This window comes from Lepidochelys olivacea (genome assembly GCF_965140295.1).
Source record: "Lepidochelys olivacea isolate rLepOli2 genome assembly, chromosome: 13".
Lineage (NCBI taxonomy): Eukaryota > Metazoa > Chordata > Testudines > Cheloniidae > Lepidochelys > Lepidochelys olivacea.
The window spans coordinates 7,476,566-7,620,744 of record NC_140423.1 but is presented as its reverse complement, the minus strand read 5'-3'; the positions used below and the strand labels follow the sequence as shown (position 1 = coordinate 7,620,744).

The window sequence follows — 144,179 nt, the reverse complement described above, 5'->3', positions numbered from 1 at the left end:
GAAGGCTTCTGCCTGGGACGAGCAGTTCATGGACCAATGACAAGACAGGGCTGCACCACCCTCAGTGAGGGGACTGGCTGACTTTAAAAGGTAAGGGTCCCTGGGCTGTAGTAGTAACTATAGCTCCTGTAAGGCTTTTGGATCCATGTAGTTCATAGACCTATGGCTATTCATGTGCCCCTCCTTCCCGCACCCATGTACCCCACCCAAATCCCTCCTTTGGCTCTGCAGGGAGAGTCAATGGGAGCTGTGCATGGGCTAACCACCCGCTATGCAAGCTAGTTGAATCCAGCGAGCGCAGGGAACCATAGCACTGAAGACCCAGCCGTATGGGTGACAGTGTGACTAGCACAAAGTGGGCATGGCTTCTGGGTAAGTACTTGGCTCACTAGCCCATGCTGCACTGTGACCACGGCTATTTTTACACGTGCTAGCTGGGTTCAGGCTTGCCCAGGAAAGTTAGCCTGTGCATAGCTTTTGCTGTGTGGACATACCCTAAGAATTCTTGAGTCCTGTACAGTCTCTGCAGTCTGGTTTCCTTGTGCTGTCTCTCCTGTGTTCAAGCCTTCAGCCCCGGGGGGTGGAAGATGGCCCCTCAAGGAAAACAACTTCCCATGCCTCCCACCTCCTCTCTAATATACACCAGATCAGTGGAGGAGGTTGTAATCTGTCTCCTTGCTTTCCAAATCACTTTTAAAAATCCTCATGGAAGCTGATAAGCCCTAGTCAACATAGGATTGTGTAGATTCCTTTCTTTTTTATTGCTGAGTTATTGGATTTTTTTTTTAAAGGAACAAACCATGTGCCAATAATATGTCTGGTATCATATTTTGGTATTATTAGGAACTCGTGTTTTCAGACGTTAAGCCTCATTTGCATGCTGAGCCTGGGATAGAAACATATGCATCACTTATTCATTAATTATTATTTTCTGTATTGCTTTAATGTCTTGAGGGCCCATTCACATTGTGCTAGGCACTGTACAAACATAGAACAAGAAGACAATTTAACATCTCCCTCTTTACTGGTCTGAGTAGATGGCTGGCTGCCTTGCAGGGAGTTAGCTTGCTCCAATTTTATGATGCTGGAACTATTGGGTGAGGTTCCATGGCCTGTTATGTGGGTCAGATTAGATGACTGTGATAGTCTCCTCTGGCCTTGAGAAGCTGTGAAACTAGGCCCATCTCCCTGCAGGTATTAGGTACCTAACTCCCATTGATTCTGATGGGAGATAGGTTCCTAAATATCTTCAAGGCTCAGGGCTTTACTCCCTACCTCAGAGCGAGAGAGAACAGGGGGAGACATTGTGATTCTTGCACAATCCACTCCCTGCTCGTGGGTCATGGCAGCTACACGCTGCCCCTTACTCAGGGAAGACTGTAGAATTGCAGTCTAGACTGAAGGTTTTAGATCCTTTTTCTGCAGAATGGATATTTCAATTGGCACAAATGGAGAGGGGAAAAAGAGGGTTATCTTCTGATGGGACTCAAATTCCAACATGCCTGCCTCCGTATATTGTGCATGCCTTGTCTTCTATTCGCTCAGACAAGTCTCTGCTAAAATACCAGAAGTCTCCACTATACACTTTTTAAATAACAAAATAATATGCACGCAGCAAGTTCTGTGTTTGGTTTGGAGTCGGACGTAATTAGGAAGGTTATAACTGAAGAATAGGACCAGAGACAGTTAATTATATTCTTTACTGCACTGATAAAGCTGAGCCTGACTCTAATCACAATGGCCTTGAACAGTAATAATAGGTTACATACATTTCTGTTACAAACTTGCACTGTTAGTTCATTCCCTTGCTGTGTGCCTCACAAGTGTAGTGATCTGCATTTGCATTCCTAAAACTTACTTCAGTTACCTTTCTTGGTAAGGCAACTAAATCCAAGCAAAAAGAAAAGGAGGACTTGTGGCACCTTAGAGACTAACCAATTTATTTGAGCATGAGCTTTCGTGAGCTACAGCTCACTTCATCGGATGCATGTAGGTGTAGCTCACGAAAGCTCATGCTCAAATAAATTGGTTAGTCTCTAAGGTGCCACAAGTCCTCCTTTTCTTTTTGCGAATACAGACTAACACGGCTGTTACTCTAAATCCAAGCAGATATTACTGCCTGTTTCATGGCAAAGTCTGTTTAAAAACATTAAGGCCCTCTTATCTATATATTTTATCTTTATCTGTGTGCCACTCAATTCTATGTAACTTCTAAAAGGTGTAGAAGGCAGGTCATGGTAAGTGAGGTGAACTTCAGGGTTGCTTGCTAAATATGTAAAACTTCAAACCCAAAACAATACTGGGTTAGTATTAGCTGTTATTTTCTATGCCGTTGAATGCACAGAATGAAAATGGGAATGGTACATGGGTAATTAACTTTATGGACAACGTAGTCTGGAGCTCTCAAGTCTGCCTGCATTTTGGGATTTTAGTTTGGCCATTGCTCCACTAATTTTGATGTACAGAGTGTCACTGGAAAAGCAGAAAAAAATACAAGCTTGTATTTGTTTATTAACCCAACAGTTTAGCTGATTACTTAGAGAGGGAATGCCCCCACAGCAACAATACTGTTATCTGTAGGGAAAATATCACAAACCCCATATCTGGTGACCTTTAAAACATAGGTGTCAATGATCAGGCAGGCAGTGTGGGTCCTGATTCTAGTCCTATCTCTGCCCCTGACCTGTTGCATAACCTAGGACAAGTCACTTAACCTTTTTGTGTTTCAGTTTCCCTATCTACAAAATGGAGCCAGTGATATTTACTGTCCCTTGTAAAGCCCTTTGAAATCTACAGCTGAAAAGTGCTAGATAGGGGGCTAGAGGAGTTCTGCTCTGCCTGCCGCAGCCCTGGAGCTGGAGGAATTCGTTCTCCCCACCACAGCCCAGGGGAGAGGAGTGCTCTCACTCTCCCTGCCGCAGCCCAGGGGCAGGAGGAGTTCTGCGCCCCTTGCTCTCCCAGCTACAGCCCCAGGGTGGGAGGAGTTCTGGGCCCCACCGCCTGGGTCTGGACGAGCTCTCTGTCCCCCCCCCCTTTTCTTCAATGGTATTTCGTCCTAACATGCAGTGCACAAACTCAGTGAGGTCATACACATATTCCCATAATGTGAGGTTATGGATGCACATGAGCCTACTTGGTTTGCACGTGTCCGTCCCCCCCACATAAAGTTAAGAAACTTTCAAGGTGGTTCAAAGGTATAGTTCATTGAAATGGTGAATATAATGCTGTTTATTTCTTTGCATCTGATGTATGTGCGTGTGTTGATATGGTTTAATGTGTATATAATATGTGTGTGTTTAATGTGCCTTCCTCCTCAAAAGCAATAAAATTTAAATTCCTGCAAACACCCCTAATTCTAGCTATTAAATAATGATGACTGACAAGTGGCTGTTTGGGCACGTGTGAGGGGTCGGGGAGACTTTGAGTTTGCAGGATTTCATTTTTCCAGATGGCTTCATACAGAAGCATAAAGCCTGGCTTTGGGCTTTCTGTGTCTGTACCTCGCTGATGGGAGATTTCTCTCCTGCATTCATTAGCCTCATCTTCATAGGGCTTATCCTCTTTGCCTATTCATTTCCAGAGCAAAGCTTCCACTCTGGGCTGATCAGCTTTGTCTGTCTCTTCCTGGAAGTGGAACATCTGCTCAGCATTCATCCATTCGGGGTTTACGACTGCAGATGCAAATGCTCCCTTTGCAATTGCAGGCCCTGCTCCGATATGGAGCACCTTAGCTTCTAGGTGTCTTCTTCCACCTGTGTCATTTCTCAGCAAAGACCTTATTTTAGAGGGAATCCCATAAGAGGGTGGGGGGTGGAATGGCCAGGGTGCAATACAGTACACAACCCGCACACTGTAATACTCCAGGGGCCCCCTGCCTGACTCTTCCATGGGAGGCTCAGGCAGGTGGATCAATGCAGTCACACATCTACTACCTACAAATCACCCTCCGGGTTGTCAAGAAGTGAGGATCACGAGGGGAGGGGAGTTCTCCTGGGCAGCCTGCTTGTGGGCTGTCATCCTCCACCCATTGGAACGGAGGCAATTCTGCAACACTTGACCTTCCATGAATGTGCGAGGCAGGCAAAGAAACAGCATATCACCTTTGCAAAGCCAAATGTTCCATGTTAGCAAGGTCTCTTCTTTATATCCTCATCCTCATAGCCTTCTTGTACCATTCTATTGTTTTGTGAAACGCATTACAAGAAAAGCATAACTCCTATTCTCTCTGCCCTTAGCACTGCTAAGAATAATTCTTACCACTCCTACAGAACTTTGTAAATGGCATATGAATATAAATCTCTTCTCCCACCAATGAAACGCAGCCACGGGTGGAATTAACATTACAGAATGGTACAACACAATAGACTAGTATAGAAAGTGGACAAAAATAATGCTTTATCCAATTGAAACTACAGGAGGCGTTCAGGTAGGTGGAATGTACACTTAACCAAATTAGACTTCAACGAAGACAGCCTGGCCAAGATGTGCGCTTGTGAAAAGCATCGTGGGATATGTACTGCCCACAGAACCATCACTGGATGATTTTAATGGATGATGTCTCACCTGAAAGTTCTGGGAAGCAAGCCCCAGACCCTCAAGGTATTTAGGAAATCAATGGAGGTTAGAAGCCTAAAGACCTTTGAGGATCTGGGGATAGGTGTTTAGAAATTATAGGAAGCTTTTCTGTTTGAAATTTGTCATTTCTTCAGCTTGTCAGCTTTTCCTCTCATCCGTGCCCCACCAGATGCATTGCTGTCTGGTGGCTGAGCTGAAAGAGAGTGAGGAAAATACAATACGGAGGATAATATCTGTTGTACTGCTGTATACAGCAGTGCTAATATGAGGGAGGGAGACTTTACCACGGTCATCTCTCATGGCTGGGGGGAAATGGAACAAAGCAATCTCAGACCCTCCTATGATTGTTCTTTAGCACCAGCTACCAGATCAGAGGAATAAAGTATTGCAGCTCCACATCCTAAGGGGAATTATCAAATTAGAGCGTTACAGCTGAGACTGGTGGGAGGATGTGCAGCAGCTTGTCAAGGGAAAGTGATTCAACGGATAATTGTTTCACAGGAGAACTATCGGAACTAATAATCCATCTAATAGCTGAGAAGAGTTAAGTAAAGAGTGAAGGAATTTGCTTCTTGCTTTTTCCGGCTTGGATCAGTAATACCAGATGCCATGTAGCAGTTCATCCAAATTGAGTTTATAGAAAATCTTTCCCTCCCTGCATTCTATTTAAGTTTTACTTCTCGTTAAATGAGTGCAACCCTTGAATATGTGAGCAATGCAGTGCTCCATCTCCTCCAGTCAGGAGCGCTACTTAGCCCTAAATCCCCTCTGAATACCCGAGAAGCGACAGAGTAAAGCAGGGTCCAGGGTAGCGCACAGACTTATTGCTTGGGCTCCCAGAATGGAACTGGCGTCTGTTTTCTTTTTCTTAATAATCTTTGAGGTTGTACAAAGCCAAAATGAAGCAGTGGGGATGCTCACTGGCGTGTACGTAGCAGAGCTCTGTGTTGTTGCTTTTCTAAATTGAGACAAGCAACGTGTAGGCGTTGGACGAGAGAAAGGAACAACTGCAGTAGCATAAACGGAAGTGTTTGTGCCTTGGCTTTTGTTTAATGATTAAGGAATTAGTGGGATTTGGGCCCCTAACTCCCCTAGGTGCTTTTTAAAATTTCACCATTGAGAATTCGGGCCAAATTAAATCTGATTTTCCTTGGTATGTGTCAAACTCATTCCTGGCAGAACTCCATTTAAATCATAAATGTGGCCCCAAATGTTTCTTTTTATTCCACTCAGCGAACAATATGGGATCTCTCATGTAGAATATTCGCTACCTGCAAATTCCTTTGTATACCAGTAAAAGGCTGGTGGAGGTAGCCGATATTTGCAAAAGGACTTCTATTTAGTTCCCGTTTGGGTAGTCCTTTTGCAAAAATCTTCTCAAATCTCTTGTATATGGCAAATTATCCATTGCTTCTTACATTTCTGTAAGATTCTAGGATCATAGTCAACAACAGCCCCATACGAGATTTTTATAGGTTCCCTTAAGGGACTCGTAAGAAAGCAAAGAGCTCCATTAAGTTATAGATACAAAGAGGGAAAAGTATATACTTTCAAAATGAATGAAAAAAGTCCCCATGGAGTCATTTTTATGAGCTTTTATGAGTTTAATCTACTATTATGCCAGTTATACTCAACTTTCTAAGGAACCAAAATGAATACAAAATGCACAGTTCATAAAGGCCAAGTCATTGAATCATGATTTGGAAGAATATTAAGCTGATAAATAAGAGCAGATAATTGCCATTTTGTGACTTGTTCTTAGTGCTTGTCTTGTATGTTCCAGCAAACCAAACGTACAGGCAGACATTTCAAAAGTTTATGATTTATCCATCTATTTAGCCGTCCAGCTCATGCTCATTGCCAGGGTTTCTGAGTGCCATACTGATGCATGAAACCAGTTACATTTAGCTTTAAAGGTAAAGGGCCTGATTTGAGAAAAATTGCACCTGAAAATTACAATGCTTTACTTTACAGACACAATTAACTATGGGCACAATTCATAGTTCTTTAGCATTTAACTACTCAATTGCACTTACCACCCAGGTAGTCTATGGGCAGTGAACTGCGTTCATAATTCATTGCAGGCACAATTATTTGCAGCTGCAAAATTGCACCCCAAAATTGGAGGATGGGGTAATGCTCATGGACAAAGTATTACATGCAGTGACGTCAAGGTCGTAAAGCAACAAGTACGGGCCAAATCAGCCTTTCAGCGTGTGCATTGCTCCTGTTGATTTCAGAGATTGGGAGCTGCCTATTCAGAATTCGCTCTAAGCATTTAGATTGTTATTGATTTTCCTTGTGATTGGCTCTTTCATTCTGGCATCATTTTATCCAGAGTAGGTCAGCACACAGGCAGCATCCATTCTCTATTCCTTCCTTTGATCCAGTTGACTTACAAATTCACAACAAGCTCATGTGACTTACCCAGAGGTCACACAAAGAGTTTCCTCCAACCACCACTATCTATGCCCTTCACTCTAACCACCATAATAAGGCCTCCTAGAGTTTCACTGCTTCTTCCTGGAGATACCTGTTTGTTTCTTGCTGTCAGTCTTTTCTGGGACTTCAGATTACAGCATCTGTATGTGGAGATCGGAATCCTGTTTGTGATATTGTAGTCATTCCCATAGCAACAGATGCTGATGTCACAGGGCACTGTATTGTGCCTTCCTCACTGGGATGCAAAGGACAAAGCTCTCATTTGTATTCAAACCATCTTCAATAATAACGCATTACTGAGATTTACTATCCAGTATAAGGCAACAGAAATCTGACTGATGCTTAAATAAAATAACTACCCTTTATCTGCTCTGATTGTGATACTCTATCAAAGTGCCTATCACTCCACCAAGACACTGCACTTTAGCCATGAATGAGACACCACCTGATAAACACTCGTTAGGCACAAGATAAAGCACTCATAAAATTATATATAAGTAACTGTTCCTAAGCGGTGACAATTTAAGATCACAAAAGTCAAATACAAGGCAATGTGAACACTGGAGAAGCAATTCTGACTCCGGGGATAATTTTAAAAATTAGACCACTTTGATGAAAAAGAGGTGGTGTGTATGTACGTGCCTGGGCACCCGTGCATGTGTTTACATGCACTTAAAGTAATAATCCTGTACAAGCTAATCTGGGAGCACATTCTGCCGCTTAGCCTCACGTTGAGTTTTCTTTGTCTGAATTCCTGTTGTGTTTGTTCCTTGATGGCTCAGTTACATTCTGTCATACAGACATTTAAGTCTGTCTGAGTAACAGCAGGAAAAACGATGACCATAACTTTCACGAGATACTTCTGAACTACCCATCTTACCCAACACACTGTGCCTAGCAGACTGAGATCTGCAAAAGTTGCTAGATAATTGCCTGAAAAAATCAAAGCAGATGCCCAGAGAATCAAAGATTTCAAAGAAATCTTTTAGTTAATTGCATTCCATTTTGCCCTGTGCCAGTTGACTCAGAGTTGTCTTCTTAGTATATGCACAGCGTGATTCAGGTGGCATGTGACCAGGATTCATCACCAAATTTGGTCCATTGGCTGGATCATTAGCTTCCCTGGCCCAAGCGGGTACTGGTGGGGAGCATGACATGAACGGCGGATCCATGCCCTCCCCCCCGGCCCCAGCGACACCTTTGTGCCATTTATCTTCACTAATTCTTTTATATTTATCAGGCAGTAAAACATGTCTTTCTTGCTCTGTTGATATCATTTTGAAAGGGGGGTTGTATCTAGTTTTTCTAGCCTACTTTTCATCCCCTGTCGTTAGTCAACTTGAGTTGACATTCAGCAATTATTTATATGAATGCATCCATCTAACCAAATCAGTTTCTAGACATTTTCCTCCAACATTCAAGCTTGGGTGGTAGGCAGCATTTTCTATTCTGAGCACTTCAGTAACGTCATTTACTTCACTAAAGGAAAAGGATTTTGCTTTCCACACCAGTACATGAGCTTTGTAAGCACACACCTCTATTTGCACATGGCCTCATATGAGCTAACTGGTTTGCATGTGCTCGGATATATACATGCAGTTGTGTGTGCCCATCTTTAAAAATCTATCATATTATTTACAGCACTTGGGGTACCCCTTCCTTTTCTCTTTCCCTGGAGATGTCTTGGTGCACGTTCCCATCACAGTAATTGTTTTCAGCACAATATGGCTGGCTTGTTAAATATTTGAACACTGATTGTGGTATTTGATAGTTTATGAGACGAATACTCTTTAGAAGTGCCCAGCATGGAGGTCACTTAGCAATAGCCCAAGAATCATGTCTTAACAAAGAGACTGAAAATCATATAAAAGGATATAACATGGGCACCATTTGATTTAACAGGCCGGGTAAAGGAAAGAAATCATGCTTCAGGCAACCATAAACCCAGAAATTAGTGCATTTGCTCAATACAACTGTATTTTTTTGCCATATAGACAGCTAAATGAAGGGAGGATTGGATAACCCTCTAAGAGCTTTCAAGTGCCCAACAAGAAACCATATAGATTTGGCATGAGGGGAGGCTTCAGTTTTTATAAATGCATTTTCTACCCTAAAATTGCACATCCAAATTTTCATACTGTTCTACCACTCTCCCTTCTGGTCACTTCTGTTACTAAACTAGTGAGTGATGAACCTTCAAAGGGTTGGAGTGTGGGTGTAGTTCAGATGAACATCTAGACGTTTGGACGCTTCTCTGAAGCTTATATGAACTATTGGAGCTTGCAAAACTAGGCAGGAAATTTCACATGTAGAAATCTTCCTTTTGAGGTTTCCGTTATTATCTGTATTGTGGTAGCACCCAGAATCCCCAGGCATGAACCAGAACCCCACTCTGCAGGATGGTGTACAGACACAGAAGAAAAAGACTGTCCCTGCATCAAAGAGTTTCCAGGACTTCTACTTTGGATTGTGGCTGGAAATACCATAATGACAACCTTTTATACAGCAGTTCTGGTTCGAGCCAGAATCTTGAAATGAAAAAAACTGTGTCCAAATGTTTCCAAAACCTCAAAATAGCATCCAATTCAAGCACTGAAATAAAGACGAGTGGAGGTCTCTCCTCTGTTGTAAACAGGAAAAATTGGAGTAATATGACCTAGTGATTCAAGTAAGGGACCTGCCATCAGGACAATTGAATTCTCAATTCTGCCACATGTTTGTGTGAATTTAGAAACGTCACTTGTGATCTGTGCCTGCTTCCACCGGAGTCAATGAGAAAGCTGAATTTGGTGGAAGATGGATTGGGTATTTAACTGCTTTCAGCGTTAGTTTCTCCGTTTATAAACTGGAATACTAATACTTATGTACCTCAGGGGTGTGGCGAGGCTAAAGGCAGTTTTGCCAACCCCAGGCTTTCAAGAATCACGAGCCATCCCCCTCCCCACAAAAATCATGACGTTGGTTTAAATTTTGAGAATTGGGAAAAAAAAAAAAGCAGTGTTCTTTTCATCGCTTGATTGTTGGAGACTTTGGGGTTCATGTTTTCCAGCTCTTCTCTGAAACCATGAAGCCTAGAAACTCTTTTTAAAAAACAGAAGCTGAGATTCTCAAATAATAATATGATTCCACCAGTTGGGAGCTTTAAGAAAATAACCTTTATCACAAGCTTGTGATGAAATCACCAGAGTCAGCGGCACAGTTCATGTATTGTGCTGAAATCCCCCCCTGTGCAGAGGGCCAGCACAAGGGTCTGTACACCATGTAAGTCCCACTTAACCCCTATTTGGAGGGATGTAAATGGTGTATGGGTCATACACTGGCTCTCTGAATGGGGGGGTGAATTCCTTCCATCTTGGCTGAAAAGTGCGGTAAGCTTCTCAGGTGGCAGGTGCTACAGAAACGCAGATTAGCGCTATTGTGCTTTGATCCTCCGTATCCTTATTTTGAAAGCAGCTCCCGAGTCCTGAGGTAGCTCTGTCAGCAGAAGTCCCACATTTGCATTTTACTGGTCACTTGTGTCACAGTGACTCATCGTCACTGTGTCAAGTAAGAATAGTTTGTTAAAGCACTTGGGATGCACCTCTCCCTCCTCATCCCCACTCCCAGAAAGAAGCCTCTATTATGAGTTAAATGTAACCCATTGGAACCTATGCGAGACATTACAATGACAGGAAAATCTTATAGATTCATAGATACTAAGGTCAGAAGGGACCATTATGATCATCTAGTCTGACCTCCTGCACAACGCAGGCCACAGAATCTCACCCACCCACTCCTGCGAAAAACCTCTCGCCTCTGTCTGAGCTATTGAAGTCCTCAAATCGTGGTTTAAAGACTTCAAGGAGCAGAGAATCCTCCAGCAAGTGACCCGTGCCCCATGCTACAGAGGAAGGCGAAAAACCTCCAGGGCCTCTTCCAATCTTCCCTGGAGGAAAATTCCTTACTGACCCCAAATATGGCGATCAGCTAAACCCTGAGCATACGGGCAAGATTCACCAGCCAGATACTACAGAAAATTCTTTCCTGGGTAACTCAGATCCCACCCCATCTAATATCCCATCACAGACCATTAGGCCTATTTACCATGAATATTTAATTACAAAACCATGTTATCCCATCATACCATCTCCTCCATAAACTTATCGAGTTTAATCTTAAAGCCAGATAGATCTTTTGCCCCCACTGCTTCCCTTGGAAGGCTATTCCAAAACTTCACTCCTCTGATGGTTAGAAACCTTCATCTAATTTCAAGTCTAAACTTCCTGGTGGCCAGTTTATATCCATTTGTTCTTATGTCCACACTGGTACTGAACTTAAATAATTCATAGATAGATATTTAGGTCAGAAGGGACCATTATGATCATCTAGTCTGACCTCCTGCACAACGCAGGCCACAGAATTTCACCCACCGCTCCTGCAAAACACCTCACACCTATATCTGTGCTATTGAAGTCCTCAAATCGTAGTTTAAAGACTTCAAGGAGCAGAGAATCCTCCAGCAATCCTGTGCCCCATGCCCTCTGATATATTTATAGAGAGCAATCATATCTCCCCTCAACCTTCTTTTTGTTAGGCTAAACAAGCCAAGCTCCTTGAGTCTCCTTTCATAAGACAAGTTTTCCATTCCTTGGATCATCCTAGTAGCCCTTCTCTGTACCTGTTCCAGTTTGAATTCATCCTTCTTAAACATGGGAGACCAGAACTGCACGCAGTATTCCAGGTGAGGTCTCACCAGTGCCTTGTATAACGCGGTACTAAAACCTCTTTATCCCTACTGGAAATACCTCTCCTGATGCATCCCAAGACCGCATTAGCTTTTTTCAAGGCTATATCACATTGGCAGCTCATAGTCCTCCTATGATCAACCAATACTCCAAGGTCCTTCTCCTCCTCCGTTACTTCTAATTGATGTGTCCCCAGCTTATAACTAAAATTCTTGTTATTAATCCCTAAATGCATGACCTTACACTTCTCATTATTTATTAAATTTCATCCTATTACTATTACTCCAGTTTACAAGGTCATCCAGATCCTCCTGTATGATATCCCTGTCCTTCTCTAAATTGGCAATACCCCCCAGCTTTGTATCATCCGCAAACTTTATTAGCACACTCCCACTTTTTGTGCCGAGGTCAGTAATAAAAAGATTAAATAAGATTGGTCCCAAAACCGATCCTTGAGGAACTGCACTGGTAACCTCCCTCCAGCCTGACAGTTCACCCTTCAGTAGGACCCATTGTAGTCTCCCCTTTAACCAATTCCTTATCCACCTTTCAATTTTCATATTGATCCCCCATCTTTTCCAATTTAACTAATAATTCCCCATGTGGCACGTTATCAAACGCCTTACTGAAATCTAGGTAAATTAGATCCACTGTGTTTCCTTTGTCTAAAAAATCTGTTACTTTCTCAAAGAAGGAGATCATGTTGGTTTGGCACGATCTACCTTTTGTAAAACCATGTTGTACTTTGTCCCATTTACCGTTGACTTCAATGTCCTTAACTACTTTCTCCTTCAAAATTTTTTCCAAGACCTTGCATACTACAGATGTCAAACTAACAGGCCTTAATAAACTATTTCAGCTTTCCAATGGATACAGAATCAGACAAGGATGTTTTTATAGACTTTACATTTTAAAGCCTGCAAACATTTCGACCTGGAAACCAATTGTTATTTTAAATATTTTCTTAACCAGTAAAAGAATCGTGACTTTAACAAGCAAGGTAGATTTATGTTCCATCCCTCACCCGCCCCCAAACTCTCTTCAAAATAAAGTGAGAAAACCAAGAATAGAAAAATGTTAGAGAGAGAAAATTATTTGGGGGCCTAAAATATAATTTGCAGGGCACTGGAAAAGCTAAAACATTGCATTTCCCGTGAGCCACCATTTTCTTTTGTATTCTGTGCCAATATATGTTGGTTTCATTTGGCAGAGACATAGCATTCCTTCTTCTCACAGTAAGTTCCTTGTCTGCCTTGGGAATCAATAAGAAATTTAAAATTTCTACCAACAGCATCATAGAAGAAGCCATTGCTTTTGTGTTTAAATCTGCCAGGATGTTTACAATTTTGTATAAAACTAGAGGCAGAAAAGAAACCCTCCTCTGAAAACAAATGGAAGAATGTATTAAAAGAAAAGACACTCTTTTCTACAGCACGAGAACAGATGTAAGATATCATTTTCTTTGCAATGGAACAGATGGAATTATTTGTCCTTCATAGTCAGGATAGCACCCTGGGTTTATTGTTGTTTTTTCGCTTGAAAAAGTTTAAAAGGGAGAGACTGTTCTCTGAGATTCCCATCCTTAGTAAACAAGATCTTTCTACCAAATTAACCAAAGATTTGTTTAAGAGCCTGATTTTCCGAGTTATTCAGCACCCCTGCAGCTCCAAACCAGCTCAGCAGTCAGCACTAGATTTTTCAAAAGCATTCAGCACATTGGAGGCACGTTGGGTGCTCAGCTCTTTTGGGAACCCGGACACAATTCTGGGTGCTCAGCGCTTGGAACTCGAGCCTTGAGCCCATTTGTAAATCAGGTCCCACTTGTCTAAAGTCCTGGCCCATAGCATTTAGATGTCACAGTATGAAAGGAGATTTGACCAGATCTCTCTCTGATTCAGGCAGACATGAGTGTTATCATTTACCTTTTTGCAAATAAATAAGTAAATTAAATTAGGAAACTAAAATGGAATACATATAAACCAGTCTGCACATTCCTCACCTATTTCTCTGAAATACTGGACCAGAGCCTGAGCTGCACCAAAACTCTGCTCAGCAGAGCTGAGCAGGTGTATGTAGGGGAAGGAAAGAGTCATCTATTTGCTCTCCCAATCCCTGGCCCTTCCGCCCTACCCCAGTATACTTTAGAGCAGCGTCAGGGCTGCTCTAAATTATAATTACCCGCATTGGCTCTCAAGAGGCCTTTCTGCAGCTGGGAATCACGGGAGTGTAGGAGCACTCCTGCAATGTCCCTTTCCCCTTGGTATGCCCCCAACATCCCCACTATGCTGTGACCTGAAGGATGGCGGCATCCACCTTGGATTCCCCTAACCCTGGGAATTCCCATCTACTTAAGATGATTTGGGGCTATTTTATACCACTGGAGCAACACAAAGCAGCTTGTCTGGGGCCAAGATTTGGCCCAGTAGTTTCACAGAGTTGATTTTGCACTCAGATTATATTTGAATCTTCTGCTTGGAAGGTTTGTAACACTGAATTGGAGTCTGCTCATGCTATTTCTCTGGAGATAAAATTTTTCTCCAACAATGGAATCTGTAGAACTGGCTTCATTAGACAGAGGTAGCTGCACTTCGTGGTATCAAGTGGTAGGATTATCATTTTGATAGGGCTCACTAGATTGTCCCCTATGCTAGAGAAAGCTGCACAGGGGATAGGAAACTCTGATCGAACTCACTAGTGGAGTTTCTTCTGTATGGTTCCACTAGCCCCCCCTCACACCTGCCCTGGTAACTCAACGTATGTTGCTGCCATGGACTGAATGTTGGTAGCTCACCTCAAGTATGGGGGTTCTTAAAGGAAGTTGGGCAACCCATGTATGGCCATACTTCGTTAGCCCCATGAGTTTCCAAGGGATGATAGATACCATGGAGAGCAGCTCTGCTTCTCCCATTTCCTTTTGGGCTCACAATTATGTAGACAGAAGGCTCTTGCGTAGGTGTTATCTGACCAAATTTGCCTCTCCCAGAGCAGAGGGGAGCAATGTGGCCTTTACTTTGGGTCCTTTCAGGATGTGCAGCACTGTAGCAAGCTAAGGAATTATTAAAAGGAACAATAACAATACAATGCATGCCTTTTTCCTTGGTGATTGTAGCTAGCTAACCACCAGCCTGCTTTGGTGTGTCCTCTGTGTATCTGACTAATACAATCATTAACAAAAAGAAAAGGAGGACTTGTGGCACCTTAGAGACTAACCAATTTATTTGAGCATAAGCTTTCGTGAGCTACAGAAGTTTTGGTTAGTCTCTAAGGTGCCACAAGTCCTCCTTTTCTTTTTGCGAAGACAGACTAACACGGCTGTTACTCTGAAACAATCATTAACGGAAGTCATTTCAAGAACAGAACAATAAAAAGCCTCTAGGAGCCAACAGAGGCTGCCCCTTTATAATGTATCTTAATCCCGCTTCTCATCAGCCCCCCTCCTTCCTCCAGAGACCGATCCGAGTGGTGCTACAACGCACTGACATTTTCTGTGTCAGTCCCCTGCGCCGGAGACTCACTGTGAACGTGGATTCCCCGTGGTCTCCCAAAGGGCTTGTCTTCATGGCGCAGCAATGTGCACCAGAAGGGTGGGATCTAAAGCTCACTAACTGGCCTGTGTAGCCCCTGCTGGGCTGCATTACAAGTTTCCAAGGGTGTGTTAACGCAGTGCTATTTCAAACAGTAGTGCGCATTGCCAGGTTGTGTAGACAAGCCATTTCTTAATTGAATAGATTAGATCCAGTCTGACACAGTTTAGCTTCTTGAGTGCCCTGCCGTGCTTTACCGTGGAAGGTTCCTCCCAACCCCCCAGTGTGAAACTCCTTCACATTTATATCCGTTGTTTGTGGTTGTTTTCTAGTTTTTCTGTCTCTAATGGTGATGGCTGTACAGTGGAATGATTGTTGGCAATGACTACACTTGGCTTCTGAACACCACCTTCCATCAAAGTCTAACTCTTTTCCTCTTTGAATTCTGTTTAGTTTCCTTCTTAGCATTTTTTTGCTACAACAGAATGTTGGCTTTTGTCTGTGTATGTATGAAACAGAAACAATGACAAAAAGTCGACTTCTCTCTGTCCCTTCCTGCTATAGCAACGAAAACCTGGCTTATCTTTAAAAGTTCTTTTGCAAGACTATATATGACAGGCGTTCCACTCGTTATTATTGATCAGATCCTCTATTAAACTATTGATTGTATTTGCTGCTTCAAGACACCATTTGGAACCAAATTTAACAAACTTTCAATGCTTTCCATAGGAAAGTTACGTCATAATTACCCCAGTGTCTTCAACATATTGAGCACATGCTTTCTCCATGCCAACAGCAACATCAGCTTTACCTCTCTGTCAAGTCAATGGGATTTGTGCTCCTAAGTCCCTAAGATGCTTTTGAAAATCCCACTCCATGTCCATATTGGAAGGATGAAGGGATATATAGACTGGGTTGAGATTTAGAGTGGGATTTTCAAAGCTGCCTAGTGACCAAAACCCATAAAGCATCTTTGGAAATCCCATCCACTTACCTTTTGGCCAATAGAACCACCACTTGTTCTCCCACCTGGATTTTCTGGATTTCAGAGGCTCACGGGCTGGCACCGTTCTGTAATTTATCCACATTAGAACTTGGATTGCACAGGTTGGAGGAAGACGAGATTTTTTTTTTTTAAATCACTCTCTGGGAATTTTACAGAAATAATAAAAATTAACTTAAAACAAAAGGGTAGGAAAAATAATGCATTTTCATAATGAGTGAAGTGACCCTGATGCAACCCTTACAGGGATGTACTGTGAACTGTGGGACCAGACTGTGAACCCTTTAATCACAGTGGTGAGCATTTACTAATCCAAGAGACTCACTGAAATGAATGTGTTACTCCTGGGAGTAAGTGCTCTTGAATAGGACTAAAATGTTGCACAATGTAGCCCATTAAATTCTGAGTTTCTAATAATTAACCTGCCTAAGGATATCTAAATAAACACATACTCTGCGTAAACACTACAGGCCAGATTGTCAAAAAGAACTCAGCTCCACTCCATTAGTCACCCAATGGGAGACAACAAGAGCTGCTGGGAGCAGATCCCTTTGGAAAATCTGGCTCTACAAGTGTGAGGGTTTTCTTTGGTGACTGCTGTTGAGTGGAACTGGAACTCAGGCAAATTCAAGGTGACTGTGAGGTGACAAAGTGGGAGGATGTAGGCTCTTAAGTGAAAGAATACCAGGAATGAGCTGAGACATATGCTATAAATAAGGCTAGTTTACGGCTGTTCAGACTGTGCTGTGAAAGACCAAATTCTCCATTCTGCAAACTTCACTCTAGCATTAGCAGCACAAAGTGAATTGAAGCCGAATGACAATTCCCTCAAATCCCTTCTGCATCGGGGGCGGGGGAGGATGTCCACCCAATGTTAAGTTGGCAGAGTCAGCAAGCATAGCCACCAGCTTCCCCACCCCCGGGCATAACTGGGAGGGAGCATGTTGCGGGCAGGAGGAGGTCTTGTGGAGCTGAGCTGCACTATACCTGATCTCCAGGTCCCCTATACTCTAACTTCCCCTGGAGCTGAGTGGCTGAGGGTCCGAGGATCATAGCTGTCTCATTGGCACAGTCACTGCACGCTATGTCTGAACACAGCTTGGACGTAGTGGAGAACTGGGGGCCTGAGCAGGTTTCTGCAGGATTAGTGTCTAGGATTAGGACACTGAACACCATGTGGTACCATTAGGGTGAGGCACATGGGGAAAAAAGCTTTATTAGCCCATGATCTTTTCAGCACAGGATGTAAATTCACACAAGAAAACCATGTTAACTCTCGTGGTGTATAAACTTCCTCAAAACGGGACAATATTTCATAATGATTTCACTTAGGGACAGAGGAATCTACTGGGTCTTTGAATCCATGCCCCTGCTATCTCAGGCAGCCCTGTCATATAATTTCATTCATAAATTTATCAAGCGGCATCTTAAAACTAGAGTCATAGCGTTTAAGGCCAGAAGGGACCCCCAGATCATCTACTCTGACCTCCTGTATATCACAGGCCAACAACATCACCCAGCAATTCGGTGATGATGAAGAAACCTGTCATCTATCACACCCAGGGCCCTACCACTATTAAGAGCATTTCTTCTCCAATATATCCAGGAAGTTAAAGTCTCCCACTATGACACAATTCTCCAAAGTATTTATCTCCCTCATCATATTAGAGAGATCTCTGTCCATATCCAAGTCAGACCCCAGGGGCAGGAGGTCTATAGGAGACCTCACACCACCCTAATATAAATTCTTTTACAATCCTTCCCCAAAGTGAAGAACAACTAGTTAGGTTGTTTGCCCCCACTACTGCTATCAGAAGTCTATGCTAATTGCGGTACTTCATACACGTTAGAAAGTTATATGGGGCCAGATTTCAAGAGTATTCAGCACCCAGCCACTCCCACGGTGACACTTATGGCCAGCTTCTCAAAAGAACTCCGCACATTGGGTGCTGAAATCTAATCACTTATTTTGGTGCCTAAATGGGAGCTGAGCGCTCTCGGAAATCAGGCCACAGTTGTGGGTGCTGAGCCCTGGTGAAAATTCTGGTTATATGAGAGAAAGTCACGCATGAGGAACCCAGTGCCTTCGAAATATGAATGTTTTCAGTAGATGGACCATGATGTGTTTTGTGGAACAAGCCACTAAGTGGTGCTATTGACAGTCTACAACAAAAACGCAGGCAGGGATCTCACAGGTAATCGTCCAAGACTGAGAATCGGAAAAGAAAAGGAAACAATTTGGAAAGGAAGGAAACACTTATGGACATTTCCACTGAATGGCAACATGCAATAACACAACCATTAGCAGTCTCACAAAACTACCATCTTAATCTCTAGTAGTGCACGCACCCTATAGGATTGTAATCATGGATGCAATTTGAATGCAATGAAACTCTCCCTGTCCTGTTGGAATTCTTCACTCCTCTTCATTACGTTTGTATCTATGGTAAAACTGACTATTCCAATTTTGCCAGACATAATGGTGGGCAGGGGGGTGCGCGCAACGCACAACCATTTATATTGTGCCCTCAAGCTGCTTTGGCTGCCACAAGGAATCTGACTCTTGCCTGTTACTTGAACAATTTATGGGACCTGGAAGTCACTGTTTCCGATGAAAACCAAGGCAGGTGAAACTGATGGTGTGTTCAACTTTCAAATTTGAGTGCCTACCTGTAAGTGTCTAAATCCACATTTCAGTAGCCACATGGAAATCTTGAGCCAAATACTGCAGCCTCTAGTTGACCAGTACTTCCATTCATTTTCAGAGGAGATTTGCCTGGTTGAGGATTGGATAAGGACTAGCTGCAATTATCCTGAGGCACCTAGTCCCCCTTTCAGGTGTCACAGTGACTAGTTTAGGTTCACTCATGCATTTTACTGTGAAAGAAATCCAGGATCTCTGTGTCAGCCCGTAGTGTGACCTTCAATGTGCGTAATCACTACATATTAAGGGTTAAATCCTGTCCTTTGTACTGTGAGGGCGTGGGAGGTCGGGATGGCTGATTAGGGTTCAGGAGGAAGCTTTTAAAAATCCTTTAATATGTGAGGGAGGAAGAAACCTCACCACTCCTGAGGGAATGAAAGCTTTGATTGAGAGTTCACTGGTCTGGTCCTTTGTGTCTGTGCAGCATCACTGCACATTCCTGCTCTCTGTTTGCTCCCAGTGTGGCTCAGGGTTTAAACGGGTAGCACTTTAGATTTTTTTTCTTGAAAATTATTCAGCTGTTACCATCGGACCCACCCACCCTCCCATGTGCAAAAATCCCAGCATGTCAGAAGACATAGGGGTGTTTTTTTAAGATGAAAATAATGGAATTCATACTCCTCCTCCCAGATCTTGGCAGGGTCCTCTCTTTGTTTCTGTCCTCCCACCTTACAGCTGCAGGGGTTGGTTGCCTCCAGCCCGGAACTCCCGTGGAGCATGAGTGAGCCAAAAAAATCTCCTGCTGCTCTTAGAGTCCCCTCGCAGTCTCAAGTGGAAGATAAAGCTGGTCCAGAGAGAGCCTTGAAGCCCACAGCAACTGAAAAGGAAGACACGTGCGTTCTAGTGTAACTGCTGCCAGCATCACTGTGTATGTTTCAGTTCTCTCTGCTTTGACTCGTTACCTATTTTTATCAAAATCTGCATCGGCATCAGTCTAGAATCAAGTCCATATCTTCTGTCGTTTGACCGAACGCCTGGAAACATTAAATCAGCCAACCACATAACTAGTTTGACAGAAGGGGCCAAATTCATCCTTGCTGCAATGCCTCTGATTTCAACAGTGTTGTACCACAGATGAATCTGGTCTAGCAAGTGCAATATTTACAAGCTTCCACCATGCATCTTACTTATCCTTCATTGAACAGCAGCATGAATGTGTGGTTGCCACATGCAAATCAGGACCTAAGTTAATCATGAGCAGAGAGGAGAGAAGCATTTCTCCAGAGGGAGAGAGAGAGAGAGAGAGAGTGTGTGTGTGTGTGTGTATGTGTGTGTGTGTGTGTGTACTGGGGGATGTAGGCAGGTAGGGTGTGTTTTCCTTTGAAGCATTCAGCATTGGTCACCCTGGGAGTCAGGATACTGGACAAAATGGACAGCTGTTCTGTTTTGAGATGGGAAATCCTCTTTGCTTCTTTATTCAGCAAAGTTTTGAAACTAAAAGGATTCCAATCACACTGTTTGTCTGGTATGAAAGTCAAGTCCCATAAATATTGCCCCTGTCAGTGGTTTTCCTTTAAAATACTCTCTGTGAATCATTTCAGTCTAATCTAGTAAATAATTTGATACAACGCAACTGTACATCTTTATTCCCCATCCAGAGTGATAGATCTTATTTTATTTTTCAATATGCTGGAGGAAGGGGCATTTTCAAGCACATACATAATGAAACATCCAATAACACCGTTAGCATTGGTCATTTCGATGTGCCAGTGTCCCCCACCCCTTCCTCTTTCACTGCCCACTCCACACATCTAGTATTCCGGCAACATACCCTGCGTGAATTCACAATCCAAGTTAGCTCACAAGCTCCTGCAATCAAGGAAGGGACATTTGGAGAAGGGAGAGATGTCCCATTGCAAATTTATTTAAAAGCTGTAAATCAGTCCATCCTTATGAGTCAGAAATCTGCCAGGTATGTGTTTATGGCTTATAGGCTACTACTTTAATGGAAAATGATACTAGCCTCGTTCTCTTTGGGCCAACTCCCTGAACAGCTTTGCCTCTGCATCTTGTAGACTCCTTAGAGGACACTCCTGGGGAAATCAGACTGCAGGAGGGTTAATCAGAATAAAAGTTCCTGATGGTTTCTGATATATTTTTTGTTATTGCTTCACATTAGATCAACATAAAAGGGAATTGGGAGGATTCTTTTGACAATCTGTGGGCTCTTCTCTCAGGCTCAGTGGGACCTCTGCTTAACGCCCAGGTAGATTGATTAGACAAGGTCTTTGGGGTGACATTTTCTTGAATGATTTAAGTAAATGCCTTGCTGTAACATTTGAGGTTGGTCATCTCTTGGTTTCATGATTCTTTTTCTTTTAAGCCCCAGACACACAGACACAAAATATACTAAAACGAGGCGAGCTTAGCGGAAAGGTCGCCTAGTTCAGAAACAAACAGTGGGGATTTAGGGTCGAGGTTTAGGTGTGCAAGGAGAGAACATTTCATTTCAAATCCTCTTGGCTTCCTTTGCATGGAGACTGCATGGTTAAAAGGACATGGGGAAAGAAGAACAGGAAAGAGCCCTTTTCCCCTTCATTTCAGACTCCCTTCACCTGAAAGAAACCTGATCAATGCCCTGCCCAGTGCATTTCTATGCCAACTTCTTCATTTGGCTTCCTAGCAATGAAAGAACTCTGGTGCCTTTTTAAGGTGTTTTCAATAGATGATATGCAGAGTGTTGCAGAGAAGGGGTTAACTTTCTCTCCCTCTGGCCAGAGAAAGGACCACAGCTGCTTGCACTGAGTGCAGGGATTTGCTGGGTCTCAGGTCTGCACCAGCTGCAGGGAATTAATTAATTCACTCAAGATGCTATAAGAGGGATGTGATAAGAGGCAGTGGAAGCTGGTGGTGAGGGTCAGGATTTCTGGGATGAGCACTCGCATTCTCTATATAGTGAGGGCTTCCTGGCCTTCTTTAACTCTTGTTTTTAAATGAAGGGAGTCCACCTTAGACCTTTATTTTCATTTGGCTGAAGCAGGCCAAGTCTTATATCTTGAGTTTGGCTCAGAGAAGCTTTGTTGGGGTTTCTTGTCGGGCAGTGCAATCTTTACAAGTAGGCCTGTTGAACTATGTACTCCATCAAGGTGTCTCAACTCCACTTTGATGTTCAATATTCATTCCTGCCATAGTTTGTATGGACGAATGCCTCCAGAAGCGAGAGTGTCCCTTTAAAGTCTTTGTATAAACACTGGTTACAAAATGTGTTATAAAGTTCTGTTATAAAATATCAGCAAAGAAGGAAATAAATAATAACGCCCCAAGTCAGTCTGTCAAGGGCCTATCCTTTGAGCATCCATTCATCCTGGATCCTTCCTCTCTTGCTTTGGACGCCATAAGCTAAAGGCTGGGTCTGTTCCAGAGCTGAATTTGGAGCATTTTTTTTAAAAAGGCAGGTATTTTTGGTATCTTAGCACAGGCTAAATCGAGGCCCCATTGCTGTACAAATACATTGCATTAAAGAGTCCCTGCCCTGAAGTGCTGAGGTGGCAGGAGAATATAACTCCTTATAACTAGCAAGGTCAGTTCCAGATTCCTTTCATATCAAATATTCGTTCTGATCTGTTGCCACCTACAAAGAAATCAAAAGGAAACGGTGCACTTCCATTCAAGACATTGAGGTTATTTCAAATTTCCTGACCTACTAGACAACCTCAGGACCACTCTTCCCCCTCCCCCCAACCCCAAAATAAATTGATGAGAGTTGCTGTATTTCACCCCAGCATTTGGGATAGCCCCAGCCTTGTAAAAGAGATGCAAGGGTCTGGTTGTAAAGCGGGAGCTTCTGTTTATACTAACAAAAATGCCTCAGCCATTTATGGCTGGAGCAGACTTGCTCAGTATTTAATAGTATATATTAAATCAATTAACTCAGAAACATCCTATGGAGGCATTTGCTGACTTTAAAAGAGAATGCTCTGAGTGCACCAGCTGTTAATTAAGAGACACCGATTCATCTGATATACCTTTATGAACTGAAAGCTCTAGAAATGAAAATGAACTGTAACGGCCTGTAAGACTATTGATTTTAAATCAACAGCAATAGGGGTACCGTTGAGATGGTGCAACTGAACCAGCTAGGCTGATATTTCAGTACGAGCAATTGGTTTCTGTAACCATCTCTTTCAGAATTGTCATTGCAAGGCCGGGTGGTATTCAGAGTTGAGATAAAACACAGGAACTGGTGCGCTGAGTTCCCAGTGACAGTTGTGTGTGATCGATGGTATTCTTTTGGTTGTAATCCAAAATATTTGCGATTGGCTGTGCATAGAAACTTAAAACACACTCCAAAACCGAGAATTTTATACACGCATGCAGATACTCTCATAAATTTCAAACCATATGTAGCCCAATGGATGTGTGAGTTGCAGTTGGGGGAGACACATCCCTTTTTCATGGTTAACATGAAATTACAGGACTGCAAAGGAACAAAAATCCTCCACTGTGAGATGATCATAACACAAACTGATTACTGCTTATCTGAACGAATGTGGATTAATTGGAAGATTTTGTTCTTTTGACATGGAACGCTTTTCACTGACTTTAGTGGGCTTTGAATCAGGCCCTATAATATTACACTGGTTGAAATGTTCACTTGTTAGATCATCTGAGCTGTCTGTCTGTTCTATGTCTTTAAATGCCTCAGACTGATTAGAATGACTATTTGATGTGGAGGAAGGTTGCAACTGATGAAACAAATTATAATTTGTTTCATGTTCTGCCTTCCTTAGTTCCTCTTAAACATTCCAAATGCAGCTTGAGAAGTCACCCAGGAAACTTCTCCTTGGAAGCCAGAAGAAAATGATCGGGGGGGGGGGGTGGCGAGTGGTGGTTGTGGATGATGGATGCACCAGCCCATGACAGACTAACCCCAGGGAATAAAAGATGATATTTTCCTCTTCATGGAGATTTCATAAGAAAAGACTCCAAAATGTTAAAATTAAAGGGATATTGTCTACCCTTTTGGCCAATATGCTTCACTAGAGTTGAGTGCTACAAAACAGTTCCCACCGGTTTGCGTGAATGTTTTATACACATTCAGCTGGTTCCTCCTTTTATTTTATTCTGTCAATTGACCTCAGTGGGAGGAAAGCTGGTGGAAACACTGAATTTATAGTGAATGGTGGAGAATATCTGTGGAATGCTCCTTGGGAGTTTATGGAGGGAATTTATCCATGCTGATCCAGTCAGGTAACTGAAATGCTACCATGTGGCCTATGAGACAAGCCGATAATAGTTGCAAATCAAATATTTAATATGGGCAACCAGGAGCGGCCTCCTGATGTACTGCAGCATTCTCCAATAATAACTTCCTGAAATTAGTCCAAAAAATTGTAAGCTGAGGCAAAGTTTGCTGAAAAAATGACTCGCTGCTCTTACAAAGATCAGTTTTATCATGGATCATACCCAACTTGCAAGGCCTTGGCCTTCTCCGGAATTTCTGAGTGGAAAAGCTAAGTCACCCCATTACAGAGCTATCCACTAGACCATTGGTCCCCAAACGTTTTGTATTGGTGACTCCTTTCATACAGCAAGCCCCTGAATGCACACCCCCCCCTTCTAAATTAAAAATGGGGGTGGGATAATTTAATTTTCATTTAACTGGGGCTCAGGACTGACATCCCCACTCTCCCCCGCACATGGCCGGGCTTGGAGCTGTCAGCCCCTGACCCTCATGTAACCACCTCAGGGGGTCATGACTCCCCAGTTTGAGAATCCCTGAGCTAGACTTTCCTACTGCTGAAAATCGCTATACTAGCCCAAACTGTTGCCGACAGCCATGTTTGCTGCATGAAGCAGATCATGAGAGGAGACTTTGCCTCTAGCACCTTATTCAGTCTAGTTTCTCCACAAGCCTGGAGCTGAAATGGAGCTGCTGGAGAGAGGTGGAGACTCACACTGTAAATCCTGGAACTTGGAGGATATAGAATAGGGAGAAACATGGGGAGGGAGAGAGAGAGAGAGAGCGAGTGTGTGTGTGTGTGTAGGCTAAGTTATGCTATGGCACTGGTGCTGAACTGATACATCATAACCGTACACAACAGAGGCAACCATTTTTAGACCATATTTTTGGCTCCCTCTCCTCATGGAGTAGTTTTGCCAAATGCGTGGGCAGCCTCAGACAGATTGGTTATTTACGTTCTTTCTGAGTGATGTTTGCACATACCCCAGGTACGTGAGTCGTGCTACAGTGTTTATTCCAATAAGACAAAAGCCACTGATTCTGTATCTAACTTCCCTTTTTTTCCCTCTCCCACTAAATACCAAGCAGCAGATGGTTCAGCCTTGTGTGGCCGGGAAAGTGTGGGCAGACACACTGGCCACAAGATCCTTTGCCTGGCCCTGGTTGTTCTGTTAATAATTTTTCCATTGTAACAATGATTTTGGTTGCTGAATGTCCATCACACTGTGTGCTGTGGCCCTAGAGTCCAGGCTTCTCTGTTTCCAAAGGTGATCTACAGCATCAACAGTTTCTATTCCTTCTCCCCCACAATTCCTTCCCCCCCCCTCCGCCCCCACAATTCCTTCCAGTTAATTAGCCAGCTAGGCTTTGCAATAGGTCCCAAGCCAGGATGCCTTGGGAAAAAGGCTGACTGCAGGAACTGAACCCACATCTTTTCTCCGTGCTGGATTATTCACAGGTGGGCGAGTTTATCTGGAGAAATGTAAAAGCTGGATGGACGGGGTCCTGCTGATATTTAATTAATGAATTACCTTTTAAATTGCAGGGCTAGGGGTGGCAACACTTGATCTCTTTACCCAGTAGAATTAACAGACTTCTGGGCAAAAATGTGCCAGATCCAGCAAGATCCAGGTGCCCTATAGGTGTATTTGTGTAGCTCTTGCACTAGGATGTGTTGGAGTTTGGATTTTTCTGGCCAAGTAGGAACACCAACAAGTGCCCAGTTTTGGAATCTGGGAGCAAAATAATTGTTTTTAAAAGGTAAGATCCTGCAGACCCCACTGGACTCATGTTTTTGTGGTGCTGCTCCAGTTTGCAACAGGAGCTGGGGTTTTTGGCTGCACTAGGAGCCAAGATTCCCCCCTCTGTTTAGACAGTAGAATTTTGGGTTAAGATGAAAAATAGACAGGCTCCGGGTACCAACTACCGGGGCCAGGATGCGGGGGCGGGGGGTCCAGATTTTTACAGTAAAGTTAACTGTGGCTACACATTTCCTCTTTAGATTGTAGGAGGTGGGGCTTGGGGCCAAAGATTGCAGTTAGATCCTGGGGCCGGGTCCAGGTTTTTACGGGCACTGGTGCACCCGACTGTTTAGGAATTAGCATTTGGTAGCTCGGGGTCCAAACGTGGCTGGATCCAGGAGCAATCCACGCGCTGGGTCCGGGGTTTTTGCGGCCCGTGTGCTCGAGGGGGGCGGGGGGTACATCGGGGGCTGGGTTAATAGTGGTCCAGCAAGAGTACCTAGCCTGGCTCTCCGTTGGTGAGCCCGGGGTGGGGGGAAAGGAGCAGGATCCGCCAGGCTCCAGCTCGATCCGGCTTTTACCTTTCCCCAGCTCGTTCACATCACCCACCCCTAGCTCCCCAGCTTCGACGGGCACGTGTGTGAGAGCGATCATCGCCCTGCTGCCAGCCCGTTGGTGCCGGTCGCCTCTGGGGAAGCAGACGCGGGCTGGGGGAAGAGAGAGCGGCTCGCCAGGGCCAGGCGCAGCCCCTGCGCCGCCGGAGGCTGCTCCCGCGGATTTTGTGAATCGAGCTGGGCGGGCGCTCGCTCCCCCTCCGGGCGCCGCCTTCCCCGACGCATTTAAACGAGCCAAGTTTCCACGCCGCTCCGGAGTGGCAGCGTTCCACCCTCGCAGCCGGGCGGAGCGTGGGCAGCGCTGGGTACCGCTCGGGCCGAGCATCCCTGGGCCGCGGAGCATGCAGCTGAACGCAACGTCTTCGTGGCAACAGCACGCGGGTCCGTCGCGCCTGCAGCCCACGGACTGGGCGGCGGGGAACGTCTCCAACAGCTCGGATCCGTACTCCCAAGGGCCGGGCGAGGAAGATCTGGATGTGAACACCGACATCTACTCCAAAGTCATGGTCACGGTCATCTACCTGGGGCTCTTCCTGGTGGGCACCGTCGGCAACTCCATCACCGCCTACACGCTGGTGCGCAAGAAGTCCCTGCAGAACCTGCAGAGCACCGTGCACTACCACCTGGCCAGCCTGGCTTTCTCCGACCTGCTCATCTTCCTCCTGTGCATGCCCATCGAGCTGTACAACTTCATCTGGGTGCACCACCCCTGGGCCTTCGGGGACGCCGTCTGCAAGGGCTACTACTTCCTGAGAGACGCCTGCACCTACGCCACCGCCCTCAACATCGCCAGCCTCAGCGTGGAGAGGTACATGGCCATCTGCCACCCCTTCAAAGCCAAGAGCATCATGTCCAGGAGCAGGACCAAGAAGTTCATCAGCTGCATCTGGGTTGCCTCTTTCCTGCTGGCCATCCCCATGATCTTCACCATGGGCGAGATCTACGGCAGGGACCAGCAGCCCGACTCTCTGATCTGTACCACCATTGTGGAAGCCTCCACGCTTAAGACTGTCATTCAGGTGAGTTTCCCCTGCGTTCCTTTGTATTCATGCTAAGAGCTGACTGCATGTAGCCACGCTAGAGATCCGATGAAGTGAGCTGTAGCTCAGGAAAGCTGATGCTCAAATACATTTGTTAGTCTCTAAGGTGCCACAAGTCCTCCTTTTCTTTTTGCGAATACAGACGAACACGGCTGCTACTCTGAAACTAGAGATCAGTGATCAGTAAGGTGCTTTGATTGATTAATTAGTTGGTTGATTGACTTTTTTTTTAACCTAGCAGCTGCTAGCTTTCATAGAGAACAACAGCTGACCGCTGTCACTCACTGATCTCCTGCAGACCTGGCTGTGTTGCAAGCCAGTGCTCAATCTAGCTCAGTGGTTCTCAGACTCTCCAGAATACTGTACCCCTTTCAGGAGTCTGATTTGTCTCACCTCCCCGCAAGTTTCACCTCACTTAAAAGCTACTTGCTTACAAAATCAGACCTAAAAATACAAAAGTGTCAGGACACACTAGTACTGAACAATTGCTGACTTTCTCATTTTTACCATATAATTATAAAATAAATGGATTGGAATATAAATATTGTACTTGAGCCTGTTTTTTCACTTGTGAATCTTGTCGGACGCATGTAACTTAGCTTCGCAGGGCCCCTTGTGTGGGACCCCAGGCATTTGCCAGGCTTGACACTCCGTAATGCTGGCCCTGCACTTGTGATCCCCCTAAACCTATCCCGTGACCCCTCCGGGGGTTGCAACCCCCAGGTTGAGAAACACTGATCTAGATGAGTTGAGTACCCCCTGGAAGATCTCTGCATACCCCCAGGGGTACACATACCCTGGGCTGAGAACCACTGTTCTAGCTGACATAATAAGCCAGAAAAACTTCGTAGATGTGCTCTGTGCAAGCCTGAGCATTAGTCATCCTTTGCACTCGTATGACCAAGGGTAAGTCCCGTGAAATGGTCTCTGGAGAGCAGAAGGTGGTGGTGTTCCAGGTGAACATGTGCTTACTTTTATTGCAGGCTGCCACCTGGCCAAAGAGGGGGGCAGAGTGGGAGGAGGAAAAGGATTAACATACTGATCCCTTTCCAGCTTCAACAATGTAATTTATTTATAAGTCAGATTACTTCTGGGAACAAACACATCCATCCATCCTGTGCAATTTTTGTGCGTAAAAGAAGCAAAGGTCTTTTCTGACCTGTCATGGGGCTTGATTCTGATCTTGCACTGGTGTAAATGAGGAGTAACTCCACTGAAGCTGATGGAATTACACCCAGGCAAATCCAGGTGTTTGTGAGATCGGAATAAAGTCCAACATCTGTTTCAGCCAAACGAGCATCTCTCCACTGAACTTCAGCAAGTAGCAGAAACGGTTTCTAAAGTAGACACTGGTGACTTTGCTCTCTGTAAATTCAGGGGGAAACAAGGCCAGTTCCCCATTTTAATAATGTCTCCAGTGCTCGATGCTGTCATTTTAGTTGGGGCCAGACCCTCAGCTGGTGTAAACTGGCAAAACTCCATTGGATGAGGACTTGGACTCTTGTGTCCTGTATGTTACTGTTTTCACTTTACAGGAGCAGTTAACCACTGGAATAAATACAATCCCACTCTTTTACTCTGACTTTTCTGTGTTCTATATATTTGTCTTGCACCTGCTCTCAACTTGTCATGGTATCAAAGAAACATAGATTTCCTTTCTTCCAATCTTCAAATTACACCTCTCTGCTGATGATATTGTATTTCCTTCCTATGGCAACAGAATGTAATTTCACAAAGTTATGGCTCATGTCACAATACAAATAAAAATGAACGAACTTGCAAGGCAAAGAGCTGCTATTTAAGCATGAATCGTTGCTTGGAATAAATCAGAGTAGCTCCTTCAACTACACAAACTGAAGCTCTAACACTATACAGCGGGTGGAATGGAATGCAGGATAACACCATTTAGTCAGTGTTCTGTTTTCTTATGCACATTTTACTTTTACTTTTTGATGGAATTTTTAACTTTTCAAGGATATTTATGTACTGGAGCAATAGGCTTGAAAATGTAAGAGAACCGGACATGAACTGGAAGAAGGGAGAAGTCAGCCTATGTAGTTTTTCCTGTTGATGCCAGTCTCAGATCTGAGAACTTTTTGGGGTCTTGTCTTCTCGACATGAGTTTTCAGAGGGGTGGGAGTTAATCTCTAGCCAATTAGAGTTTAAAAGAGTATATAACAGGGTGAACATGAAATCTTTTCTTCTTAAATACTCCTCAGAGTAGTTTGTAGAGAGGGAATTCTATACAGTTAAATGGAAGCAAATCATCACCCTTTTTTCCGATGAAGAGGGCTGAGATATGTACGCTGAGAAGAAGATGGAGTATATTACCTAACTTTCAACTTCAGATCAAGCAGCCCCCCCCCCCCTTTTTTTGGTTAGGAATCTTGTGAAATTCTGACGTCAGTTACTGCCCAGTTATTTATCCAAACTTTTCTCATCTCTGAGGAGATGCAAGCTATCCCTAATGGGAGACCAGTGCAATTGAGGTCCAGGTATCTTGTATTTCAAATCATCTTCTGTTTAGGATTAAAATGACATCCAGTGGCTGGCTGTGGGGCTGAAGAGGTGGGTTTATCTCCTAATATGCATCTTCAGAGATTACAGATGACGCCAATTTCTAAGCATCATATATCTCAGTGCTGTGGAATATCAGTGTTGTATTATTCCAAACATGAAAGTGCAGGGGCATTAATTTATTACACAATAGGAAATGCATCACCTTGTGTGCTCTGACTGACCAGTGTAGAAAAACGTATATTTTGTCTCGTGGTTTTCTAATTTCACTTGTGCACTAATTGAAAAAACTCAGAGGACATAATGGTAACTTGTAATGTAAAACAGCAGCAGGTTTGGTATTCATTTATGTAACACAGCGGCTTTCCCTAACTGGAGACCTCGACTTAAATGCTGATTTGCTCATGCGACAAGCTGGTTTAATGGCTGTTTAGTTCCTTTTAAACACACGATAAAGCAGCAGCAGTTCTTCACTATATGAAGCTAGTACAGAAAAAAACAACAACCCAGGACTGAATAAGTAGAGATCACTTCAAGCCTGACTTGCAGTGCCTTAATCAAGTTGAGTGGCACAGAATGTGACAACGAATTCTCTCACAGCATACAAGTCTGTGGCCTTGGGCAAGTCAATTAACCTGTCTGTGAATCAGTTTTCCACACATGCAATGGAAATAATGATATTGCATTTATCAGAGCTGGGTAAATACTTTTAAATAAATCACTTTTCCTTTGCTTGTCTGCAAGCAGGTTATGATTTTCTTGAATTTGTTCATGATTCAATTAATTATCAAATATTAGTTGTAAATAGTTTTTTGTTCTGCATCTGGTTTGCAAGTAGTTAATTGAAACTATTCCAGAGTCAGAAACCAGTTTAAGCTGTGTTGAATATCTTTGATTGGACACCTAGGTACACGGTATTGCTTCTGTTCCCCGATTGGATGAACATACCTCCTAGAATCAATTTCTGGAGTGAATATTGGTATGTATTTAAAATCTGCTGTCTGCAAATATTTGTCAATATTTGCTTAAAATTTGCAGTTTTTGGCAAACATTCCCACAATTAAATATTCATATTAATGAACATAATGAAACGGCTGGAGACGGGACACTAGGGCTCTGAGTTACTGCAGAGAATTCTTTCCCATGTATCTGCCTGGTGGGTCTTGCTCACACGCTCAGAGTCTTACTGATCGCCATATTTGGGGTTGGGAAGGAATTTCCCCCGACCTCAGATTGGCAGAGACCCTGGGCCTTTTTTCGTCTTCCTCTGCAGCATGGAGTATGGGTCATTTGCAGGTTTAAACTGGTGTAAATGGTGAATTCTATGTAACTTGAAGTTTTTAAACCATGATTTGAGGACTTCAGTAACGCGGCCAGAGGTTAGGTGTCTATTACAGGAGTGAGTGGGGGATGTTCTATGGTTTGCAAGGTGCAGGAGATCACACTAGATGATCACGGAGGTCTCTTCAGACCTTAAAGTATGAGTCTATAAATTGAACCAATATTCATGGCAGGTCTCTAGCATATGCCCTGTGCTTTAATGCTTCTTAATTAAGAAGGCTTTACTGAAGGTTAATTAATTAATCTTTTAATAGTAATTCAAAAATTCTCTTTAAGTTCTAAGGAATAGTAAATGCAGTAGAAACAATACCTTAGATAAACTGTTTGGTATAACTGTGGGCAGGGGGGTTGAATTAGCAGTAATGCAGGACTTTAAACTCATTACTGCATCATGCCTTGAAGGGGTAAACTCTGGACAGCCTTTGATGTTTAATTTTACAGAATAGTGATGTTTCCCGGTTTTGTATATCACCATCTTTGCATCTGCTTATGCTTATAAGCATATCTTTTATCTTCATTGACCAGCCTTCAGTCTAGTTGTCAATCCAATGCATCTGGCTTGTATTTTGGCCTCAGTCTTGAATTTGGCAACAGGCATTAAGTACATTGGAGCTACGTTATTTAACTCTGTTTAATACTTTAACTGAAAGTCATCCTCTAACTGAAACTGCAGCCAATTGTTCACATAAACTAAAGCACCTCTCAAAGCCATTTCCACACAGGCAAATTAATGTTTGGATGCCACGTCAGCTGGAGTAGGTTTTTAAAGTTACTCACCGTGGTCGTAACAGGCAGAAGAGTTTTTGAGTGGGATGTTTGTTCTGCTCTTTTTGCATGTTAATACCCAGTGTGCTTTTGGCTATTTCATGGCACTGCTATTGTCTGTGGGTCTGACTGTCAAAAAAGGGAGACATGTAATTGCATAGGGAAAAAGTGAAACTGTGTGCCAAATGCAGGCATGGCCGGTGTGACTGCATGCAAACTTGTAGTCACACTCGATGAGCAATTGTATAAATCATGCATTAATCATTAACTCCAAGTGCAAATTAGACACAGTGACACAAACATTTTTTACACATGCAGTTGTGCATCTAACTAGTAATCAGGCCTTGTATTTACCTGTGCTGCAATAGTTTCAAAACCACTTTGCCTTCAGTTTTTATAAAAGAAGGCTCCATTTCTCCTCACAATAGGACAGCTCTCCCATGATACTGTGCACGCTTATTGAGCTGGCTGTGAGAGCCGTTATTTCAGCTAGCAGCAGACCCTTCCCCTGCCCTCCCCAGGCCTCCATCACATAGGTACGTGCTGCCCGGGATCATCTCTCATCTTGGACCTGGGCTGTTCCCTCCCTTCCATCTCCCCAGTTATTGTCAGGAAAATACCCCCCACTTTCAGTTCTTCACATTTAGGTGGGCAGCGGTATTATGCTGTTTGCACAGCAACAGGAATATGAAGAAACCACACGGGCACAGCTGAATTCCAAATAACTGTGTTTACTCACTGTACACAAATATACCAAGCCTGGCTCTGTATAATATATCCTGCTGCTCGGGATGATTTCTAGCTGATTCTAAAACATAGAACATGGAGGGCATTGCTATAGGGCTCAGAAACAATGTCAAGGGATACTACCCTATTCCTATACACAACAAGGGGGAGACCCCTAAAAACTAAATTGAAAAATCTTTGGCCAAAGGAGGACATGAGGCTGCAACACCTATCGCAATGGTAAAATCAGCAGTGCAATCTCTAAACCCACAGCACTGCCCCAGAGTCCTGCTCCTTCCTAGCTGACCAGGGAGATGGGTGGGGCACATGTGGTAGAGAGAGGACAGATGGCTCTCTTTCTCTCTCTCTGCTTCCCTCATATATATCTTGGTCAATGAATGCACACTTCGGGGACAGCAGCACGTAGAGCTGCTCTCATGGTATAACCGAAGTTATAATCGCTTTGATTAAAAAAAAATCCCCAAATTGTTCCAATGCAGGAGAAATCAATGGGTTTTTAGGGCAAATGTAGCATTGCAGGTCCTGAGTGATGGGAACCTCTTCTCAGCCTCGGTACTGACTTCAGCCTGCTTCTTCCTTTCGGGATGACTGTAATTCACTGTGGGCAGGTATATATAGTACCTGATGCATGCGGATATGCCATTTATTTGCAGAGCAGCTGGCACAAGTCCCCTTGTTAAAATACATGGCTGCAGTAAAATGGTGTCGCTCCATCGACTTTAAGGATCTGGCCTATGCTTGGCAGTGTCATAGAATCATAGAATATCAGGGTCGTAAGGGACCTCAGGAGGTCATCTAGTCCAACCCCCTGCTCAAAGCAGGACCAATCCCCAACTAAATCATCCCAGCCAGGGCTTTGATAAGCCTGATCTTAAAAACCTCTAAGGAAGGAAGATTCCACCACCTCCCTAAGTAACCCATTCCAGTGCTTCACCACCCTCCTAGTGACAAAGTTTTTCCTAATATCCAACCTAAACCTCCCCCACTGCAACTTGAGACCATTACTCCTTGTTCTGTCATCTGCCACCACTGAGAACAGTCTAGATCCATCCTCTTTGGAACCCCCTTTCAGGTAGTTGAAAGCAGCTATCAAATCCCCCCTCATTCTCCTCTTCTGCAGACTAAACAATCCCAGTTCCCTCAGCCTCTCTTCATAAGTCATGTGCTCCAGACCCCTAATAATTTCTGTGGCCCTCCACTGGACTCTTTCCAGTTTTGCCACATCCCTCTTGTAGGGTCGAAAGGGCTCAGCACGTGTGAGAAGGTGTCAGGCAAAGTGGCTATGTTCCAAGTGCAGAGCTCTGTGCAACGGGGGGCAAAAAGCTGAATTTCGAAATGCTCGTCTGCTCTGAGACAGAAGCGGTGGGACTCTACTTCTCAGAATGCACGCGTGTTTCTTACCACCTGTTTCTAATACAGGGAGCTGTTCTGTGACTCCTCAAAGGTTTTGGCGGGCAGTTATAGTAATGCCGTTCTTAGTCCCACGATCCTTGTATGGAAGTTGTTTTCCTATCTCTCCAAATCCCTTGTTTATTATGTGTCACAGTGTCTGCAGATTGTTAAGGTACTTGGTACAGTACATAATCCTTCGTATGAAAGAACAGGCTTCATAACTAACCATTCTGTTTTATTTCCACCTGCTCTCAACGTCAGGCCCGTTCCAGAGTGCCCTCAGGAGAACTTAACGCGTGGAACTGGAAAAAGTGAGTTAGGTTTCATGCTGGAATCATAGGGTTAGAAGGGACCGCGAGGGACTAACCCCCTGCCAAGATGCAGGATTTGTTGTGTCTAAACCATCCAAGACAGATGGCTACCCAGCTGCCTTTTGAAAACCTCCTGTGAAGAAGATTCCACAACCTCCCGAGGCGTCTGTTCCATTGTCCTACTGTTCTTACAGCTAGGAAGTTATTCCTGTGATTTAATCTAAATCTGCTCTGCTGTAGTTTGGACGCACTGCCTCTTCTCCTGCCCTCTGTGGCAAAAGAGAACAACTTTTCTCCATCTTTTTTTATGGCAGCCTTTCAAGGATCTGAAGACCGCTATCATATCCTCCCTTAATCTCCTCTTTTCCAAACTAAACCTACCCAGTTCCTCTAGCCTTTGCTCACATGGCTGGCATTCCATCCCTTTGATCATCTTTGTCGCTCGCCTCTGGATCCTTTCCAGTTTCTCTACATCTAGATGGGTGAAAGACTAGAGAATCAGGAATACAAGACTGGGCCAGTGGACTCTCAGTGTTTTCATCAAAGTTATGACGTCTGCAGCTCTGCCCACCTGCTGCATCCCTTATTGCTAATGAAACTCACTGCTTCCTGGAGCCTACTGCCTAGCCCAAATGCTACCGCGCTTTCATCCTTCAAGTCTCACTTTTATAAATGTATTTCTTCTGTGAGGTCTACAAATAAACCTCAGTCCTCCCATATTACGAGCACTGCAGTTGACCTCAGTGCAGCCCTTACGTTGTATTCTTTCCTAGGGAAGGGTACTGGCCAAGATCTTGAGCTGACACAGGAATGTTCAGCAGAGATCATGAGTGTGTGCATGCAAAAGTGGTGATTTTGGCAATTGACGCCCACTGCCCTCAGCCCAGAGGGGCCATTCCAGCAGCCAGAACTCACCGGGGTGCAAGGGAGTCCCAATCATTCCTCCTTTTTCCCTTGTCATGTCCCACAGAAGAGAGTGTCTTGAAGACCAGCTGCGGTCACTTTTTCCCCATCCCATAAGAATTACTGCAATTTAAATAACTAAACAAATCTTATTCTGCATCAGGATAAAGCTGAGACCTTTGGAAATTTTTCAGTGAAAAACTGGAGAGGCAAAGAGACACTCTCCCCAAAATAGCCAATAGCATGTGGCTTGTACACTCTCCTAGATATGGGAGACCCAGGTTCAAGCCCCTGGTAAGAATCAGGCAGGGGTGTATTTCTCCTATCTCCTTCCTGCCACTGCTCCCTGACAATTCATCCTGGACCCGAGAAACCTCCTCTGTCAAAGTTTCATCACAACCAGTAAATTCCCATGAAAAGTTTCATTTTTCACGAATGGCATTTTCCATCAAAAAACCTTGTTGTTAAATTCCCAATGAGCTCCACTCTACACCACCTGAATAGCTCTTCTAGAAGAGGAATCCTTTAGAGGCTGGGTGAGGCAGGTTCACTCTGGTGGAACAGCAAGAAGCTCCCCTCACAGAGGGCAGGTTCCTGGCCATTTTCTTCTGTTTGTTGGCAAAGGGACAGGTAAATCTATGGCACTGTATAAATAACAATCAATTGGTGACGGAAGCTCTCTGCAGACCACTAAAACAAAATGGTCAGTTTCTACTTGTGTTTATACCTATGTCAAACCAGAGTGACTCTATAACTTCAGTACAGGCATTCTGGATTTACACCAGTGTAACTGAGGTGAATGCACCCACTGTCTTGTCCTTGGATTAGCATAACTTTTAGTTTTAAAACTTTAGTGCTATTAAAGGTAAATTACTTACCACTCTTACATGCAGCACTGGGAAACTAAACCTGTTTTAGAAAAGTTTTCTATTCCTAGAGTGGATGCAGTTATACTGGTATAAAGCTATCTTTATACTGGTATAGTTTCCCATATGGGAAGAGCTATATAAAGCACCATTATATATATAACATGTCCAAACTAAAGGGGTTGCACACTTGGACTAGTCTGCTGCAGGTGAAGTGGTACAACTTCTTTGTGTATGCAAACCAGGGAGCTTGATTCTCTACTGTCTTGCATCTTATGTGGTCATGTAGACTCCAGCACAGCGATTAAGCACCTGTTTAACTTTAAGCACATGCTTAAGTCTCATTGAATTCAGTGAGACTTATGTAAATGCTCAATTGCTGTGCTGAATAGGGATGGAGCCCTGAACTGGGGCATTCCACCTGTATGCAGCGAGTGCAGAATGGGGGTAAAATGCTATCACTGATACAAACAAAGAGAGAATTCTGATATGTTAGCATTTTGCACTCTCTCTTGCAGGTGTAAGCCATTCTGCAAGATGCAGGACAGTGAGAATCAGGCTCAGTGATTTGAATTCTTCCTTTTGATAATGAAACTTTTGTTAAGCGGAGAATTAAACATGCGAGATGTCAGCTCCTCAAAGCAACCGCATCAACAAAGGCAGCTGATCTTGGTTGCCATGTGCTGCATTAGCCAAGAATGACTAATCCTAGCCCCTCTGCGCTGCAGCCGTCCTTATAGCTGGATCTAAATTAAATAAGCTCATGCTTTCGTTGCATTACATAACCACTTGGTTTGCTGTGTTGTGGCAGTTCTTCCACAATATTTTTATACTGATTTTAATGCATTTGATTTCTCTTTTCTGAGATGTCGGCTGTAGGGAATAAAAGAACAAGGAAATGTTGTGGGAGATCAATTTAGTTCTTAATCTTTTCCACTTTTTTGCAAATGGTCGGTAAGGGGAAAACCTAAATTAATCTACTGGCTCCTCTGCACAGAGGAAAGAAAACCCTGTAGTTGGCTTTAATCTTCTTCTGGATAATTTAAAACAGCTATTTAATTGTCTTTCCCCCACCCCTCCCTGAAAGGATTTTACTATGGTCTCTATACAGCATCTGCTTGAGCCAAACAGATGGCACTTTCACTTACTGACATTTAGAAATATTTCTCTGTTTCCTCTGCCCTGGGCATGTTCTGATGCCTATCAAAGGGGTAACATTCCTGACATGCACCAGGTTTGATCTGTACAGATATGATATGGTGCTGGATTCACTTCCATCCGGCAGTCACGATGATGGAGAACGCTGGTGTTATGTCTGGCAGGGAAAAGCTTTTTGGGATCTTTGATATTTAATTGCCCTTTAATTTTTACATTTTACATTTGCATCCCAGTACTGCCATCTTTCCACTTCTTCCTGTTAAACATCACTCTAGCATTGCTTTGAACAGCATATTGAAATCTTTCATGTTCTGTTTCTTTTCTGGGTCAGGAAGAAGGGGCTGCCCATTCTCCATGTTCAGCTCGAGAGGCTTCTAACTTTCATCCGTTTCTCCACACAGCAGGGTCTATCCCAGCAGAGAACATAGACGTCTTGGGCTCTGCAGTGGATGAGAAAGGGGCCTTTTGAACCTCAAGTGTTTGTGGCAGTTTTCATATAATTTTACTGCCTTAGTGAAGCCATGGAGTCAGTCACGGCAGGGGTACCCGGGGGCGGTGATTATTCAGATGATATTGGTGATGGGCTACAGTTTCTGCATCTGGAAGCATTTTGTTAAGCAACCTTCCCGAGTGTCTTGAATGCCCAGTGTTGCATGAGTAGGTGTCACACTTAATCCCCTTCCCTGCCCTCTAAAGGAATGCTGCTGCCTGGCAGCTTACTGCTATCCATCCAGTATGATGACTTCACAATAACGTGCTGTCGTCTGTGTGTCCTTTGACGCTTCCCCCTTGCCAAGGGCATAATCCACCTCCCATTGAACTCCATGGGAGTCTTTCCATTGATTTCAGCAGGAGGCAGACCAGATGATGGCTCCCCATGCCTCTGTTTTCATTGATGTTTCTCATAGCTTCCTAGTGGTCTGCTAGTGCTCACAATGTGCTAGGCCCCATTCAAATACAAAAGAAGACACAGTCCCTGCCCCAAGGAGCTTTCACTTCTTGCTCTGGCCAAACTCTCATTGAGTTTTCCTTGTACTTAGGCATCTGGAAAGATGTTCATCTGGGGGCAAAATTTAACACTACATTCTAGGACATTAAACATCAAAGATTCTGTATGCTTTTGGGTGTCTTTGATATTTTTCTTGTGTGGAATGTAATTTTTACATTTGTATCCTAGTACCCTTTGAGACCCATCAGGCAACTTGCTGAAGTCAGTGTCTACAGTGTGGGATTAGGCTTGGTCTGCACTAGTAGCCCAAAAAGTTACCATTTTCTAGACTTTAAATAATAGTATGAGAATATGGATAGTGTAAGGGAGACATTTTTCCAAAGCCCCCCCCCCCCCCTTTCGTGTGGCCACATCTGCATGTGGCATCCCTTTGTGTGCATAAAACTTCTTCTTATGGCCTGTTTGCATGCACAGTTGCAGGTTTATTGCATGGGAAGTGCACATTTTACAGCTGCGTTTTCAGAGGATACGTTGACCATTGAATCCGGATTGTAAGGTTTTCATCGATTCAAACACAATGATTTTTTTTTAAAAAGTCAAATAATATCAGGGTTTTAAAAATAAAAATAACCAATGGGTCAGATTTCTGAGAGCCTCTGGGCTTGATTCTTCTCTGCCCTGCTCTTTGTATCACCACTTATGCCCTCCAAAGTGAGTGTAAAACTCGGTCTGATCTGGTACGATTTTTCTGTCCACTTTGTAAATGGCAACACAAAGTGCAAGGCAGTGGAGAATCCATCCCTGTTTGTGAAGCTGCACATGCATAATTTACATATTCAAATAGCCAGTTAGGCATGTAACTGGTCATTTACATGTGCAATTACACATGCAGTTTTACATGACCATGTGAAAAATCCAGCCCAGGTGTGAATTATCATTTATCTTAGAACTTCATACAGACTGAAAAGGAACCCTTCTAGATCCATTTTTTCTGTGTGTGGCTCTCTTTTCTTCAGGTTCCCATACCACCCTCACCACCTTAAAACTAATGGAGGGAGACAGGCACATAAAAAGGTGGATTTATTAGAACTCCTCACACGTGCTCTGCTGAACCTCATAAAATTGGACAGAGGCAAAAGGAGCTCCCCCATAGCCCCTTTATTTCAACACACAATTTCCAATCGATTGTGTTAATATTTTTGAAGGCATATGTAGAAACTAAATCCAGGCTTACCTTGCAGGGAGGAAAGAGTTAACAGTTCACTTCCCTACACTGTCTTAAGCCACTTCTGCGGCATTGTGTTCAGTACATAGAGTCTTGCAAATAAAGTCCATTGATTTTCATTCATTCAATGGAGCACAAGTCAACACAAGTTTATTTTTTCACAGCTGATGGCGACTTAGTGAGGTAAGTGAATTACATGCCACTTTCTCTTTACTCCGGGAATACTCCATGTCCTACTTCAAGAAGCTAATCTCTTGTGTTCTGTGCTGGCTGGTTCCTAGCTGCAGCTCTCCTTTACCATGCTTGCCATCCACTTTTCTCAGAGTCTGAAATAGACACTTTTCCATTGCCTTCATTGTTTGACAGATCCAGAAGTAAGGTTCTGGCTTGCAGTTAGCTGAAAGCTCTCTGCAGCTCAACAAATCCAACAGCGCTCCAAAACATTTATTCATGTAGCTTTAAGAGTAGCATGAAAATCACAGTGATGGTGAAGGCAGTTCATATTTGATCGTTAAAGTAATAGTCTCCATATATAACAGATGCATTTGGTAAATTTTGTGTTGCCAGAATTTTAACAAGGTGCTATCCTCAAACATTTTCCACCTCCATGGTGGGTGGTGTGACATCTGCTGCCCAAAATCCTCTGCTTCCTTCCAACCAAAATATTCTTCAGTTAGATACTCATCCTTTTTACACTTCATTCTTAACCAGTTTCTGCCCTCACCACTGTGCATGGAGCCATCCTAAAGGGTTGGGAAAGTTAGAAAGATGATTCTTTGGGATATATAGTGATGTGACGGGTATAAAAGCTAGGGATTACTGCTCTATCTTGTATCACTCTGAAAGGGAGACATTTGGTGGTGGAGCTTACTAAGATTGAATTGATCATACAATAATCCTCTGCAAGTTGCATAAATACTCTAGGCCTGCTTCTTTTCTCTTGCTGATAGTTCACCAGTGTAATTCCATTAATTTCAGTGCTGATAAAGTGAGCAAAGCTGGTTGGGGAGGAAAAGTTTCCCCTGGGGAAAAAAAAAAGATTTGATTTAACGATTGTCAAGTTTCTTTGAATTTTTGTTTCCAGTTTTCTGAACCTGAAGCTTTTTTGTTTCATTGAAAAATGTCAGGTTTGGGGTTTTCCAGGGAAAACTCTGGAAATTTTCACGAGATTTCTCATTTCCTAGCCAGGCTATTTTCTGTCAAGTGTTTGGATGGAAATGTTTCAAGCCGATCTTGGTGTAAAACATAGTGTTGAACATAAAACCAGTGGGACACATGCTCAGCGGGTGTAAATCAAAGCTCCGTGGCGCTTGTAGGGCTACAGGGAGGATTTGTCTCATTGACTTCAGTGATGTTCCTCATAATTTACATGGTTGTAGCTGACAAGAGACACAGGCCCTATGCTGTTGAATAATTGTTATAAGAGAAAAACCATTTCCACTGGAAGCATCATTGCCTGCATTCTCCCCACTTTCAGCCAGTGGATTTACATTTCTCCGCGACTGCATCTTCTGCAGTAAATTTCTTTCATAAAGAGCTTCCAGCTGTCACATTGCCAAGTCCATTTCTATAAGTATACAAAATCGAAGAACGGGCATCCTAGACCAGACTGGGAGGGATCTGCAGCGTTTTCTGTCCTCTCTCTACAATACCCTCCTGTGCACTCCACTTACGATTACTCCCCTTGGATAACACAGGCTGAATCTAGGGCCACTGCTGTTCGGACCAGCACATAATCTAGTGGGAAATGATTCTACCTTGCTTTAGAAGATTTTTCTCCTCCTACAGGCCGCCCTTTGAGTCTAACTATCACTTTGAAATGAATGCTGTGGCTTACTGTATGCTGATCACAACTCACTAAACCTTCAAAGCAATTTGTGGGGGCTTTCTCTGGCATGGATTCTGGACATATGTGGACTCAATTCTTCCCAAGCCTTGCACCTTGTGTAGTCATTTACACCATTCAATGACACTGAAAGGCAACCCATTCAAAAGTCATAAAAGGAAATGCTTTTCTATGCAACATAATCCACATTTTCTGCCACAAGGTGTAATAGAGACCAGGAAGGTTAAAAAAAAAAGAAGATTGGCAATTTCAGGCTAATCAGTCAGTTAATTAGATGGGATAAGAGTAATTAGGTTGGATAATAAATATACATGATTGAGGGCATAAACCAATGAATCTTTGACTGAGATCAGGAAGAAGCTTCCCTTATGAGCAAGTTACTCCAGGATTGTCCACTCTGGGATATCTTGCACCTTTCTGACAGCACCTGTGCCAGAGAGGGGTTAGAGGACTGAATACACCACTAGTCTATCCCAGTCGGGCAATTCCTATTCCAAGATAGAATTTCACTCTTTTGCATTTTTGAGAATATTGTGCAAGGTTAGAAGGTTGCCATTTCAGTCATTTTCTCTAGGCAAGTTATGTTTTCAAATTCTCTGTCTATTCTTTAGGAAGAGCCATCCACTGGATGCGTTGCTTAGACAGTTGGAGAGCCGGGAATTCTGCTTTTCTGCTGCAGTGTGTTTTATGACTTCATCTTCTCAAGCCATATGCCTGGTTATGACATCAGTTGCGTCCTGACTGATGTGACTGATCTGTGGGGCAGGAAGGATGGTCTAGTGCAGCAATATTCAGACTCAGGCTCTCGAGCCGCGAGTGGCTCTTTACTGTGTCTTCTGCAGCTCTTTGCAGCACATGACATAAAAACAGTACTGGTACTATAGTAAATGAAACAATTAATTCACACGACTGTCTCTCTTTTGGGTAATGTTGATCACTAATTTTGTTCCTGAATCAGTGTGGTCTGAATATCATTGGTCTAGTGGTTAGGACAGTCATTTAGGACTTGGGAGAGCTGGGTTCAAGTATCTGCTCTGCCATAGACTTCTTGTGTGACCTTGGTAAAGTCACTTAACCTCTATGTGCCTCATTTCCCCACGTATAAAATGAAGGGAAGAGAGATTATCCCCTCCACATTTGTGTTGTCAGGTTACATACATTAAACACTGTGATGCGGTCAGACACTATGGTTATGTGGGCCATATAAGTGCTATCACCCCTTTGGCACAAGCAGTTAGCCAATATTTTGGCCTTGCAAGATTGTTTCCATTATGAAGAGACGTGGATGATATGAGTCAGGTATAGTCTTTGATACAATGCTATTTATTTACAGAGAATGTATAAAAAGTCTTGTTTCCCTGAACATAGTATGAGTCAAATAGAAGGAGGCAGTTTCTTTGCTCTCAGCTTCCAAGTCTGTCCCCCATGGAGGTCTCAGTTCTCTCTGAGGTCCTCATTCACAGTTGCTTCTCTTGCTGTTTGCTCACTTTTCTTCCTTGGCCCCAACATTTGCAATTGGGGAACATATCAGCCCACATGGCTCAGCTTCTGATCAGGCCATGTATGGTGGCCCATTGACTTGGGCAGGGGCTTCTACCATTTCCAGCTATCTCACTCCCTAAAGAGGCTTAATTGCTCATACCATTTAGGCTGAAAGAAAGGTACTTTGCCTGCTTAACTGCTTTAAACAGGTCTATGATTGATCTATAGGTCAAAGACCTGCTTGATGGCAGCCGTTAACCTCTCCCAGCATAACAGGACTTTAGTGTCTACTTAGCACAATGGGACTTGGTCCTTGATTGGGATTCCAAGGTGCTACTATAATATAAAGAAGAATACAGACGTATGATGCTGAATAAATAACTAAATGAAGTCTCATCTCATATCAGATATATCCTTTCAGGGAAAATATCCTGCCCATGCTAAGTATGAATTTAATCAGTCTATAACTACATTAATATGAGTGTGTGATGCCAACAATACTAATAGGATTTTGTTTTGTCTGCTGCTTTAAGAGTTTTGGGAAACTGTTTTATGAAATGCAACTCATGTTGACTCTGAAAGAGCATAATTTAGTGCTAATGTTCCTTTAATGATTCTTCCTGGAGGTATCATTTCACCGTCCAAAGATAGTTTGACCATTATCATTTACTCATTTCATTCTGAGGAGAAAAGCTGATTGGAAAAGTCTCACCCCGGGTTTCATTTTATAGCCACTCCATCCTGTTCCTGTGATACCATTTATCACAGATGTTTGTCCTGACACTGAAAATTCTGAAACTGAGTTACCCTTTGAGACCTGGCATTGATCTTTTGTGATGTGCATGGAATAAGATAAGGCCCTCTCTATCCTTAGAAAGAGAAATAAAGCTCAGCTGTCTCAAGGTGGAAGGAATGGGTGGTGTGTAATGCATACATTGCATGTATAGTCTGCAAGTAACAGATGACGGTAGAGTGAAATTCTGGCACGTGCATCCACCTTTTTGCACCACAGCAGGGCTGTGAAGCTGCCTTCACTAGAACAGATAAGGTTTTCCCAGCATGGAGAATTCCTGGCTAGCATGGAGGTACAATAGCTTGCTCTACACCACCACTTCCTGTGGTGGGGTGTAGGAGAGAAGACACATGCACGACAGGTACGTGATGCTTAGAAGCAAGGCTAAGATTTTATCACGGTTATTTTTAGTAAAGTCACAGACAGGTCACGGGCAATAACCAAAAATTCACAGAGCCCTTGACTTGTCCGTGACTTTACTAAAAATAATAGGGGCAGGGCTAGGTATGGGGAGAATGGAGTCCCATGGGGCAGGGGACTGACAGGCTAAGCCCTCCCTCCCATCATGGCAAGGGGCACAGCTGCAGCGGGGGGCACACAGTCCCTAATCTGGAGCGGGGCACAGCTGTGGGCGAGGGGTATGCGGCCCTGGCTGAAGCTGCTGCCAAGTCCTGGCCACAGCTGGGGCACTCGGCCCTGGGAAGCCATAAGGCAGGCATACAGCCCCCACTGCAGCCACTAGTGCGTGGCCCCAGCTGCAGCCCACGCCAAGCCTGGCATGCCAGGGAGCTGGGGAGTAGAAGCCGCAGGGCTCGGCCTGCAGGGTCCTGGTTCCAGCCAGGCCCAGTTGCAGAGCAAGGGCACATAGTCCTGCCTCCACCTCCTGAAGCCCTAGAAGTCACAGAGGTCTGGTAAAGTATGGGAATCTATGACCTCTGTGACTAAATTGTAACCTTACTCATAAGCAATCTTCTAGTAGCAAACAGTGCTGAGACTGCTCTGAATTATGCTGAGGGAAAAACAGGCCCCCCGCTGTCTCAGGCAAATGAGAGGGAAGAGAATCAGGGAAAAAGAAGAGAGAGCCACCCACACTAATAGATCATAGAATATCAAGGTTGGAAGGGACCTCAGGAGATCATCTAGTCCAACCCCCAATAGGACTAGTGTGTGTAAATAGGGTAGTTAATAAAGACTGACCCCTTTCAAAGGTGGTTTGTTTTTTGCACTGTTTATCCTCTTGGAGTTTATTTTATTGACAAAGACAGAAGCCATGCAACTTGACTGATATACCTGAGAGAGTGGGGAAATTCCACATAGTGGGGATAAAAAAAGGAAGCTTTTTCCCCTGACAGGCTGGGTCAAAACAAACCAGCAGCTTCTGAAAGCTGCTCAGGGATTTAGAGGTGGATTAATGGACTGAGCACAGTGAGATGGTCAGTAGGGCACTGACATGCATTATTATGGGAGAAAACCCCCAGTGATCACCCACCTTCAGCCAAAGGCTTGTGCTGACATACTGGCATGAGTGGGGAGACAGAGTGAGCACATCTCTACTCTGACCCCTAGTCCAGTATTTCCGGGGCTACCTGTAAGATCCCATGGCTCTCACTGCTGCTGTTTTTTTCAAATCAGCCTGACACAAATGGTTTCCTTTATTCACCCAAATGTGAAATCCCTCCTCTGCTCTCCCACTTTTCACCCCCACCCCAAACTTTTACTAGTCTGACATCCCAGATAAGCTACTACTTATCCTGGACTAGTGAAAGATTGAAGGACTGATATCTCAAGAACCATTAGGGCTAAAAACCAGAGGCCTTATTCCACTGGAGAGCATGGACACTCCTTTTCACGGAGATATAGCAATCATCCCATCATGCTAATTCACCAGATATCAGGGCCCTAAACCATGACAATGTAGATTAGATGAAAGGATTAATATTGGGGGGGGGTAGCTTTCCTACCCCCTCTCAAGCACCACGTTCCCCTGCCTTTGATAGGAATTGGGGAGGGGGGCTCAGCACCTCAGGATTGAGTCCCAAAATGGAGACTACAGGCCGAATTCCTCTCTTGCTTATTCTAGTGCAACCTCATTGATTTCCGAGGGGTTAAGTGGAAGCGTAAGGGAGTAGTATTTGGCCCTGAATGAATCCAGTCACAGCTCTTGTTCCAGCAAAAGCCACTCCTCCAGGTAGTTCTTCATCTAAACCTCAACCTCCAAGAGGGCACCAGAAAGCCTGAGGAAGGCTCAGTCCCCCTGCAACCACCCCAGCTCTAAAGGATTTTTTGTGTCTTGTTCTAGGAAGATCAGCTTCCTGGTGCAGAAATACCCAGCCTTTTTTCCCCACCCCAACATTAATCAATGCCTCAGCTTTTATTTGACCTTTAACCACTCACCAAAGCTATTTGTTGCTTCATATACTCAGGGGACAAAAGCATTTTCCCTTACTTACCTAACATAGCCAATAAATTCATATGAATGCAGTTTGTTTGTTTTTTAAACTGCATCAATGGATTGCTCTTAGCAACATGGAATGACTCGGTACAGCTCTGTATAAATAGATATTTAGATTTAATATGTAAAACACAAGTTTTTTCCTGCTGTTTACAATACATCAACAGCTGTGTCTGGAATTCAGAGGAACATACATATTACAGCAGCTTCTAATTTACAATCAATTGCATGTATGCAGAAGTGATGGGACTTATGCATCTGATGACCCAACTCCCCAGCAATTGGGGTAAACAACTAAGCCCTGCTGTTTACATCCCACATTACTAGTGTTCACATGAGAGCCCTGCAATCAAAGCAGGAACAAAATCAGAGGTTTTAAAACTGTGGTTCATAGTTTATTAATAAACCTGCACATCCATCTCTGTTATCATTTAATGTGAACATGCAGGTGAAAAGTCACTGCTGAAAAATACTTTACAGAGATTATAAAAATAAGACTTGTAGCCTTGCTGTTAGTGCCATTTATATGCATGCTGCTTTAGATTAGTGTTTCTCAAATGCGGCCATTGTGGCCACATGGAGCTACCAGAGGCTTTTCTTGTGGCTGCAGCTTCCTGGGCAGAGATTGGGGGGAGGAGAGAGAAGCAGGGGCCCCTCCCCCAGGGCTGCCAGCAGGAGCTGGCCCACAAATGCCAGAGGAGCAGGCAGCTGGTGTGAGTTCCCCACCTTCCCAGGGGTGGTGGGGCTCAGGCTTCCAGCTTCAGCCCTGGGACGGCAGGTGCCAGCCACAGGGCTTCAGGCTTCATACCCCCTCCCACCCTCACAGCCAGGGGGCTTCAGGCTCCAGCCCTGGGCTTGCCCCCCATCGCCCCTGGCCCCCCACTGCCTCCCTACCCACCTCTCCATCCATGGCTTGCCAGGGCTGCCTAAGTCTGCTCTGAACAGCAATATTTATATATTTATCACTTTTCACTGCCTCCCAGCTAGCAAGTAAGTCTGTGTGAAAAGTGATACATACAAATATACATATCAGTTTTTAACAGTTAGCAAGTTTAAAAAAAAAAAAGCCAAAAAAGCAAAGGAAACAAATAGATAAGAATGTGCAAAGCACCTTAGTTGTGTTTCTATTCTGTTTAGGTCCAGTAAAGAAGAGACAACTGTAGGTTATTTTTATCATCAAGTTTGCAAACAAAAAAAACCAAAACAAAAAACCAATCAACCAACCACTCTACATAAATAAATTACAATCATTTGGACATGGATATGTGTATTTAGTTAACTTTAGGAAAAACAAATAAGTATTTTAGGAAAAATGGTCAGAGCGGCCACACTCTAAGGCCCCAAAATGTCTTGTGAGAATCCCTGCTTTAGACAGATACAAAAACTGATTCCCACCTTGAAGAATCCTAGATCTTAGACCAATGTTTTCCAAATGTAGGTGCTGGAAATCATGCTCCTAATTCCCCACTGAGGCATCTAAATGAAAGGGCCAACTGCAGCTTCCATGAGATTTACTGGGACTCCAACACTGTGAAGAGTTGCCCTAACAGGGCAGGTGAGGATTCTTCTAAGAGTGCAAGGCTAGCATGACCCACTCTTCCCTCACCCCTCCCAGCCATAGGGTGCATCTCCCTGTTTGGCTGGGGATCTGGCTAGAGCACAGTGTATCTGGTGATCCCCACCCAGTGGAGTGCTCCTTAATGGAAGGTTCTGGTCACACTGGAATTCAGAGTAGCACATAAGTGGTTAGCACCAGCACCGGATAAGCAGAAAAGTGCCTTAGTGCAGCTCAGCCAGGCCTGCATGAGATGTTTTAAAGAGCTAGTGTTCTTGCAGTGTCTCATATAGAGTCAGCCAGCTATGACCTAGCAAAGCTAGCCAGTAAATTGAAGTACTTGAATTTCTCCCCTTGCCCTTCCCCACGGGAGATTTAAATGGGAAACAAAGTAAAATATGCTGATCACTGAGTATGCCGTCGCTGTAGGTTTTATCTCTAAGTATATAGCCCATTTTCATTTTATACAAGCTGTCAGGAAAATTAATCTGAGATGATGCTAAACAAATTCTTGTGCCCTGCAATTATCTGGAGCGATTTTACTCTTTGGCGCATACATGTGATGAGTTTGTCAGGTAGAACGCTAGGGGTTCTCAGCACCTCATTCTAGTTTCATTAACAGCTTTTGCATTTGACCTCCTATCTGCTCCCCCCTAGCTAAATCTGCACATCAGGGCTTTGTGGTATACAAGTAATTCCTTCTTCCAAGTAAGCCTGGAGGGTCTGATTCACCACTGCCTGTCATTTACACCAGCGCAAAGCACTAGAAGTCTGATGTGGTATTTTACACCCACTTTCTGTGGGCATAAGTCACAATATAGGTCTCTTAATAGTCCCCATGAATGCTTGTAATTAAAGCTGTACTTCCTCCTTTAAAATTTCTGTCCCAGCTGGGGAGGGTCCATGCTCACACTTCTCCTAACTCATTTAGTTGGATGTGCCAGCATTTTGCCCTTCAAAGTCAAGCTTTATAGAGCTTGGGCAATATTAGTAAGTAGTTTACAAAAGGAACTAGACAGCCATACAACATGGAGGCATTAAGTTATGGGGGGCATATTAACAGCCAGACTGTATGTGGGTAGTTACTTTATGGGGCTGTCAGTACCTGTTGTGTGGCTTTCAACTAAAGAAAGCCAGGACACCATGCTGGGCTATATCATGCTTCGTGAGTACTCCGTGATAAACAGCATGCCACTATAGCAAGGGAGATGGATGCAGAAGCTTCCCAGCCTGGGCCCAATCCTGTGAGGTTCTGGGTTATCTCAATTGCCACTGACTGAGCAGAGGGTTCTCAGTACCTTACAGTATCAGGTCCTCTTTACAGGTGCTTGCATTCACCCTCCCTCCTGCCTTTGCTTTCAGTCACCTGCTACACAGCCTGCTTCTCTTGTACTGTTATATTATCACCCTCAGCAAGCACAGCATTTCTGGAACAGTTTGAAATGCAATTGCTGGACTGTGCTATGCAAGATGAAGCTTTACTAAGCATTGCAAACAATGTAGGCTTCCCCATTTGACCAGTTAATCCTTTTTATTCCTCAGTGCCATGACTGCTGCAAATTAGCCCTGCTGAAGCTGGTCACAGTAATGGGTTATGTGGGAGGAACACATCTAAATCCATTACTAGTCCACAGAAGGAGTTTTTACATGGCCTTACCATATGCTTCTCTCTTCCCTGTGCTGTACTGTTCTCCAGCCCAGCCCACAGAGTCTGCCTTGGGCCCCTACTGGGCTGAATGAGAGAAAGGGGCTTTTTAGGATGTTGGCATCAGTACTTACTTGGATACTTGCCTCAGCATCAGTCACTGATCTTTGCCCATCAAAATACAGCCCTGAAATAAAGAGCCACGCAGCCCAACACACAGTGTCAGTAGTTTAAACGTAACCAGTTTCTTTAACCAAAACACATATTACTCTATAAAACCATTATTTGTGTTGCAGCAACACTTAGAAACCCCAGTCATGGACCAGGGCCCCATCATGCAAAGTGCTGTCCAAACACAGAACAAAGACAGTTCTTTTTCCAAAGAACTTACAGTCAAAATAATCAGAACAGCAACTCCACTCATTCCCTAAGATATGCAGATACCATTTCTGTCATTGATGCCGAGCATTCTTACAGTGCTTCTCAACCATAGATCTAAACATGCTTCACAAAGATGGTCAAACATTATTTCCATGGGGAACCTGAAGCTCAGCAAAGATAAATGAGTTGGCCTAGGTAACAGAGTCGATGTCAGAGCTGTCTTCGCTACAGAAGCTTCCACTGAGTATCAGCCTATGGATTAGAGCTGGGTCCCAGTGAGAAATACAGCCAAATTCACGCTGCAAAAGTTTCCTTCTATTCTGGATAGGACAGGGCTATCTACAGCCTCCCCAGAGGGTTACTGCAGATGGGTATGGCCACCAGTAGCCTCCCCTTCTCCTCAGGGTGGAAGGCAGGCCACTGCTGGCTCTTTTCAAGGGCCTTGACTGCTTCAGAGCTTGAGTGGGGTATTAGGCTGTTAGAAACCCCTCCCCTTCCACTCTAAGATAGAAAGGTAGAGCTCTGACAATCACTGAGATCTCTGTCCCAATCAGACACTCAAAGTGGACTTGGTGTCCTAGATTGCACTGTGCTGTGGAATTGAAGTTACCTGTGTAACAGTTGGCAAGTATCAGAAAAGCTTCCTGGTCTACTAGATGCTGTTTGAGGTCGTCTTGCAACAAAGGAGAACTCTCTTCCTATGTTATCTTAACAGCATGACCAATAGATACTTTCTTACAAGGCAATAAAAAAGCATTAGACAACTCTAGGGGCCATTATCCTAGCATTATGGAACTTAGGTCATCACCTAACAAGTCCTTGTTGGGTGCAGTACAAAGCACACAAATGTTTTTAACTCGTATAATATTACAAGCTTAGTGTCTCCAAGTTTAACAGAGGAACTTACCACTTAAGCCCAGTGTGAAAAATTCAAACACAAACAAACTATTTTAAGACAGCTGTTTCAACTGAAACACATAAAGCAACTTTGTTACCAGAATAGCTATATTTAGATAGTCATCCCCTAGCTTTAGGGCTGTCTAATCCCTCCAGCAGTCAGAGCAAGACTGAAAACAGGTGTGAAAACCCTTTTTTTTTATAGAGAGCTGCTTTCCCAGAATTTTCTGAATCCTAGTGCCTCTTTCCTCTTTCCTTCGGCCTGCCCCAATCAGTTAGAAGTGCACTCTTTAAATGAAGCCTCTCGAAGGGGGGGAGGCAGCTCCTCTTAACAGGAAGGAAGTGTCTGTTACAGGAGTTCCTGTGAATAGACTTTTCAAGTAAGCCTGAAGTTACTGTGCTAACACCCCATCCTCTCTCACAAACAATATATAAAATGATATACATTAATAGTGCTTTTAAACATGCTTGTAGAGAAGTGTTCACAGAGGAGATTATTCATTTGTATAGGGAAATGGAACAAGTTTTTGGTTCACTCTCTAATCTGGTGACATTAATCCCTTCCAAGAGAAAAGTGGCCAGGAAGCCCTCAAGAAAAGAAATGGAAAAGGACGTGCTAGAAACATTATTCAGGGAATAGAGATATTTATTGAAGGGGTAGAGAGTTCAGCTGCATTCTTAAATTCCAGCTAGAGGTAGGCTTGGCAAATGACCTTGCCTCCCTCTCATTCCACGAGTGGCCCCTTCTCAGCTTCTCCATAATGCAGTAGAGAGGTGCAAGCCCACCACTCCATGCACACTCCCTGGAGAAGGTCCCTCTCACAGTGAGAATAAGCATGAGAAATTTCAGCCCAGTGAATGATTTTTTCCACCATTACATGTGCTTAAAAATAGGGGCTTTTTCAGCTACTACTTGTGCACTGAAGATGTGGTTACAATAGGAAGAGAAAGCCCATCTGTATCTAGATTATGTTAATTCAGAAGATTTTGATTTTTAATCAAGGCAGACTTCAGAGTCTTGCTAATTCGTGTTCAATCTAGCATCACCTTCTGTTGTAGCAAATGCCATATATTAATTACTGACTGGGAAGCAGTTGCTTGACCCTTACTTAATGTAGTTCATATTTCATTGTTCTTGTCCTAGAGGCTATCTCAGCTACCATTCTGTGATTCCTGAGCCTCAGGGCTTTCCCTATGCAGTAATCGGAAACTTTCTGTTACACTCTCTGGACTACTTAGGGCGGGGGAAAGTGATGAGTCAGCAAAGTACACTGCAAATTGAAATTAAGGAAAAAAGATTTAAAAAATTAATAATTTGTTAAAAGGAGAAGCAGGTAAATAAGGACTAAGGTGTGGAGGAAATGATAATTTCATGGCCACATGCTGGGTAATAACATGAGGACTCCATGCTTGTGAAACTAAATGGTCTCTTTATTAAATCAGCTGCAGTTTAGCATTCAAGCCATGTGCTCACAGACTGAGTTCCTGGTGCCTCCTCCTGATTCTTCCCTCCTGCAGCCTGTGCTCCTCCCTCCAAGCTGCATACAGATTGCTACAATGATAATGATCTGCCAGTACATGAAGGTGTTGACACCCAGGAGGCAGAGAAATCATTCCGGGGAGAGGGTGTCATTAGGAGCAATGGAATGAAACTGAGTGTTATGCTCCCGCGAGGTACACAGGCTTACGAGACAGACACTTTACTACTACCTGCCCTGAGTGTAAAGCTCTCTTGTCTGAAACTGCTGTGGATCTGCTCCCTGAAACCACCAACCTCTGGCTGCCTAAGCATTGCCTTCCAGGGCCTCTCAGGCCTTGTTCTCGCTCTGCAGGTAGCAAAAGGCACACGCCAACCCCAGATCCTCCAAGTGTTCCCTGCAGTGTTCAGCCCCTGAACACTCTCAGAAATACCAGGCCTGCTGTTCCAAAGGAACAGGGTACACCAGCTCGTAAGATTCAGCTCAGGGTCAGCACTGGGCTTAACGCTTACACACATTCATAATGAGAAGAAGAATATGCTTATTATCAACAAACAGAGAGATTCAAGTGATAATGAGTCAGAATATTGAGAATAAACGGTTACATATAAAACAAAATCATAACACGCTTTCTAGGGACTAAACTTAACTCACAGATTAACCTCCTGTCTAAAGAAGTTGATCTCACCAAAAGTTTATGTCGGAGGCTGAGACCTCTATTTCATGAAGCAATGCCTCTGTCCTTTACCTTCCTCAGTGAAGGCTGCCCGGGAGTCTTCTCTGCCCCCAGATATAGTCCAGCAAGTACAGGCTTCCCTCCTTCACTGCTGTTTTTTTTTTTTTCAGTTAGATTCTTTCTGAAGTCCCCATAATCCTTCATTTGCATTCAGCTCAGACTGGTGATGGGAGACCTATTGTGAACAAGACAATACTGAACTTATAGGTAAACAGGCATATACATCTCTTGTCTGACAGGAAACCTGTTTTTCACCTTTGCTAGTGACCAACCCCTCCCTCCCCCCCAGCCACAGACTGTAAGTACATATTTTCAGTGTGTACGTATATATAATCTCCTTACATGGTATCTGTACATACATTTCACAGTGACATTGATGATCACAGGGACACTGGCTTTCATTTGAGACTTCACATGGCCCAAAGGTCATGACCTCTAGATTTAGCCTTTTATCCTGTAGAAGACACCTCACCACCCCCATACACCCCCTCCAAGGCCTTGCTGAGGCTCCTGCCAACCAATGGTTAAAATTTCTCTCTCTCACTTCCAGTGTACAATCATCATGGTCTTAGAGAGTTGCTCTCTTCTAGCAAGACATATTTTGATCTGGCTTGGATTTTTCATTGATTCATGTGTTGTCCATGAAATTGTTACAGGATTTGAGACGCACATACCTCTTAGCAGTTTTCAGACTAGAACATTTCCTCGGTCTCAACGTTATTTTTGCAGTGGGTTTTCTGCCACTTTCCTTGGGAGATTATTCCACAGCCCAGTACGTCTCATTAGCAGGCAACTGACCCTGATATTTAGTGTAAAATTTCCCTTTCTTAATTTTTCCCTACAACAGTTCCTCTTGGTGTTTATTTGTAGGTTGTGACCCTTAGCCACCACTCTAAGATATTGATCCTGCAATGAACTATTCATAGGGCCAGGGATCCAGTCACAAAGCTCACTCCAAGATTAGAGTCTGCTCAACTACAATGGAATCCATGGGAAGACACCCATTAACTTCAGTGAGCTTTGGACCAAGCCTGTACTCATGACTGTCAGTCATTATTCAGTCATCCTCTATATATATTCATATTATTGCCCGTCTGACACCAGTGTCCCATTCTGACATCAGCCTCGCCCCTGTGTCAGGAAGTAGGAGATGTCTGGGGCCTTGCATGTCGGCTTCCCAGTGGAGAAGAAATCAGTGATATGGAATATGGGTATGTTCTGGAAGTAACTTGCTTTATTTACACCTATACACCAGTCCTGAAATTAGGTGGTCAAACAGCATGCAGGGCAATCCCTTCTTCCAGGAATCTCAGCCCAGTACCAATGCCCAGTTCCCAGGGAGCAACTCTGTCTCAAGAACTGACTCTAACCAGAGCTCAAAGGAGAGTGTGAACTCTAACACAGCTCCCTCTCTTTTGATGCGGCCTCTCTATATAATTTTGCCTAATGCAAAACTGACAGTAACACAGCGTGTCTTGCCAAGAGTTAAAACTTGCTTCCATACTAAGAAGGAGGCTTTGGAATACCATGTGTAACAGATCATTTTTCCTCCAGTGTCTGTACATTTTATGAATATTCTGGTGAGATATTAGGAAAAACTTTCTAACTATTAGGATAGTTAAGCACTGGAACGGGTTACCTAAGAAGGTTGTGGAACCCCTGTCATTGGAGATTTTGAAGAACAGGTTAAAAAAACACCTCTCAGGGATGAACTGTACTAAATTCTGCCTTATTATTTATACTACACTAAATTCTGCCATAGCATGAGGGGATGGATTAGGAGATCTTGAGACAGTCCATGATCCAAACAGCTTTATGTTGTTAAAATACTAGTAGTTTGTAGCAATCATAAAATATCCATCCTCTTGTGGACACTTCATCTCCTCGCAGGCTTGCCAAAGTAATAAGTTCTGCATTATTGTAAAGGTAGCTGTAATACAGACAACTAGAAGATTAATCTGAATTGTCTTTACTTTGTACTGCAATGCAATCATTGATGCTCAGGGATGCAGCTGGAGAGAAAACTCGGAGTTTTAGTATTAGTATTGTAATTTGTCATTAGTATTGACAAATACCAGTGAATAAGCTTTTCAAAATTAATTTCCACACAGAGATAGTGCTTATTTTTTATTGTGTTTTCATACAACTGTTTGTTATTCTGTGAAGGTTACATGAAGATAAGTAATCTCAATGAAAGCTGCTTTTTATGTATTGAATCACAAAGAATGCATTTCAGGGGCTTCTGGGAAAAAGCATAGCTATTATCCTGAGACCAGAGATATGGTTGAAAATGAGAATCGCTTTTGCCTTGCATTCATAATTCTAACTGTGACTTGTCAAAAATCTGGCTGTAGTGGAGTTGATTGGGCTGCAAAAATAAAAATACAGCTTGGGAAATATTACAAAGTACATTGATTGCCATTTAAAAAGTGAGCATTTGCCAGGAATTATCCTCACTGTGATCACAGCTTTCCCTCTGCACTTAGAGCAGGATATACCTGTGGCAACTCACAGTTAGAAATTGATACGTTGCCACTTTGTACGTGATTACTGCACTGAGACTCTGCCAAACCACGATACAAATAAGAAGTTATGGAAGCAGTTCATTCCAGCTTTCCGGTCTCACGCAGCTGCCAGTTATTTAAAGCTACACATTTATACTGTTTCAAGGTGAATAAAACAAGATTGTCTGGAGACATATTATCAATTCCAGAGTGAAAACTCACTGATAAAATAAACAGAGATCACATCAGGCTGTGTGTTATTAGTGCTGTTTAGACATACTTGAAATGCTTAATATTCAAACTAATGATGTGACCTTTTTTTCCCCTTTTGGCTGAAGAGAGAAAGTCAATGAACTTCTCTTTTGTGAGCAGAACATTTGTGATTTTTACCAAGATTCAGAGTAGGTTTTCATATTTTTACATTAAATGCAGTGGCAATGGGTCCTACCTACCAAGTCTGGATACTGTATATATCCAGATATGAGCTTCTTTACAATTCTGCAGTGTTTGCGTAATGACCCCTGCCATGAATAGTCAGCAGAGATTGAACCCTGGACCCTGTGCATCAAAACCCACAAACATCTGCCCTGTAGCTAAAGGAGTCACTCTTAGCTGACGCTTGTTGGCTTTTATCTTCTAAGTGGACTAGCCATTAGATGGACACCCAGTGTGTCAAACTAGATCCAGGGTGTTGGTTCAGTCCATTATAAAGAAAGAGGCTGACTATGAAGTTCAGATTTGGACCTTGACCCAATTTCCCCGCATATCCAGCGAAGAGGATCCACTTTTGTGAATTTGGTTCAGCTCTAATTTTCATCCAGTCAGGAAGTATCTAGGAGGTGTTTCTGCACCCGGGGTTTGTGCCGGGTTCTGCCAACACTAATTTTATAACACAGCTGGAACTTGCTATGCTTTTTGAACATGGACAGATAGCCCCAAACAATACAATAAAGATGGGGCCAGGGGCTGATTCTGAGCTCAAGTAGGCCGGTTTAACAGTGGTGGCATGCTGTTTGCTTCAAAAGTTAGACACTCCTGCTTCACATCAATGTGCGTGAGTGGAGGAGACAAAATGGTGTTGGGGAAGCAGTGATGCTTGACCATTCCCTTTGTGCATTATCTATCAATGTAATTACATGGGCCTGGATAACCTCCAACTGCAGCTAAACATCATCACTCTTGAGTAGACCTTTCATTTCCATTTAATTAAAAGATTATTATTGAATACATTTTAGTTGGGATTTTAAAGCAAGAGAGAGAAGTTGAAGTCCTTAGTTTCTTTGAGGACTAAGAATAGCATCAGATCGGTAATTTACAGTATCAATCGAGAATAAACAATAATCAGACTGTCACATCAGTGCTGTGTTTTCTTTAGCTTGACGCATCTTGGATATTAAATTGCAAAATAAGGGGGAGAAAGAGAGCTGGGTCTTGGTCACATTTTAATCATTCATTTTGTTCATTTCTGCTGGAAAAAAGGCAGAACAACCTTGCTTGTTGCTGAAGCACTTGCTAGCTGCACTCAAGCTGTTTTTAGGAAGAGAGGAATCTAATCGTCAAAACAAATCCAAAGTGAACTGAGTTTTGTTGGGTTCGTTTTCATTTCAAAGGTGCGAGAATAACATCAATTAACTTTTTCTTTTCATTATTTCTCTGTTTTCATTGCCGAGGGCCAGTAAATTCTGTCCATAGAAAAAAGGCGATAGCAGGACTGTTTTCAAACATCCATATAAAAAACAAAAAAGAGTAAGATCCATAAATAAGGATGGGCGGTCGGCAATCTTGGGTCCTTGGCAAATCAGAGAGTGACACACGCCAAAACCCCTCCTCCCCAACAGTGCATTTCAGAGAGAGCCTGCCACTTGTCTATATGCAGCGTGGCACAGGGAATTCTCAGCATTTCTTCTTGCAGTTTTTTCCTGATGGTATTGACTGTTCAGAGGTGATGTAAGCTAGCAATACACATGGTAACAGACTGCATCCTTCAAGCTTGCTAAGCAACTGCCACCATTTTTAACGGATACCCACTGCAGGGTGCCTCAAATATGTTCACCTTCGAGGTATCATCTGTGGTGAGATTTGCCATTCTCGACACTAGCAGCTTCCAGCTAATGGATTAAGCTTCTGCTGGGCACAAAATATTAGGATGTTGTCTTGTGAGATTTATTAAAATTGCTTGACGTTGTCTGTGCACTCAACCTCCTCGGCTCCTTGAAGTTGACTCTGTTTGCAGGAAAGAATATTAACTGTCAACTGCCAGGCTTCTGTGAGATTTCCTTCCCCCTCCCCCCCACCTCCACAAACTTTATTCCTCCTTAGAACGAGAGGTGAAGGTTGGCTGGAAACATTAGTGTGGCACTGACATTCAAATGTGTGCCCTGGTTGTGGCGGACCAGTCCTCAACTATGAATCCCGGAGGCTTTGTGGTCGGACTGATGATCTTAATGCCATTTTAAATGACTTCCTTTCTGTCCTTTTGGCATGATAAGTGACTGATGTGCATTGGCTTAAATAATGCAATAGGCTGACTCTGAAAGCAGTGGGGGGGGGGGGGGAAGGGGAATGGTCTGAGAATGATTCTTGTCTCCCAGAGCCTTAGTTTCTGAGTTTTAATTATTGGCGACAACGCCAATTATTTCACTACATCCAGCAAGTGTTAAAAGAGAGGGTGACAGACACAAAAAGAAGGAAGTTGGCTTTGCTCATGAATAAGTCAATACGTTATTCCTGCTACACTGGAAGTGGAATGACTTCTTCCAGATGCTGATGCTTTGCTTCCCTTTCACCGTCTGTAAACTTAAGCTTGCTAAAAATACCCTATAAAAAGCACACCTGCTTCAGGGCTACAGGAACACCTGGAAGAGCAGCAAGGAGAAATTCAAATGAGCTGATACTAGCTACCCACCTCAAGAATGGCAGCGGTCACACTGCACCTTATTCAACTGTCTCTGTTGTCATTTTAGGTGACTGGTTCTTTATTCACCACCTCCACGCTGGTGCTCAGCCGGCTCTCCTGTGTCACCTCAGGCTGCTTTGCATGGCACTCTGGGAGATGGAAAGGGCAATGGAGCCCATCAGCAAGGGCAGTCTGTGTACATGTCTCTTTTAAGCCTGCTTCTTTTGGCATAGACCACTGCATAGATAGCCAGTGATGGAGTGCAGAGTCCTGTCCTGCCCTCCTATTACATGATGGGATGCTTTCCTAATCTGCCTCTTTCTGTATCCTCTGCTGCTGTGGGGGGCCATCTGAGTCCTAATGTTATTCCCTCCGGATGCCTATTTCAGTGCCTGAATTTGAGTGTAGTTCTGCATACTTTTGAAGGATATGGGTCTGAAATGTAGAAACTACACTGTTGCGGGCTAAAGAACCTAGAGAGATAGATAGAGAACTGGAGGGGGGCAAACTTTGGGTGGCCAGATCTGCTTTTGGTTTGCACACTGACTGTGCATTGCAGATGAATGGCAGGCTCAGATCTTTGCAACCGAACCAGCAGTTCATGCATGGTCTTGAATTGCACTCTCACAAGCAGAGATTAGATAAGGAGTCTCCATTTGGCTGAAAATTCATCCCTTAAATCCTCCCCACTGGGCCCTCTTATGATTGGAAGGAGCTTTTTCCTTATTGCGGATTCACCCTGGCCTTGGAGCCCCAAAGATCCTCATATTTCCCACCTGCAGTCCTTGAAGTCTAACGAGTTTTGATCTTCATTTTTCTGCTAAAGGAAAGGAGACGACTCTGCTTCAAAACCTATCATCTTCGCTCATTAATCAGCCAGAGGAGGCTGCTCTTGGGTGACACAAATCAGTGCTATGTTTCTTTCTTCTTTCTTTATCCTTCCGCACCCTCAGGTGCACAGAGCATCCACCAGTTTCCTCCATTTATTCCAGTCTTGTGTTGCTCTGTTCAGGTTTCTGAGTGCCAGGTTCATGGATTTGGCTTTTTCCTTTGTTCTTCTGTGTCATGTTTCTCTAGGTGGCCTTCTTTTTCCTCTTTCCAGGTGGTGTCCTTATTATCACTTCCTGTGGAAATTGTGTTGGTGGCATCCTAAAAGCATGTCCTCAATATATCCATCATCATCATCTTACCATATCTGATGCTTTAAATTGGTTTGTTCTACTTAGTATTTCTGGTTTTGCAAGAAACTTTTTCCAATGGACTCTGAAGGTCTTACACAAGCATTTATTTTGGAATGAGTTGATCTTCTTATAAATGTCTATAGTAGAGTCCCATGTCTCTACTCCATAAAGAATAACCGATACTATGGGGGCGTTAAAAATTTAAATTTCGGAGTCACTGCCAATCATGCTACTTTTCCAAATAGTTTCAAGTTTATGAAAGTTGTTTGCTGCTTTTGATATTTGTTACTTGGCATCTAGCACGGTGTCACCATCACAGAACATCTTACTCCCTACGTAGTTAAAATGACTTACTTCTTCAACAGTTACTTCTGGGACATTGACAGCCATATATTTTGTCTTCCCTGTGTTGATGAACAAACAAACTTGCTTTGCTGTATCTACCAAAAGCTGGGTCTTTTCTTCTATTAAGCAATGGGTTGAACTAAGCAGGCGATATCATCATCCTGGTGTGCTTTATCATCATGTCATTGTGATGCTTCTTCAGCAAAACTTATCTTCAATCAGCCCAAATGAGGAGAGAAGACTGGGACATTCAAAGTTCCTTAGGGGAGGTGCACCACAATATGGCGATGAGCACTATAGAAAAGCTAATCAATAAACAGTCATTTTTATATGCAATTACTTCAGCTGTGCGTATAGTCATGGTAAATGCAGGAGCAACCTATGCAGTCAGATGTTCATGTCACTGTCTGAACATGTAGGCCGTAAGCCAAGGGCTGGAGTAAGGAGAAGACCTTTCTTTGCTGCAAGTCTGTTTCTAAGAGCCCCAATAATATTGTAATGAGCTACCCCGCCCCTGTTGGCATGGGTGTGATGTGAGAGAGTGGCTGGGGGGAAGGGAACTGGATTCTTTTGGTGGGTGGTGTTGTCTGTCACCAGCTCCAAGGCAGGTGCTGCTGTGTGAGGGTTCTGGCTGCCTCTACTGCTGAGATTGCAATATTTAGCATATATACAACGCTCTATGGGCCACGTCTTCAGCTCGTGTAAATTGGCATGGCTCTGTGGGAGTCCTCTAACATTTCCATAAATGTCACCAGTTTACGTCAGTTGAGGATTTGGCCCCTCATGTTGAGATTTACAAGCACTGTGTCTGTTGAATCCTCACAGCGCCCCTCAGAGACATTTCAATCCTATCCATCCCCATTTTATAAGCAGGGAACCTGTGGCACAGAGAGGTTGAGTGACTTGCCCAAGGCCACACAGGGAGTCAGTGGCAGGACTTGGTAGTTCCTCAATACCAGAACTTGGCTTGGTTTATAAGACCGTGCTGCCTCTTTCCTTCATTCTCTGACTAAGGGACCATAATGACGTTCTCTTATTCTCTGCAATAGGTTCTGGTTTCATTTGGAGCCCTTCATTGTGTAATTACTTTTTGATAATACAGGCTATTTCCTGTCCTTGGGGAGCCAACATCAGGACTGTCACATGCCAGAAATAATCAGTGCTTTCTCTTTTCCCATCAGCCTGCAGTGAATAAAACCCATTTCCAGACCAGTCTTCCAGCCCCCCTTTGTCATTTTTGGTTTGTTGCAGTAACTCAGCAATGAACAAATGCTTAAATGAAGATCTGCCTGGCTGCTGATTGACATGAAGATGAGACGAAAATTCCTTGCTGTTTGATTAGCTTATTGGGTCTCCAGTTAGATACCCATGTCCTTTATTTTACAGCCAGTTTCCCCACTTTTTTAAAAAGATGCTGGATTTCTCAGCTTGAATCGTTCAGTGATTGACTAAGTTTGCAGAGACCAGCAGGAAGTTTTTGCCATTTTTAACTAATATTTTAAAATGATTATTTTTAATTTGGTACTAGGCAAAGAGTGGGAAGAGACAATGCACTGGGAATGCACAGACAAAACAAAGTTGCAACCAGCTTTATGGAAGTTGTGAGCTTTGAGTTAGCTTACTCAGTCATGCAATCTGTATTATTTCACAGATAGAGGGTTTCAACCTATCTCCACTGGATATCTGTCAGTGTAAGCTTTAAAAAAAACCATTTGATCATTTGGCACGGTGGATGGTCTCAGATCAGGAGAGGCTATGAACTGGGGGAGTGGGGCTGCTTGAGGGTTGTAAATAGGTGGGGTTAGGCTTTCCCCCAGGTTCTGAAGTCAGCAAAAGCTTTGTCATTGATTTCATAGGGCCAGGATTTTCATCCCTGTGCACTGGCAGAGTTTACATGGTTCCTTCCAATGCTGCTATTATTGCTTGTCCGTGGTTAATTATACAGCAGCAGAAATTTGCTAGGTGGGCTTTGCTTGCATCTGTGCTGGGAAATTATGGGCATCTCTACCAAGGGAGCTGTGCAGGAGGCTGAGTGTGGACAAAGGCTCAAGTGTCCTTTCACAACCATATAGGGCTATGATTGTTGTATAATCATTATTTAAATTACTGTGAACACTTCTAGGAGTGGAGGACCAGGTTTATAAGCCACCTAGAAGAACAGTGCTGTTCCCTGGGGAAAGAGAACCCTTTCCCTCCTTCTTAGCCTTTAAGGATGGACATGAAGGAGAGGGAGGAGCTATAGGCTCAGGGAAAGGGATTGGAGTCTGCATGGAGATGAAAATAGGACAAGGCTATAGAAGGGGTTAGTAATTCAGTGGCTGGGGTGGAGCCATGGGGACTAACGATGGAGCAAAAGGAAACAAGATAAGAACAGAGAGGCTGTAGCTAAATTGTCATGAGAGGTGAAGGTGAAGCTAAGGAGCTTATATCAGATGCGGTAGTTGCCATGCAATCAGCCTCTCATTTTCATGAGTACTAAACTCAGTCAAATTTGATTAAGTTCCCCAGATAAGTTATAAAATTATAAAGGGGCTTTTATATAGTTGGTAAGAGGAGTTGTCACAAATGTCAGGAGCTGCACAGATGCTATAGTAACATAATATAATTGCTCTCAGAATAGCAGGCAGATCACATGGAAAAGTAAGTATCCCTGGCTTTAGACAGTGCTTAGAATCCTTCTCAGTGTCATGAAGCAAATACTCACCAACAACCACATACCACACAACAGAACCACTAACCCAGGAACCTATCCTTGCAACAAAGCCCGTTGCCAACTGTGCCCACATATCTATTCAGGGGACACCATCACAGGGCCTAATAACATCAGCCACACTGTCAGAGGCTCGTTCACCTGCACATCCACCAATGTGATGTATGCCAGCATGTGCCAGCAATGCCCCTCTGCCATGTACATTGGTCAAACTGGACAGTCTCTACGTAAAAGAATAAATGGACACAAATCAGATGTCAAGAATTATAACATTCATAAACCAGTCGGAGAACACTTCAGTCTCTCTGGTCACGCAATTACAGACATGAAGATCGCTATCTTAAAACAAAAAAACTTCAAATCCAGACTCCAGCGAGAAACTGCTGAATTGGAATTCATTTGCAAATTGGATACTATTAATTTAGGCTTAAATAGAGACTGGGAGTGGCTCAGTCATTATGCAAGGTAGCTTATTTCCCCTTGTTTTTTCCTACCCCCCCCCCCCAGACGTTCTGGTTAAACTTGGATTTATGCTGGAAACGGCCCACCTTGATTATCATACACATTGTAAGGAGAGTGGTCAGTTTGGATGAGCTATTACCAGCAGGAGAGTGAGTTTGTGTGTGTATGGGGGGTGGGGGGTGAGAAAACCTGGATTTGTGCTGGAAATGGCCCACCTTGATTTTCATACACATTGTAAGGAGAATGGTCACTTTGGATAAGCTATTACCAGCAGGAGAGTGAGTTTGTGTGTGTGGTTTTTGGAAAAAAAAAAGGTGGGGGTGGGTGGGTGAGAAAACCTGGATTTGTGCTGGAAATGGCCCACCTTGATTATCATACACATTGTAAAGAGAGTGGTCACTTTGGATGGGTTATTACCAGCAGGAGAGTGAGTTTGGGGGGGGGGCGGAGGGTGAGAAAACCTGGATTTGTGCTAGAAATGGCCCAACTTGATTGTCATACACATTGTAAGGAGAGTGATCACTTTAGATAAGCTATTACCAGTAGGAGAGTGGGGTGGGAGGAGGTATTGTTTCATGGTCTCTGTGTATATAATGTCTTCTGCAGTTTCCACAGTATGCATCCGATGAAGTGAGCTGTAGCTCACGAAAACTTATGCTCAAATAAATTGGTTAGTCTCTAAGGTGCCACAAGTACTCGTTTTCTTTTTGCGAATACAGACTAACACGGCTGTTACTCTGAGCCCTATAATGTCTATAAACTACAAAGTTTCAAATGGACCTGCCTTCTCAGAACCCCTCACACGGACAAGTCAAATTTCTTTCTCTTCTCATTTACTTCAGACACAATTTCTTTCTTCTAACATTATTTTTCATTAATTCCTCTTTATGGCCAAAATGTTCAGAAATCACTATTGATTTACCACTGAAAATCAAGTCTCCTTAACGTGTCTCAACATAGGCACCCAAAAATTGAGGCACCTAAATTCTCCAGTAATTTTCAAAAAATCTTGGCCCTTCATTTTTAATTGGTTTTAGCAGCTGTGAAAAGTGCCACATTGATAGACCGCAGATAAAGATCAATGTAAATTGTTGGCTTCCGATCCCTGTGCCTCCTCGAAAGAATACCTCTAAAGCTGCAGAGGTAGTTGAATGCACAGATCCATGAAATCTTAGTCTCTCACCTGCAACACCAGATGACACTGTGAATCGTGAAGGTGGGTTTTATGACTTGGACTGTGGGCGTTTGAATTATGATTATTTTGATTTGCGTGCTGTTTCTGTTAGGAACTAAACTGATAGATCACCCGTTTATGCCATATATATATATATCATAGGGTTTAAATTAAATCAAACAAAACAAACGTGACATGAATATTTTAGCGTAAGTCAGTGCTACTTTGTGAGAGGTGCAGTTGGGGTTGCCATCAACCAGGGCTTATGACTGAGACCCTGGAGGTTTGCCTCTAGAAGGGTCTAGGTGTGGAAGTTATACCTTTAAATTGACCTAATGCTTCATCAGTAAAATTCATCGAATGAAATGTGCCACTTCTTTTTTATTAAACAATTGGTTGTCGGGATTGTCTGTAAGGCTATCATTACTCGGGAGTCAGCTGTCATCTGCCTGCATTATGCTTCTACAGAGGTGTCTGCTTAATTTTAATTCAGACCATTGTATTTCTGTTATAGAGTAGAGCAGAAACTGGGGCACAGAATCCTTCCCCTCTTCTGAACTTTTAGTATACTTTGTTGCTAGTTGCCAATGTTCTCTTTCCTGGCCCTTGTATTCAAATAAATTCATCCTGGCTTTTGTTTTAGTACCTTCCTAGTGGTACTCACAGTAGAGAGGAGCAGCGGTGTCTGTTTACTCTATATTTCTCCAGGAGTCTAGACAGCCTAAGAGCCAAAATCAATATCTGGCTTAGACCTTTTGCCATTTAAAGGGTAATTCTAAAAGTAAAGAGAACTGTAAGTCTTCCCAAATCTAAGCCCTTCTTACAACAGTCACCTACCAAAAGATAATGAAGGACGAGATCCTGAAAACAAGACTGCAATAGGAAAATCTGCAAAAAGGCTTGGTTATGAAATGCCATTATGTGTCCATGAAAATCATTGTGTTCCTAACACTCCAGCACACCTATTTAATGCTAAGTCAGCATTTTCTCACCTCTTCCCAAAGAATTTCCATGTACCTAGAGGTGGGCAGAATACTGAGTTTTCAGTCTATCAAGTAACCATTAGTAGATCCTGTTGTTGATGGCTGTCATCTTGGCTTACACACCAGGGATTGAACCAGGGACCTCCAGAGCTGGTGCCTGGAACAAACTCTCATCCTCTCTGGCCATAGTATGACCGGTGGGTTACAAGGCATAACAAGTATGTCAATACAATTCAGGATCTAGGTGACACAAGATTTCCTCTTCCGATTAATCATGCCAGTTAGGGTCACTCCATTTCTTATAATATATGGATGTATGTCAGGTCTTGTATTTTTATGCCTGCAGTGCAGTATATAAACAAACCCATTTGTACTTCATATTACAGTAGGACAGGATGTAATTTTCTCCTTACAAATTTCCTAATACAGATAGGTCTAAAGACTTGGGCAGGTCTATTTCACACCCATCTCTTGCTGGATCACAGAGCTCAGGTGAGGACTGCATCATTAAGATCAACATAAGATGGAAGGGAGTCAAGTTCTTTTTTTAACAATGTATTTTTGCCAAAAGAGTAACTAAGTGGCAACAGGTACAAAATGTACTTTAAAAGTTAGCGGCAATCTACTTTGCATTTGCTGTCATTTAATTTTTGTTTAAAATACCAGTCTTAGTGTGTCGCTCTCTCTGCTCATATTTCTCCACTGCTGACAACCAAACACTTTCGCTTGTCTCCACTATATACATAAGCTAGAGAGATTTATTAGTATGAACAGTTCTCCGGTTCTTCCTTGCAGAAAGCCCATTTTTCATAGCAAAAAAAAACCAAACAAACCCCACACCCTCAAACAAACCACCGCACAAGTGTTATAATCCAGGTACACAGCAGTAGAAGCAGCTTGATCCATAGCCCACTGAAATCAGTGGGAGTCCTTCCGTTTACCTCAGTGGGTTTTGGATCAGGCCCTTATTTTTATTCTTAAATTGTCGGGGGATAAAGCCACCTCTATTGTTACATTAGTCATCATTCCCCTTTTTTTCCTGTATGTTCCCTGGTTTCCAGATAGTGGTGAGGTGTAGGGCAGGACTTGTGAATGTCTTTTTGATGGGCCAAAAATAGGTCTCCTGCCTTTGAAAGGTTTCAATGCATTTTGATTTAGCTTTTAATTCCAACTTCAGGATCACGGCGATGGCTTGCATTATGTGCATGTGCAAACACTAAATAAAAAGGCATTTCTTCATGCAGGAGGAGAAAAGCTCTGAGTATGAGTTTTCAGATCACATACGAAAGGCTACCGCAGAGCCTGCTGCCTTTGCTTCCGGTGGGTACCAATGAGCAGGCATTTGCATGAATTGTAGAAGGCATGCAGGGAAAGGGGTTATTGTGACACTAGCCACGAACATGCATCTTTCAATATAAGAAAATACAACACATCTTTCATACAAAGTGTGGACCAGATCCTCAGCTGGTGTAAATGGACATAGCTCCAGTGTCCTATATGCTGTTCTAGAGTTAAACAATGCCTTGCATGGGGGAAAGCACATCAGAGCTATAGGCCAGGGTGAAGAGAGAAGTTTTCAAATGAGATTGGATTCAATGGACATGGTGAGGTACAAGGAGGCTTTTTGGGGTGGCAGTTTTGCTGCAGAGGAGCAGGATCTTGCCTCAGCAGTGTAAAGGGACAGTGATGAGGCTGGAGGTGGATAAGGAGAAAGGGAAGTGGAGACAAAGTCCATGAGACCATCAAGGACGTGGAGGAAAGCGGTTAGAGAGAAAGAGGACATGTCTGAAGTGGCTCTTGAAGTGACGTTGTCTGGAGTGGGGTGATTCTGCTGCACTTCTTTGTATGTGTAAGCAGGGAGACAGTAGAATGACTAGAAAAGCACCTAAAAGACATAGGCTGTCAGAAGCAGTAAAACTGATGCACGGAAAATTCCCATGGGTTGGCACAAATTTGTCTTTGCTTTGGTGTCTTTCCTCTTCTCTGACAATATCACTCACAGGCTGATTAGCAACAAAGGGGCCAGCAGGGAGCTGAGTCTCAAAAACATTTAATTCCTGTCTCAAACAAAATAAAGTCATGGCTCCCTGAGCCTGTAATTCCATAGAAGTTAAATAGAGGGAATGACTCATGTCAATACTTGCCATTCCCCCTAGTCTTACCTTAGACACACACCAGTCCCGTGTAGGCGCATCTATGGGACAAGCAATTCCATGCTTATTTACCTCCGTTTTTGATCTGGCAAACACCTTCAAAATGATATTAAATGAAAGGGTGGAATTGTGGGGGGGAGAATGGAGTGCTGCTCTCCCACGCTCTGCCCCAGAAAACAAGCCACACCCACAAACCCAGCCCTGCCATCTTGAGATGTCAAACCACTGCTACTTACAGTAGATGGTACAAGTCTTCACAATACAAATTTCCCTCTTCTTCCTTACGCCCTGTGCATACAGTGATATCAGCTGATCAGCGGCCCTCTTCTTTCTTGTGTAAGCAGTGTCAGGATGAGCTCCACCCTGACATCTGGTGGTGAGGTGTGGCAAGTTGTGGAAAAGAACTTCAGGGGCCGATCTCATTTGCATAGGCACACCCACCCTGCCTAGAATGAGGCCATAGCTGCCCAAATGGTCACTTTGGCTGCTGTGGGATCCCCAGTGTCTCTGTTATTGGGGCAGGAAGAATAAATTGTTATTACCCTGATTATGGGAACTGTGCTTGGAACTGTACTTGGCCTTTTGTTATGATGGAGGGACTCACCATCAACTAAGGAGCACTCGCTAGGCAAGGGTCATGGGTTTTAAAACTCTGTGAATTGAGAGAGGCTGGGGACAAGTATTAATACTTGGTGGCATGGGCCCCTTGGTGAGGGCCTTACATGCTAATTGCACTTCCTCCTCTCTCCACTGTGGAATATCAGAGCTAATTTTGATTCCATTAGGCGTCTAGTTACAGGCTGCTGAGCTCACTTTCGGCTAATGGTGCACCAGCACTGAGGCTCCCCTGCTACAAGCTGAATTCACCAAAGAGCTGAACTGACTAAGAGCTGAAATCACTGAGCGTTGTGTTAAGTAGTGGGGGAGCCTGAAGATATATTGTGGAGCAGTTTGCAGGAAGGCTGGAGTGCTTTGTGGACAGGCTGGTGGAGCAGTTCGTAGGACGGCGGGAGCTGCTGGTGGGACGCGGAGCAGTTTGTGGACCGGCTGGTGGAGCAGTTCGTGGAACGGTGGGAGCTGCTTGTAGGCCGCGGAGCTGAGCGAAGGAGTTTGTGGGGCGGCTGGCGGAGCAAAGCGAAGGCCTATGGAGCTGTGGGGCGGTCAGCTTCAGATCATGTAAGGTGCCTCTTACCCCCGTCCCATCTCCACCGAGGTTGGGAGGTAAAGCTCCGCAGATAAACTTTCGAGCTCTGGGGCTGCCCTGACCAGGGACAGAGACTTTTGGGGCATTGGACTTTTGGGACTTTGGGTGATTTGGCGTTGCTGGACTCAAGAACCAAAGGGAAAGGGGCATGCCCCAATTTGCTTGGGGTGGGTTTTTTTGCTCATGGGTTGTGTTATGAATCCTGTTGGTGGTGTTTCCCCAACATAATGCCACATTGTTTCTCTCTGTTATTAAAAGGCTTTTTGCTACACTCAGACTATGTGCTTGCGAGAGGGGAAGTATTGCCTCTTGGAGGCGCCCAGCGGGGGTGGTATATGTTTGTCCCAGGTCACTGGGTGGGGGCTCGAGCCGGTTTTGCATTGTGTTATTGGAATGGATCCCCTAGATATTGAACCCGGCCCTTGTTGCTGCCAACTCTGATGGGCAGAAGGGTTACACTTGAACACAATAACAGTGAAATAATTTATAATGCTGATATTTAAATTCCCATCATTAGGCTTCATAATTAACATCATGTTGAGAATAACAGAACTTATTCACACATCTCTGAGCTATTCACACATCTCTGTATGCATCCAATGAAGTGAGCTGTAGCTCACGAAAGCTTATGCTCAAATAAATTTGTTAGTCTCTAAGATGCCACAAGTCCTCCTTTTCTTTTTGCGGATACAGACTAACACGGCTGCTACTCTGAAATCTGAGCTATTGCTTATTCATTTAAAAAACATGTAAATTGAGACTGGGCCAGATTCTAGCCACCCCTTAAGAAATGGTACTTACCTTCTACATATACTCATCTGCATCTTATACGGATTTGTGGCTAATCTGCATTATCAACTTTTGTTATCTGTATGTCCAGCTTGCCTGTGTTATATTTTTTCTACACTGTTAGCTTTATCTTTGCTCTTAGGAGTACTGTGTTATCTAGATATTAGAGCACGACACTGGAACTCAGGGCTCCTCTATTTAAAACCATTTTGAACATGTTCTTTCAAATGAAATTTTGACAAAAACTGGATCAAATATTTGTGAAATCTTTTGCACAAAAATGTTTTTGACCAGATCGAGTTCTGTTCTGTTAGCTCAGTTAGCTTCTCTGTACCTCGGGGGATAATAACATTTATCTCATTCCCAGGAAGTGGTGAAGCTTGCTTAATGAATGGTTGGAAATCCAGGTCCAAAAGGTGCTGAATAAATTCAGTCTGTATCTCCATTCTCTACATATCCTCCATGCAAATTCATTAGTCTCTGAATACATGAGCTAATGAGAATTCTCCACACTTGAAGGTTGAAATTAAAATGCTGCAATTACCAAAATATCTTCCATTAGGTGGAATTATTTATGAGAACTTGTCACTTGAAAGGCTCTCAATATGTTTTACTGATTCAGAAATTAAAGGGTCTTGTGATGTTCTGCTAGCAGAATTGGATCCGGGGTCTGTTTTCCTTCCATACCCATAGGACAAGTTGACTAGAAAAACAGGTGGAATCAAAACCTGAAAGTTCTGAATTAGCGTCTTTATTATTCCAAGTAAAACTTGGGGTTCAGACACAATCCATGCAAACCAATTCTTGTCATGGTATCTGAAAGGTCAACATTTCACTATGGTTCCTCAAATCATAGAGGAGCATTAAGTTCTGCGGTTAAAAGATAATCAAAAGCATCCTGAACCACAGTTGTCAAATTAATTTGATCACTGTAAGTCTGCTTTGGCATATAAAAACCCTGATCCAGCAAAGTCCTTAAGTGCATGCCTTGATTCATAGATGTCAAAGCCAGAAGGGACCATTGTGATCATCTAGCCTGACCTCCTGTATAACACCGGCCATAGAAGTTCCCCAAAGTAATTATTTTTTAACTAGATCATATCTCTAAAAAAGGAAAAATCCAATCTTGATTTTAAAAATAGCCAATGATGGAGAATCCACCAGGACTCTCGTAAATTGTTCCAGTGGTTAATACCTTTACTGTTCAAAATCTACAATTTATTTCCAGTCTGAATTTGTCTAGCTCAGAGGTGGGCAAACTTTTTTGGCCCGAGGGCTGTGCCTCCCCAAAGAATCTGGCCCCCACCCCCTCCCACTTCCCACCCCCCTTAGAACTCCTGACCCATCCAACCACCCCTGCTCCTTGACCCCTGACCGCCCCCTTCCAGGACCTCCCGCCACTTACCACCACCCACCGCCACCCAGGACCCCACCCCCATCCAACTCCCCCTGCTCCCCGTCCCCTGACTGCCCCCCCCTGCAGAACCTCCGCCCCATCCAACCACCACCTGCTCCCTGTCCCCTGACTGCCCCTTATTCAATCCCCCTACTCCCCACCCCCTTACCATGTTGGAGCCAGCCACCCCGCTGCGCTGCCCGACAGGAGTGGCGGGCCAGAGCGCTGCCCACACAACAGCGTGGCTGAGGGGGAGGGAGGACGGGGGGGACGGACGGGGGGAGGGGCCGGGGGCTAGCCTCCCCAACCGGGAGCTCAGGGGCCGGGCAGGACGGTCCCACGGGCCAGATGTGCCCCACAGGCCATAGTTTGCCCACCTCTGCTCTAGCTTCAACTTCCAGCTGTTAGATTTTTGTCCTTTGTCTGTTAGATTGAAGAACCTATTATTAAGCATATTTTCCAATCCTCTAACCATTCTCATAGCTTTTCAATGACTAGCTGTGAACAGATTTCTCCTGTATTCATCTGCTCTATTCCTAACATTTTAAATCTCTGCTCATACAGAAATTTTTTGTCTAAGCCTCTAATTGCTTTTGTTGCCCTTCTCAGGACCTTTTCTATTTCTACTACATTGTTTTGTGTGTGTATATACTGGGCCAGATCCTCAGCTTGTGTAAATCAGCAGAGCTCAGTTGACATCCTTTATTTTTTGTTTTGAAGAGTGTGGCACTCTCACTTTCTGTATCTTGCTTTGAGCTTGAGGTTCAAATGACTCCAAATGCTCAATGTGAAATTCTGATTAAATCACCAAATGTTGTCTGTTTTTCACCCAAAATCAGAAAGTCACCTGAAACTCTTCCCTGATTCATAAAAGGTTCTCAGACATCAGCCAGCCAGCCTCTTCCAGGGTGAAATTTTGGCTCCATTGAAATCAATGAGAGCTTTTCCATTGACCTCAGTGGGCCCAAGATTTCACCCCCAGGTGAATTTGTCCTGGTTTTGGGTAGAGGGAGGGCTGAACCCAAAAGTCCAGGTCAGTAGATGCCCAGAAGTTTGGAAGTTTCGGTATCCAAAGCCAAACCTGGATCCAATTTGGATGGCTGGTGTCTATCACTAGTGTTGTGGTTCATTACTGATTTCCCCTCTTGTGACAGGAGGGGTAAATGGTGAGTCTGCAGTGTTTTTATGATACATTGGCATTAGATTACATGTCTCTTGTGTTAGTTAAAGCACTGACAGTTCCTAGTAGCATCAATATCTTCTTAGGCTTAGAAATCATTGCTCAGTTTAAGGGCAGAAGGGGCCACTCTGAGTGTTGTTTCTTTTTGCAATTTATTAGCCTTTTTAAAAAGAGGTACATTTTAGATAAATGAAAAAGAAAACAGTCAGTTTTTCATTCCGGTCTTGTTCTTGGGAAGAAAAACAGTGAAATTAATTACATTTTGATATTTTTACAGAGAGAATGAAGTTTGATGAAATGATCAGGCAGGAAAATGAGAAGAAGAAAGGTTGACTGGAAAACCAATTTGCACTTTATTGAGACAGATGTGTACAAAGGTATTTGCCTGGCCGGTTCACTTGGATTGCCTTTGATAGAGTTTAAACAGATATCTCACTAATCTCAGCTGTTCAGTCTGAATTCTTTGCCTCTTCATGTTCAGAAAAGTGACTCCAGTTCTCTAATAACCCAGCGTACAATGAACTCTTCTTAAAAATGCTCTGATAAGAAATGTCACTCATTTCTGGTCATTGAAATAGTGCAGAAGATACCAGACGCATGAGATAGTCAAAGTACAGATACAGAAATGCAGCTCTGAATTATTCATGGGATTACAGCAGTTGCTATTTAGTTACTTAGGCCTGGTCTACACTACAGAGTTAGGTCAACACAAGGCAGCTAATGTCATCCTAACTCTGTTAGCATCTCCACTAAAATGTGGCTCCCACTGATATAACTCACCCACTATGCAGTCTTAATTACTCCACCTCCACGAGAAATGTAGCACTTTGTGTCAGTGCAGATGCTAAGTTACTTATGTCGACTTTAGAGGCCTCCAGGAGATGTCCCACAATGCCCTACTGTGACTGCTCTGGTCACGGTTTTGAATTCCGCTGCCCAGTGGCCAGGTACACAACTACACGCCCACCCCCTTTTAAATTCCATATCCTGTTTTCTCAGTGTAGAGAGCTCACTGAGCAACTGCCCAGCTGACCACGCCAGCTCCACGCTGCAAACACGCTCCTGCCTGGAGTACGCAGGAGTGGCATTAAAGTCCCTGCATGCATAGACACTAGTACCATTCAGTGGATGTGTAGTATCTCGTGGCATTCCTGTGCCCTCATGTCATGGGGGATGAATTCATAGATTCATGGAGTTTAAAGCCAGAAGAGATCTTTACATCATCTAGTCTCACTCCAGTGTGTCACAGGCCATTAGATTTCACCCAGTTACCTCTGTATTAAGTCCAACAACTTGTTTTTGGCTAACATATATCTTCCAGAAAGTTATCCAGTCTTGATTTGAAGACATCAAGATATTATCAAGGTTTGGGAAATTAGTCCTTGTGATGCACCAAGTATATGTATTACAAGTTAGGACTGTCCCGTGTTACTTCGTATTTAATCAGGTCATGATCACGATTCCCTAGGCAACCACCAACTTCTAGTACAGTGATTAATTAAGCTTTATGTCATAGTGACGTCCAAAATAGAATTACCTCATTTTTGTTTAATACCTTTTGTGTTAGAAAATCATCATCTATAATTTTTAGAAACTAATGACTTTTTACTACTGGCTGCCTGGGGCCTCCAGCCTATGTTGTTCAAATGGAGATCCCCATAACATAATTTTTCTTTCCACATTCTACAGACAGGTGCTTAGGGAGTAAATCTTCCTGGTTTTGGTTTTGATTTGGTGGTCTGTAACAGATCTCTCCCAGTACACTATCCTGGGCTTTGTTAACTAGCTCATTGATTCATATGCATTAAAGATCTCATGGTTCTGAGTTATCAATAACTAAAGCAGGTAAAGGTGTCTTTAATGTAAAATGCCCTCCTCCCCACCACTTTTATTCACCCTGTCTTTCTATATAGGTTATAACTTGGTATTTTAACATTCCAGTCATTCTGTAATGCCAGTTATATCAAATTTCTTCTCATCAATGACAATTTCAAATTCATCTTGCTAGTTGCACAGTCTGCTAGCATTGGAATAGAAGCAAATGGAAACTTTCTTCTCTTCACATTCTTTTCCACATTGGTTCAATTTGTTTGTGACTGGATTGAAGGTTGTACTGCATTTGCCTCTTGAGGGTCCTCCCCTTGCGTTGTTAGTTTAATGCCCTTCTGGCTTCTCTAGCTAGTCTCCAATTGAGAAGATTAGTGCCCCTCCCCTTGTGAGATGTAAACAGTCCCATTCATAAGCCCCATCTTCCATTGGAATATGGGTCCTTGTTCCACAAAACTGATCCTTTCAGCTTCACATCAGTTGTGCAGGCAATGGTTCACCTCCAGTATTTTCTGCCTTCTCTTCCTCATGGAACTAGAAGGGGAAGAAGACCCATTTGGACTTTCCTCTTCTTCAGCTCCCTTCCAAGATCCCTGATGTCTTCTGTAGTCTGTGTAGTTCCACATGATGCCATTAATTGGTTCTAATGTGTATCATCTCCAGTAGAGACTTGTCAGATGACTTCACAGTCCCACCCAATCTTACTATTATCTTTTATTTTTGTTCCAGAAAGACAGCACCTCTTTGTATCCCTTACTAAATTGTCTGTCCATTCTTCTTGGTGTAGAGTGATTGCTTGCCTTCTAAGATAGTTGAAGAACCTCTTTTGGTAGCTACTTGCTTTGCGCCATAATGACACCCTGTAGCTTTCAGTTCCATTCCTCCAAAACCAGTTGTAGTTGACTTGCTAATGATTTGATTAAATGATTTGGGTTTAATGCCTCCTGGCTCTCTTTCCCCTCTTGGTCACAAATCACCCTTCTGCTGTTCAGTTTCTACTCTCTCTAGTTCCTGTATCACTGATCCTTCCTCTTGTGGCATCTGTGGCAACAGTTTCTGAATCTGGTTGTCCAAGACCTCTTCATTTTCTCAGATGCTACACAGTGATGAAATTTGGGTTTCCATGCCCCGTACTCTCTCCAATATGGCCACCAGCTTGCATTTCATACACCAGAAGTCTCTTCTGTCTTCCAGCAGAAAGGAAAACTTGGCACATCCATGATAGTTCACAGCAAGTTTTCTCTCATTGTCCGTATCTGCTGCCTGGTGTGCAGCCATACCTAAATGGAAGGAATCACACCCCTTCTTGGAAACACCCTCCATTTGGTGCTTCTGTTCCCCTCTTAAAGGGTTCACCTGACAACTGGTTTATTTACTTAGTCTCACTGTTTAGCTCCACCCTCTCACTGACAGGGAGGTATTCACCACTCGGGGACTTCAAACGTTGGGTCTGATCTGAAACCCAAGTATCCTAGCCATGTGGAGACATGAACAAACAGTCCTCTCTCACCTGGCCTGTTCAGGGGTCCAAAACCCCAGCCAACCAGTCCTCCTGAAGACAAACAGCCCAAACCCACCACTCACTGAGGCCCCGACGTCCAAGTATGGCACCTGCAGCTATACCCTCTGAAACTCTCTTGAGTGACACTCCAGTACACCTGAAGAACCTGAGGAGCCGGATAGCAGCAGATCCTATTGCCACACTCCCACTCCTTCTCCAGCCGCCCAGCCAAGCCGTGTTTCACAGAACTAGACTAGGGCATGTGGAGAATGCAGACCCTCTCCAGAGATGGCTGTATTTCAGGGGTACCGTGTCAGTAATGGGCTAATCCTGCAATCCCTATCTAGGCAATAGTCCTGCTGATGTCAACAGGAGTTTTGCCGGAGAAGTTCAGGTTTGGGCGCATAGTTTGTAAAGCGCTTTGGAAGATGAGGAGAAGTCCTGATCTCAGGCAGTGCTTTGCAACAGCATCTTCATCGACTTTAATGGGAGATGCAAAGGTTCATCACCATTCAGCATCAAGCCTACGCTGACAAAGGTTTTAAGGACATTTTTGCAAGTTCTTTTGTAACCGTAGCTACGGCACAATGCCTAATTTTACAAAATATTGTTGGTCATCTTTGCCAAGCTGCATTTGGTGCCCACGGAGGCTGTGCTGTCAAATCCAAACCCTCCTCTTTATGTAAATGAGGAAGCTAACATGCTATCACTGGCCAATAGTAAAAAATAGAATGGGCAATCCACAGTATAGCCTGCGGCTGTGGTTCTTTCATTGGCTGTTATCAGCTCTGTGTTGATTTGCATCTGCAGTTTGCAGAAATTGGCACTGAATGTCTCTCATTTCCCTCAGTAATGGATCTGACAAACACTAAAATTACAGTGAAGCCATCCAGAAACATCCAAATAGGACAAGCTTTTTACAAATGGTCTTAATGAAGGGGGATCAGGGAAATGGTCACCATCAATTGTTTGGCATGCAGTCTGATCCATAATAACAAAAACCATAAATATCGTTTGTGAGCTAGTTGTTGTGGGGCAACAAAGACAACAAACAAAGGCATTTCCATTTTGTATTTGCATGCCCTGAAACTAGCTGTTAGTTGGAGAAAATAAATTAATTTAAAAAAAAAGCCTAAATAGACAATTTTGGGCTATGAATATTTATGACAATATTGGACTTGCAAATCTGAAGTAATTTAAATGTCATAAATAGTGTAAAGTCTTCCTTTAGAAGATAAATCAGAGAAATGATTCTTGATTACCCATCATAAAACTGGGAAATTAACATCTTTGGTCTTCAGAAAGTTCCCCAGAACAATAACACTTTTTTCTTATCACCCTTTAAGCCACATATTTTAAGAAGATGACAATTAGTTTTAATTAAAAAAATAAACTGGTTGCTTATTGATTAGCTAAGTAATTAGCTGGGAAAGCCTGGCTGCATACTTGATAGTGCTAGGTCACCTCTTCTCCACAAGGGTTCTGTCTCCAAAATTTTCCTGTTTTGGGGAAGCCATTGTTTTAGTTAGAGATGAGCCCTTGTATTAAAGCTTGTATTTAAAAAGTATGTTATTTTTATTTATATATTATATAACACAGCAACAAGGGCCTTCTGTAAACTGCAGCCATCTGCAGTCTGTGCAGAATCCCATGTAACGACTTGGACCCCCCTTTTGGGGTGCCACTGAATGTGCTGGGGTCCTCCTGAACGCACAAGTCCCAGAAGCCTGAGTTTCCCTTACTCTGTGTTGCTGTGACAAGCTCTCAAGCCCCTTTCCAGCGCGCACACACAGAGACATACCCAGCTGTAGAATCACACAGAGCCTGCGATCAGCTCCCTGTGGGAGGATTTAGCTGGGGGATTGCCCAGCACTCACGTGCTCACCTCCTTTGGGGGGTGTAAACCCAAAAATAATATTGTATTGTGCTGTAGAGAGAGATCTGCACATCACAAGCTCATAAAAATCTCCCCCCCCCCCTCATTGTGGAGGGAGATATGCACAGCGCTTTGCCCCGCTTCACAGATATGAATTGCACAAACTGGGTTTTGAAATAAACAAAAAATAGGGTTATTAACTACAAAAGGTAAATTTTAAGTGGTTATAAGGGATAGCAAACAGAACAAAGCAGATTACTGAGCAAATAAAACAAAACATGCAACCTAAGCTTAATTCAGTAAAGAAACAGGTTACAAATCATACACACTCTCCTTACAGTGTGTATGATAACACCCATTTTTTCATGTTCTGTGTGTATATAAATCTCCTCACTATATTTTCCACTGAATGCATCCAGTGAAGTGAGCTATAGCTCACGAAGCTTATGCTCAAATAAATTTGTTAGTCTCTAAAGTGCCACAAGTCCTCCTTTTCTTTTTGCAAATACAGACGAACATGGCTGCTACTCTGAAACCAAAGGTTACAAATAGTAATTTCTCACCCTGAATGTTGTTTTAGTCAGGTTGCAGAGTTTCTGCAGCTTAGAGTTCCAGTTATTTCTCTTCGCAGGCTAGACCCCTGTCTCAGCCTGGACTCAGCCCTTGCCATTCCCCAGCTTAGTTCCTTTGTCTCTTCAGGTGCTTTCAGCAGTCTTCCTTCTTGGGCGGGGAGGCAATGGAGAAGAGCCATGTTTGACTCATTTCCCAGCCTTAATTAGGACTTACATAAGGCGGGAATCCTTTGTTTCCAGTGGAAAAATACCAGCAGTGTCCAAGGTGGTACTCCGTACCAGGTTGACATCATCACATGACCCTGCAGTGTCAAAGCAACATCCCAGGAAGCTTCTCAGGAAGGTGGGAGATTAGTATCTTCAAAGTTCTATTGTCCTTCTTAAATGCCCCATTCAGGCTGATTGCTTACTGTCTGGTGGGTGTTCCACCAAGTACACACCCACTTGTAATTGTTACATAATCAATATTCCTAACTTCAGTTACAGAAAAGATACATGTATGCAAATAGGATAATCATATTCAATAAATCATAACCTTTCCAATGATACCTTATATGACCCATCTTGCACAAAATATATTTTAGTTATGCCATATTAATTTCATAACAATATTTCTATGAAGAATATGTAGTGTAGTGTCACACCTCACTTTGCGAAATAGAGGATGATTTATGTTCTCTACAGCTGCTTCCCAGGCCCTTACACAGCACTGATAGCTATTCCACACAAGCATGAGCTGCAGTGTTTGGCTTCTGATTCTAAAGTTGCCTAAATTGTGGCGTGTTTGGCATCAGAGGATGAGTTCTGCTCCATCTCTAGTTTAAACAGATTAAAAATTAAAATTAATTTAGGAAAAACAAGTTACCTTTTCTCTCACAAGAGCCCATTTCTACACCATTGAAGTCTGTTGAGCTTTTGTCATTGAATTCAGTGGAGTATTGGACCATAGGAAGTGCCAGATTGTATCAGACGGTGGTCTATCCAGTCTAGTACCCCATCTCAAACAATGGCTATGATTAGAGTAAGGTGCAAAAAGTCTTCAGAGTAAGATGCAAATTCTGTAGTGAAAAATTAACCTGCCTATAGGAGAAGTTTCTTCCTAATGCCAGGGAGTTAATAGCTGGATTATGCCCTTCAGCAAGAGGGCTTATATCTCATATAAATGTTTTATCCTATAATGTGGATACAAATGTCTGATCTTTTTTTAAATCCTACCGGTCAGCCTCCATGATATCTTGTGGCAATGAGTTCCCTGGGTTAATTATGCATTATGGTTTTTTTTAAAAAGCACTTCCTTTTGGAAAATGAGAGCAGGATCATGACTGCAGAATAAAACCTATTTTATTATTGTTTACTATTATTTTATATTTATTATTATTATTTGCAGTTAATTGATGATACCTCGTACAGCTACTGGTGTATGTTTTGCATTGGATTTATTTTCCTAACTTAAAGCATGATGAATCTCCTTCAGACCTCAGAAGGATTCCAGTGGTGTTGTTTCCCTCTCCCACTCTTTCTACCTACCTGTTAAGCCATCATATCTGTAGCTCTGACTCCCACTGGAACGGATCTGTTCAGTGCAGGAGGTTTTTAACCAGTTAACACTGCCTCATCATCATCATCATGAGAAGCAGAAATATTTCCCAGTGCCCTGGGTTGGCTGTCTAGTTTATATTCTTCTCAGTTTGGGCCAAGTTTAAGACTGCTGAGTCTGAAACACACACGCACGCATGTGTACACTCCGATTGCTCCCCCAGTTCAGTCAGCAAGTTCTTCCAATCATAGGGCCATGTTATTCTGTATCATTTGTGGGCTTTCCTGCAGGGTGACTTGTGGAATTTCTTGTTCATTATTTCAATAAGAGGACAGGCTCCGGAATGAGGAAGGGGCTCAGGGCCCTGAATTCAGTAGGTAATCCAAGATCTACGGAGATCCTAAGCCTCTACACAACCAACCTGTCTCCCATCTCTAGGGCAAAAAGAAAAGGAGTACTTGTGGCACCTTAGAGACTAACCAATTTATTTGAGCATCGGATGCATCCGATGAAGCGAGCTGTAGCTCACGAAAGCTTATGCTCAAATAAATTGGTTAGTCTCTAAGGTGCCACAAGTCCTCCTTTTCTTTTTGTGAATACAGACTAACACGGCTGTTACTCTGAAACATCTCTAGGGCAGCACAGCTTCTTCAGGAGTTTTCCTGCCATTGGCTGACATCTTCTGGGGTTCTGCAGGAGCAGCTGTGGAGAGTACATTGACATTACTATAAAATACCAACGGGGCACATTTTCAAAAGAGCAGGCCTAAGGTCTGTGCACATTTGCATGAGTAATTATCTCAGTTGCATATGCAGATCGGGCTATTTCACATGCAAACGATACATAGACACTTAAGTGTCTATTTGCATGTGCAGCCACCTGTTTTACACCCTCAATCACAGTAATCACTCACTTAACTATAAGTGCACAATTGTACCTGGACCTTGTGCATTCACCAACACTTGTGCATTCACCCTTTCCTTCCTGCTTTTTGTCAGAGCCATTTGCACTTTAATCCTATAACACGGGAGATAAAATGGGAGAAGAATGCAGATTCAGCAACGCTGAAACATTTCACAAAATTGTGTTGATTTTGCCAAATTGTTTTAGTTGGAAGTAAAACTAAAAAAAAAAAGAATTCATTTCAAAATTTTTGAAACAAAATGTGATTTTTTTTACTCAAAATGGTTTTCCATTTCATAATTTACTTTAATTTAATTTTTAATTTAAAACAGTAATAAATGCTTGAATTACAAATGAAATGTTTTGTTTCAGGTCAAACAAAATGTTTCATGCAACACAAAACTAATTCTTTTTAAAAAATTTTTGATTCACCGAAGATTTTGAAAAATTTCAGTTTCTTTTCAACCCAAAACAAGATTTATTCTTTTATTTTGTGGAATTGCCAGGGAACCAAAAAAAAAAAAATCTGTAATTCACCCATTTCTACCAGAAATGATCAGTCTAGCCTGACCTCCTGCATCACACAGGCCATTGAATTTCACCCTGTAATTTCTGCATTGAGCCCCGTAACCTGTGGCTAAACTAGAACGATCTTTGAGAAAGACTTCAAGTGATGGAGAGCCTACCACATCCATTGGTAAGATTGTGGTTGCACATTCTGCGCCTTTGTGCATCACTAGCAACAATAACATTTAAATTACATCCCCAGTCTCTAATATCCAAGATATATTCAGTTCCTCACTCATCCATTTCTCAATATATCCAGCATCAGATGTATATTGTACGTGCTGTATTCTATGTTGATTAATTTAGATGGAATATATGAGCCAAAGGTGTACCATAATCCAGTTACTGTCCAACATTAAATAGTTTTAAACGAAGTTAGGGGTTTGGCATACAGAGACCCCAGTCTGCTTTTACCATGGCACACCATTAAACACATCAACTATTAAAATCCTGATAACCTTTTATTAAAGAACAGAAGGTGAAACAGTTTAAAGTATTTAAAATGTAAAGTATTAAATAAGGCTTTCATTTCAATAACATCCCTTGTTCCCTTTTCCTTTTGCTGTAGCGAGTCGTTAGAAGGAAATAGCCCTTTGTTTGATAGTCTCTTAGATGGTATTAGAGATGGTCATAACTGTCCTTTTGGAGAAAAGGAGAAGTTAGTAGAGATGAGCTGGAGCTGTCATCGCTGTTTTTGTTAAAGTGCAGTCCCATTTCCTAGAAGACAAAGCAGGACAAACACTCTCAAAAAGGGAGAGAAAACAGCATCAAAGATAGAAAATGCAGCATCAGTCTCACATGTTGACTTTCCCTTGCAGCCTCACTGCTGGGAAAAACACAGGGCCAGTAACAGTCTTATCAGCCATTCAGAGACTTGGCAAAGTTGTTCAAGCATCAGGCTGATTAGGGCATACCGTTTAGCTGCCTCTCTGGTCGCAGGCTTACAGCAGTGTTTCAAAATATGCAGTCTTGGCTGTCTAAGGCAGACTCTAATTAGAGAGAAGGCAAAAGGATAGGAAAGAGAAGAAATAAGGTAGGGAAGGAAAAGGACACATGGATGGAGGGGGCAAAGCCTTATCTACCAGGTGGTGGTTGGGATTTAGCTGGAGATGGTGGAGGTGGTGATGTCATTTGGGTCCCTCTCTCTGGCACAGTCTGGTCAGGACATTTCCCAGGATTAAGATAAAGAAGGTCTGCAGTCCTAGGGGACAGAGGGGTGGCAGACATCATGGTGAAGCTCACTCCTTACTCTTCTTTGAATCAGCCAGTGAGCGTCACGGTCCGTTAGCTTTTTACCCAAAGTTTCTTTTTTGAGGACCCCAGAAGGGAGTGATGGATGGAATAACCCATCCCATCGTTAGTTTGCGTACTAAGTAGGCCTAATTTCCAACACACCAGTTTTGGTTCACTGGTTTCTGATCCCACACTTCTTTTGTTTACCAGGCACACTCATAACACAGTCCTTGAGACAGATCACTAGGCCATTTTGTTTGGACTAATTCAGCCTCTCTGCCTCTTTTTTGCACCTTTTCCCATCAACATTTGTTATTATAGGTTACTGTGACATTTTAGGAATTTTTACTCACTTTTTCCAATTGCGCTCACAATTAGGGTAAATTTGTAGGCGCAGGTATCACAATAACTATTTGCCGGAGGCTGACTCTTCTCAGCTGGACAGGCCCCAGTGGTATGTTCTGTACTAACAGAACATTCTTTGCATTGAATGCACTATTGCACTATCTGGAATACTGGAAGTTACAATGTAAACTTGATTCTCTTAAGTTGCAGAGAAACCTGAACGAAGTCTGTTTGTCAAAGTGCAAGCTTGGGTGACAAAGCATCTAAAATAATGCAAAACAATTAAATGTTGCTCCAGAGAGAAAAGATCAGCTAAAACTATGCTGCAGTTATGGAGTCTGGCCAACTTGCTCATCCATGCATAGCAGGGTGTAGTGCAAGAGATATGGGGACTGCTGCAGTCCTGAGGATGCAGGATCAGCTGCAGAGCATCTCTGATATTATTGCAAGGTCTGTGAAGGGGGGACGATTGTTTTTGACCTCAATGGTTTCCACATGTGAACAATCCCATGACTAAGCACAGGAACTAGGATGTGCCCCTAAGAACTTCCCTGCTGTTCTGTTTATTAAATAGCTGCTATTAGAAATGTGTTGGATCAAGAAGGGCCCAATCCAGTTGCCCCTAAAGTCAGCAGGAACAGGAACAGGCATGAAAACATGTAGTGTACTGTAATAGAACAATGCGGCAATGCACTTGCCAATAACAATCCGCTAGCTGGGACCAGTAAAGAACAAACTGTTTCACAATTCATGCCATTCCTATGCTTGTCCTTCTGGCTTTCCTCTTTATAAGCGTGATGGAGGGAATGTAATTAACTGAAGACATACAGTTAGCAATTAGCACACAATATACCAGAAGGATCACACCCTGTTTTGTGTTACTCCCCACACTCACTCCTTGACTGCAGCAGTATTTCTTGTATGGCTAAGGCATGCAGGATTTGGTCTGAATAGGAGAGGCACTCATTTAAGTACCCCACTGGACTCTCCTCCTTCAAAAATATCACTCTGCAGAAGCAGGTGCAGTGTTCTTACGTTCCATAAGAGCATAACAAGCCCCAGAGACCCCTTGTTGAGGGATAGTTCCATACTCATAAATCAATTAAGCAAACCAAGCTGTCTCAGGCCCATAAGCAAAAAAGCACCTCTTGATTTGTCTTTGACAACACTGTTCAAGTATAACAGAGGCAGGTCAATTTCTGCCTCTTTCTCAAGCAATAATCTGAAAGATTTCTTCCTGGTAGCTCATCCAATCACTGCAGTTATGAGATGCATAGTCAGGACTTGCAGAGCTGTGGGAAAGTAATTCAGGTGGGATACAATCAGTGAATGCTACTTGCACTTATTTGTTTTCGAGAGGCCGGTTACATTTTCAAAGCTACGGAACAGCTCTAAGAAGAGACAGGTCTCTCTTAAATAGTGCTGAGACCCGACAAGAAAAGTTACGTGAATATCCTCCTGGGAAGGACTATCATGGAAACATTGACTTAAGAGAGTTTTAAAATGCTAAAAGAAAAGGAGGACTTGTGGCACCTTAGAGACTAACCAATTTATTAGAGCATAAGCTTTCGTGAGCTACAGTAGCTCACGAAAGCTTATGCTCTAATAAATTGGTTAGTCTCTAAGGTGCCACAAGTCCTCCTTTTCTTTTTGCGAATACAGACTAACACGGCTGCTACTCTGAAACCTGTTAAAATGCTAACTTATCCTAAAGTTACACACAGATTTCCCTGGCATAGTGATTAGTACCATAGTCCAGGCTATAACTAATCACCAAATACTGTAGCAAAATCTGTCTGCCTTAGGTATTTATAGGGGGCCAATCACCACAGTATCTAGGCACTGAGAGTTATATTGAGATAAGAATAAAATTATTTGAAATCGACTCTGCTCTTCCATTCTAGGGCTTAGATAATCACGTACAGATTTCTTATGGGCAGGCTTCTATGGGAAGCTGAGTTTTGCACTGGGCTCTCAACACAGTCGTGAGACCTACTCTACATTAGAAAAGGTTTATACATATAGCTATACCAGCAAACCTGCTTCATGTAGACACAGCTTATACCCACAAAAGACTGCTATTGTCAGTATAGCTTATACCAGTTCTCCGAATGACATAAGCTACACTGGCAAAAGCACTTTTATGCTGGTATAACTGCATCTACAGTAGGAGTTTTGCCAGTATAGAAATATTTAAAAAATCACCCTCCTTTACATGACTGTACCACAAAAGATTCCAGTGTAGGCCTGGCCTCAGAGTAGAACACGCACCTATCTTGGCCCATGGCTTTGCACCATCTAAAAACCAGTTGTCCAAGCCAGGAGCAATTTTCTTGTAAAAAAACAAAGAGGTTCAGTTTGGCTGTGGCAGGGCCTGGCAACACAAACCAGTCAAGAACTGGTGGAACTTCTGAGGTCAGTCGAGCAAAACTCTAAATATCTGTTGCAAAGTGCATAGCCCCACAGAGGCTGAGCTTTTAATCAAACTTTATTAGTGTTAACCAAAGACCCTGGTGGTTTCAAAATTCAAACTATTTGTCAACTGCTAATTATTTTAAGCTAATGTGATGGTATTTTACCAGCTGTATTAATGTAACTTTTAATTATCTGTGAACCATTTCAAGTAGCTTCAAAATGCTTCATCCTGGAGGCAAACCAACAGATAAATCGTCCCTGGTATTGTTGGTGTTGATCTCCCCTTTTTCTTATTTTCCTATCTCATTTATACCTGTTTGACTCTGGTGCAACTCCACTGATCTCACTGGAGTAACCTCTTCATTGCAGCAGGGTCTGGGAGATCAGAATCGGGCCCAATGTCAATTTTTATGTTTCCTGTTCTTTATTAACTCTCCACCAGGACCTCCCTTTGATTGGATTTCTTTTTAGCATCTCTGCATCCAGCTTCATGCAGAAGGATTTAGGCACAAGCTTGATTTACTATACCAGTGCAGACTGACCAGAGCCAAATTAAAGCAATCAAGGGCTCTAGGCACATATCTCATGCACTCCACCACAACACACACACACACACAGGACACTTCACCCTTTGGGGAAGTAGCAAGTTTCAGAGTTAGGACAAATGGGGCAGTGCATACCTCTTGAAACGATTGTTTCATGTCACGTGCACACTCAGGCAGGCACTGGCTACCCTTCAGTTCATGTTTTCAAGCTTTTCTTTGCTGCTCTTAGAGCTAGAAACATTTTTTTTAATGAATCCAGAAATTCTGATCTCATCAAGTGACTCCCCAAACTGAGGGTCTAGGCTTGGTCTTATAATACCTTATTCTGGCCCTGAGGATGACAAGGGAGTGAAACCAATAATTAAGTTTATGTGGTTAGGGCTAGATTGTGGTTTTACTGTACAACTAGTGTAAGGAAATAACCCACAGCAGCAGCAAATTACTACTTACTAATTACTTGTGGTTTTACTGTATGCCCAAGGAAATGATCTATTTCAACAGCAGATTACTACCCACCATCCCCTGACCTCGAACCAGTTCAGCCGCAGAGCTGGCATGTGAAGGGCAAAGCCAAAGCTTCCCCCACTCCCTGACCTGCTCTCCTCCTTGTGAGGAGTAGCAGGTATATAGCGCCAATTTGCTCCTAAATGCCAGGACTCAGGTCTTACTCCTCCTAATGTTTCCACATGGCCACAGTGCAGTCCATATTTATTTTTGCCTTTTATACAGTGCATCTATCATAGATCTCTAAAAAAGTGAGGGAAGTGACAGAAATCCACTGAATGCATCCGATGAAGTGAGCTGTAGCTCACAAAAGCTTATGCTCAAATAAATTTGTTAGTTTCTAAGGTGCCACAAGTCCTCCTTTTCTTTTTGCGAATACAGACTAACACGGCTGCTACTCTGAAAGAAATCTACCATCACCTCCAGTTTAACGGTTCCCTGGCTCTTAACGTTCAGGGATCTACACAGCATCTGCTTGAACGCACAAACTCCGTTCCTTCGCTTCGCAGCACAAACATTGACTTATAATTGTAGCACATGTGTGGGCCCTTTAAATATTCTAACACGCATGCATACAAGTGCCAGGGCTGCAATCACCAGGACTTGAAGGGATTTGATGTTCCCAGATGATGAGAGAGAAAAAATAAGGATAATTGACTGTCATTGCATCCTGGTCATTCAGACTTGCTCTGTGAGAAAATATTCAAGCATAATAGATTCATAGTAGATATTCACTACAATGAATATACTGAGCATGAATCGAAGAACCATGGAATACCAAGCAGAAGTTAAAGAAGCAGAGATCCCTGCTTTGGCCTCAGGAAACATCTGCTATGATTTATTTACACAATTGCACACCATTAAAACATGTAACAAGTCTGCACTGTTCTCATTAAGACGAGAATGGCTGCACTTTCTTAACCAATCTCAGTTTACAAAGTCCACACTAGAAAAACGTGTGTCAGCTGCACTGAAAGCTTACAGTCATGTCTAACGGCTTAGGAAGTGTGATGATTTTCTTCTCAGTTTTGACAAGGGCATCACTAGTTTCTATCTGCAAAGCAGAATCAGTCAGAACAGTGTGGAGCATGATAACCAGGCTAGCTCCTTCTTTGACAAGTGGCCACCATCTGATATGCCACGGGTTTTCTCCATCTATTTCAAAGGGAAGAAAGAAGAAAAGAAAGATGTAAAATAGCCCTATGACTCCACCGCCCATAGGGAGCTGGAGTAAGACTAGATTATTTAAATGCCATGAGCATTGGCCATTACAGGAGGAACGTTTATTAAAACATATAGATGGCAAGCAAAGAGCAGCGTTAGGATAGAAAATTAAATGAATTGTGACGGGTGATGAGTAACAGCCCCTTTACAACAGCGAGCGCAGACCATAATCCCAGCAGATTTTGAAAAGTGAAAGCCAACTGCACTGATATATTATTTAAAACATAATTTCAACTTGTCATTTGAAGTTTGAAGTCATGTTTATTTCCCTCCTCCTCCCCACCACAGACTAGAGTGTGGCTGTTTGTTAAAAAAAAAAAAAAAGCAAAAGCTGTAGCAACAAAGGGTTTCATTGTCCAAGGGGAAATGTTCAAGTAAGTTTCAGTTCAGCCAAAAATGATGCAACAAATGGAAGGAAATCAACAACAAGACCTTGAGAAGCAAAGTCAGGGCTAATGAACGGATTGGAAATGTCCTATAGTTTTCGCTCCTATTTGCAAGCAAAATAGGGTCAATTTAATTAATCACCCATGTAGCTCAGATATTACCATCATTTATGATTAATAATAATAATTAGCATAATATTGCCACTACCTGTGATTAGCGTGGAAATACTTCAGACCTCAAGATCTTAGCTATGCAAGGAAATGATGTCAGCAGGTATGCAGTCAAGCCCAGGAATGCTACCACCTTTCAGCGCCGTGATGGCTTTGCAAATCTCTTGCTTAGCACGAGGTACATTGAAGTTGTTTTGCGCCAGCTGCTGTTTCATCTGGGCAAGTGATTTCTCTGTGAAGGGAGACTTACAATTGGGAAGGCTGGCAGAATGTGTTCATCATCGACACATGTTGGATCCTTTGTGGGAGAGCAGTTCATTTCTATCTGCTCTGTATATGATTAACTCCTGATGTGTGGGTGATTAATTTTCCACCTCCAGATCGTTAACTGTTTTGCATTCTCATCAAGTAGGATGCATATGGGCTTGAAAATGCTCCACATTGTGTATTCGTAAACAGTATCCCATCTGGAACCAACCAGTCACTCCGTCTTTGGTGGCTCATGGGTATAAAGTGATAAGCTACAGTAACCAATAAAGCAACACTATATTGCAACAAAGAAGCCATACTGATGCAAATGCAGTTTACATGGACCCATCAGATCTCACCAGTGGATCAGACGCAGACCCCAAAGCAATTAATATGTGTGGAGCAAACAGGTGGAAAACAGACACCAAATGGGTTGTTTGCAAACTCTTTGTAGCCAGCATTCAGTTTCTGATGCTGTGAATTGAATTGCAGCTTCCATGGGAGCAGGACTGGGCCCTAATGCTGTTATGGTGTCTTCCATTTCTGTCATGAAAAATGCTTCTCAGGAGAGCTGTTGTGCCCATGAGATAGAGTGTACAGCAGACTCCACGCATGTGCACAGTAGCAGTGTCTGTAGCATTTAACAGTAAGTAGCCCTTATATCGCGGTTTTTACCTCACCGCGCTTTACAAAGCCAGCTCGATAGCCTTTATCCCCATTTTATAGAAAGCTCAGAGAGGTAAAGTGCCTCTTTCAAGGTCACAGACTGCAGATGCTCAGAAGCACCCCTAGGGAGGGAATCCAGTTCACCCTACACCCAATCCTGTGCTCTATCCACTGGACCCTGTTGTTCTCCCCTAACCCTTTAATATTTGGATACTCTGGCCAAACACTTACAGAGCTGACCTATGTGGGAACCATAGGCAGAGCTGTTGCCTAGGGTCAGCAATTGGAAGACAATAGAGTAGATATCTGAATGGCAGATTAGGGAGTCTTTAACCATCCAGGGTATGGTGACTAGATAACAATTGTGAAAAAATGGGACAGGGGGTGGGAGGTAATAGGCCCCCTTATAAGAAAAAGTCCCCAAAAACGGGACTGTCCCTATAAAAATGGGACATCTGGTCACCCTAGTCCAGGGTTCCCCTGCATGTCCAACCATATAGAACAGGGCCTACTGTGCAGCATGTCCTGTCTTCTAAGTGGTAGTTGCTATAGGTCTTAAAGCATGTAGGTGAGGTTTGGAATTATTGCATGACACCATTAAACTCCACAGACACATCGATTTTTTTATGTAAATAAAACCTAAATAAAACTTAAACATCAACCAACAAGAAAAGACTAAAATATCTTAATATAAGCAACCAGCCAGAGTGAATATACAGGTAGCAGCTGTATTCGCAAAAAGAAAAGGAGGACTTGTGGCACCTTAAAGAGACTAACCAATTTATTTGAGCATAAGCTTTCATGAGCTACAGCTCACTTCATCGGACGAAACCATGTAAATTCAGTTGGAAAAAATGTTAACAATCCATCAGTGCCTGCATCATCACTGAAGTACTGGCTCTTTGTGAGCAGAATGAGCTTGGCAAATGGAGTTACCTATGGTGAAGCTTCACTTATATTTGCATGACAATGGAACAAATCCTGGGCTCTTTGATATCAGTGAGAGTCATTCCATTAAAATCCCTGGGACTAGGATGTGACTCAGTGACTTCAGATTGCAGGTTGTCTTCAGGCTTTTGTCCACTCCTTCATCTAAGCCACTGTGCTGCCCCTCCCCTGTGCAAATACAAATTACAATCAGTTTGCTTCCTCCATGGCTGAGACTGTCCAGAAGCCTCTAATGAGCCTGTGATGCCATTCCCAAACTGGTCACGAGGGTGTGCTGAAGTGCAACACGTGTTGCATCTTACTAAAAACTTTCTTTCAACCAGCGGTGACTTTGTTTAGTTATTCTATAGAAGTGGCTGGGATGTGACTGTCAATATCGATTGCTGTGTCAAGACAAACTCTCCTCGTAGGAGTATAAGGAAGTATGTCTAGTGTTAAAATCCTAGCTAACGGCCTGTAAATGTCCATTTGAAATAAGATGGAACCACTGTTGAAATATGAGATGTACAACTATTCATACTCATCCTGGTGCTCCTTTAATTTACACCAGTTTAAATCAGTGAAGCCTATGGAGTTGTTCAAATAGAGGTGGATCTGAATCAGCACACGAATGTGCAGTTCTTTCTGAGCTTCCCCACCCCTACAGTTTTGAGGATGCATCTACCTAGGGAAAGGGAACACTCATATTTTTTGCTTGGTTTCCTTTGTTTGAGGTGTAGACATCTGAGGCCTGATTCTCTTCTCACTTAAATCAGTTTTACACTACTGTAATTTCACTGACTTCAAGGGAATTAATTACTCCTGATTTACATTGGTGTAAGTGATAAGAGAATAAGGCCCTTAGTTTAACATTTTCTGAAGTTTGCTGCATAATTATGTGAAGGTTCCTTAACTAATTCCTACTGATAAAATAAGAAAAAACAAAACTAGTGCTGATTTCCCCTTCCTGCCTCTTTCAGATATGTAGCCTGATGCTATCATATATCCCCTATGGTCACTGCTGTGTCATGTGCTAACTTCAAAGGTTACATCTGTAATTCATAGCAGACCGTAACATTTTGACATCAGATAGCTGTGCATGTAAACAGTGTTTCACATCATTATAACCTTTATTTTAAATGTCTCCAGATGATATTTAACACTCTGTTGAAAAGGTTTTGCTTGGGTGGAATTAAGTTGCTCCTGAACCCTCTTGGTCTATGCATATCATTCCCAGAGCAAAACAGTTAGGCCACGTCTACACTACCCGCTGGATCGGTGGGTAGTGATCGATCTATCAGGGATCGATTTATCACATCTAGTGTAGACACGATAAAAAGATCCCCGATCGCTCTGCTGTCGACTCCGGAACTCCACCAGGGCGAGAGGCAGAAGCGGAGTCGACGGGGGAGCGGCGGCCATCGATCCCGTGCCATGAGGACACGAAGTAAGTGATTCTAAGTCGATCTAAGATACGTCGACTTCAGCTCTGCTATTCTCGTAGCTGAAGTTGCATATTTTAGATCGATCCCCCCCCAGTGTAGACCAGGCCTTAGAGTAGAGCTTTTGGACTATGTGAGATCCCTCTAGAGAACTTCAAGCTCTCCGAAGAGTCTTGTGGAGGATGCAAAATATGCACACTACTGATGTGGTTTTTTTAGTTATAGCATCTTAGTACCTATCGGATTGTATTAACAATAATATTTTGCAGCTATACCTCTAACTGCTTTAGAAAGATGGGAAAGTATTATTGCCACTGGTTTACACGTAGGGAAACTGAGGCACAAAGCTGTTGGATGTTTTTTCTTAGATCACACAACAAAATAACGGCAGAATTATGTGCCTGTTCCAAAAGGGAGGATAGAATCATAGAAATGGCCAATTAACACCTACACAATCAGAGCACAAAAAAAAGGGTGGAGGGAGAGTGGGTTATAGATTATTGTAAAAACCCATACATCCAATGTCTTTATTAAGTCCATGATTTTTAGTATCTAGCAGACATGGGCGGCGGGTGAACCGCCAGTTGGAGGAGGCTAGCCCCCGGCTGGCCCAGCCTCCCTTCCCTCACTGGAGCCTTCCCCCAGCCCCCGACCACAAGGCAAGTGGGCAGAGCACAGGCCCCCACAGCCCCCAAGCACAGGGCAGGCAGGCAGTGCATGGCCCCAGGCCCCCCAAGCACAGGGTAGGTAGCCCCAGTGCCTCCAGACCCCCACCTCTCCCCACAGCAGCGCGGCCCCAGCACCTAGTGCCCCCTAACAGAGGGCAGCCCCAGCCACCCTAAGTCTCGGCCGCCCTAGCCCCAGCACACTGCTTTCCTGAAGAGGAGCAGCCTGCTGGGCTGGGGCCAAGGGGGAAGGGCAAGCAGGGCTTCGGGGAGAAGCATGGGCAGGGCCATGCCACGCTGTTTAGGGGGGCACAGCTTTCCACAGCCTATGCAATGCGCTGCCCAGGCTAGCAGATTTATGAATTTAAGCTCCCAGGCTTGTTGTTTGAAGGTGTTGTTCAGGTTTCCTTTGAGGATGAGGACTGAGAGATCAGATAAGGAGTAATCACTTTCTGAAAAATGTTCACCCATCGGCGATAGGGTGTTTTTGTCTTTTTATCATTTTTCTGTGTGAATTCCTTTGATGATCAGTATGCCCCACAACACACCTTTCAAGATGAATGGGTCCTACACATGCCTATCACAATATGTGGTGTACCTCATCCAGTGCAATAAATGCCCCACTAACAACTATGTGGGTGAGATGAGACAATCACTACACTCTCAAATGAATTTTCCTTTGTAATTCCTGTGTAATTTTCCTTTTTCTGAAGCTTGTCATACTCTGATTGTCAGAGCATGAAATATTGCAATTTGCTAGGGGTATTTTAATTATTAACGGCTAAAAATAATCACCACCAGTTCAAAAAAAAAGATAATTATGACCAATGAGTGAGAACTGGAAATTTTGTAAAATTCATTTAGTTAAATTATCAAGATTCTTAGCAGTCAAATTTAGCAGATCTAGCAGAATGTGCTCTTCTGATTGACATATACTAACAATAAATGTCTCCACTATCAGAAGGAGAATAATTTACTTCTAATTTCCACTGGAAATTAGGTGAGCCAGAATGTGGTAGATTGTTAGATCTCAGATATAGGGTTTAATTGGTTTGCTAAGAAACAAAATATGAATGATTGTTTGGATTATTGGAAGTTTCTAGCATCACATTCCAGAAAGTCCCTAAACACAGAGTCTCTAATGACCATTTCTCAAGTGGTGCTCTTGGAATTCAAGAGGGCCTATCTATCTTAGATATTTATATGGCCCCATCTCCGTAGTATCAGAGCATCTCGCAATCTTTAATGCATTTACCCTCACAACACCCTTGTGAGGTAGGGAAGTACTTATTATCCCCAAACTGAGGTACAGGAGAGGCCATAAGAGATTTGTCCAGAGTCACACCAGATTGGAGCAGGAACTGAACCCCGGTCTCCCACAGCCCTGTGCCCTAACCACTGTACCATCCTCCCTGATGTATTGGTAGAGAATCTCTGTGCTAAAACTTTCTCACCAGCAGAAAATCAAGAGCTTCAAAGCCAGTGTCGCTCTCACACCTCAAGACGTGTGCTTCAGCTCAAAGCTGAAGGTTTTCTGAAGGGATAGTTGATGTGAGGAAATATGAGCATAGAAAAAGCCGTCTGTCCAGGTCAGTTCCTAGCAGCTCACTGTTTTCCACATTCCTCTGCAGCATATTCTGGATTTCAATCATCAGACTTCCCACATCCAGAGAGGGAAGAAAGAAAATTGGCTTTCTCCCGGTCCCAGAACTCACTGCTGTAAATTATCCCTCATTTTGGCCACTTCCCACTTCTAGTCCCTCTTTTATTTTCAGCCAGTTGACATGGCAAGCAGCTGTGTCCTTGTCTTAGAAGGCATAGCTTTGGCATCTCTGAAAAATGAAATATTTGCCTCTGCTGTGACCTCCATGTTTCATCATGTAACAAGGGGTCAGAGGGGGAGGGAAATCTTTCTTTTGAGTCACACTTGAACTTTGTACTGTGACTTGATAGGAGCCTCTGTCTCTGCCAGAATAAAGTTATCATAACTTGAGGCTCCAATTAGCCATCTATCTTGGTCCATTTTGACAATTGTTTATTTTCAACTATCCCTCAGTTATGCTTCTGCTCAAGCCAACTTGCTTTTATGCTCATGGTTCTTGGTTTTTCTCACCCATACTTCGAATGCCTCAGCTTTCCATATCCAAATGACACCAGAATGGTTTGAACTGTAAATAAGCAGGGTCCTCGGGCAAACAGTATTTGCAAAGAACTGCAGATCCGTTCTGAAGGTTTTGTTTAAAAATACGATTGGTTTTATGTGGTCTGTTGACTTATGAGATCCATTTTGTGAGGAAGGAAATTGTAAATCAAAACCAATGGAACTGCTGAAGACTGTATATCGCTACTAAGAGATTCTGGAATGTGTCACTTAAATGCAATTCAAGCGACTTGGGTTGTCACATTGGTATGAAGTTTCCATAACGAGAAGAAAAGGAGTACTTGTGGCACCTTAGAGCTCATGAAAGCTTATGCTCAAATAAATTGGTTAGTCTCTAAGGTGCCACAAGTACTCCTTTTCTTTTTGCGAATACTGACTAACACGGCTGTTACTCTGAAACATAACGAGAAGATGACTTATCTCAATTAGATCACAATCTTTCTTCCAGGTCTTCTACATATCGTGAAACAGCTGCAGGACAATGAGGTTCTTTAAAAATAACAACAACAGTCTCCAAACGTCACAAAAATAAAGAGGAGGATGGCTTAAGGTGAAAGCCAAGAACTCCACTGACTGCTAATGCCTCTCACTTTGAATATCAGCTTTGAACTTCCATTTGATGCATCAGTGGAAAAAGTGCTTAATGTTCAGGATTGTCAGTTCAGAGACTTTGTGGCTGCAGGCTGTTAAAAGGGAAAATGAAGTGCGGTTGAAAATATATGATAGCTGGACAGGTTTATCTGGAGATATGATTCTTTAGGACCAGATTCTGAGCACATAGGAAGGAACACACAATATCTTGCAAAACAAATCCACCGCATAATCCATTGGTGCCTTTACCGATTGCCTTGACAAGTGACTATGTGAATTACCGTCTTCCATTCCGACCTCTTCCGTGGTTTTGACTAATCCTCAATGCTGACAGTAATGTGTCTCTTTTGGCTGCAACCACTATAGCCTGAAAATTACCCTCCTTGACTTTTCCCTCATGCAGAGGCATTCTCTTCCTTTGGCACATACATGTGTCAAGAGGAGAAGTCACCTGTGAGGCCAATGATTAAGTGTTGTCATGAGGAATAAACATTCTGTGTCACAGCTTGTCCTGGTAGGGTTATTCAGAGCGCACTTGGGAGCGCATCATTGCTTGGTTCCAGTGCTGCTTAGGGCAGTCAGCCAAACAACTTGTGAATGAGCTGTCACCCATGTGGCTGGTTTAGAGACAATGGTCTTGCAAGTTCTTTTGCAAGGTTGTTCCATTCCAGTGTAAGTTAAATGTGGCTGTGAGTCAGGCTATGCACTAGGAGTAGTATTTGGATTGAACAGTTGAAACTCTCAAACCCTCTGTGTGCTTCTCTCTTACTCCTAAAAAAAGGGGTGGGGCCTGGGCAGATGACTAAGGACAGATGCTCAGCTGCACACTCCCCTTGTAGGTTTTAGTCCTGCCTCCAGATAGGAGTATGTAATTCATGGTAACCACACCAAAGCGTTTCCACTAACGCAGGATCAGGTTCCCATCCGCTTTTTACCTTGATGTAGAAATGCAACCCACCGCACCCTCCGTCATGTGTATGCATGCAAAATATGTCCAAGCGAAGGGATTTCTTTAGCCCCTCCTTCAAAAATAGAAAAGGCCAACACAGAGTTTGTGTGAGGAGCTCACCAAAGTAAATGAAGAATCCTTCCAAGGTGGCCCTGCTATTACAGTGTGTTGCTCCTGGGACTGGGGGGGGGGGTGTCACATAATAAATCTTTCAGGGCTTCTAATTTACAAAATTCATTTCAGCGCTCCCCAGAGTTGCTAAGTGAAGTGATATGTCTATCTTGATGTTGCAAATAAATTCAAGTCCGCCTCAGTGGTATCCCAGGGAGACCACATGAGCAGAACAGTTCAGGGGAAGACTATGCAAAGGCACAATGCTTCAGAATAAACCTCAGCAGGGACTGGTGGAGCTTCTGTTTTGAATACAGAAGAGTGAGAGTTACACTAACAATCACAGGAAAAATCCCCTCAAGATGGATGTGGCTCTGATTTAGTTTTTCTGTGGTTTTGCGAGTCTCTTGTTAGCATTACTGCGTGACTTCTATGAAACCCACAGTCACAGCTGCATGGACAGACTTCAGAGAAACTTCAGAGAAGCCTGATTTTATTGAGGTGATTGTGCGGGGCTGATGAATTATTTTTAATTTAATTTTTATACATTTCCATCTGTTTTATTTCTCCTAAGCATATGAAGCCCCAACCCAGTCCATCCATCTTCTGTGTCAATCCGCTGGTAGGTGTTAAATGTGTTGATGTTTATGTGGAAGTTAAGAACTTGCTTGGCAACAGGGAGTTAAAAGGAAATCAGCTATCAAAAAAGTCAATTTCAAGTGCACCTAAGGTCAGGGAGCAAAGGGTTGACTAAACAAATCACTTCATTGCCATTTGAACCGCAGTAAGGCCCAGTCAGATTGGGGCACCATGTGTTAGGCTCTGTACAAACAGGAAGAAAAAGGGCCAGATTTTCAAAGATATTTAGGTGCCTAAAAATACAAATTGGCACCTGGGATTTTTAAAAGCTCCTAAACAGGTTAAGTGCCTAATTCCCATTGAAATCATAGGCCATAAATGCAACTTTGGGAGGGAAAACAATTCAATAGAATAATTTGTTGTACCCTAGATCAGTGGTTCTTAAAGCCAGTCCACCGCTTGTTCAGGGAAAGTCCCTGGCAGGCCGGGACGGTTGGTTTACCTGCCGCATCCGCACGTTTGGCTGATCACGGCTCCCACTGGCTGTGGTTCACTGCTCCAGGCCAATGGGGCTTCAGGAAGGGCAGCCAGCACATCCCTCAGCCCGCACCGCTTTGCGATCAGCCGAACCTGCTTTGTGCTTGTGGAAAACTTTCTAGCCAAGATGTCACTAGGAGAGTGGTACTGAGTAGGGACATTGGATATGATTCTGATCTCACATGGGTACAAATCCATTGGTTTCAGTAGAGTTATTCCTGATTTACACCAATGTAAGCAAGAGCAGGATCTGATCAGAACACTGCTGGTAATGGTAGGCATAGCCCATGAACCTAAACTCTAGACCCAAACAAACCTGAATGTTGAGGGAGTTCAGATTGAGGACCATACATTTCCATCAGGAGCCAAAACAAGGCTAAGACTGAAGCTGGGAGTAAATTTGAATCAAGATTCAATTTAGATCCAAACTTGGTAGGCCAGGCTTGTTTTATTTGCTCCTGTTCTGATGAGAGACTTTTGCGCGAGCTCAGATAAAAGGGTGCTTATGTTTAGCAGACCAACTTGCAGAGGTGGGGAAGTATGGAAGTTCAATTGCTGGTATGTTTACAGAGCTTGGAGGAATGGTGGTACAAATGCTGCTGATGCATCTGAGAGTTAGTCTGAGCTGTGCATGCGTTCATCGGTATCATGGATTGGGGCTGATCCTACCTCTGTCGGAGTCAATGAGAACTTTGCAGTTTGCATCATGCCCCTAAAGATGATGTCTGCTTGGAGAAATATTTAAATCACTTATAGCCAAATGTTCAAAGGGTTCTTTCCTTGTGTGTCAGCACCAACATGCATGCCCAAAGCATGATTTGGATGCATAGACCCCAACATGCATGCACACGAGCTAGCCAGATACATACAGATTTGCATCTCTGACAATGGCAGGTTTCCCATTGTCTTCAATGAGAGTTGGATCGGGCATTATGAGCACCATCATTCTTTCTCCTGAAAATCAGGTGGCGCTGGGCCACCACTCAGCTCAGTTTTGGGGCTGAGCTCACAGAATTTGATTAAAAAGAAACCCGATTGGAATAAAACCACAGAATACTTGGGGCTAGGAGAAAGGAGATGGGCTTTTAGCAGCATTCATTGCTTTCAGGGGGATGTGCTTGTATATAATTTTGGACAGCAATGAAAACCTTCTGCCTCTGGGAGAAGCATTGATTCTGTCTATAATTTTTTTTATCATCAGAGCCTGGGTATAAATTGAGAAAGGAAAAAAAAAAGTCTTTCAAGGTAACTGCCTTCCGCCATGATCTGCTTTTCATGTTTTGTCACTATACATTCTTGAAAGGGAAAGTCAATAAGTTTCCAGGTAGTCTCTCAGGATTTCTGAAGAGTGTATAATAGCAATGAGGTGTAAGCAAAGAAACAGGGCTTTAAAGAGCTCAATAAGGATACTGCATGATTCCTGTGTGACTGCTGGGCGTGTGGCCAATTTACGGGTGGGGCAAAAGTTTCTAGCTGAAAGTTAGTTAACGCTGAAACACAGGGAAGCAGGTAAAGCATTTAACATTTCCCTTTATTGAGTGCCGTAGTTATGCATCAGGTAAGGAAGAAGTGTATCCAGCAGTTAGAGAAACAGAAATGGGAGTCAGGACCCCTGGGTTCTTCTCTTAGCTCTGCCATTGGCTTGCTGTGTGAATTTGGGCAAGTCATTTTACCTTTCTATGTCACAAGTTTATCCCTACCTCAGAGGTGTATTGTGAAGCTTATCTAGGTAGATCCAGATGCTCAGTGGGTGTTAATCTGCACAGCTCCATGTATTTCCATGGAACTGTGTCAGTTTGGACCAGATGAGAATCTGACCCTTAATATTTACAGAGCACTTTGAGGTTTTGGGGTGGATTTCAAAAGATGAGGCATTTTTAAGGCCCAGCAGCGTATAATGTACCAACAAGGTAAGATGTCTTTTTTGTAGAACATACAGGAGTCTTGCTTAGAAAATGTTCAGAACAAAAGCGATTAGCAGATAGTCTTAATGAAGTGTATCCAGGAGTTTCCTCAAGAAATTGACCATAGAAGAACTCCATTATTATTTATGCATCCGATGAAGTGAGCTGTAGCTCACGAGAGCTTATGCTCAAATAAATTGGTTAGTCTCTAAGGTGCCACAAGTCCTCCTTTTCTTTTTTCCATTATTATTGCTAGCAGTAGCCAAAAAAGACCTATTCATCATATGGATTGCGAGGGATGGAACACAGCTGGTTATTTTGTTAAAGTACATCAGGCTCTGGAGCAAACTGCTATGCATTACATACTAATTTTTGGTCTAGCTAAAGAAAAGTGGGTAACAACAATTCTTTCTCTCTTCTCCAAAACTAGACTTGCATCTTTCTTAGATTTATGAACCAAAAAGGTAAATACTTGTAACTGCAGGGTGCCTGTTATCCACATGTTTGTGTAGTACTTATTTTTTGCATTACTCCTGGTATAAATAATTCATAAAACTAATTGGTGTGTATCTATCTATCCATTCCTTCATGACATTTATAATGCACTCATCATCCAAGTGGATAGTCACCATGTCTGAATTAGATTGAGACACAGCTGGTGGAAATAACAGCATACGAAACCATTCTTTTAATAAGTTATCATCTGTTTATTTGACTTTCAAACGATGGATTTTGATTTATTGTTTTAGACCATTCAGATGTGATGGAGACCTGGCCATTTTGGGAAATGAAGTTAGAATGATCTCTGTTAAAATGCTAATTTTGACTCTGGCAAAAATCCCTATAATTTTTAGTCTTAACAAAATTGTTTTAATGGTTTCAAACACTTGTAGTAAATGGTTTAAATATTGTAAATGTTTTGAAATTTTAAAACTGTTGCATCCATTAATTTTTTTTAAGGCTTATGGCTTGTGGTGCTTCATGGACGACTAAGATGGAAACAATTCCATGTGGATATCATAAACTACTCAGACACTGCTCTTGTAGTTTATGATGTCCACAGAACCCGCTAGTTAAATGATTTCCTTGCCATCACTGTAGCTCATTTTCCACTCTAGAAATTTGAGCTTTCTGGACAAAGGTTTCAAAAGAGTGATAGACACTTAACTACACATTTCTCTTGCAATACTGCCAGTGCTGTTGGGTTAAATATAAATGCTAACTACCTACAGCTAGACCTATAATACTTTCAGTTCCTACAAATGTACAGGTTTCAGAGTGGTAGCCGTGTTAGTCTGTATCAGCAAAAAGAACGAGGAGGACTTGTGGCACCTTAGAGACTAACCAATTTATTTGAGCATAAGCTTTCGTGAGCTACAGCTCACTTCATCGGATGCATGCCGTGGAAAATACAGTAGGAAGATATATATACACAGAGAACATGAAAAAATGGGTGTTGCCATACCAACTCTAATGAGAGTGATCAGTTAAGGTGGGCTGTTATCAGCAGGAGAAACACCCACGTTAACTGATTACTCTCATTATAGTTAGTATGGCAACACTCATTTTCTCATGTTCTTTGTATGTGTGTATATATATCTATAATATGTATGTGTATGTGTGTGTGTGTGTGTGTGTGTGTGTATATATATGGGTGTGTGTGTGTGTATATATATATATATATAGGTGTGTGTATATATATACACACACACACACATATTCCTACTGTATTTTCCACTGCATGCATTCCAATGAAGTTAGCTGCAGCTCACGAAAGCTTATGCTCAAATAAATTTGTTAGTCTCTAAGGTGCCACAAGTACTCCTCATTCTTTTTACAAATGTACAGTCGCCAGAGTCTAGGAGTATAAAGACGCCCATTGACCTCAATGGGTTTTGAATCAGGCCATAATAATCATGGTGGGAAATACATAATAAGCTTTCCAATTCAAATGTATAGGAGGAAGAGGCTTGTTAGTCTGATATGTGCTCGTCAGGTTTCAGCTCAGAGTTTCATGCCAGTGTACATTCTCTCTCCTAACTCTCTCTTGCTCTCTCTCTCACTGTGCTGTGCAGATGAACCAGAGTTTTATGACACTGGAGTGGCAATATAAAGTGGCTGCGACCTTATCACACTGAGTCTTGGCATGGATTAAAAGTGCATCCTCAAGATGTAGATGCCTCTAATTTTCTTGAAGCAATTGCTTGTTAAACTCACTTCCTGGCTGAGTTTGTAGATACTACAGTGAGAATGCACAAATGTTTCTGTTTGATGTTAACAATGTCTTCCACTTGAGGCAATCACTGGGTAATTTGATCTTCCATTTAATTTTATCAAAACCCCAGGAACCAAATAATTTCTATTAAAAACAATACAACTTCCACTTTTTATTCCGATCAATTTTCATTCTTAGAGTACAATGGTTATTGGATAATTTGATCACCAGCTAACAAAAAACTATCATTAAATCTACAAGGAAAGGCCAGTATTCTGAATGCAACAGAAGAAAACTAAGCCCAAGAATTGCCCATGGTAAGAAAAGAATACAATAAGAAACTATTATTCAGAAAACATTGATAAGAGCTACCGTATACTATGAAAGCTGAGAAGTATCCTGCTGGTCATGTGGATAAAAACATCAATGGTTTATTTCAATCAACATATTGCATTGATATAGGGACAAGGCACTATAACTGAAGAAAAATTGATTTAGCCACTTGCATCCAATTTTCTGCTACCTGAGTGAACTTATTTCACCTTTGTTTAAGTTTCCCCTCTGTGCAATAAGTCCTGCATTCCAAAAGCTAAAGGTGTAGCCTGTAGGTCTCCGTTGCATGCTATTTATCTGATATCATGTGAAATAAAATATGATCTTCTGATTGAAATCCTATGTGGGTTTGCCATTTGTATCTCCTGCAGGTCAACACGTTCATCTCCTTTGTGTTTCCAATGGTCGTCATTTCTGTTCTGAATAGTATCATCGCCAACCAGCTCATCATCATGTTCAAGCAAGCAGCACAAGAAAACCAGGTCTGCATTATTGGAGGGCAGCAGACGATGCTCAGCATGTCCATGGAGCCCAGCCGTGTGCAAGCTCTGAAGCACGGAGTGAGAGTCCTGCGTATGTACCTGTGATGTTAAACATTGAATGAGTTAGCAACATGTTCTGGGACATACCTGGTAGAATTACAGACACCAGCAGTAGATCTGGTTGCAGTTTTTCTCCAAATCTTTTTTTCCCAATGAAAAATGGCCTCTTTTGAAGGCCAAAACTTCCACAAGAAAGTTTTTGGTTTACAAAATTTTCCAGTTTTTCCTCAGACCCCCAAATTTTCATTTTTTTGTTTTGTTTTTCTCCCTTTTTCTTTTTTCCTTTCCCCTTTTTTCCCCATGTTTGCCAAGGAATGCAGTAAAATAAATGCTATCTAGGGTTTGGGGAGTTTTTCATTCTTTTTCTTTTTTTCATTTTCCATTTGCCACACTCTAACTTTTCCAAATCCTCAGCCTTGGAAAAGTCGAAGAGTGACAAACAGAAAAATGAAATTCTCTGACTGCTACTCAGAAGCTATTCAAAAGTTAGAGTAGTTTGGAAAAATTGGAATAACATAAGTAAACCCAACCTCCTGGATATCACTTATTTTATTGTCCTCGGGGGGAAATCAAAATTATTATTATAGTAATCAATAATTATTATACTTATTATTATAATCAAAAAATTATTCAAACTTTAAAGTGGAAACAACTTCTGAATTTCCTGAAGAATTGTTTTTTTCCATTTTTAACTGACTCTAACCGAACATGTTACTGGTCTTGTGTCTCATCACTAGTGAATGGATGACAAATTTAAGGTTTTACAGTTGCAAGATAATTTGTGGGAGCACTTAAGTCCATCTTGAAGTCCATCCTTATTTAGAAAAACACTGAAGTATGTGCTTAAAATTAAGCATGTGCTAAAGTGCCATCCCAAATAGGTGAGCTTTCTTGAGTCAGGGCCCAAATACTGAAGCCATTTTAATTATAACTTGTGGTTTTACCAGCAGCTCAAGAGCTAAGCAGCAAGATGCTACGGATAACTTGTATAGTCAAAGATTTGGATCTGTACTTTGACCACCTTATGCACACAACAGTGAATAGAAAACATGTGCACAATGATCTCAGCTGCATGTGCAATTAACGCTGTTTGTGTATGCAGTCACAGTAATTATGCATGCAAATGCACTTCAGTTTTTGCATGGAGACTCTTCTCAAAATCCATCCCTTGGTATTTTCTAGTCCAATTTATTTTCCTTACCACACAGTAAAGTCAATAGCTGCTGTGAAAATATTCTTTACTTTATTGGAGCTGTGCAGAAGACTCGTTTTTTCACTTAAAATGTATCTGTGTGTGAAAAGAGACTTTGGCAGATATTGTATGTAGTGTTGTTGCAGCCGTGTTGGTCCGAGGATACTATAGAGACAAGGTGGGTGAGGTGATATCTTTTATTGGACCAACTTCTGATGGTGAGAATCAAAAGATATCACCTCACCTGCTTTGTCTTTGACAGATATTCACAGCTTTGATCCAGGGTTCAACTTTGCCATTTCACCATTTCTGTTGGTGACAATGGCAGAATCCTAAACTTCAGACAAAAAATCATGAATTTCCATCCCTTCAAACTTCTGATGAAATATTTTCCCCCTGCAAAAATTGACATTTTCACAGCACATTTGAAACAATAACGTTAAAATGTCACAACCAGCTCCACTGATTTCACCAAGAACACACGTAGCCCATTTTTTCACTGGTTTCTACTTTTATGACTTGAGGTTTCAAAGGAGACAGTTTAAGTCCCTGAGGACAGTTTGTTTGTGTTTTTCATTACCTGGGAGGGTTTGGACAGTGTTATCATTTCTCTCTGAGGGACAGGGTTATTTTCTTTTCCGTTTACTGCTCACTGGCAGTGGTGAAGAGCTGCTGAGGTTTTGCTCCGGAGGCCATGTTAATGGGTTCTGTGGCTGGACCGAGTTCCAGCATTCACTCGATGTCAGCAAGGAGAAGGAGGAACTGCATTGTGGAGCAGCAGGAATGGTTCCATCTGCACATTTACACTAACGCCACTCAGGGTTCAGTTGTGCCATATCAGTACAGTCCTGCACTGAAGGTTTTCCTGAGTCGTGCTGTCCAAGAGGGCACCCAGCTTAGTACATCTTCCAGAACTGCCCCGGATACATGTGGAATTTACCTTTTCAGTGTAATGGACCACACCTCCTACCCATCCTCTTCCATTCCTTTGGAGCAGCGAGCACTCCATGTGCTCAGGCAAGCATGAAGATTGCATTTGTGGCTGCACAGAGGCTGCATTTTGCATCTTTCCCCCAGCCCACATTGTGCACCCATTCACAGGAATAAACTGTGGGCTTCAGTGAACTACAGCCAACCCAAACTTCTGAATAATTTAAATATGGTTCAGAGAGACATCCAGGCCCAGCTTTTGCAAACATGCCCAGGCAAATAATGGATTCACATTTGCACACACAGTTATTGCGGTTGCACAGACCATTGCCATAACTAGGAGTTGTGACAAAGCTCTGTCCTTGCCTCTGTGGGTCCTGCGTTTCCTGGTGGATTTCACTAGCCTCAGAGGCTCACTGTGACCTTCCACGTAACCCTGCTCTCTCTAGAGACAAGGGTCACAGTCTACTGAGCCATTTTCATCATAAGCCAGCGAGGGAGGTGAGGAGAAGTTATCCTTCCTTGCACAGTCTCTGTTGTCTCCCAGTCTCAGTGATTAATCAGGGGGCAAAGGGGGAGGGGGGAGCCCGGCCCCACCTTCTACTCCAGGCTCCAGCCCAGGGACTTTAATAGTATCAGCTATGGTAGCTGACCTTTTAGAAACATGACATGTACAATTCCCTGGGCTACTTCCCCCACAGCAGCCCTCACTTCCTCAAGCTCCACTTCACCCTTACCTCAAGGCCTCCTTCCTTGTGCCTGATATGGTGTGTACTACTCAGCCTCTCCAACAGCACAACTTCCTCCCACAGCTCCTGACATGCACACCCACCTGACTGATTGGGAGGCTTTTAACTGGTTTCAGCCAGCCCCTGATTGGCTTCAGGTGTCCCAATCAACCTAGCATTCTCCCTGCCTTCTGGAAAGTTCTTAATTGGCCCCAGGTGTCTTAATTGACCTGGAGCAGCTTCCATTTCACTTAACCTGGTACCAGGGATTTGTTTAGCCTGGAGCTAATATATCTATCTCCCACTACTTTTCTATAGCCATCTGGCCTTGCCCCGTCACAGAATGCATATGTTGTCTAACCAACCATTTGCATGGGCGTTCAGGATAATTACCTGGAGAAATTGGGCTATTGTGGGTGCCTATTGAAGTGACACTGAGAGTTTCTGGTTGCCCATTGTTGTGGGTAACACGATTTATCTTCTTGCTTTCTATACACAGAGTCCATAAATCTATTCAGCACATATGCTCATATGTACACACTCTTGGTGGTAGAGTTTATAAATGAAGCCAAGAGCAAAACTGCTGACAGAATTTTAATCAAAAATGTTTTAGTCAATAACATTTGAGGCAATGCAGAGATTGCTTTGTTCCCTTTATTTCTGTGCAGAGCTGTGGTTCAGACACAGGTCAAATCAAAGATCTCGAACCTGGAAATAGAGCTGACCTATGGCAAACTTGATGTCTTAACTTAATGGGACAAGGGAAAAGCAAAGGAATCTGGAGAATAAACTGGGAGGTGATAGAACAGAATCAGTTAAAAAAAGGCACAGAAAACATTCTAATAAAAGACGCTTCTCTTCTGTTTTATATGGTGACAGTCGCAGGTATAAAGTACAGTGTGACAGTTTTTCTGGTGGTTTTCCATACAGCCACTGTCATCATTACCTTGGTTGAAGCTGAAATGCTTTCCCTGCTATGATGTCTGTTCGACCTGGTCTACCCAGGAGTGAAATCTTAGCCCTATTGATGGCAAAACTCCTATTGACGTCCATGGCACCAGGATGTCACCCTAGGATTTTTCAGGTCCATTATTCCTAATGAGTGCAGCACCACAGCTCTGATGGAGGCTGTGATAGACGAGGCTGAGGCATTCTGAACACTATCTTGTCTAGCACTTAGTGAGAGAAAGGATGATCCTGTGGCTAAGCAACTCACTGGGGACCCAGGAGGCATTGTTCCGTTCCCAGCTTCATTGCAGTCTTCTTGTCTGACCACGGGTAAGTCATGTAATCTCTCTATGCCTTCCTTAACCATCTCAAAAATGGGGATAATAATACCTCACAGGGCTAGTATGAAGATAAATGTATTAATGCTTGGGAGGCATTTAGATATTACAAGGGTGGAAGCCATATCAGCACCTCAATGGATTAATATTTTATTCTATTTTTAATACTTCTGCCTATTTCTATTTATCAAGTATCAGTCTTTTCTCGCTCAGCCCCAACACCTTTGTCCTGACACTGAGTTGTATCCTTTAGATGAAGGAAGATAGATTTCTTCATGAATAACAATGCAAAAAACTAAATTTATACCTCTCATTCCCCAAGAGTGACTCCCTTATAAAAGAATTTATTCACAAATAGGTGTCTCTTTAAGACACTGTAAGACATGGGTCTTTTCTCCAAGTAAAGAAGCTTTTGTTAATTATTATATTATTATTTTTTCCAGGCAAATTTTCACCTTGAAGATTTAGTGCCAATGCTCAGGAAAGCTGTTGCACATTAGACATTTGCCAGAACAAGGAGTAATGGTCTCAAGTTGCAGTGGGGGAGGGTTAGGTTGGATATTAGGAAAAACTTTTTCACTAGGAGGGTGGTGAAGCACTGGAATGTGTTACCTAGGGAGTTGGTGGAATCTCCTTCCTTAGAGGTTTTTAAGGTCAGGCTTGACAAAGCCCTGGCTGGGATGATTTAGTTGGGGATTGGTCCTGCTTTGAGCAGGGGGTTGGACTAGATGACCTCCTGAGGTCCCTTCCAACCCGATATTCTATGATTCTATGATTAGGGCTTCAGTACAAATTACGTTGGTTTAGACTCCCCAAGTCAGGATCAGAGTGTGGCCGTGATCAGAGTGTGGCCGTGAAGCAAAGCGTTTCAGCATTGCTTCGGCAGCAACACCAGGGGGCAGTGTGCACAAGAGTTCATATAAATACCTGCTCCACCACCCATAGGAGTGTGCAGCATCCATTCCTCATTGGTACAGTAACTCCATATCATGTAATTACCCAAGCTTGTCAAGGGACGCAACCCCATACGCTAGGTGTCCCTAAACCTCTGACTGCCAGAACCTGGGACTGGACAACAGGGGATGGATCACTTGATAATTGCCCTGTTCTGTTCACTCCCTCTGATGCATCTGGCACTGGCCATTGTCGGAAGACAGGGTACTAGGCTAGATGGACCATTGATCTGACCTAGTATGACCATTCTTATGTTCTAATTTCACTGCTTTAAGATTCCTAACCGCTCTCAGAAAGTATGTTTTCATCCAACCATTGGAATATCATAGGCTAGACTTGGCAGCTCTGAATTCACTCAGCACAATAAATTAGAGCAGTATGTTACCAAAAGAGGCTAATGGCACTCAGAATCAATAGCTCATGAATTAACACATTATTTGCTAGCATTTACATCCTTTCTTGGCTACATTTACTTTTAGTTGTGTCCTAAATAATGAGGAAGTTCAGAGCCAAAGAAGGTATGAGTTGGGCTGCTATGTAGACCAGACTGGCAATTCATTAAATTTGTGGGTTTCTGATCTTAGTCCTACCCAGATGTCAGTGTGGGTGTGAGAATCAAAATTCAAAGAGCTCAAAGAGCTGGCTTCTTGCCAGTATCTTATGAGGACAGTTCTGGGTAATTGCCTCTGTGTGTCAGCATGTTCACTCTGAATCTCCATGAATAGAATGCATACAGTTTTGCCTTTCCCTGCCCCAAATTTTCCTTCCAGTTCTCTGATTATTAATTATGATTAATGTTAATTATTAAATAGTGCTGAGCTTAACCTCTTTACTACTGAATGATGTCCCAAGAAGTGTGAAACTTCTGTGCAGCTGTGGTTCCTGGTGTTCTGCTCATTTGACTTTGTTCTGTAGTAAGAAACCTTTTGCCTAAACAAATCCACTATCTGCCAACAGTAAAGTGGTTCATGAATCCAGGGCTTACGGTCTTCTAAGACTTGAGTCTTTTATGCATATATGTACATAACATCTCCTAATATATAGCCTGCAGTGTGTAAAAACTTGCCATCTGTTATCTGCTGATTATTTGCTCTTCTCATACAGAAACCATTAAAAGAGACAATATAGGTGAGGGAATATCTTTATTGGACCAACTTCTCTTGGTGAAAGGTACAAGCTGGGGTGAAAGTACGTCTAGGGACTGACCGGTATGGGGCTGGGCTGAGATCGGCTCTGGCCCCCGGAAGGGGTGGGGCTGGGGAAGATCAGAGCCAGTCCTGGCCCACCCAGTACTGGCAAGTGCCTCCTTCCCCTTCCCCAGGGTAACAGCAGCAGCTGGGGGCTCTGGCAGTGGTTTAAAGGGCCGTGGGCGGTAGCAGCGGGCGGAGCCCTGGGCCCTTTAAATCGTCCCTGGAGTCCCACCACCACTTCCCGATGGCTCCAGGGACAGGGCTCCAGCCGCCACTACCACCCTGGGCCCTTTAAATCATCCCTGGAGCCTGCCGGAGCCCTGGGGAAGCGGCGGCGGGGCTATGGGAACGATTTAAAGGGCCCAGGGCTCGTCCGCGGCTACCGCCCCAGCCCTTTAAATCACCGCCCCAGCCCCGCCACCACTACCCCAGGGCTCCGGCAGCAATTTAAAGGGCTGGGGGCTCCAGCTGCTGCTGGGAGCCACAGGCCCTTTAAATTGTGCCTGGGGAAGCCGATCCACCCCGGTACGGTGCACCGGCTCTTGCCAGTACCCCATACCGGGGCGCACCGGCTCACTTTCACCTCTGGGTACAAGATTTCAAGCTACACAGAGCTCTTCTTCAGGGCTTGGGAAGGAAATCAGAGTGGCTGAGCTACAGACAAGTTGGGACAGATTGTTAAGCATAAGGGGTAACACAAGTTGTAGAGGCCACTTGAAATGCAGATTGTTAAGCATAAGGGGTAACACAAGTTGTAGAGGCCACTTGAAATGGAGTAGGCAATAAAGGTTGGACAGTGACACAAAAGGAGTTTGAAGTGGGTTATTAGGGGTTAGCAGGCAGGTGTTGTTACAAATTGTTAGAATGAGCCATGAAACCAGTGTCACTGTTGAGTCCATGAGTTTTGGTGTCCAGTAGCGTTATGAGTTTAAGTTCGCAGGCTTGTCTTTTGAAGGTATTGTGCAGGTTTCCTTTGGGTGCAAGCATTTAAAGAAAAATTAACATCAATTGTTTTCAAATACATTTAGCCAATTTAGTCAGGCAATAAGCCAAATAATTCTCACATTTCACCATTCAGTACCTGCTTTTTTAATTCATTCATAAGTATTTTAAAATGTTTTCAATATTTGAAAAGTACTTACATACCGACTGATGCACACAGTAATATATGCTTTAAAAAACAAGAACAACTGGTATTTTAATACCTAATATTTAAAACATGCCAGTGAACACAGATAAAATCTTGCCCTACGTTGGATACTAGACATGCAGGTTGGGGGCAGCCAAATTAGGGCTGGATGAGAAATGAAGCAAATGCTCCTGTCCCTTTAAAACAAACCAGGGACACTGTCAGACCTCCTAACGTTATCAATGCCACAATAACCAGGTAGCAGGTGGACGTGACACAATAAAAACTTATCATATTTCAATTCCAAGTCTCAGAGTGGATGGTTACAAATGAGAAAATATTTTCAAACGTGGGATGAAGTGCCCTTGGAGAGAGTTTGTTTGAGCCTTTAGGGCTTGATCCTTCACGCAGTGAAGTCAGTGGTAAAATGGCACGATCAGGTAATTACTCACCAGCATGCCACAAAAGGGCAAACACACAGCCCAGTGTCCAGGGTGTAGAATTCATAGTCAGAGTGGGCTTGGAAGGGTAACCTTAGTACCCAACATGCTAAGGGGCAGCATGCAGTTATATTGCTCCAGGAGCAGGGCAGAATCCAGACGGCGACCCTGAGGGTCACAACCTGGTTCCTGTTCAGAGCCGAAGTAAAGAGCTGCTGGGGTGTAGACACCATGCTGTCTTCCCAAAATTCATTGACCCTGCTTCAAAAGGCAGGAAGGCTTCCTCGGAATGCAGTCTCCGTCCCCTTGCTGATTTGTATGTAAATAGAGTGTCCTCTGTTTTGATTCCACTCTGCTTCATTTACACTGGAGACAGGTAGTTAGTTGCCTTTCCCCCTGTTTTTCCCTGTGTTTGGTCACCGATGTTAAAGCATAATGTCAATGAGAAGCCATAATTCCTCATATAGAGTTAAAGCAGATATTTCACAATGATTTTAATCACCAGTGTTTCACAGGCTTTCATAAAGGACCTTACCTGATACACTTTGTAATATTGTATACAAGCAGTTGATTCAGTTGCTTATCATTAGGTTCAGTCCCCTATCTATGAAGATAGGGCTATTCTCCCATACTGCTAGTTCAATGACTTTGTTTACCTTTTATATAAATGTACGTTAATTGTCTCTGCCTGATGACCAGGCTGGTCAGACAAGCAAATACACACTCCTTTTTCTAAGACAAACTGTGCTTATGCTTTGCTTGCCAAACACATTATAAGGATATAATTCTAGCACCTATCCACAATTCTTTGCACAAACCTTGTATATACATCACACAAGAATATTAATGATCAGTGAGTTATTAGTATTCCAGTGATATATTACATGCCACCTTTTGGGTATATATGATGACAACAGAGTGTTAGGTGTACTGAGTATGTTAGGTCTGACAAAAGTTGCTGACACAGAGTAGTGAACCACCAATGGGCCTCTGTGTCACAATGAGTGGTGGTTATTAATTATTATTATTATTACTTATTATTTCTTTTGTAAGCTGCATATGTATAGGGATCATTTCCCCCACTGAAGTGCAGCTACCTCTGCGGTGATGGGCCACAGCCACACAGATCATTGATACAGGGCCTGATGCCAAGCCCACTGATGTCAGAAGGAGTCTTTCTATTGACTTCATCAGGGTTTGGATCAGGCCCATAGTGCACAACAGTGAAGAGATGAGACACTGAATTTAAGGATGCTAGGGAGAACAGGTGGTCCTTTGGTGTGACATAATCCCACAAGGCAACTTGGAGCCCAATTCCAGCAAAAGCTTACCCATCCCAGCAGTCCCAGTGAAATCAGTGGCACTCCTTGGTTGAGGAGGTTTGGGCCCTTGGATTCTAAGGTCTTCTCTAAAAGACACCAAAACAATTATCTCAGTTTATCTACTTTGGAAGGGTGAAGGAATGAGCCAACCCTGCTGGAATTGAAATCAGCAGCTCCAGAGTACTTAGAGGTTTCAAACCTCATGCTGACTCCAGTGAGCCATCCTCTATAGCAGCTTCAGAAGGTTGTCTCTTGTAAAATGCCATGGGTCTTCAATTCCAACTGACTTCAAAGGGAGCTGAGAGCTCTTGACACCTGCTGCTAGTCTCAGCTCCTCCTGGCATCATGTCCATACAGACATTAATATAATTGTGTAAATATTACACAAAGCATGTAATGTACTGCACAAAGTTAGCGCGACCTCTTCTCCAAGAATTATTGGGGTATTCAGTGACCTCCTAGCCACTGCTGGCACTAATCCTTACAACTGTCTTTTATCTCAAATAACATGGTACCGTTTGTTGTTCTTTGTGTGACATCTTCTCTTGTCATGGCATGGTGGCCACCGTCTTGGCTGACACACTGGGGACCTCCAGAACTAAAAGCATGCATTGCTACAGCTTGAGTTAACGAGCCCCGGCACAGTGGGGGACCTGTAACACACACTTTCCATAGGCATCAGCAAAATGAGCATATAAAACGGGTATACATAAAAGCCGCCTCTCCAGAAATCAGCATTGAAGCAAATCCCTAATGTAAGCCCCTGAGATGTCATTGCCTAGCAGAGTACACGTTCCTTGAGAGGTGTTGGAGATGGATGGCTACGGACGGGCTAACCCTCCAGAGGCTGAGATGTTTAGTTCAGATAAGGCTGGAAAAAATGGCTGTGTAGCCAAAGTGCTTCTGCCTTTGCTCAACTGTCCCCCAGCCACATTCATTTCAGCGCTCTGCTCAAAAAGATCGGGAGAAAATACTCAGGGTTTGCCAACATCAGCTGAACAGAATCAGTAAAGAAAACTAGCATTGAGCTCCTGCAAAGGCATTAGCAGCAATGGAGAGTAATAAACAAAATTCTAGGGGCAGGATCTCTAGTCCATTAAGGCCTCTCTATACCGCGGTGGTGGCACAAAGGGCCAGTCAAAGCACAGAAACAAGCCCTGGCACAAGCAGGTTGTAGAGTTGTGGCCCCCAATGCAGAAAGTTTGGGGGCAAACTGAGCTGAGAGTGGCAGGGTGAGTTATGGAGGAGCTCCAGCCAAACACACTCCTCTCCAACAACTCTCTGCTTCCCAGGGCCAATAGTGGACCTTTTAGGTTCAGAGCATCAGTTAGCGCATCCCCAAGACTGCTTTAACAAGTGCTGGGAGCCACACAAGCTCCCAAATGTCCCCAGAATACGTGGAGCACAAAGGTGGTTTAAAGTGCCTCCTATAATTCCTGCCCTCAGCACACGGACTGAGAATGGAGGCCATTGCATGTCGGTCAGTGCCTTTCTAGAGACCATTCATTTTCCCAGGTTTATACTAACACACTGTGAGTACCCATAGAAGTTAGACATGGAAAAACCCTGCTAGGTCATTAGACCATCTCCCTGTCACTGCAGGATAAACAGGCTAAGATAAAATACTGTGTGTAAGCGAATACAATTATCTCCCTAAATTAACCTCATTTCTAGTTTAGCATGTTATTGAGAAAATCAAGACTGGCATCTTTTAAATCTTCTTTTACAAAATAAAAAAAAAATCCATCAAAATTCATAGCTTCCTCTGCAGGGCTTCCTGCACACTAAACAACCTATGCTTTCTTTTGTTTGTCTGCCGCTTTCTTCCTCTAAACATTTATTTTGTCTTTCCACTGCCTAGTAGGATATGTTTCAATAGAACAACTGATACGTGAGTTAGTACTGTATATATTTGCCTTTTATTTTGTTGGGCATCCCTACTACAAAGTTAAAATTCTAATGAAGAATAGAATGTATAACTGTGTCTCAAAACAGTTTAGATTTCACAACGCAGAACAAAGGTTTGCTACATTCTGTATACATTCATTCACTGAATATTTATCAGACAATACTCTACTAGACCTTCAGTCTGACTGTCAAATGCAGATTTGTATGGATGCTTTATGTGTTCATCTCATAGTTTGCTTAAAGGGTTTAATAAACTTCTAGACTGTGATTTTTAAAACTGCCTAAGGGATTGGGGTGTAATTAATGTTAATAGGAATTGGCCATCTAAATCCCCCTGAGGTCACTTTCAAAATTGCAGATTTAATTTTAAAAAATCAGCCAAAGTATTAGAGGCAAAATATGGCTAAAAGCTAATATTGCAGCAGCCGTAGCACTGAACTCTTGTAATTCATTTTAAACAGATGGAAAAATAAAGCTGTAATTAGTTTAAGAAAGAACAGAAAACCCCGGATGCAATCATTTAAGGACTGAACTGATTTTCAATAATAAGTTAGATGTAGAAATGGGGTAGAAAGAAAATAAAAAGCCAAAGCCAGGCGTTCTCAGTTCCGAGGGGATTGTGTCTGGCTTCTCCCCGCTCTGGTTCACCGTGGCTCTGCTTACAGATGTTGAAGCATATTGTCTTCATATGTGGAAATAGCTGCATTTATGGGCCCGATCCTGTCCCTATCAAACTCAATTTAAAAGCAGCCCTTGAGTTCACTAGGAACAAGACTGGTGCTTGTTTCGATGTGATAAATGGGCATTCGCTGTGTCGGTGTGACTCAGCTGGGAGCACCTTTGCTTCAGGGGCAGAGATAATGGGCCCGGTCTCTTTCAATAAGGAAATAGCAATTTGGGGAATAAAGGACAGACCGTCTTTAAAAACATAAAAATGACAGAGAGAGAAAATCCATTTCCAGGCCCGTGAACACCATTCCTGCGGGTCACCCACAGGCTGATTCAATGTTGTTGTAATCCACCTTCCCCACAAGACTGTGAAACCTGCCCACCTTTTATTCCTGAGTGTACCCTATGCAGGCACCCAGGGGGTCCGATCCAAAGCCCACAGAAGTTGGTGGAAGGGTGCCCAATAACTTTAATGGGCTTCAGATCAGCACCATGGTGCAGAAGATAATGTTTCCTGTTGAGTCAGTCCCCAGGGCACTGTCATCCCGTGTGCTCTGCTTTAGCACTTGTTACTCTGCTGTGATATTAAATGAACTCTCTCAACCGCATCTATTTCTCTTTGAGAACACAGCACGGTGGGGGCTCACCCAAGCTGAACTGCGACATGTAATCAACAGTCTCTGCCTCCTCTAGAAGAAATCCCTGAATGAACCAAAATGATTGTCTTTGATCCAACAGAAATTGTTTAAATATCTACTTTATCCAGCATTCCTTTTACAACCCATCTCTTTTCCCTGGTAAGCACCTAGCTCAACAAGGTGTGAGAAAAGAGAAGGGGCATTAGGTTTCTGAAAGAGAAGGGGATAAAAGGGGAGGTTTTTTACTCAATGTTTTTTAGATGAAAATTGACATGTGCCCCTGTTTGGAATTGGACCCCAGGGAGTGGCTGGAGATGGGCTGGCTTGCCACCCTATGTATTCTTGATCCAGTTGATAATAAAGTTGAAACATAAGTATTAAGGGTGACAAATACAGGGCAGGGCCTTCTCAGCTGAGATGCACAATGCCACACATCATAAATAGCACAGTAGAAAAACATTTTTTTTTGAGATGCTGCATATCTGGTATTTAAAATCAAACCGTAAGAATATCTTAATAAGGATAAAACCAGTGTGTGCACAAGTGTTAAACCTTGCTCCAAAAGCATCTATTGGGGACCATTTTTAAAGCACTTGTTAGCACAGGGGTGGGCAAACATTTTGGCCCAAGAGCCACATCGGGGTGCGAAACTGTATGGAGGGTCAGGTAGGGAAGACTGTGCCTCCCCAAACAGCCTGGCCCCCGCCCACTTCCCACCCCCTGACTGCCCCCCTCAGAACCTCCCACCCATCCAAACCCCCCCTGCTCCCTGTCATCTGACTGCCCCGCCTCCTATCCATCCCTCCCCCACCCCCAGATAGGCCCCCCGGGACTCCCAAGCCCCATCCAACCGCTCCCTGTCACCTGACTGCCCCCCGGGACCACCTACCCAACTTGTTCACTGCCACCACCCCCTTACCATGCCTCTCAGAGCGGCAGGAGCTCGCAGCCCCGCTGTCCGCGCGGCGGCATAGCTACAGGGGAGGGGGGACAGCAAGGGAGGAGCTGGGGGTGAGCCTCCTGGGCCAGGAGCTCAGGGGCCGGGCAGGACGGTCCCGCAGGCCAGATGCAGCCTGCGGGCCATAGTTTGCCCACCCCTGTGTTAGCACCTGAAAACTGTGTGTGTATGTAAAAACATGCATACATACAAGTAACACCTTTTGGAGGCCCTTTACAAAACTTCTGTTTTCTTCCTGGCAGCTTCTACAATGGTGTTATATATAGTGTTAGTATACATGGGGGCAGCATAAATACATTAGATTTAATATCAAAATGAATCGCACAGACGATACATAAATGAGCAAATCATTTATTTTCAAATGCAGTAAAAATGCTCCATTTTTTTAATTCAGAGGAGCTGTCACAAAACGTCCAGTCTGCTACACTAGAGTGTTGTGGAATCCAGACACTTTGCTACAGAATTTCGGTCCTTCTTGTTATGAGCCTTGAGGACACCTGTTGTCTAATTCTCTCTCTGCTCTGTGAATGGCAGTCCACAATACAGCTGGTCCTGGACAGCTGCTGCTGGCTGAATGCTACCATCCAGAATGACTGGGAAACTTGAAGGAGCATAGCAGTAACTGTGATTCATGCTTTAGTGAATTTTGCTAAGTAAAGGAAAAGGCACAGCTGAGGGAAATAGCCCCAGCTCTACAGGAGAAAGCAGGTCTGGCTGATGTGTGTTGCTTTTCACTCACAGAAATATCTGCAAAAAGAAAAGGAGGACTTGTGGCACCTTAGCGACTAACAAATTTATTTGAGCATAAGCTTTCGTGAGCTACATCCAATGAAGTGAGCTGTAGCTCACAAAAGCTTATGCTCAAATAAATATGTTAGTCTGTTTTCGCAAAAAGAAAAGGAGGACTTGTGGCACCTTAGAGACTAACACGGCTGCTACTCTGAAACCAGAAATATCTGTGTTTACTGGATTTTTTTTTAACTCTTACCACAGCAGGAATTGAAGATGGGGTCTCAGTCCGCCAATGAATTCCCTGGGAGTTATCAATGTCACTCCGAACTTTGCAACTATTCAAACATCCTTTTCTTGTGTGTGCTGCAGGATGGCTGAGAGGAACTGACACCTGTTGCCTCCCACTGTGAAGAAATGACTTCACACCCTCTTCAAGACTTTGAAGATGGTTTTAAAAAGATGCTAGAGTGCCCCACTTCTCCCTCACCTTGTCTCATTTGAGGTCTGTGCCTGCAGCAACCAAAGTAAATGGCAAAGCTCCTATGGTCAGGATCCAGTAAGGCAGGATCAGGCCCTTATTGGATTTATTAATTTTGTTATTTCTTTAGATTTAAGTCACAAAGCTCTAGGTGCCGTAAGAGTTCATTAGAGCTACAATTGCAAACAGTGACCACACAGCAGCCAAAAAATAATCACATCAAAATAATGAATTCATTCAGCCAAAAGAGCAATAACAGATCCTCTAGCTTTCTCTCAGGAACATACACCCTACCTTTCCCAAAAACCTTATCAAAATTAATGGCTTTTGCAGCATCCGTGAAAGGGCTTCAAATGCCCCAGGGGAATACAGCTAGCCTCTGCAAATGTACCCCTCTTCCAGCCTCAGTGCATCGTGTAGCTGTACTTTTAATTAAGAAAATCACATGCCTGCAACCAACGCACATCATCTCCTCTGAGCCTTGATGCCAGCTCATAGTCAAGAGTGGGAGTGGGGGGGGGGAGGGGATCGGCGTTCACATCGTTCTCCCCGTCAGTACCTGTCCTGGGCTGGGGAAGCGAATGATCCAAATTCGGTGATGAATCCTGGTCATGTGCCACCTGAGGCCCGTTGCGCATACACTGAGAAGATACTTGAGGGCCAACTTATCCCCAGCTCAAGCCATAGGCACCGACTCCATGGGTGCTCCAGGGCTCAGCCCACGCCGCTTCCCGCAGCCCCCATTGGCCTAGAACGGTGAACCACGACCACTGGGAGCTGCGATCGGCCAAACCTGTGGACACAGCAGGTAAGCAAACCGGCCCGGCCCGCCAGGGGCTTTCCCTGAGCAAGCAGCGCCCCTACTTTGGGAACCACTGCTCTAGGAGGAACATGGCTGCTGCTATGCCCCCTCATAAGGCACATCATATTCCCCTCTGTGCACCAGCCCTGTTGGTGAAGAGGAAAGGGTTGGGGACAAGTCCCCACTCTTTGGGGGCACTGTTCACACCCAGGGAAAAGGGGTGCCTCCCTCAATACAGAGGCTGCAGACTGCAGTTGGCTGTTATATAGGCCTCAAAGGGATCTTTCCTGTCTACCATCCCCATAGGAGCCCACATAAAGGCCAGGAACAATTTGGCCCTTACCATCTGTAAAGCACATTTGGGATGAAAAGCAATATGATGGCTATATTTAGCTCTGATTTTTCTCCATGGCTGTTATTTTATGCTGTTTTGACTGAGGTTTCCTGCTGGGATTCTGCCAGACACCTATCATTTCTTACAGCGCTGGAAATATGCATTGTAAGAAAAGAATCTTTCCCTTGATTCCCTGATTTTAAAATAATCTAGATTAACAAAGCCACCCACCAACTGGGCTTTATCGTCCATGATTCGTTAATGTTGCATGTTATTTTCCATTGTGTCTTAGCTAAAACCTCAAAAGGAAAAAAAGCTCTTTCCCTGCTCACTTTTTAAAATTATTAATTATGTTTATTATGCTAGTGACTAGAGCATAACCAACATTGGGGTCCCATTGTGACAGGCACTGCCCCAACACAGAGTAGGAATCAATCCCTGCCCTGAAGAGCTTACAATCTAAATAGGCAGGACAGACATTAAGGGGAGAGGGGGAAGAACACACAAGCAGAGTGAACTGAGAGATGTCATGTACCATGATTCGGGGGGCTGGGGATTAGTAGATGGAAAGACAAAGGAAGGGAGGGAAGCATTGAAGAGAGGGAGGTGGCAGGGCCAAGGCAGGAAGAAAGAGGATAAGAGAGGCAGGTGTGGAATGAGGCGGAGGTGAGGAGACTGGGAAGGAGGGGGGTTGGAGCACACAGCAGAGGGGAGACAATTTCCAGTCAATCATCAGCATCCATCAGTCCCTGCTACAGCTGCTTCTGCATCTGCTCTACCAGCTTCCGCCTCTGACTTTTGTGTCTCATCTGATGAGGTTCCTCAAAAAGGTGTATGGAGGGCACCCATCACATGACAGGATCAGGCCCTCTGAATTATCCCTCAGCAGTTGGTGGGGAAAGATTATCACTGGTCATTACAGAGGTTATCTCCTAGGTGTGGAATGCAATGTGATTCTTATTCCACTCCAAAGCTGTCTGAGGATTTGAGGCTGGGAGGAGTACTGGAGAGAATTGCTGGCACCAGGGAGGGGAGGAGAAGCTACTGTGGAAGTCTCAATGCCTGGAGAGGGTGATGTTTGGAAGTGGTTAAATTGTGTTGAATCAATTGCTCAGAACATTTAAAGGTAGGTGCCTCCCTCACCGCCATGTCATGACTGTAGAGCCTAACGATTGACATTTAGCCTGAGATTAAAATGAATGAGAGTTGAGCATTTAAATCCATAAGGTATCTTCGAAAAAAACCTCAGACATAAGCTGTATTTCTGACAGAACTGTAGATAGCCCAGATACAACTGCAACGACATCTGAGCCATAGCTCTTGTGGGCCTGATGCTACTCTGGATGAGTCAATGGGTTTCCCCATTGGCTTCCATTGGAGCCGTCTCAGCTCCTAGAAGAGAGAATGTTGGTTCAAGGAGGAAATACCCTCAAGAACTCCAGCAGTCCCAGCCACTTTGGTTTCCTGGTCCCTCCTGCAGCTCTATCTATTCACTCTGTGAGAGCCTATTGTTCAGTATATAAAAGTTGCTCAGTTAACAGCTACACTTATCAGAGTGGTAGCCATGTTAGTCTGTATCAGCAAAAAAACCTGAGGAGTACCTGTGGCACCTTAGAGACTAAAAAATTTATTTAGGCATAAGCTTTTGGGTGTCACAAGCTACACTTATGTTACCCTGGTTTATAGGTTAGACTCACTAGAATGATCATGGTTCTCTGACTACAACCAAATGAATCAAAACTGAGCCGGTTAACCTTAGAACTTTATTAGCATCTTGCAGACAGGCCAACTCCACTTTGGAAGACTCTTCAAAGCAGCAGGAGAACTAACTGTGCTAGACCAAAGGAATTAGTCACTGCTGCATCCTCCTGGCATGAAGGAGTTTCTCCGTTTATTTTTCCTGTCATATGCTTGAAACAAGTTGTAGGAAGAAAGAACGTTTTTGGGGACTGATAGGAAATGTGTCATTTTCAGCACTTGTGCAATCAACACGGACTGACTGACTAACAGCCATAACTCTGTGCCTCATAAAACAAAATACCAAGTTACCAAGGTCCTGGGCTGATGTCAAGAAATAATTTCAGACATGTGATAAAGGGCTTGATCCAAACCCCATCAAAGTCAATTAAAAGACTCCCATTGATTTCAGTGGGATTTGGATCAGGTCTAAATGGAAGCATATTTAACTGACTTGGGGAACACAGTCAGGGCTACTGGTGGAATCTGAATTGCAATTTTCATGAATTTCAGGAAGGTCTGATTGCTTTATTTTGGAAAACTTCCAAGGACATGATTCTAGTCCCACTTACCAGTGTAAATCAGGAGTAATTCAGTTAAAGTGAGGGGAGACCTAGGCCCTAAAATGCTATTAAACTTGTTTTTAAAGTACTTTGTAGCCTTAATTGTGTCTCTTGGTGAAAATTTTTTTGGTTTGTCTGGAAATTGTCCCTAGATCACCGTATAATGAAATGCATTCTGATTGTAGAGAGCCCCCGGCTTTTCACACATACTTTCATTCTCATCAGTAGAGATGTTGCTAGAGAGGTTCTAAACTCCATGTTAGGATTTCCCTTTTAGCTAGAGGCATTTTCTTGAATATCAGACAAATGTAATATACTGTTGTCGCATTTTGGGTGCGATCCAGACCAGTGAGAAGTTGTGTCACTGCCTGCCCTGTGACTCTGGGTGCCTTAAATGTTCTGCTGCTGTGGCTCACAGCCTGGATGCTGACAGCCAGAAAATAAGTGAGCACTGAGTGTTTGTGTGTTTAGCAGCTCTGACTCAGTGCTCTTATTCCTGCAGCCTGCTTGTTACACCCCAGCCCCACTCTGGTATCTACCACCAATGGTTACTACTAGCCAAGTGACTCCAATAAAACCCCAAACCCAGAGTTCCCCCAAACTGTGTGCTCTGCAATGTCCAGCCCATTCTTGAGCCATTCAAAGGAATAATAATTTGTTTGCTTTTTTAAGAGTCAGTACCCAGCAGCTTGCCTCATTAACTGGATTAATAATCACTTCAATTCAAATACAGCACTGGATTAGTTTCAATTAAAACAAAGCAAGTTTATTAACAACAGGACATAGGTTAAGTGATGCCAAGTAAAAGAAATAAAGGTTGAGGTGGTTACAAGCAAATAAAAGTGAAGAACATGCATCAAAATCTAAAACTTAATCTAGCAATCTAGCCTTTATTTACGATGGTTTCTCTCACCAATCACTCTTTGTCCAGCCTGGCTGACAGTGTCTCAATTAGGACCTTCCACAGAAGTACAGGGTGCTGGTTCCCCTTGTCTTCCAAGGTGAAGGATAACTTGGGGTTCTTTGTCTCTCTCTCTTGTATAGTTCAGTGAACCTTTGAAATAAATTCTTCTGAAGGTTCCCACCCAAAATAAACGTCATTCCAGCTATGAGGAAGGAGACATGGAGTCTGGTGGGGAAGGAAGTTCTGTGCTGGTTTCTTTCCATGCTGGTGTTTGCTAAAATGTAAATTGATCTGTTCCTGCCCTATAGATGCAAATAAATGGCCACTTGCCATGTGATTGTTAATTGACTCTGATGACACCTGGCTGGAGGCATAGGCTTGTCCTTTGTCTGGGAGAAACCTGTTTCCCCACTCCCCAGACTTGTCTAATAAACATGTTTTAGTTCCACATTTCCTTCCTTCCTTTGTATGGTCCCTTGGGCATTTACTGTACATACACCATGCAAGAATATTAGTGATTGGTGTGATTAGTTTTCCAATGGTCATTTATATGACACACCAGATACAGTTTGACATTAATTAATTGAGGTACACTGAACTGGTCAGGCCAGCTGAAACTCCCTACCAGATACCAATGAGCCTCTTGCATTAGGATGCTGTTAGGGTTACACCCATAGAACTCCCTCAGTCAATCAGTGGATCTGGAATAAAAATTTTATTCCTGCTACAATAACATATTGAAAGATCACATCTTAAAATGGACTTTTGTGCTCATCAGAAAGAGACTCCACCTATGCCACTGCATTCATGTCACAAGGTTTCCAGCAGAACTGTCACCGTTTCTACTTTGACAAATCTAATGGAGTGTGTGGTGACTGGTGTATTGCAAACTCCTGCTGAAAAGGTGTCCCTCAGGAATAAAACATTACCATTGAGAGATACACCTGATTATTGATTTTATCAGTAGTATTATTATGTATTATTTGGATTGTGGTCATGCACCAGGACCCCTAGGTGCTGTCCAACCAGAACAAAAAGATGGGTCCTGCCCCAAAGAGCTAAATCATCCTTAGAAATCATTTGATGATCAGTAACACAATGGGACTCCTGATAATTCAATGGCTTTATACACATGGGACACAGGTATGTGCTATGCACTACTGAGGTTGTGGTATTCCTTATTCTATGTGCCGCTGGATGAAAAAAGTGCTATGGGTTATTTCTGTTAGATAAAATATAAATACAGTCAACATGGAGACAGATTTTGCTTGATGTAGAGTCTGAACTAGACAATGTGAGGCTTCCTTTACTGCCTTCTCATGCATTAGACCTCTTTTCTTCTATTTATACCCTGCTACTCCCCCATGGGTTGTAACCAATTTCCATTATTTCCATTACCCTTGTTCCATCATAAAAGATAAAAGCCACGGTTATCCCTCTGGGGCTGTTAATAGCACAATGGCACATAGGACCATTCTGGTGCTTTTAAACGAAAACAGTGTTAAATGTGCACAAAAACTGATCGCTTTTTTATTTCCAATAAAAAAATAATGGAAATGTTTGTACCTTGCAGGTGCTGTTGTGATTGCCTTCGTGGTCTGCTGGCTTCCTTATCATGTTCGGCGTCTCATGTTTTGCTATGTTCCAGCAGATCACTGGACAGAGTGAGTCATTATTTTGAAGTAGAATGCTATTGTACCATGTCACTGCAGAGGTCTAGGGGCCAGACTGTGCTCCCCTTACTTCACCTGAGTACCGTGTTATTCAACTACTAGCACCTTTGGGGTCAGTAGTGGGTATGGTGATATTTAATAAGGAGATCAGAATCTGGCCCTGAAGTTTTACAGGGAAAATAAGAACTTAAGAAGGTCTCAAAATTGTCTTCAGCTTGATTTTTTTATTACAGGTTTTAACAGCTGGATCCCAAAGATGTATGTGCTGGGAAACATTAGCTTGCATTCAAACAGCATCCGATTATCTCATGTTGGCAATCACAAAATTACCACCTGTTACTAGTACAGTGACCAGTTTTCACCTCTGCCAGTCCCTAAAAAATCCTTGGTTGGATCATTTTTTATCCATCCTAAGTGGATTGTTGGTATGCATCTAAGACCCAGAGACATTAGGTGTAAGGTGGAGCATCTCATGTCATAACACAATTTAGTTCCAAAAAGCTACATTTTCCAGGTGATAGGAGAGAATCCACAGACAGAAAAATAGCTGCATCATTTCAACATACAAATGCATCTTGGTTTTAGAAAAGGTACCAACCTGATCTCTTTCTTTGAGAAGATAACCAATTTTCTAAATAAAGGAAATGCAGTAGATCTAATCTACCTGGATTTCAGTAAAGCATGACACAGTTCCACATGGAAATTATTAGTTAAATTGGAGAAGATGGGGATTAATATGACAATTGAAAGGTGAGTAAGGAACTGGTTAAAGGGGAGACTACAATGGGTCATGCTGAAAGGTAAAATGTTGGGCTGGAGGGAGGTTACTGGTGGAATTCCTCAAGGAATGGTCTTGGGACCAATCTTATTTAACATTTCCATTTATGAAGTTGGTGCAAAAAAGTGGGAGTATGCGAATAAAATTTGCAGATAACACAAAATTGCAACGTATTGCAATACGGAGGAGGACTGGAATATCATACAAGTAAATTTGGATGACCTTGGAAATGGAAGTAATAGAAATGGGCTGAAATTTAACAGTGCAAAATTCAAGGTCATGTACTTAGGGACTAACAACAAGAATTTGGAAGCCACAGAGGAGAGGAAAGACCTGAGTGTATTGGTCAATCACAGCATAACTATGAGCTGACAGTGCAATGCAGCTGTGAAAAAGGCTAATGCTATTTTAGGATGCATCACGTAAGGTAGTTCCTATAGAGATAAGGAAGCGTTATTACCATTATACAAGGAGAAACCTCATCTGGAATACTTCGTGCAATTCTGGTTTCCCATGTTTAAGAAAGATGAACTGAAACTGCAATAGGTGCAGAGAAGGACTACTAAAGATGATTAGAGGAATAGAAAACGTACCTTATGAGAGGAGACTCAATGAGCTTGGCTTGTTAGGCCTAACAAAATGAAGGCTATGGGAAGACAGGATAGCTCTCTATAAATACCTCAGAGGGATAAACACCCAGAAGGGAGAATAGTTATTTAAGGGCCAATGTTGGCACAAGAACAAATGGATATAATTAGCCATCAATAAATTTAGGCTTGACATTAGACAAAGGCTTCTAACCATCAGAGGAGTATAATTCTGTAACAGCCTTCCAAGAGAAGTAAAGGACGCAAAAAACATTACTTGTTTTAAGACTAAGCTTGATACGTTTATGGAGGAAATGTTTTGATGAGATGGGTCACAGGCCATTATAGGCAATCTGTGACTGCTATTAGCAAATATTAGCAAATAGCTGGAGATGGGACACTAGAGGGGAGGGTTCTAAGTTACTATAGAGAATTATTTCCCAGGTGTTCAGCTGCTGGGTCTTGCCCACATGCTCAGGGTCTAACTGATTGCCATATTTGGTGTTGGGAAGGTAATTTCCCCTAGGTCAGATTGGAAGAAATCATAGGGGTGTTTCACCTTCCTCTGCAGCGTGGGGCACGAATCATTTGCTGGTTTTAATGAGTGTAAGCGGTGGATTCTCTGTAACTTGAAGTCTTTAAATCATTATTTGAGGACTTTGGTAACTTAGCGAAAGGTTATAGGCCTACTCCAGGAGTGGGTGGGTGAGGTTCTGTGGCCTGCAGTGTGCAGGAGGTCAGACTAGATGATCAAGATGGTCCCCGCTAGCCTTAAAGTCTATGAGAAGAGTGGAGTAGGTTAATTGCTAAGTTTAGCAGTGAAAGACCAGAATTAACATATAGGAATCATCATCCATTTGCAGGGGCCAGTGGCCTGATTTTCAGACAGTTTAGGTGGGCAGTTATGCTTGTAATTGCACACCTAGTTTATATGCACATGTATTGATGTTGCTCACATAAAAGATGACAATAGCACATGCAAATACATCCTATTAGCTATATGCTCATGCAATTATCCAATTTTTTCCATAGTCATGGCAACTACATGTGCAGAACAGGTACATAATAGAGCATACGTTTTGCACATGCAATTGTGCACCTAAAGTTTTTGAAAATCTAGCCCCAGATTCCTTGAGGTGAAGATGACAGGAGATGTGTTCAGCGAAGGATCTAACCATTACTCAGATAGTTCTTTTACAATATTACATCCTCCTTCTCTGAAAAGAGTTCTGTTTCCCGCAGTGAATAGGAGAGGAGGGGAGCGGAGGATATTTCTACAATGCTAAAATGCAGCTAAACTAAGATATTATTAAAATATCATAAATTCCAAGCACAAGAAACAGTGATTTCCAGTAGAGCAGTCCACCAAAACAAATTGTATATCCTACCATGGTAACAACCGGATTTTAGATTTAATAGAGAAAATAGACTCGTAGGCATGCATTGGAGTAAACTGTTATTTCTTGTTTACTATAAGAAAAGCACTTAAAGCAGCAAGCAGTTATGTAACAATAACATTTGCTCTGAGCAAAAGGAATAGACAACTTTGTCTGCAGTTAACATAGATTGATGTGTTCCATTTGCAGTTTAACATTTTTTAAAAGAGATGATTAATTTTAAGGAAGTCCTGCAATTACAGATATATTATGAATGGTGAGCTACCAATATTGCTGATTAATTAATTGCTTATGGTGGTTTGACATCAGTTCATTCACAAATATGCCCATGTCTGAACAAGAGAAATCTTGTTCTTTTGAATTAATACCTCATAGCTACAGACCAACGATGTATTTGTAATGATTGGAATGGGCCACCAATTCTTACCACACAGGGTTTAAGGTCTGTGTTTTGGGGTTGCTAAAACATCACAGGTCTATCTGTGATCAGGCAGAAGAGCACAAGGTCTGATTTTCAAGCATGCTGAGCATCTGTACTGCCCATTAAGATCAGTGGAGCTCTCTGTACCTCTGCAAATGAGTACCCTACTACCTAGACTACACCTACACTATGAGCTAGGGGTTTGGTTCCCCTGCTCATGCTACCTCGCTGAGAGCTAGCGTGAGTATAAATAGCAGCGTAGCTGCGGTGGCCCTGGTTGTGACAGCAGAGGCGCGAGGGAGCTGTGCTGAGTACAAACCCTTCTGAACCTGGGAGGTATGTGCTCGCTCTGCTGAGCTACGCAGCTATTTACACCCACCCTAGATCTCACTGAGCTTGTGCAAACGTGTACATGAGCAAGGGGCTCACCCCCCTCGCTCGTAGTGTGACGTAGCCATTTATGCCTATGAATTCTACCTGCTCACACCTAGTAATCCAGGGATTTTAGTCCAGTGGCTGGACCCTTCCTACTGAAAATGCTGTCTCTCATCAGCTTATTCCCCTGCTCCACAAGAATCACTCCACCCTGTCAGAACACACCACCCAGCATTCTTCTAACCTGGCTTGCACCCTGGCGGCATCCTCCCAGCACGATGATTGTGCCTTTAATTCAGATGATCTTGCTATTCAGTTTATTGTGGGAATGATCGAATGGTGCTTGTCTAAATACATCAATCCTTTTTCCCGTAGCAGCCTGAAACCAGCTCTAAAGAGGAACCTAGTCTGAGATGAACCAGGGTCCTTTTTCAGTTAATGTTTACGGAAACAAAAACAAAGCAGAGACTCTCACTTCATATTAAATTGCTGTTTATAACTGGTTAATAAATGATAAGCAAATTATAGACATGAGTAGTATTTGTTATAGAGGGTTATAAGCAACGTATTGTCCTGCTGGACTCTATGGCAATCTATAACCATTGATTATCCATTTGTTAAAACATCTATTCATCATTTATTAATCTCTTTATAAAGGGAATCAATATGAAGTATGATCCTGGACAGCATTCATGATTTTAGAGACCAAGATTTTTCCAGAAGAGACTTGGTTGTGGGTACCTGCCTTGAGACAGTCCCTTTACGATGTCTCAGGTTGGGCAGTCAAAAATTAAGGCACCTAAAATCGCTAGTCACTTGAAAATTGTGGCCTTAGTGAAGAGGAACCTGTGAAGATTTTCTGTGTGTATGAGTCAGAAATCTTGTATATTTCTGTAGGGATAAACCACAGTAAAGAAACTATTAAAGTGTGTTAAGAGGACTGAATAGACCAAAGTTAACATTTGTTGATCTTTAGAAAGGAACTGCTTGAAAGGATACTTACTTTCACAGTACTTCCTTTGGCCAGAACAAAGGGCACCAGCACTGCAAGCTACTCAAATTTCACATTTTCTTTATAATTATTAACACCATCAGGAACTAAGTGACAAGCTCTTTCAGTCTGGAAGATGTGCACGTTCCCAAACAAGTGCACCTCTGGCTGCCTTCAGCTGCCACCATATCCTAGCACTTTGTAGCCATTAAATCAGAGACACTGATGTGGGTTCTGCAATAGACTGTGGTTTTCTCTGGAGGTCTGTGTGTCGTAACCCTTAAAAACCTTTTGCACAGAGCAAAACCCTATAATCAGGATTCATGCTATCATGTTGACAGCCTTAGAATGGTGCACAACCTCTCAGGCCACTAAAAATAACTGTCCTGACTTTACAAAGTTTGGCATATACCTATGACAACTCTCATAAGTAATTAGAGAAGGCAGTGCAGTATCTTATACACAGTTCTTCAGTCTGTAGACATTCCCGTGCCTTCTACCCTTGCAGTGTTTGCACATCACACTAAAACCACCTGTTTATTATCAAGCTGATGAGTTCCTGGCCATAGTCTGGTTCCTACATACCTATAAGCAATGGAAGTTTTGCAGTTGACTAAAATGGGAACAGGATGGAACTCCTGTATGGGTTATAGTTAGACCTGGTTGAAAAACAGGTCGACAATTTCACTAAGAAGTTTGCTGAGGTAATCTCTTTTAACATACCGTCTGTTGGTGAAAGTGACAAGCTTTCAAGCTGCACAGAGCTCATCTTCAGGTCTGTGCAGCTGGAAAGCTTGTCTCTTCCACCAACAGAAGTTACTCCCTCAAAAGATATTACCTTGTCTTTCCTACTCTGGGACTGAAAAGTGGGGGTTTGGTCAATGAAATTTTTCAAGAATGATTTTGAAAATAATTTGTTAAAAAAAGTCTGTGAGGATATTGATGAGAAATGCTGAGGAAAAATTAAAAAAAAATTCTATGTCAATTTTTCAGCAAAAAGTTTCATTTTCAGAAAAAGGCCATTAAAAAAAATGAACAAATTGTGCAAAAAATATTGACCAACACTAGATATGTTATCACAGTGATACAAGCTCCTCATCAGATAGCAAAGTTGTTCCCAAGAACCACATCCAAAGTCCATTGAAGTCAATAGGAATAATTCTGTTGACGTCAATGGGCTTTGAATCAGGCCCCTTATGTAGAACTTTGTTTTAACAGAGGTGGACAGAAAACACTAAATATTTTCCGCAAACATTTTTTGAAAGAAACAAAACTCTCCCCTCCTCCTCCCGTCCCACCCCCAAAAAAACACTCATGGAAATTTTCTAGCTTTTCAGTGGAAAAACTAAAAATGTTCTGGTTTTCAAAATCTGAAAACAATCAAAAACTGAATATTTTCCAGTAGTTGAAAACTGAAAACAAGCAAAAAGCAAACATTTCTTCAGTTTTGAAAGCTGAAAGATTTGGAGCCTTTCACTGAAAATCTGGAAATCTTCTAATGACACACAAAAATGTTTGTTTCCAAAAAAGGCCATTTTTCATTGAAAAAACACTTGGGACTGAAAAATTTCAACCAGCTCTATTTTGTAACCCTCAAACTCTATTTTGTATCTTTCATGTCCAGAATTCACTGAAAAATCCTGTTATTGTCAACCATAAAATGGATATCTCCTCAAAATATATATTCGTTCTACCACAGAGACTGATTCAATGCATCGATGCAGTTCTCACTGGCTTGAGAGAGGAGGTGACAGCATATATTATGATGTCTTAGCTCTGCCATAGATACTGCAGTGTAGACAACCCCACTTAAGCAGCCTTTGTGGTAAACATGCATATATTTGTGCATCATGTAGGGCAACGTTTCAGTCTAGCCTTTTTAATTTCAGGTGTGTCTATAGACAAGGCAAATCGTGGTGGGATATAAAAATCACATGCTTCAAGGTTTAAAACAATTTCTAAGTATTAGGGGATTAGGTTGAGATGTTTGTGAGGGGGTGATTATCCCACATCTATCTACTGTTAGGATTTTTGATGGATTTTAACGTTCCTCTGAAGTATTTGGTGCTGGCCACGGTTGGACTAGATGGCCCACAGGTGATATCCAGTATGGTAATCCCCATCCGCTGAAAATCTGGCTTCCATTTTCTCTAACCCTGCAATTGTAAGTTATTCATACTCTCCTCCCGCACTCAAATTTCCTCTCTTCTTGTTCTGTTCCATCAGGTTCCTTTATAACTTCTACCACTATTTCTACATGTTGACAAATGTCCTCTTCTACGTCAGTTCTGCCATCAATCCCATCCTCTACAACCTGGTGTCTGCAAACTTCCGCCAGATCTTCCTCTCCACGCTCATATTCCTGTGCCTGCCATGGAGGAAGAAGAAAAAGAGACCCAGCTTCACCAGGAAGTCCAACAGCATTTCTAGCAACCATACGTTTTCCAGCCAAGTCACTAGGGAAACAACATACTGAGACCCGAATGAAGTCAAAGGAAGGGAGAATGTGTTTCAGCATGGATTTAGGACATGAGAGAGACCTCTGCGACCTTAACGCATGGTCTCTAAATTCACCATAACACGAATGTGTTTAGCAGTCTCATTTTTGTTGGAACAAATAGGCTTCATTCTGCCAGTAACTTTGGGGTTATTTTAAAGCATCAGCCTTGCCTCTTGTGAATAATGTCTACGCATTTTTGTAACTTCGGTACGGCATAGATTCAGATGCAGTGTAACCTGGGAAGCCACAGCACTTCTTCAGCCTATAAATGTCAAGCTTAGGCAACTCATATTGTGCTTCGTCCTTTTCTCCATGCAGAGATGCCATGCTAAAGTTGAAGAGCTCAACATCGTTTCTCTTGGTGGCACTGAGCTGAGACGTTAATGAGGAGCAAGGCAGTTTTGAGTGAAAAGGGATATTTTTTGAGGGGGGAGTAGTAATCCAAGAGGTGATAAAAGAAAGAGGAATGAAAATAATGGAATCAATAGGGAATATAGCACTCAGGGAGCAAGGTGGCTATTTATAGAACTCATTCTGAATTCTGATTAATTAGACCAGGGTGTCCAGGAGACCCAATTTGGTGTCCCTATATTAAATAACAAAATAACGATAATGCCTTACCTAGATTAGGATGGCACCTTGGAAAACACTGTTCAGTGCTCTTAGGGGACATGTTTCAGAGTAACAGCCGTGTTAGTCTGTATTCGCAAAAAGAAAAGGAGTACTTGTGGCACCTTAGAGACTAACCAATTTATTTGAGCATAAGCTTTCGTGAGCTACAGCAAGGGACAAGGATCATCTTTTTGTTAGGTGTGTGTATAATGCCCAGCACAATGGGGCCTCGATACCTATTGAGTCCTTTCAGCAAGGTCATCACACAAATACGTAAAATAATAAATAATAATAATAATAATAATGACAAAGGCTAGAATGCTAAAATCGAGGCAAATCTTATTGTTAAAAACAAATAAGAGGGCAATCTTACATTTAGCTTCATAGCCAAATCCCATTTTTACCACTGAAAAAAGGTAAAAAGTTAGTTGAGCCATATCAAGAGGTGAGCAAATGCCTGGACCATGATGAGTGAGGGCTGCTAATGGATGAAGGAGAGGCATAGAGCAACCTGCATGAATTCTGCAGGCCACAGATAATTGATTGATTTCTTAGCCACTGTTATTCCAGTTTTTCCTCAATTTGCAGCTGTTTTATTAGAGAGGTTGCTGATATCCCAAAGGGCAAGCTCAAGTCCAAGGTACAAGGGCCACAAAAGACTCTAGTGCAATTTGCTTATTCTGTGACTGAATGATCTGTATTTCCTGTCATTTTTTAACTGGTGTCTTTACCAATCTCTAGCCGCAGATAACACAACTGAAGAATTAACAGAAAACAAGATTATTTAAATTCAGGATTCCCAGTTCCAAAACCAGACTAGAGGGCAGCAGAGAGAATGGTTGGGTCTGAATAGGCCAGTGTAATAGGATGGTTTGCCTCTTAAGGGCTGGAGCTAGCCAACCCTGATTACAGAATGAGCCACTCCTGGCAGAGATTAGGGTGACTGCCCTATAAAGAGCAGCAAGAGGGCAAAATGAAGTAGAAAGAGGAGTAGAGGGAATGGCAGTGAGTGAAAGGTTTCTGCAAGGAAGACTCTGAATCTAAGAGAGCTGTGACAGAGAGGAGAAGCAGTAATCCGGAGGCTCCTAATAGGGATCCTGATTGAGAGAAGGGTTTGGACCTGGAAGCCAGAACCAGAGGGCTGAGGTTCAGTCAGGTAAAGCCTGGGAGTATGAGGCTTAGTTCCTACTAGAGACCCTGACTAGCAGAGTGTGACTGAATTAATGTTGGGACCAGAAGGTCCAATATGTAAGAACTCAATAAATGGGACCCCAGAAGGGGAATGCTGTAATTACCTGTTGATGGTGAGTTATTAACGGGCCTGAATAGGGGAGAAGTTGGTAGCCAGACATCAGAGAGTGACCTCTGGCCACAAAGAAGTGCTCAGGAGGTGACTGGCTCTGTTAGTCAGTCATGTTCTGACAGGAGGTGTGTACATACAAACCAATTTGTGGCATAAATCCTCTTTGTTAAATGAATGCTTAATACAGGCATTCAGCCCAGCTGTTGAGGGGTAATATGTATTCAAGCATGGCTGCATGCAGGCAGCAAACCAAAGCTATGGTCAGAGGAAAAGTGGGACTTGGATCAGATCTAACCCTAGATTTGGATTTGTGAACCTTTTATCCGAACGGGCTGTGTAGCTTTAGGGTTTGAATTAATGCTCCCATCTCTACCAGCAAACCATCTAATGCAACAAAATACACCAAAAACACAGGCCCCACGTAATAAGCTAAAGGAGTAACTCTGCTATTAGACGGGTGAGCTGAGTGAAATGGAACAAGCACAAGGGTTTGGGCAACTTGTGGCAAGCTCTTGTGATCAGCCACATCATATTCTAGTATATACCTATGCACAAGTTAACACAATACTGTCCAGGCCCACCTGCACATAGCCAAATTCACTTACATTGCCACGTGTGGCTATCATGTCTCCTGGGCAAATGGTTATATCAGAAACCTGACAAGCAGACCAATAATTCCAGTCAGACAAAGTTAAATCTTAGGAAAATCAGTGCAATTTGCTAAAGTTTTGATCGTCATTAAGTGATGCTTAGATTAATTGTGTTGGGTTGAATGGGCTATAAGAAGGAAGTAAATTGCAGATTTGTTCTTAAAAACGAGAGGGTCACATCATATTAGAAAAAGAGAGGCTGACTGTCTGGTATTCCAAGCAAAGTTAATTCTTGAACTAGTCCAGTGTCACTTAGAAACTATTATTTCTTGGTGGTAACAGGTGCTGCTATGCTGGCACACCATGACCACTCAGAATTTCCTGTGGCAGTGAGGACAGAACTTATGTCCCTCTGCTTCAAAAGCAGAATCCCCTATCCTGTGAAATAAAATAGAATCTCCAATAGCTCATAGCAGTGTAGGGGCTATGAGACACAGCTGAACAGCCCTGACTCCACTGAGTAAATGGCAGAGGTACACCCATAGATATACTAGCCAGTTGATTGCAATATTAATTGTTACATGAAAGAGGCTTACCATTTTAACTTTACAGAACCAAAAGGTTTCCTGAAAATTAGTCTCCCTTTCCCAATTAAACTTCCCACCGGATTGATAAAGGTCAGTCTGACCACCACTGAATTTTTCTAGTACAGGACTAGTGTCCTGTGGATTAGGTCCCATATGCTTTAGGTGACAGAGTTAATGCGTGCACAGCTTCAAGTCATAGCTATCAAAAGGCTATTAAATTATAGCTATACAAATCCACTTGAAAATCAAGGGTTCTAAGTTTAGAATGGAAATTTTTCTGGGTTTAGTTTCATTTGACTTTGCCAAAATGTGAGCGCTGCTCTGTTTTGCGTTCTTTTTTTATTCGATTCCCATGCTAATCCCAGAAGCCGTGCAAAAATTACTTCTAAATGAGCATCTTTATTGTACATACAGTGGGCTTCCATCTAGTTAGGAGCACTACTTATTAAATTTACCTAGAAAAACCAAAAGGTAGGGTGGTTTCACTTTACATGAAGGTTTCATTTATAAATGGTTTATGAATAATCAACAGACATTATAAGCGTGTTACAAACATGAGCAATATGTGTTAGACATCAGTAGAAAATGTTATGGATGGTTATAAGCCAAAGTGATAAGCAAGCTATTGCCCTGTTGGATTATGTAACAGTATTTAACAATTGATCAGTCATTTATTGAAATATCCATTCATCGTTCATTAACCCGTTATTAACTATTTATAAAGGTAACCTTAATATAAAGTGTGACCATTATAGGTAAGAAAATATTTTATGAAAGTTTAAAAAAAAGTATTGGAAGACTTGAAGAAACTTTCTATAACAATGCTTTATAGTTTCAAAATGATGTACAAACATTAGGGGAGAGATTTTTAAAAGCAGCTAAGAGAGATCAGGCCCAATTCAAAAAAAGAAAAGAAAAGCAAATCCCCATTAGCCAATAGAAATATAAGGACTTTCAATGGGTAGCTGAGTGCTGAACTCTGGAAGGTGCTTTTGAAAACCCTGAATAATTAATCTTCATAGCTTTTCCGTGAGGTCTGTAATACATATAGCTTCAAAGAAGTTTGCATTTAAATCATTATTTTCAAGTCACACAGTAATGGATACCTGTCTGGTTTAGATCAGAAATGAGCCTAATGAACCAAATTTTCAGCCTAACTGGGCCTTCGAGTTGCAAATAATTCTGGCTGCATGAACAATTTAAATAATTTATGCTACCAAAGCAGGTAATTTAATGTCTAAAGGAGCTAAATTGCACCCAGAAATAACTGACAGTAAGATATTATTTGCTCTCATAAAAGAGACCTGTTTAAGTCCAGACTGCAGAAGTTGCAGGTCAGGATCCAAGCAGGATACCTGCTGTTTGTCTGTCTATATCATTTCATGGACGAGAATTCTATTCCTGTAGTTGATCAGTCTTTTCGCCTCGAATGCTTAGGAAAAAAATGAATACAGACAAAAATAATTCTGTAATTTCAGCAATCAGCACAGAACATGGAAATTTAGCTACCATGGAACTCCCATTGATGTTAACAAACAGTATTGGTAGACAGAATGTCACCAGGCCTGCAGCTGGGCCTTACCCCAGGGATAGGCAGAGATAATACAGTAGCAGGATGTGTCGCAGCCATGCCAGCATCGTTAGAAGCTGCTTCCAGCTGATTAAGAGCGCTGCAAAAATAACCTGAATGGCAGCAAGTAATGTGCACGCTGGCTGTGGCCATATTCCCTGAAGAATCTCACCAAACTCAGCCTGCAGATCTAAAAACTGCCCTCCCTATTACATTTTTTGAGTAGAGGGAAGATGAGTCACAACCTCATAGACTGAACTCTGGACCTAGTGGACAAGAGCCCATATTTCTGATCCTGGGAGTGGCCTCCGGATTGTTTTAACCGCACCTCTAACAGGAGCTGCACAGTTTAAGGGTGGGGTTTCAAAAGTGCCTAGGGAAGTTAGAACAAGTCCAGTCGACTTTCAGTGGGACTTATCAACCTAACTCAGGTGTGTTTGAAACACCCACGCTGCACCAAATCATTCTTGAGATGTTAAACATCATTAATATTCCTGGTAAATACCAACCTGCCAAAACAGGCTTGATTATCCATTCTTCAATCGGTAGAGAGAATAAAAGCCCGGCATGAAAATCAGTCTTGCCTGAGGTGCTTGTCCTAGATTTTCTCTCGTGGGTTACAGCAGCACTGAGAATATTGTTGTAGCATCATAGAGTTTAAGGCCAGATGGGACCACCAGGTGTTCTTGTCTGATCTCCTGTATACTACAGGCCACCAACACCAGCCAGCACCTACACACTAACCCCAATAGCTGAAATTAGACCAAAATATTACAGCCCACAGAAGGCTAGATGATTATGTGCCACATGCAGAGAATGGGAGGGACCGAGGTGCACCTGTGCCCGAGACAGGAAAATGATTAAGTGAGATATACCCAGATATCCTTGTAATTCTGAGCAGCTGATATGTTTATCTTTGATTTGGCATGAAAATGGGAAAGAGCTCAACTTGGGACAAACCTTGATGGATTCTTAGTAGGGACAGACTAACCTTGAGGAGATACAAGATTTTGTGAACGTGCCCAATTGTTTTTCTGGTTCACGAACCTTTGTTCCTGCATTCTAAAACAGAGACAGGCCCAAATCAAAAGCCCTGATTTGCAATTGCAGGCCAAATCTTTTTCAACTGGCCAAATCTGGATGTCTGGAAACAGGGGGAAGTTCTAGTTTGGAACATAATTTCAGACTCCAAAGTTCTGGCATATTCAGAAACTCATGGGAGTGAGCAGGCGGTTTCAAGACTCAATTTAAAACAAGCACTCATCTTTTTCTAGCTAAAGAGAAGCCCGCACTGTATTATAGAGAAAAGAACACTGGTTGCTGCAAGAAAATGGTATAGACTACATGGTACATTCAAATGATCTTTATTAGAATTTTTCTCTGTTTCCCTTCTGCTCCTTTTTAATCACAGTCTCTACTAACCTAAGGTTTGGGGATGAACCGTGGATCTATGTGCATTTCCTACTAGCGATGTGCAATGCTCATTTCCATTCAAAGAAGCCTTAGAACCCACAGATGTGAAATGCTCGCATGGATTCTAAGTGACTTTGCCAGGCAACCTCTTTAAATGTAATTTTAAGCTTTCATTTATCTTTGCAGTGTTCTTGACAGTGTCATCCATTTTGTCAGTGTGTGAAATCAGATTTCTAGTGTCATTATACTAGTCAGGAATATACCCTCGACAAGACTTTATCACCAAAAGTCCAGCACTCATTAGTGTTTAATGCTCTGCTGATCTTGTCTTTTTGTAAAGTGCATGAGATTTTGCTTCAATGACTTTGCCCTTTAAAAATTGAGCTAAACAGAAGGATCATCTGGGAGGGGTTAGCAAACAGGATCTCTTCATTTATAGCAGCAAATGTATAACAAAACACAAAAGAAAGGTGTGTTACAACTACACACAATTTGTGTTGCAGATTTAAATAGAAGGTCCTTTAGCCTGTCTGATCACCAGAGCATACGCCCTTCATGAAGACGAGACACATTTACACAGCATGACAGCATAGCGTTTGTGGGTGCAATATACGTTTGAGTATTATTTTGATATTTTGGTGATTATGGAATTGTATGGTAATTCTGTTAGGGAAAAAACGGTATTGCTTAAAATTATTTCCCATTATGAAACAACAATTGAACAAGTTTGTCTGTTTTAGTCTGGATTTTTTTTTTAGCAGCTAAATAGCCAATCCAAAAATTTCATTCTGATGTCCTGGCTTTGTACTCAAGAATCTCTTAAGCTGTGCAACTTGACATGTTGTACTTGTGGTGAAAATACAAAAAGTGCACATTTAAAAAAAAATACAGAATTTGTACGTGCTTTATTTTATGTGGCCTTTTGTGTGTCAGAAATAATGAATGTTAAGAGTGTCTCAGAGTCTAATTTGTAATAGTTACTCTGGCAAAGGGAAGGGAGTGGGATGTGAAATCCCCCGTGTAGCAATCTAAAATGTTGTTTTAATGTAAGATGCTATGATTTATACTGTATTTTATGACCAAAGTATAATGAAAAGGCTACTTTCTGATATAAACCTTTGTATTGTACGGTGATTTTTTGTTTTTTTGTTTGTTTGTTTTTTTAATTCATTGATCTTAAGAAATAAATCTTTAACTTTAAGATTTTGAAGGCTCATGTTTAAGTGGCAGATCTGAGTTAATGACAAAGCTTACTTCCTAGTGTTAGAGGGCCATTCAGCTCTGGTCTAGGCATGTGAAATTCAATTGGCTTTTAACCCGATGTTGCAACTCTGCCAAACTTCAATCCCAGGCAAAAGAATGGTTTAAGAGTAACAGCCGTGTTAGTCTGTATTCGCAAAAAGAAAAGGAGTACTTGTGGCACCTTAGAGACTAACCAATTTATTTGAGCATGAGCTTCCGTGAGCTACAGCTCACTTCATCGGATGCATACCGTGGAAACTGCAGCAGATATTATATACACACAGAGATCATGAAACAATACCTCTTCCCACCCCACTGTCCTGCTGGTAATAGCTTATCTAAAGTGATCATCAAGTTGGGCCATTTCCAGCACAAATCCAGGTTTTCTCACCCTCCACCCCCCTACACACAAACTCTCTCTCCTGCTGGTAATAGCCCATCCAAAGTGACAACTCTCTTCACAATGTGCATGATAATCAAGGTGGGCCATTTCCTGCACAAATCCAGGTTCTCTCACCCCCCTCCAAAAACCACACACACAAACTCACTCTCCTGCTGGTAATAGCTCATCCAAAGTGACCACTCTCCCTACAATGTGCATGATAATCAAGGTGGGCCATTTCCAGCACAAATCCAGGTTTTCTCACCACCACCCCCCACCCCCATACACACACAAATTCACTCTCCTGCTGGTAATAGCACATCCAAAGTGACCACTCTCCCTTGATTACCATGCACATTGCAGGGAGAGTGGTCACTTTGGATGAGCTATTACCAGCAGAAGAGTGAGTTTGTGTGTGTATGGGGGTGGGGGGGTGAGAAAACCTGGATTTGTGCTGGAAATGGCCCACCTTGATTATCATGCACATTGTAGGGAGAGTGGTCACTTTGGATGAGCTTTTACCAGCAGGAGAGTGAGTTTGTGTGTGTGGTTTTTGGAGGGGGGTGAGGGGGTGAGAGAACCTGGATTTGTGCAGGAAATGGCCCACCTTGATTATCATGCACATTGTGAAGAGAGTTGTCACTTTGGATGGGCTATTACCAGCAGCAGAGTGAGTTTGTGTGTAGGAGGGTGGAGGGTGAGAAAACCTGGATTTGTGCTGGAAATGGCCCAACTTGATGATCACTTTAGATAAGCTATTACCAGCAGGACAGTGGGGTGGGAGGAGGTATTGTTTCATGATCTCTGTGTGTATATAATATCTGCTGCAGTTTCCACGGTATGCATCCGATGAAGTGAGCTGCAGCTCACGAAAGCTCATGCTCAAATAAATTGGTAGGGCAAAAGAATGGAACTGCTGGTATGGGCCTCTGTTCATAAAGAATTAAAGGAGGGTTATATAATTAATATCCATCAATATGGGTTTATGGAAAATAGATCTCATCAAGCTAACTTGATATCTTATTTTGATGAGATTATAAATTTGGTTGATGAAGGTAATAGGGTTGATATAATATACTTAGGCTTCTTTACGGAGTTTGACTTAGTACCACACAACAGTTTGATTAAAAGCTAGAACCATACAGGCACATATTAAGAGGATTTAAAAACTGACGAAATGTCAGGACTCAGAATGTAATTGTAAATGGGGAATCATCACTGAGCAGGCATGTTTCTAGTCCCATGCAGCTTGGTTCTTAGCCCTATGCTGTTAACATTTTTATCAATGAACTAGAAAAAAACATAAAAGAATCACTGATACAGTTTGCAGACGACAAAAAGACTGGGGTAAGGGGAGTGGTAATAATGAAGAAGACAAGTCACTAAACATGAGCTCCCAGTGTGGTGCTGAGGCCCAAAGAGCTAATGTAATCCTTGGCTGTATAAATAGGAGTGAGGAGGTTATATTATCTCTGTGCTTGGCACAGGTGCGACAGCTGCTGGAATCCTGTGTCCCGTTCTGGTCCCCACAATTCAGGAAGGATCTTGATCAGTTGGAGAGAGTTCAGAGAAGACCCACGAGAATGACTCAAGGATTGGAAAACATGCCTTATAGCAATAGACTCAAGCAGCTCAGTCTATTTAGTTGATCGGAGAGAAGGTTAAAGGCTGACTCAATTACTATGTATAAGTACCTACATGAAGAACAACATTCGATAATGGACTTGATTCCAATCTAGCGGACAAAGGGATTACAAGATCAAATGACTGGAAATGGAAATTAGACAAATTCAGACTAGAAATAGCAGGCAGATTTTTAACAGTGAAGGTAATTTACCACTGGAACAATTTACCAAAGGCTGGGGTGGATTCTCCGTCACTGGCAATTTTTAAATCAAGACTGAATGTTTTTCTAAAAGATCTGCTTTAGTTCAAACAGAAATTAATTCAGGGCAGTTCTCTGGCCTATGCTATGCAGGAGGTCAGACTAGATGATCGAAGTGCTCCCCTCTGGCTTTAGAATCTATGAATTTATTAACTCCTTTATAGAAGAAGTAGTGACTTATTCAGGAAAGGTGAGTCTGAATGCCCCACTCCCAAGCCTGCAATTGCTGCAATTTAAGCCCATTGCTTCTTGTCCTAGCCTCAGAGGTTAAAAACAAAATTTCTTCTTCCCCCTTGTAACAACCTTTTACACACTTGGAAACTGTTATCATGCGCCCTCTGAGTCTTCTCTTTTCCAGACTAAACAAGCCCAATTTTTTCAATCTTCCCTCACAGATCATGTTTTCTAGACCTTTAATCATTTTTGTTGCTCTTCTCTGGACTCTTTCCAATTTGTGCACATCCTTCCTGAAATGTGGCGCCCAGAACTGGACACAATACTCCAGTTGAGGCCTAATCAGTGTGGAGTACAGCGGAAGAATTACTTCTCATATATTGCTTACAACACTCCTGCTAATCCAGCCCAGAATGTTGTTCACTTTTTTTGCAACTGCGTTACACTGTTGACTTATATTTTGCTTGTGATCCACTATGACCCCCAGATCCCTTTCCACAGTACTCCTTCCTAGGCAGTCATTTCCCATTTTGTATTTGTGCAACTGATTGTTCCTTCCTAAATGGAGTACTTTGCATTTGTCCTTATTGAATTTCATCCTATTTACTTCAGACCATTTCTCCAGTTTGTCCAGATTATTTTGAATTTTACTCCCATCCTCCAAAGCATCTGCAACCCTTCCCAGTTTGGTATAATCCGCAAACTTTATAGTCACTTTATTCTATTAAATGCAAAAATACACGGAAGTTACAGAACTGCTCAAAATATGCAAACCTCTCCCCTACCGATGCACTGCCAAAAATCGCGCAATCAAGAAACAGGCTAATCAATGTGAAGGAAACCAGAAGGCCAATCAAAATTGCTATTTCTTTTCGTAGCAACAGAAAAAAAAAATCTACATCAAGAAGCAAGGAACATTTTGAATCAGGCAGTATGTCTCATTTCTACTATCAAAGTAATATGTGTGCTTTAAAAGAGGCAACTTTCCTTGTCCTTTTGAAACAAATGCTGTCGTGTTTAAATGGCTCCATAAAATGTTATAAACATTCATCAAGAAGTTAATTCATTTACAATGCTTTTAAATCCCCCTCTGCCTTATTGAATTTGTATTTGAGCTGCAGATCAGGTTGGAATAAATTTATGAGGGTATTTAAGCAATAAGGCCGTGTCAGGCTGCATATCTTGGAGAAGTTGTTATTGCAGGCTTTGGGTGGGCTGTGAAACAGAGCATGAAGTGAGTTTGTGCACTCGAATGCACACAACTCCTATAGAAATGCACTACCCAGAGTGCTGCTATCCAACTGAATTGTAGAAAATGCCACCAGTGTGCTAACTAAGAAATGCGGCACCAATGGGTGTAACTTCAGTGTTCAGCCAGTCCCAGGGCAGGAGCACAACTGGTAGTATGAGCAAGGGACTGCTAGGCAGGAGACATCTTAATCTTCTGTCTTCTATTCCCTTCCCTGCTTTTAACATGCTCTGAGGCCTTGGACCAGTCTTTGAACTACTCTGTGGCTGGGTTTGCCCATCTGTAAAATGGGCACAATAATATTTACCTCTTGGTTATGAGTCTGAATCCATTCAGATTTTAAAATGCCTGATATATTCTTTCTGATACAGGGATATACAGATTGCATGCACACACACCCCTGTATGTGACTGGCCTGCTGCATCCTGGGGAGGATTGACCCTGCATGATTGTTTTGCCTGCAGCCTCCCCAGTGAAAAGCAGCTTTAATTCCACCAGGAACTTAAGTTCCAAAGGAGCTTTATGATTAAAGTTCTTTAGGAGCTCTACTCACAGAGGGTGCAGGGGGTAGAGCTGTTCTCATTCCACTCCTCCGCCAGCCAGCACTACTCACTCTTGGAGCTGTGCTGGTCCACTTCAGTTTCCTGGAAGAGGAGAGCTTGCTTCTGCCTTGCAAACTTTCCACCACTGGGGAACCCCAAATGAATCTCACCTACTAGATATCAGTATAAATTATTCTACTGCCGCCCTGGTGGTCCCAACACACTTGAGCCAAACTCTGTCCTGGCATGTGCCTTGTGAAACCCCACCTGAAGTCAATGCTACGTCCCATTGTCTTCAATGGGGCTATGCAATGTGTTGGGTGCAAATCTCCACCCACTTCTTGTTTATCGTTGCTGTATTAGTGGTGTCAGCTTCCCATAATGCTTTAAGCCAGGAATTTTCAAAGTGGCCTCAGGGAGTCAAGCGTCTAACTCTCTTTGAAAGTCAGATAAGGATAGTGGTTGATATACAACATGGCAAGTCAGTGAGAGCTCCCGTTCGGTTGGATGTAACACAAATACTTCTACCTAGTAATATACTTACTATAATATTTCAGTCCCTCAAGTGAGTACTTCTTCCTCTCGCTTGAAAAAACTGGCTGGTTCAGCTATTTTATATTTACAGATAGATCAAGTTTAATTACACTTGGCTGCTTCTCATTGAAAACTTTAAAGTCTGAAGGACGGGAAAGCAGTGCCCCCTTTTTCACTATAAAAATGTTAAGGCATGTTGTAAAGCATGAACAATCCATTCTGTTTGCTCTCGTGTTGTGGCTCCTTGCTGTATATCATCGACTTTAGTATCTGAGACCTAGCAGAGTGGTTGCAAACCAAAGCTGTAAAAAAACCAGACTGCACTGCATGTATTGCCTTGAGGAGACATTTCAATTGCACTAAAAGAAGGCTGATTCCCTTTTACATAAATATTAAACAAATGTTCTCTTACGGGGAGAGAGAACATTTCTGATGTCCTCTTTCCTCACTCAGACGGGTAAAATACAATGTGAAATTTACGTCCACACTCACATTGGCAAAGCACAATATGAAAATGGGTGGATGGAAAAGTACTTTATTTTGCCCTTTCTACTAAGTTCTCTGGAGTCACATCAGAAGCTGAACCAGTGAGCTTATCTGCTGTGTCCCTTTCCAATCATTCGTCTGTCATCTCAATTCAGACTATAATATCTTTTAGAACTAGCTGTTACTATGTGTATGTACAATGCCCAGCACAAGCAGCCCCTGATCTTGCTTTGCCCTTAGAAACGACTGTAACAATAAAAATGAGAGCTGGGTAAAAAATGGATTTTCCCAGTTCATTGGCAGTTTCAAAAAGTCCACACCAAAAAAAAAAATAGTTTCAGGTCAAATGAAACCTTTTGTTTTGACAAAATCGTAACGTTTCATTTTAATTGTAATTTTAAACATTTCCGATTTCTAAAAAAAATAAAATTAAAGGAAATGTTGAAACAAAATGTCATTTCACACTGAAAAGTTACACCATTTCTTTTTGAAAATGCCACAACTGGCCATTTTGATTGTTTGCAGAAATTTTTTGAACTTTTTTTCAAATTGAAATCGTCAACAAAATCTGCGTGCATTCACAAAACATTTCGGCACTGCCAAATCTGCATTTTTCTACTGAAAAAAAGTTTCCTATAAAATATTTCTCACCCCAGCTTAACTAACAATAATTAATGTGTAGGCTCAATTTTTCCATATTCAACTAATAATTCCCTATACTCTCGAATCTTCAAATGGAAAGCTTCCCCTAGTATAACTTTCCATAAAATGTCCAAATTCAGAAAAAGGCTGACTACTCTAGGAAACATACTTCCAACAGTGTAATGCTCTGGGTGTTGAAAGGGAGCTTTCCTCGCCCATCAGAAATGTGCAATGAAGAAGCCCCAGATTCAGATACACAAGAAACATTTGTAAAAGTTATTCTGGAAATACATGTAAAGGGGAAACACTGAATGAGCAGGGCTGGCATTATCCCTTAGGTAAGCCAAGTAATTATCCTGAGTATCCAAGCATGAATGAGTTAGGCACCTGCCTCGTGCCACACAAAATAGCCAGAAGAGAAGGTGGTGCTGCTGCCACTGTGTACCTCATAACTTTTCGCTCAGTGGTTAGAGCACCCACCTGGGACTTGGGAGACCCAGGTTCAATTCCCCCCCTCTCTGCCAGAGGTGGAGAAAGCCCCCTAGAGCCCCTCCAAAATAATCTGTTACAACAATTTAAAATCAGCTTGCTAATTGTAACCCAACAACGCTGACAAACTTGGTATACCATTTGATAGCTTCCAAACAGGGACATCATTTGCTACAGGGAAAGGGGAGGCAAGTGCCCTCCCAGACATTGATTTTCCTCCCCCACACTTTTCAGAAGTCTATATGCTCCACTTTCCCCCACCCCGACTTTGCAGGCTATACTAAAATCAGATATAATTATATGTTGCCGTAACTTTGCACCCCATGAATTGTTCTGAAATTACGCCCCTGCTTATGCCCAGGGAAGGTGGCATGAAGCCCCCTGATATAAGGGGGTAAGGACTTTTGAAAGCCCAGTAATAAGAGGCTGTAAGGACCACGAGGACCAGAGGCCACAGACCTGATATAATGGTGCTGGATTTTCAACGTCAAAGGAGGTTTCAGGGACCTCCGAAAAGAGTGGGGCTAAAAGTGACCGGGCTGGAGGGCTGAGTTGTAAGAGGCAGACCAGTGCAGGCTCCAGTGCTCCTAGATGAGGAGAGCCCGCTATGCCATGCCCAGCCATGAGGAGGCACACCAGCAGTGAGTGAACTCTTCTAGACAGGGTGACTTTTTTGTTTTTTATCGGCAAATAACATATTGCTCATTTCTCTTTGACACCCATGGTAAAGTGTGTCTGATCAGATTTAGTGCCCGTGCTGATACATTCTGAAAGGCTGCCTCAGATGGTTGCAGGGTGACTCTCTCTTGGACTCAGAGCAGTTGACCCACTTAATCTGGGGTTGTTAGACATGAAAAGTGCCAGGTAATAAACCTTTCACTAGTTTCAGGCAGGTAAACAGGTTAGTTAATTACCTTGGCTAACAGAGGGAGCATCTTGCCTGAGGCCCTGATTCAGCAACGCATCTGAGCACATGTTTGCCTTCTATCCCATGCTTGAGTGCTTTGCTGATTCAGGGTGGGAATTTCTGCCATTACCCGCAACGAAATCTTGGGATGAATGAATATAATGACAAGTCTGAGCATTTGTAAGATACAGACCCAGGTCCTCAGCTACTGTATATCAGTTTATATATCAGCTGGGAGATCTAGGCCATAGTTCTCTAAGTAACCTGGCCTGTTTCTATTTGTTCCTCTTTCAAAGGATATTTTAAAAAAAAACATTTAGGAAAAAGATGGACAAAGTTCATTATGTTAGCAGCGCCACCGCCAATCTTAAATACTGGGAGGCACTTACCAGATTAAAACAGAAATCACATTTCATAGTTTGCGCTTGTAAGGAACACAGACTCCAGGCCCGAGTTTGATTGAACACAGGACGGGATCTCTCCCTGATTGTAGGCATTACAATAGAAACGGGG

The 144,179-nt window shown here is 42.8% G+C and overlaps 1 protein-coding gene across 1 annotated transcript; it reads left to right on the top strand.

Annotated features, from left to right (window-relative positions):
• Positions 1–26,755: 26,755 nt before the first annotated feature.
• NTSR1 (neurotensin receptor 1) lies at positions 26,756–129,930 on the top strand. Its single transcript, XM_084646348.1, has 4 exons — positions 26,756–27,529; positions 101,273–101,474; positions 121,911–122,001; positions 128,786–129,930. The coding sequence occupies exons 1-4, from the start codon at positions 26,852–26,854 to the stop codon at positions 129,033–129,035; spliced, it is 1,221 nt and encodes a 406-aa protein (XP_084502474.1). The 5' UTR covers positions 26,756–26,851; the 3' UTR covers positions 129,036–129,930.
• Positions 129,931–144,179: the final 14,249 nt, after the last annotated feature.

Bases quoted from the DNA above. Each gene is read 5' to 3' on its own strand.
- NTSR1 (XM_084646348.1), top strand. From the start codon at position 26,852: ATGCAGCTGAACGCAACGTCTTCGTGGCAACAGCACGCGGGTCCGTCG. The intron at 101,475-121,910 runs GTATGTACCTGT...TGTACCTTGCAG, and splicing joins GCACGGAGTGAGAGTCCTGC to GTGCTGTTGTGATTGCCTTC. The intron at 122,002-128,785 runs GTGAGTCATTAT...CTGTTCCATCAG, and splicing joins CCAGCAGATCACTGGACAGA to GTTCCTTTATAACTTCTACC.